Raw genomic sequence first — 101,668 nt, forward strand, 5'->3', positions numbered from 1 at the left:
GGGGGCTGGCTCCAGGGTTGTCCATTGTTCTCAGTGCTGATGGAGTGAGGCCTGGCACCGCCAGGTGACAAGTTTCACTGCAATAGTTTTGAAACCCAATATCCTACATGTCACATGGCTCTAACTTTATTTCCTGTACGAACATCTGGCCATAACCATGCCAGTCAGCTTGTGCTGAGCTTCCCGCAGAGTCTCCACATGGCCCCTTGGGGAAACGCTGAGGAGCTGGTTGGACATGGGCAATGTACCTGCCTGTCACATGGAGCCATGGGGAAAAGCCAGAGCTGGAGCCCTGCTGGTCTCTACCTGAGCTCCCCATCTTGCCCAGAGGAAGCAGTAATGGGCAGGACCCTCGGGATCCTGCACTGCCTGTTCAGGTGAGCAAACTGTTTCCTCAATGCAGTTTAACCCTTTTCTTCCTGGCACAGGCCTGTTTCTCCAAACCTCACCCACTAAACAGAGACCACGTGGTCCCGAGACACCTGGGGGCAAGTCTGAGGCCAAGGAAATGGCTCTGTGAACCCCCAGCTCTGCTGCAAGCAAAGCTGCAGGGCCATGGTGACCCCTCTGTCCAGAGAGGCCAACGCTGACAATGCCCCCTGGGGCACAGCCCTGGGCAGTCACAAGGCCGCAGCAGCCTGTCCAGGGGCTGATTTTGTTCTTGCTTCAGGAAAATGGGCAGATCCCTGCAGCACAGACCCCAAGTGGGACTAGAGAGAGACTGTCCCCTTCTGCAGCTGTCGTGCGTGTGCGTGCGCGCCCCTCTCCCTGCTCCTCCCCTCCTCTCCCACCCACAAGCCAGGATACACAGAGCCTCTGGGGGCTGAGAAGCCAAGGCTGCTGAGCAGGAGCATGGGCCGTGCCTGGGGATGGCTGGAGCTGTGAGCGTGCAGGTCTGCCAAGCTGCAGCTCACGCCGAATCGGCAGTGACTAATCCAACCCCTCTGACTCCTGTGCAGAGCAGCAAAGAAATGATTTGTGTGCTCTGAGTTGGGGGGGAGCTGCAGTGGAGACAGAGCCATAGCTAGAGACCTGCTCCCAGGCCGCTGCTGCTAATATCAGAGCCAGTGTTCACATTCTGATTGCCATGGTCTGGGAAACCAGGAGCCTGCCTAGAGGGGGCCAAGCTCCCCCATGGGAGCTACGTGACCAGCCCCCGCAGGTGGCTCCAGACACCAAGGCACCACAGTGCTTGTGTTTGGAACGGGGGGCCACGGTGCAGGCCACACAGCTTCGGAGCCCAGGTGCATCCCTTTAACATCATTCAGCACAGGAGGGAGCACTGGGGCTGGGTAGGGCCTGGGCCTTGCAGGAGGTGGGTCCCATGCCTGGCTCAGGCCCAGGGTGCCAGCCAAAGAACTAATCATTGCGGTGGCCATGGATGGCGCTAGACAGAACAGTCTGGGAGGGAGCAGCTCCTGGCCTAGCGCAGGAGCAAGGCAGCTGCAGCTCGCTAAGGCACAGGAGCGCTTCCCTGCACGTTCTCACCACCTCACATTCCTGCACTGCCTGCCCAGTGCCCAGCTCAGTGCAGGTAATGGAGGTGCAGGAGGGAGGGAAGATTCCTGGTGGTCATGGGATAACAGGCACCGGTTTGTGTGAAAGCTGGACCATTTCAGAACAGAGGGTCCCCATGCACACAGCACCTGGGCTTGCTGGGCCAGTCTCTCAGGAGAGGATGTGCTATCTGGGGCAGGGTGCTGTGGGTGGCTGCATTCGTGTGTGTGTGTGTGCACACGTGGACTCAGGCATGGAGCAGCACGCAGAGGGATGCACCTGTGCAAGAGGGGATGAGTGGGTGCTGCATGTGGCAGGACAAGCGAGTGTCGGGGGGGTGTGTGTGTGTCAGGCAGCACAGTGCCTGCCAGAGGGGGGTCCCTTCCTCTCCATCTGCAAGCGACAACAGCACAGGCCTGGGAAATAGATCCTTTTCCCTTTCACCACTGGCTTCCTGCCCCTTTTCACCAACCTCTGTCTAGCACCGTGTGTGTGTGGGGGGGGGGGGGTGACTCTGCAAACCTCTCATGCCTGGGTAACTCTCAGGCTCTGGGCAGAGCTGGGCATGCTCTTGGAGTGTGCAGGTTGCTGCAGCCAGATCTGGGTGCTAGCTCGCTGTGCTTGAACTGTGCGAGTCAGTGGGTGGTTTGGGAGTACATGGGCAGCCAGTGGAAGCCCAGGGCTGGCGTTGCTCCAGCCGGGCTGTCCTATTCCCCCTAGGCCAAGGGTGTAATCTGCTCATAGAGCGACAGAGAAGCAGGGTGTGTCCTTGAACACACGCTGAGACAGATCCTGTGCAGGGAGCCTTGCGGTGTTCAGCATTTTGTAGGGCAGCTGAGAACATAGAACCAAGGGTAAGGAGCAGAGCCTCCTGCAATCTTGGGGCCACGCCGCCTGCTGCTAACGAGCGTTTGGCTACGAGTCAGTGAGAGCGACTGCATGGCAGATATAAGGCGCATTGGCAGAGCTGGGGAGGGGTAGGTGGGAGCTGGAATGGCTGGGGACTAGCAGAGCTGTGTACATCTGTAGCCCAGGGCTGGGCTAGCAGGGGCTGTGGGTCGGGAGTGAGGGTCACGCAGGGCTGGGGGGGGGAGGGCTAGTCTAGCAGAGGGGCTGTGGGTCGGGAGTGAGGGTCACCGCAGGGCTGGGCTAGCAGGGGGCTGCAGGTCGGGAGTGAGGGGCACCGCAGGGCTGGGGGGGTAGGTGACTGCCCCTCGCTGGCCGCGGGGGCGGCTCCAGCAGGCCCCACGGACACGCGCCCACCTGCGGCTCCGCCCCGCGTGACTCAGGCTGGAGCCGCCCCCCGGCCGGGCAGGTTCGCTCCCGCCCGCCCGCCGCTGCCAGGGACAACGCGGCTGTTGCCATGGAGACCAGGGTGATGCTTTACCAGAGCCCGCGTGAGGTCAGAGCCTCCAACAGAGGGGGGGGGGAAGGGGAACAAACCCCCGCGGGACCCCCCCAGGCGGCCGGTTCCCCCCCCCCGAGCCCGCTGGGTCCGGTCCCCCCCCGCTCAGAGCCCGCTGGGTGCGGTCCCCCCCCGCTCAGAGCCCGCTGGGTCCGGTCCCCCCCCCCGCTCAGAGCCCGCTGGGTCCGTTCCCCCCCCCCAGAGCCCGCTAGGTCCGGTCCCCCCCCCCCCAGAGCCCGCTAGGTCCCGTCCCCCCCCCCCCCGAGCCCGCTGGGTCCGGTCCTCCCCCCCCGCTCAGAGCCCGGTGTGTGCTGTCCCCCCCCCAGAGCCCGCTTGGTCCGGTCCCCCCCCCCCATAGCCCGCTGGGTCCGGTCCCCCCCCGCTCAGAGCCCGCTGGGTCCGGTCCCCCCCCCCCAGAGCCCGCTGGGGCCGGTCTCCCCCCCCGCTCAGAGCCCGCTGGGTCCGGTCCCCCCCCCCCAGATCCCGCTGGGTCCGGTCCCCCCCCCCGCTCAGAGCCCGCTGGGTCCGGTCCCCCCCCAGCTCAGAGCCCACTAGGCCTGGTGTCCTGAGCGGTGCCCGCCATGGCCGGCCGGGGCAGACCGGGGGCCCGTGGCCTTCGCTCGGCCCTGGCACGGCTGGGTGCAGCTGGAGCCTGGTGGGGAGTGCCTAGGCCAGCCCAGCTGCCACGGGCACCCCGGGAGTCACTCGGCCGGCATGTCCCTGCCACCAGCAGAGGGGTCCTGCTTCAGCACTAGGCACAGGCTGGTTTCAGCTTGACACCTACAGACACCCGGGAAAGAGTGAGGGGCCTGGAGCAGCTGTGGGGCCAGTGTCAGCACCCAGCTCCCTCCCTCCCTCCCCCCACCCTGGAAACGGAAACTGCACTGCTGCATTGTGTGGGCTTTCGCTCCAGCCCGACCAGCGATGCTTCGCCCCCTTCTTATATTTATCTGCAGGATAATGGGACTTGCCACCCACATGCATTTAACAGCCACTTCAGCGCTCCAGCAGCCAGGAGAAAGTTTTGAGGAGAAGAGCAAAGAGATGCATGAGGGAGGCGGGGGAGGGGGCTGGGGGCAGAGCAGGCCAGGACCTAAATCCCCCGACCCCTCAGGGCCAGGGCCTTTGCGCCCCATTCGCCTCCTGCTCCCTTCATGCTCTTTTGCTTGTTGCCTCAGTTCCCCTTGCTGCCCCCTCCTCAGCCCTGGAAACGGCCGAGCTACCTCCACCCACTGCCCTGGCTCCTAGAGCACGTGCCCCCCCGAACGGCGCTGGCGCCAATGCGAGCTCAGGTTAGCACATGGTGTGGCTGTTTCCAGGAAGTCCTGAATGGGTTGGAGTTCTGGTCACAGCTTTGAACATGGGGTCCCCCCACTCCGGGGGGTTGCACACAGTGGAGTGGAGCCTCTCCCTGGGGCTCTAGTGGCCCACACCCGATGTGTAAGGGTGCGTCAGAGTGGGAGGAGGACACTGCACTCTGGCTATTCTGGGCTGCTCATTAGCCTGTGGGTAGGCGGCTATTCGTGGGCATCGCAAGCAGCCACTGGGGCTAGGCCCAGAATCCAGCAGTCACAGAGGTGGCACAGACACCTTTGCCATCCGCCTGGCCTGGCCTGAGGTGCAGCACAGCATGTGCCCTCTGCCCCCTACCAGCAGCAGGTGGGTCAGAAAAACCAACCCCAGAGTTCATGTTTATTCCAGCCAGGGCCCATTTCTCAAGGCCCCAGGTATCTTTGGGGCTCACCCTCTGACAGTGAGGTCAGGCTCTGTGCAGGAGAGTCAGAGTTTTCTCTTCTCCAGTGGGTGTTGGCAGGAGAAGATGGAATCCCAGGAGATCACAAAACCCTTCTGAGCTGAAGTGGCCAACAGCAACCCGCCATCCTCCCAAGAACTGTCAGCATCTCACTGCTCTGCAGCCAGCCTTGTCCACATGCAGCTCCAGCCCCACCTTCAGCAAATGCACCTCAGCCAAGCTGCACTGGCCAAATGCCTCGTTCTGTCTTATTATCCCAGCTTGTGCTGCTGCCAGAGCAAGAGTTACTCATTAGCACAGGTGTCCTTTGCAACACTCAGAACCACGCATGACAGGAGCAGCCTCCTGCCTGGGCCCTGCTCCTGCACGGATCTGAAAGCATGTTACAAGGAGGATCAGGATCACTCTCTAGTTACAAATGGGGACACAGAGAAACGACTAGCCCAGTGAGTCAGTGACAAAGCCAGGAACAGAACCCACGTCTCCTGGTTCCTCAGCCTAGTCTCACACGCCATGTGAATAAGGCTAATAATCTTCCCACTGCTGTCACTGAGGTAAAGCTGGGAGGGTCGTCCTCTGTCTGACGCAGGGGCTTATCTGGGGGCTAATGGCAAGGGGGGTGAGTCACGACAAGGCACATCCATGCTCCAGCTTCAAGCTGTTCCAGACCAGGACAAGGAGGAGGAGAGCAGAGTGGAGATGGGAGGCAAGGAGAGGCTCCCCTGAGAGGGAGTTTCACTGAGACACAGGAGAGGCCGTGTGGGCTGGCTGCTGCATGGTGTTTCGGGAGATGGGTGGAGGACAGAACACTGAGCTGCTTCCACCAAAGTCTGCCTCAGACACTGCAGACCAGCACCACTGGGTTCTGTGCTTTGGGCCCCAGAGCGCTCAGCACAACCACCCCCACCCATGGAGCTGGTCCCACACGCTGAGTTCCCTGCACTGGGAGTGAGACTGAGATGGAGGGATTGGGGAGGCCAAGGGAGAAGGTAAGAGGGGAGCTGTGGGCAGAGCTGTGATGGAGCTGGAGGAAGCTGGGGACCAGAGTAGAAATAAGCAGCAGAGAAGCTGGTCAGCAGGAGGGGGAAGGAAGCGTCTGAGCTGCCAGGGTGCACAATGAGTTCCTTCTGCTTTCCTCTCGCCTCGGCCAGGCAGCAGGCTGAGACTAGCAGCAGTGTGTGTGTGAACAGGCTGAAGGAAGGCAGAGATGGGGCGGCAGTTGGAGCAGCTCCCTGCCCCGTCTTTCCTCTAGCTGGCCCCTAATTTAGTCACATCAAAGCGAGCCCTGTGGGATGTACTCAAGGATCCAGCGGGCTCAGGGCACATGCAGCCCATTCCCCCCACCTGGGCCCCTGTCCCTTTAAACCTCCAAATGTGCTGGCAGCTCAGCAGTGAGCAAGCTGCTGCTCCAGAGCAGGTGGCAGTGGGAGGAGGGGGTGGCGAGGGAGGCAGGGAGGCAGAGACAGCTGGCCTGGGGCTTCTCTCTAGCTGCAGTTGAGTAGCCAAGCATGATGCTATCAGCGCACACTGCAGTCAGACTGCACAGACCCAGCGAGCAGCTTATGGCTTAGTCAGAGGAGGGCTAGGAGCGGGCGCTGACTCATGCTGTGGGCAATGGAGTGATCACTCAGGAGCCTGATGGGCTGCCCCATTGGTGGGAGGCTTTTCAGCCAACAGTCAAAAACCACTTGTGAAGGAATCACTAATATGCAAAACTCCCTTAGCCTCACCTGCTGGCATTGGAGCAGCCAGGAACGTGTCCAGCCAGAGCTGAGCTGCTCCCTGCACTACTGGTGCTGGGAGAGATGGGGCAGGGGAACTGGAGTAGCCTTGACCCCCCCCCCAAGTCAGCACTCCTGCCCCAGTCCCTACAGTGCCTCCTGCTGGCAGACACTGGGATTAGGATAGCTGGGTGCCACACTTTCCTCCAGTGTCTCCTGCAAGGAACGAGGTTGCAACTGGACCAGGCAGGAGTAGGGCTGGGACAGCAGGGGGCTGTGGGTTGGGATGGAGGAGCCCAGGCTGGGATGGGATGGGGGGGGCTGTGAGGTGGAGGAGCCCGGGCGGGATGGGATGGGGGGGCGGTGGGGTGGAGGAGCCCGGGCCGGGCTGGGAAGGGGGGGGCTGTGGGGTGGAGGAGCCCGGGCTGGGATGGGATGGGGGGGGCTGTGGGGTGGAGGAGCCCGGGCCGGGCTGGGAAGGGGGGGGCTGTGGGGTGGAGGAGCCCGGGCGGGGATGGGATGGGATGGGGGGGGCTGTGGGGTGGAGGAGCCCGGGCCGGGATGGGATGGGGGGGCTGTGGGGTGGAGGAGCCCGGGATGGGATGGGATGGGGGGGGGCAGGACAGACGCTTCTGTTTCCCTGACCCGCTTCCTGGCGGGAACCTGGGCACGTGCCCCCCGCCCGCGAGGCTGCGCCTTCCCAGGGGACCGGCTCCCGCCTGCAGCTTCCCGCTGCCCGGGAGGCACCTGCTAATTAACCCCTGAGTGACCCGCCGGCCGGGCCCGGGGCCCCTCGCTCGGCTCCCGCCGCTGCCCCTCCCCCCGCGATATAAATAGCACCTGCTTCCCGTTTCCTAAATTTTCCCGCTGACGTAGCGCTGACGTCATTGTGTAGGTTGATGCTTTTCTATGAATGAGCCGAGATCCCCGTTACTACGAGCCAGACCCTATAAAAGCTCCGCGGGCTGCGGCGGGCGGCAGCGGCTCGGGCGGCGAGTGACGCGGCTCTGCCAGGTAAGGGCGGCGGGCGGGCGGGAGACGCGCTGCCTGGCGGGTCCGGAGCACCGGACCGGACCCTGCGGCCGGCGGCTCCGGGACCGGACAGCTCAGCCCGCCGCGGGCTCACGTGGCCCGGCTGCAGCCCATTGGCTCCCCCGGCACGTGCCGCGTGGGCGGGCGGGGCCGGGCTCCGCGGCAGCCCCCGCCTCGGACCGCGGGCCAGGGACAGGCGGGGGCGGCCCCGGTCCCGGCCCGCTGGTGACCTCCGGTGCGGAAGCCGCAGCCCGGCCGGGGGGGGTCCTGCGGGTCCGGCCCGAGCCCCGCCGCTACCTGTGAGCTGCGTCCAGCTCCTGCGCTGAGCCGGGCGCGGCTGCGGGGCTCCCGCATCGCCCCCCGCGCGGGGAGCCGGGGCACGTCGCGGCCGCTTCGCTTCCCCGGCTCCAGGCAGCGCGGAGCCCCAGGGCTGGCGGCGGGTTTCCACCGGTCCTGTGACGCAGCCGCTTCCCTGGAGGCCGGGAGCTGCCGCGGGTTCGGGGGGCGCCCTGGAGCTGGAAAGCCGGGGGGGGTCGCTTGGTGCGGGCTCCCCAGCCTCACCCGGGGGTGACCCCCGGAGCCGTAGGGCTGAAGGGCCTGCAGAGGCCGCCGGCAGGACCCGGGGTCTAGCCCGCGACAGGTGTTTAGACAATGACAGAGATTCTGCAGCCTCCCTCTTCCCAGCTTCACTACCCCCGGGAGCTCTTCCTAACGCCCGAGAAACCCGCCCGGTTACCTGCGGGAAGACGCGTACAGCCGGTCAGTCTCCTCCAGACCAAACCCAGTTCTTCCAAGCGTCCCTCCTAGCTCCTGTTTTCTAGACCTTTAACCATTGTTGCTCTTCTCTGTGCTTTCCCCAATTTGTCCACCTCCCTCCTGCAGTGCGGTGCCCAGGGATGGACCCCGGCCACACCAGAGCTGAGTAGAGTGTTAGAATTACTGTGTTTGGTTCCAGCCCTTGTGTTAATACAGCACAACCCACAATGGGTGCGGTTTTTAAGTGTTACACCCTTGACTCCTGTTTAGCTTGCTCCGCTATAACCCCACATCCTTCTCTGCAGTCCTTTCCCAGCTTGTAAACGTGTAGCTGATCATGCTTTCCTTCCCAAGTGCAGTACTCTGCATGGAATCACCTGATCTAAGAACACAGGAACTGCCAGGCTGTGTCATGGCCAAGATCCGTCTAGCCCCAACTCCTGCCTCTGCCTGTGGAAGCACCAGAGGCCAAAGGGGAAGAACCTAGCAGCAGAGATGTGGTGTAAACCACCCCTCACATAGGTCTGGCCCTGGTCTCTTGGCACCCACCCATGGCACCAAGTCTCTGAGTCTGGGTCAGCTGACGGGCTCAGGATTGGGCTGCGGGGTTATGAAATTGCAACGTAGATGTTTGGGTTCATGCTGGAGCCCCAGCTCTGGGGTCCTCCCCCATTTTGGGGTCTCGGAGGCTGGAGCCCAGGCGCCGAGTGCCAACACGGCAATTTCATAGCCCTGCAACTCAAAGCTAAGGCAGCGGACCCAGGCCAGCCATGGCTCTCTGCAGTGTGGAGTGGATGAAGCCCTGAAGTAGGAGATTTTATATCCTTCCCTTTCGGTTAGCATTTAATGTTATAACACTGGGTATGCTTACCTGTCCTTGGCCTCAACAGGATCTGTGGCATTGAGTTCCACCATCTCATTATGCCTTGTGTGTTGTTCAGCCTGCATTCGTCCTCCTCTTAGGTCTTGTCTGCACTTAAAACACTGCAGCTGCACCGCTTCAGTGGAGACACTGCGCTGACAGGAGGGGTTCTCCCATCGGAGCAGGTAATCGCCTGCTGCCTCTCAGGGAGGTGAAGTCACGGGGCGAATTCTCCAGTCTATGCCAGGAGATAGGTCAGTTTAACACATTGCTCAAGGGTGTGGATTTTTCATACCCTCAGTGACAGTTATGCCAGTCAAATTGCCTAGTATAAACCAGGCCTCAGTCGCTCCCTGATGCTTTTATTTCCCTAACTGTCCCTCTAGGGCAATGGTTCCCAAACTGGGGTTCGTGAGGCCCTGGGGGTTTGCAAAATGTTACAGGGGGTTCTCAGGAAAAAATTCCCTAATGGCAGACAGAGCTGTCCCTAGGGACTGTGGGCAGCATGGGGCCAGCAGCCTGGAGCCCCTGGACTTCCACGAGCTAAGCAGATCAAAGCAAACATCTCTATCACACTGAGGAGATTTAAACTTCAAGAGTCCTTATAAGAAATGGAAAGGGAGGTGGATATTTTTTGCTGTTTTTTAAATTAATTAGGCAGCTAGTGTTGTGTTTTAAATTATTATGAAGAACAAGTTGAAGCTTTGTTGTAACGTGCGTTGTTTGCCTGGACTGCTCAAGACCTGAATACCTGTGTAGGAGGAACTCTTTGAGTTGGCTTCTTAAATACCTTCCTGCTGTTTCACATCTGATACTCCTTGATGAAACATAGAAACCTTGTCTTATAACAGGCTTATTCAAAGCAATACAAGCTACAAAAGTGAGATCTTGGAAGAGTTGCTGTTTTCATACTGTAATAAAAATACTGTAATGATGATTAATAGTGTGTAATAAGCATGTCATAAAAACAAATTTTATATTTCCAAGCTCACTGCTTTTATAATTTATACTCAGGTAAAGGAGAAAATCCCTGGAAATATTCATTTTTTAGGAGGAGGTTCGCAGGACTTGACCCTTTAGTGAAAGGGGTTCACAGGTAGTTAAAGTTTGGGAACCACTGCTCTAGGGATTGCATCTTTCAAACATTCATAGGTGGATCATGTGTCATGTCTTTCCCCCACCCCCCAGTGCTTCTTGGCTATTGCATAGTTGAGCTCTGGTTTATTATCAGTACCCAGAATTGTGCTGGAATTTGCTGGCAGAAACACAGGCCCAGCTGTGACAGAATGCACCCCTGTATTCACACCCTAGTGTAACAGTCTTTGTTCACAATAGGCCTTGTGATGTATTTGAAAACTTATTACTCACTGGCCAATAATATCCTATGTAAAGTTATGAACATAAGCTACTGTTATGACTGAGGTGTGGTTACCCGACAAGTCTGGGAAGAAGGTAAACCTGTTTTCTCAAAGGCAAAGGACAAGCTGATGCCTCCAACCAGGTGTCATTGAAGTTGATCGGCCATCACTGGTCAAGTGGCCGTTCCTTGGCAACTGAGGAGGGCTGGAACTGATCAATCTGCACTTTAGACTCCATTTCTTCCCAGCAGGAAGGAACTTTTTCTAGAGGTGACTGGCCTATGCAAGTGAGGGGCAAAGCACCCCAGGGTCTGTCTTTCTCTTTCATCTAAGGCAACAAAGGAACCGGCCTTTAGACTTTGAGAGGGATCCTGACATGGAAATGTGGTCAGCTCTGTCGCTGGGAACATGTGGTGAGGGTTTTACCTTGAACCAAGTCTAGTTTTAAGCTTTAGCTACTAGAAAGCATTTTACCTTTTTCTCCTGCAACCGTTTCTGACTCTAATGCCTTGTCCTTGTGCGCCCTTAAAATCTTCGTGTTTAAATTTAGTTTGTTTTTTAATAAAAACTAGTCCAGTGCTGTGTTTAAACTGAACTGTTTGGGTAACTCCAGTTCCAGTCATAGGCTGATACATATTGACCCTTGACAGGGGCAACAGACCTGTAATACATGAACTGTCCAGGAGAGGGCTGGACAGTGTGGAACGCATGTTTGGGGTGGGGGGTGCGGTGGAAATTGGCACTGGGAGTGTGCTGGGGTCACCCTGCAAGTAATAACTGAGGCTGGTGGAAGCCAGTGTGTGGCTGGTGTTTGCAGACAGGCTGCTGGGTCCAGGCTGTGGCTAGACACCGACACTCAGGGTGTGACCTGCACGCTGGTGGCTGTTTGAGAGGCCCATGGTGGGAACTACAGCAGTGAAGTGCTGTGAGGCACCCAAAGGTGCAGGGCAGGTGGTGGTGCAGCCCCTCACTGGCCTGGACTGCACCCTGGAAAGAGACCCCAGCATTCCAAGGAGCCTAGGCTGTGCCATTGACTGACATGAAGAGTAGGGTGGGGCAGGAGAAACTATTTAATTCTTCTCCAGTTTCTTCTGAAGGTGCTCTCTGGCTCCCCAGTCATTTGGCTGCTTATCTTGAACCCCTTCTAGGTCACCAAAGTGTGTCTGGTAGACTGGTACTGAGGTGCCTAGAATGGACTGCAGTATTCCTGTTTGGCATGTTGGTGCCATAGAGACCAGCTTTCCAGGAATGCAGAGCTCCTCAGGGTTGGGAAAGGTACATAGTGTCACAGCTGAATAGAAGGTGGAGCAGGTTAACTACTTATGCTGAACTCATTTAAAGGGGCTATTCACGGTGAAGTGGGCCTGTTGATGCATCAGCAGTCATAGGACCAAAAAAGGGGTTAGTGGGTCACAGATTGTTGTAATAAGTCATAGTGTCTTAAGACCCTGATTTTTGGAGTGTCTATCAAAGTTATTAATTTAAGCTCCCAGGCTCATCTTTTGAGGGCGTTGTGCTGGTTCCCTTTGAGGATGAGGACTGGGAGGTCAGATATCGAGTGATCACTTTGTAGGTGCTAGGGTATTTTTTCTTTTAGCATTTTTCTGTGTGAGTTCACTCTGCTGCTCTTGAGCGATTGTCTGGTTTCACCCACATAGTTTCATTGGGGCATTTAGTGCACAGGCTGAGGTCCACCACATTTGTGATAGGCATGTGTAGGACCCAGGGATCTTGAAAGGTGTATTGTGGGGGGAGGGAGGTGTTTGCAGGTTTTGCATCTGTTCTTCTGGCAGGGTCTGGTGCTGCTTTGAGTTGGTGGGTCCTGCACTGGGAGCTTCTGATGAGCTTGGGGTGTTTCTGAAGGTCTGAAGAGAGGGTTTAGGAATGTGTTTTGTTTTTTAAATGTGAAAGTGCCTTGGAAGCAGGGAAGGGGATGTCAAAGAGCCAGGTGGGGACTGTGATTTGATACAAACTGACGGGTCATGTACTTCAGACCACCCAAGTTGTGATGTTCCTGACCTGTCACCACAGGGTCCTGTTCCTCCCTCTGCCCTCTTGTAGCCTGACCTGTGACTGAGCCCCTCCTGTGTCTGGAGCACACGGCACAATGGGGGGGGGTGCGGGGTGAAGGCCCAATGATAACCTGGAACTTGGCTCCTGGGGGAGGACCAGTGGAACCAGCTGTCCCAAGTGATTTATCTTAACCATCAATTTCTTTCCTCTTAGGAATCCCCAACGGGCCCTGAGCCCTCCCCTTCCACAGCCCCCGTTTCACCAGAGATCTGGGCTGCGCACTCAGGGCAGGGGATGGGGAGGGAGGGTGAAAGTTCCCCTTCTCGGGGTCAAGCTCTGTTTGCCCGACCCTGTCACCGGCCATGCAGAATCCCTTAGCACTGCCAGTGCCAGCGAGCCAGGCTTGTCCCTCGTGCCCCAAAGCTGCGGTTAGGAAATGTACCTTTGTCATGAACTGGAGGCCATTTGATCTAGCGTCAACAAGAGATAATGAACCCCCAGTTCAGAATAAAGCCTCAATGTACAGGGAGCCCTAGCTGAAGGCATAGTCCAAGGTAAATAGGCAGCAGGCTTAAAACAAACAGAAGTATTTCTTCACACAACACACAGTCAACCTGTGGAACTCCTTGCCTGGGGACGTTGTGAAGGCCAAGACCATAACAGGGCTCGAAAAAGAACTAGATCAGTTCATGGAGGATAGGTCCATCAATGGCTATTAGCCAGGATGGGCAGGGATGGTGTCCCTAGCCTCTGTTACCAGAAGCTGGGAATGGGCGACAGGGGATGGATCAATTGATGATTCCCTGTTCTGTTCATTCCCTCTGGGGCACCTGGGATTGGCCACTGTCCAAAGACCGGATACTGGGCTAGATGGGCCTTTGGTCTGGCCCAGTGTGGCCATTCTGATGTAAAGGGCCAGGCACTACAAGGGGAGAAGGACCAGCCCACCAGTGCCTACGGAGAATGGGCAGAAACTGTGTGTGGGTGGGGAAGTGCCCCAAAAAACGTCCAGGAGGGGCCTGGGCTGGCACAGGCTATTATGAGCAAATAGAGTCCAAGCAGCTACTTTCCAAGGCAGAAAATGGGCAAAAAGCCTGGAGGTGGGAACCAGCTGCTCACTCCTGACCTTGCTGGCCACTGAAGCCCATTCGTGCTCAGACATTGGTGAGAACCTGAACAGAATGGAATGGAAATGGCTGCAGGTCCCAGGGATGCCTGTGCAGAGACGTCTGGCTTCCCCATGCCAGCTGTCAGGCACAGCTTGGGGGCATGGGTGTCCTGGGGCAATGCTGAGCATGGGGGGCTGGGCTGCTTCCAGCTGGGAACAGAGGACAGTCTCTCAGCAGCCTCCAGCACTGTGCTAACTTGTTTTCACAGTCCCTGGGTGCTCGGAGTGACCTCAAACAGGCATAACTAGCCAGTGACATCAGGCACTGGCCTGCTGGCTGCCACCCCCAGGTGCCCTCACCTGCCCAGCATGTGCTGTGAGATACACTCCCCTCCCCCAGGCTGGATCTATGGGAAGCTCTTCTCCACTCCGCAGGCAGTGACTGTCTCGGGGGAGCAGCCAGGCCTTTCTGTCCTGTCTTTCAGCCACCTTGTCTTTCAGTAGTTTGATTTCGTTCCTCCAGAGCATTCTGCCCCCAAAGTCCCATCCACTCCCCAGGCCTGTCTCTCTCCACAGAGGTTTCAGGTGTCTTGAAGCAGACATCAGTACAGCCCTTGAGAGGCAGAAACAGGAAGAGCCCCTCCCCCATCTCAGCAGTGCTGGTCCCCAGTTTCAACCAGTTTCCCTGCTACTGAAGTTAGGCTCGCTAGGCTGTAATTCCTGGCATCACCTCTGGAGCCTTCTAAAAATGTTGAGTCAATATGGCTTTTGTAAAGGGAAATCATGGCTCACCAATCTATTAGAATTCTCTGAGGGGGTCAATGAGCATGTGGAGAAGGGGATCCAGTGTATTTGGACTTGTCAAAATCCTTTGACAAGGCCCCTCACCAAAGTTTCTTAAGCAAAGTGAGCAGTCATGGGACAAGAGGGAAGGTCCTCTCATGGATCAGTAACTGGTTAAAAGACAGGAAACCAAGGGTAGGACTAGACAAGTTTCCCAATGGAGATGTAAATGGTGGAGTCTCCCACGGATTTGTACTGGGACCAGCGCTGTTCAACATATTCATAAATGATTTGGGGGGTAAACAGTGAGGTGGCAAAATTGGCAGATGATACAAAATTATTCAAGATTGTTAAGTCCAAAGCAGAGTGTGAAGAGCTACAAAGGGATCTCACAAAACTGGGTGTCAAAATGGCAGATGAAATTCAGTGTTGATAAGTGCAGAGTAATGCATATTGGAAAAATTAATCGTAGCGATACAAACCAAATGATGGGGTCTAATTTAGCTGTTAAGAAAGAGATCTTGGCATCATGAATAATTATCTGAAAACATCCACTCAGCTTTGACTGCAGCTGCACAGTAACAGAATGTTAGGAACCATTAGGAAAGGGGTAGATAATAAGACAAAAAATATTAATGCCACAATGTAAATACATGACATACTCACACCTTGATACTGTGTCCAGTCCTGGTCCAATTCTAATTTTTTTAAATGAGAAAAAGCACAGATGGGCAACAAAAGTGATTAGGGATATGGAACATCTTCCATATGAGGAGAAATTACAAAGACTAGGACTGTACATCTTAGTCGTCATTTTCAAAGGGGTGGGTGGGATATGACAGAAATCTACAAAATCCTGACTGGTGTGGAAAAAGTGAATGAAGAAGTGTTATTTACCCCTTTAGGTAATACAAGAACCCAATTAAATTAATAGGCAGCAGGTTTAAAACAAGTACTTCCTTGTGTTTCTTCACACCACACAGTCAACCTGTGGAACTTGTTGCTAGGGGATGTTGTGACAGCCAAAAGCAAAACTGGTTCAAAAAAGAACTAGATAAGTTTATGGAGGATAGATCCATTAATGGCCATCCCCAAGATGGTCAGGGACACAACCCCATACTCTGTGTCCCTAAATCTCTGACTGCCAGAAGCCAGGATTAGATGGCAGGGGATGGATCACTCATAATTGCCTTGTTCTGTTCATTCCCTCTGAAGCACCTGGCACTGGCCACTCTTGGAAGACGGGACACTGGACTACATGGGCCATTGGTCTGACCCAGTGTGGCCGCTCTTAATTGGCCAGCACCCTAAGCATTTGTAGGAGCTGGCGCCTACGGCTCAGCCCTGGAACTCCCAGACCTGCCATTGGCTTCACAACAGAAATATCCTTTGACAGGCTCCCTGATTCCTTCTCTGTAGGAGAGACAAAGCTCCCATGTGTCATCCCTACCCATCCAGGAGGACTAGTTGGCATAAATCACCCTTAGCTCCATGCCACTGCCATCCCCATGCCTGTGAAGAGCCACTTGTGGAGACACTGGTGAGAAGATCCCAAGTCAGCGCGTCGGCACCTTGGCTCTAGACTGATTACTGCTAAATAGTGTTAAAGAAACAGTAACAGTCTACAGTCATGGCTACTGAAGCATGACAGCTACAGCGCCTGCACCCAGAGCCGCCGAGCAGCCAGAACCAGCCCAGCCATACAGGAGTGCCAGGGCTGGGAGACACGGGTTAAAGCAGTAGAGGCAACCAAGGGCTGCAGGCAGGGGTCTGCTGCTCATCCATCTCTCCATCAACCATGTAGAGACACACCAGGCCAGGGTGGGAGCTCTGGCAAGAAATACTTGGAGTGAGGGGCAGGGGCTCTCAGCTACTCCGTCGTATCCCCACTGGCAGGAGGTGCTATAAATAGCTGCTAGGGAACTTGCCCATGTTTGCATTGGGAATTTCTTCCCTGCCTCTTTGCCTGCAGCATCAGTGATGCCCTCAGAGCGCCTGTCCTTGTTTGTTTTCCATCTGATGGGGAAAGAGCAGGGGGATCGTGTAGGGCTCCTGGAACTTAAATCAGTTCTGGTGGAAGCTGGAGGTCCGAGTCCAGGGGCCTACTAGGCTGACAAGCCCTGCCCTATGGCCTGGTCTCAACCCAGCACTAGCCAGACTAGTGACAGATTCTGTGGCGTCCTGGCTGCTGCTGGGCAGTGGCGGGCCATGGAGTGGATTGGGAGGCCTGCTTGCTCTCTCTGTGGCTGCAGCCTTCGTGGGGGTGGCTGGTTCTGTGCTGTGTGAACTGCAGGCAGTTACCAAACTGAAACCTGGGGTTTGGCTCCAGAGGGACTAGGAGGCCAAGACCATCAGCTGTGCAAGTTCCCCTTGCTGAGGGTGGGGGGTGTGGAGGAGTTCGGGGAGCTTTGGCTTGACTTACACTCTGGTCCTACATCTATTGGCCTTCTAATAATCCACCCTGCCTGAGAAGGCCATTCCAACGGGCACGTCTGGCCCGGCCTTCGTGCCTGTCTGGGGAGGGGCTGGGCTGGGCAGGCCTGTCCCCATGGCGAGGCAGCTGGCTGAACCGAGCCTCAATCAAAGAGCAGCTGCGCCAGTGACAGTTCGCCATAGATGGGCTTCCTGGCAGCTGTCCATGGTGCTGGGCTGTAGCCGGGGTGGGAAGCGCAGTGTGTTTGGAAGGTCGCTTCTGCAAGGTCTGCCCGGCCCCGCAGCTGGCCACATCCCGCTCGCTGAACTGACTTCAGAGCAGCGACTCCTCGGTCCATTTACCTCTCATCACTCCCTCCCCAGCTCTCCAGGCCCAGCCTCTGCAGAGCCTTCCTGCAGTTCCGGGAGAGGCTGGCTCTTGGTTGGCAGAGCCAGGGTACCTAAGCCATTGGGAGCCTCTGTTTCCCCTTCAGTAGCTGGCCCTCCGGCTGTGGAAACGGGGGCGTGAGGAACCATGGAACGTGTGGGCACTGAGGAGTCGAGGCTGCTCTGGGCTTCTGCTACTGTTGGCTTAACTGGCATGTGCCTAGATTTCTCTGGTACATAAGAACATAAGAGAGGCCGTACCGGGTCAGACCAAAGGTCCATCTAGCCCAGTATCTGTCTACGGACAGTGGCCAATGCCAGGTGCCCCAGAGGGAGTGAATCTAACAGGCAATGATCAAGTGATCTCTCTCCTGCCATCCATCTCCATCCTCTGATGAACAGAGGCTAGGGACACCATTCTTACCCATCCTAGCTAATAGCCATTTATGGACTTAGCCACCATGAATTTATCCAGTCCCATTTTAAACATTGTTATAGTCCTAGCCTTCACAACCTCCTCAGGTAAGGAGTTCCACAAGTTGACTGTGCGCTGCATGAAGAAGAACTTCCTTTTATTTGTTTTAAACCTGCTGCCTATTAATTTCATTTGGTGACCCCTAGTTCTTGTATTATGGGAATAAGTAAATAACTTTTCCTTATCCACTTTCTCAACATCACTCATGATTTTATATACCTCTATCATGTCCCCCCTTAGGCCACATTTACACTTACCTGCTGGGTCGACGCGGCGAGTTCGACTGCTCGGAGTTCGAACTATCGCGTCTGATCTAGACGCGATAGTTCGAACCCCGGAAGCGCTAGTTCGAACTCCGGTACTCCACCGCGGCAGGAGGTGTTGCCGGAGTCGACCTTGGAGCCGCGGAGTTCGCTTCCGCGGCGTCTGGACGGGTAAGTAAGTCGAACTAGGGTAGTTCGAATTCAGCTACGTTATTCACGTAGCTGAATTCGCGTACCCTAGTTCGACCCCCGACCTTAGTGTAGACCAGGGCTTAGTCTTCTCTTTTCCAAGCTGAAGAGTCCTAGCCTCTTTAATGTTTCCTCGTATGGGACCCTCTCTAAACCCCTAATCATTTTAGTTGCCCATTTCTGAACCTTTTCTAGTGCTAGAATATCTTTTTTTGAGGTGAGGAGACCACATCTGTACACAGTATTCGAGATGTGGGCGTACCATGGATTTATATAAGGGTAATAATATATTCTCAGTCTTATTCTCTATCCCCTTTTTAATGATTCCTAACATCCTATTTGCTTTTTTGACCGCCTCTGCACACTGCGTGGACATCTTCAGAGAACTATCCACGATGACGCCAAGATCTTTTTCCTGACTCATTGTAGCTAAGTTAGCCCCCATCATGTTGTATGTATAGTTGGGGTTATTTTTTCCAATGTGCATTACTTTACATTTATCCACATTAAATTTCATTTGCCATTTTGTTGCCCAATCACTTAGTTTTGTGAGATCTTTTTGAAGTTCTTCACAATCTGCTTTGGTCTTAACTATCTTGAGAAGTTTAGTATCATCTGCAAACTTGGCCACCTCACTGTTTACCCCTTTCTCCAGATCATTTATGAATAAATTGAATAGGATTGGTCTGAGGACTGACCCTTGGGGAACACCACTAGTTACACCTCTCCATTCTGAGAATTTACCATTAATTCCTACCCTTTGTTCCCTGTCCTTTAACCAGTTCTCAATCCATGAAAGGACCTTCCCTTTTATCCCATGACAGCTTAATTTACGTAAGAGCCTTTGGTGAGGGACCTTGTCAAAGGCTTTCTGGAAATCCAAGTACACTATGTCCACCGGATCTCCCTTGTCCACGTTTGTTGACCCCTTCAAAGAATTCTAATAGATTAGTAAGACACGATTTCCCTTTACAGAAACCATGTTGACTATTGCTCAAGAGTTTGTTTATCTATGTGTCTGACAATTTTATTCTTTACTATTGTTTCAACTAATTTGCCCGGTACCGACTTTAGACTTACCGGTCTGTAATTGCCGGGATCACCCCTAGAGCCCTTTTTAAATATTGGTGTTATATTAGCTAACTTCCAGTCATTGGGTACCGAAGCCGATTTAAAGGACAGGTTACAAACCTTAGTTAATAGTTCCGCAACTTCACATTTGAGTTCTTTCAGAACTCTTGGGTGAATGCCATCTGGTCCCGGTGACTTGTTAATGTTGAGTTTATCAATTAATTCCAAAACCTCCTCTAGTGACACTTCAATCTGTGACAGTTCCTCAGATTTGTCACCTACAAAAGCCAGCTCAGGTTTGGGAATCTCCCTAACATCCTCAGCCGTGAAGACTGAAGCAAAGAATCCATTTAGTTTCTCCGCAATGACTTTATCGTCTTTAAGCGCTCCTTTTGTATTTTGATCATCAAGGGGCCCCACTGGTTGTTTAGCAGGCTTCCTGCTTCTGATGTACTTAAAAAACATTTTATTACCTTTGGAGTTTTTGGCTAGCTGTTCTTCAAACTCCTCTTTGGCTTTTCTTATTACACTCTTGCATTTAAGTTGGCAGTGTTTGTGCTCCTTTCTATTTGCCTCACTAGGATTTGACTTCCACTTTTTAAAGTGGTGACTTGTCCGAATTCAATGGAGCCAGGATTTCACTCCCTTTCTTATCTGGAAATACTTGTACCACGGTAACGGCAGGTCTCTGCCATGGTGGTGCGGTGTCTTTCCCTTCTGGGGCTACTCGAGGTGAATCGCTGCCACCTGCCTGCAGTGTGAGAGCTTTGTCTGGGCCCACCAGGGGAATCCTCCCGAATCTGCTGCCCAGGCTCACGCTGAGCTGAACCAGCCCCACTTGCACATGTACCTTGGCTGCATCTTCTACAGCTCTGGGGCTTTATCCCACACCACAGCCCTTACTTCACTGCAGGCATCGAAGGGCATCTCTTGGGCAGAGAGCCCTACTGGCGTCTCCTAACCCTCTGCCCTTTACCCCTCGTCCAGTCTGACACAACCCCAGCTATAAACCTGCTCCCGAGGCTTAGCTTGGCTCTCAGAGGTTTCTGATTCCAGGTGAGATACCTCAGGGGTGACTTGAAAACTTGTCAGCCCTGTTTCCTGGAATGGACCCTAGAGCTCCGCCTACCCCCAGGCCATAGAGTTAAACACAGGTCAGGCTTTGCCAGATGTTCCCTTCCTGCGTGATAGGAAGCTGGTGCATTCTGCATCTCCTCTCAAAGCTGGTCAGGAATTCCACCAGGCAGTCCCAATGCCTGAAGCTGGGGTGTACTGGTCACTGCGGGGGCTCACTAGGGATGCTTATGCAGGGGAGAAGGGCTTTTATTTAGTAATGCAGCACTCTGAGCACCTGCTCCCTCTCTCTGCACTTTGGGTCTCCCAACTCCAAGTCTTCAGCGAGTGGCTTCCTCCACCGCCTGTCCCTCTGCACCTGCTGCTTCCTCCTCCAGCCACCTCTGGTGTTCAAGTTCCTTTTCCAGTGTCACAAACTCCAGTCAGGCCATCTCTCTAATCCTATGGCCACTTGAATGAGAACTGGGCTGGGCTGTCTCCCCTTAGCTTGAGTGTCCCCCTGAAATCTGTGCTCTCCCCATCCTCCTGCCTACCCAAGGGAGTTGGCCACCCTCCCTAATTTCCTTGACACTTTCCCCTGCAGTGCCCAGACTCCAGCTTGGCTGGTTTGGAATGTTTCTTGCTTGCTCATTTCCCATGGCTTTTTGTTCAGTTCCTCTCACTCAAATTACAGAGGGGGGAACCCAGTGGGACCTTTTTTCTTTGTTTCCAGCCTTATTATTCTAGACCCTGAGGGTGTGTATTTTAATTTAGCTTGTAAGTGTCTTGAGCGTGAACTTTGCTTAGCTAATAAACCGGGTGCAGATCCTGCTGATTACCCACTGTGATGCTTCTGGGGTTACCCGAGGTGTCCAGCATGAATCGCTACCACCTGCTTACAATGTGAGAGCCTTGTCTGTGCCCACCATGGGAAGCCTCCCAAACCTGCTGGCAACAGAAGTGCTCTGCTCTGTGCTCAGCAAGCCCCCCTACTTCCTCCCCCGCAGGCTAGAAATTAGCACACACCTCTGGTTAAACACAAGTGCCCAGCCCCAGGTCTTCTGGACACCTGCAATGCAACCAACTGCTGCCTGTGCTAGCAGTGCGCCCAGGGCACCAGCCTGGCCTCTGTTCACCAAACTCTTGAGCACAAGTCGCTTTGTCCTGTCAATAGTAAAACCAAACAGACATTCGTTTAACTGAGCTTGATCTGAGCCCAAGTAGGTGCAGGTGAAAGGGCTGGAAAGCCAAGATGAGAGAAGTAAGGGCGCTAGACTGCACTTTATTTAGGACCAAGTTCTGGTCCAGTCTAACAAGGTATTTCTCCCCCTGTGGTTAGTCCTCTCCACAAGTCTCCAGTCCAGAGAGCTGGGACCTGCTTCCGTAAAACACTGGCATTGGGCAGAGGGCTTCACTAATGGAGAACAGCTCGGGCCCTTTCCTCTCCTCTTACACAGCCCAAGACTTGTCCCTTCACAATCCAGGCATTTCACTAACTTCAGCTCAGCCTGAGGGTCCCCTAGTCCGTCTTTCTTCAGGCTGCCCCTGTTCTAGACTGTAAACGCAGGGCTGGGCTGAGATGGGGGGTGGGTCTCACTCTTGTGCGTTAGTTGAGACCTGCCCCCCCATAGGTGATAAGCATCACTTCCAACAGTTCTGGAACACACTGTGCTGGGGTGCACCACCCCCCTCTGGGCCAATGGGAGCAGCCCCACCTGACGCACAAGCCCCCCATGACACACAATAGTCCACATTTCACATCTCTTAAAAAGTGTACAAACCTCTCGCAGCAGCCGCCATGATCAGCTGGTTCTTCACTTCTGAGGACCACACATGAAACCCCGCCCCCTTGGTGAAATGTTGAAGATGATCAGACACATGCAACATGCCTGCCTGGGTCCCGTGTAACAGGGTAACTCGTGTTAAACACGCTCTATCAGCCATGAGTCTTTAGGCAGAATTTGAATGAGGAGAGGCTGGTGGGATGGGGACGGGGCAGAACAAGGGTGGGGAGGCTTCTTGGTGCATGCAGATGCTGGCTGCCCAAGCAGGGGCCATGTTCCAGATGCTGGGATACTGACATTTGATGATGGGTACTATGGGCAGGGTCCCTGTCACCCAGGGACTGTGTCTGGCTGCCCAGCTTCATTTGTGTTTGGTTTTGAGTGTACAAAGCTCTTCCTGTAGCTGAAGCTAATGGAGTGAAGCATGTTAATGGCAGTACCACTGAGGCATGTCAGTGGGATCGCTGCCCCTGCAGAGAGCTCAGCACAGCAAGTACTTGTACATCAGCAAAACCTCACAAGGTCAAAATCCAGACACGTCCCATCTTGGCAGAAACTCCCCCAGCTGCATCTCTGCCGCGGGAGAAACCTCCGTGAAGCCCAGGCTAAGCAGGTAGGTTTGGGGGGGAGGGGGAGGAATCTGCCCCCCCGCCTGCCCTGGATTCCCAGGAACTTGTATTGCTGTGCACATTTCTCAGCCTTTAGCAGCTCCTTCTTCTCTGTGCCCCCTTGGTGGGGTTCCCACAATGGCCACCAGCTTGCTGTGGCTGTATGCAAACCCAGCTCCGTGCCCAGGGCAGGCAGAGCAAGGCTGCTGGACAGGGCCCAGGGTCTGTCCTGTGGTGGTGGGTGTAGTGTGCTCATCACCAGGGTTCCTGAGGGCCCGGGGTGCTGAGCATGTTTTGTTAAAGGGGGGTAGCAAGAGGGAGTCTACAAAGCCCAGCTGCATTTTTTCCCCTTCGCCACTCCAGCCTGAGCCCTGCAGCAGGCAGTGACCAGGCATTAGCCAGAGGAGATGTGGAATGGGGTGGGAAAGAGGGAGCCCATCAGTTCACTTACAAGGGAAAGTCCTGGCCTAGGAACTCCCCAGCCCCAGCCTGGAGGAGATGCTGGCTCTGCACGCACTGCGCCCTGGCTGACTGCTGTGAGCTACCTGACTCAGCAGCAGCTTTCTTCTGGGTGCAGCTGACTTGGGGTTGTTCCTCACGTCGCCCAGCCTGGCTCCTTACTGCCAAGGGCTGGATGCATTTCCCTGCAGGCTCTGGGATACGAGGGAGGGGTCAGCACTATGGAAGATGATCTTACACATGGGTGTTGCTGCCCCTGAGCAGGCTGGTTTGGGGAGCAGGTGTGGGGTGGGTGGGGTTCCCCCTTCCTGTTATGTATACAACATGCCTTGGGTTGATGCTGATCTCTCTTCTTCCCCTTGTCCTCAGGTGTGGAAAGGAGCAGCCCAGCCCTGTTGTCCTGCACTTGTGACACACTCTGAACTGGGACTTTCTCTTCTGGGCCCTCGGGTCTCTTCCTGTGCCCAGCTCTGGTGCGGACGTGCATGGCTCATACCGTTCTGCAGCCCCACAAGGGGAGGGGAGCAGAATAAAACCATCTGCAACCCCATAGGGCATGGACCTGGAAAGCACATGCAGAGGCGGAACCTGAATCCAGCAGTAGGATGGTCACGCTCCTGCCCAGTCACACAAGAATTTAGCAGCAGGGAGTGAGAAGGGCAGATGAGGTTGGTGAGCCTGGAACAAGGGCAGGCCTTGTGAAGCAGGGTCTCCCTCCACTCCTGCTCTTCCAGGCCCGGGTTCCCCCACCGTGCACGGTTTTGCTGGTGCCCCTGTGTGAGAACACTGGCACCTTGTGTACTCGCAGCCCAGCACCTGTTGTGGATCGAAAAATACAGATGCAAGGTGAGCAGAGGTCAGTGGCACTGTACAACCTAGATACGTTGCACTGTCTCTGGTGCATCCGAGTGGCCTTTGTGGCCCGGGGGCTTGCAAGGGCAGGTGCTAGGTGGAGATATCTGACCCCTGCCAGTGCAAGGAGCAGACATGGGCAGGTGCAGAACTAGAGGCAGCTGCGGTGGCCTTTGCTCTTCCTCAAGCCAGTGCCACATCTCCACTTCCCAGGCCCTGAGCCTCCCTGCTGGGGGCTGTCAGAACTGAGTCTCCACCTCAGTGCAACCACTGTGGGAGGCTGTCCTGCTCACCAGCCTCTGCCAGGGAGGGGAGCTTTACTGCCAGCTCTTCCATGGCAGGGGAGAGGTGAGAGATGCTATTTCCACTCATCTCCCCTATCTCTGAGCAGCAAGTCACAGGGAACATGTGCTCCCAGCACTGGGATTTAACGGGCAGGGGGAGTAGAGGTGTCACCCTGGGGAGCAGCTGAGCTGGCTGGAGTGTGAAGGGTTAAAATGAAGATGAGCTGGGTGCTCCCTGCCCTCCTGTGAAGTGGGGGGGGGAGGGGGAGAGTTGATCCTGCTGGGCTGTGATGCAGGTGCTGGAGTCCTTGTCTCCTCCTGCACTGACTGAGCCTGGCTAATCCCTGTCACCATGGTACCAACTTCTGCCCACGCCCCCATGTCTCCAGGGCAACCGTGGCTTTAGATTGTTACTGTGGTTGTGGGTTGGTAACAGTCTACAGCCATGGTCGCTTGGGCTAGACACACACGCATCACAGGGCTGGAGCCCTGGCCTGCTCTGCAGGTGCTGGGGGGATCCTGCCTGCAGGGGACAGAGCCAGCCCTGTCTGAGAGGGGGCTGCCCGGGGCTGCCACCCACCTGCTGCCACCAGTACGGGAGAGGCAGGGCCACACCTGCCCTGCAAGCAGGGGCTGCCTGGCTAGGGTGGGCAGCAGCTGCAGCCCGTGGCCAGGCAGAGACTGAACGGTGCTGCCCTGAGCCCTCCACAGGGGGCAGTGGGGGGGTATTGGAGGGAGAGGGGGAAGGGCAGTGGGGTGCTGGCTTGGGACACTCAGCTGTGAGGGGAGCTCGGTAAGGAGGGGCCCTGGGGCTGGCTGGGCAGCGGGATGGCAGTGGGGCTCCTGCTCAGGAGATGGCAGGTGCTGCAGCCAGTGAACTTGCTCCCCTGCCTGTGGGGGCTCTGATCTTCCAGACACCATGTGGACAAATGCCTTGGGCAGGTGGGGCTGGGAGGGCCCAGTGCTGGGCAACAGGATCAGCTGGAGAAACTAGGAAGCCAGAGTGCTCTGTGCCCAGCCAGGTGGGAGGCAGGCAGGGAGAGGGTGCAGCTGAGCACAGGTGAGCATACAAAGCAACAGCCTGTCCTATCACTTCCCGAGACCAGCTTCACCCCTTCTCCTCCCCTCTCCCCCCCGCCTCCAGTCACACAACGGTGGAGCACGGAGCCATAGCCTCAGGGCTTGTAACTAGGGAACCACTGAAGGGACAGGGCCTAGTCACCTCTGGAAATTAGCTGTACAGCATCAGTGAGCCCAGGATGGTGGTTGGGGGGGGAGTTGTGACCCATGTGGGGGCAGGGTGATACTGCTGCCTCAAGGGGTGAGCTGGACACTGGGTTTTCCTCTCTGCAGCAGTACTGGTCTTACCCGTTGCTGGGTCCTGGACTTCCTGGCTCCAGGGCTGCAGTCTGTCTGAGCCGTCATCTACGGGCTGAGTTACGCTCTGTGTGAGGGAATGGAGCAGAGCCTGCCCAGGTGTACAGTCAGTCCCGTGTCTCTGCTGGCCCGGCCCAGGCCTGCATGATCCCATGGCTGTGTGCTCAGTCACAGCTGGGGCCTGCTTCCATTCCACACCAGGCCTGTAGCACCCAGCTCTTCCAGGGTGCTGAGGGCTCACATGCCTCAGCTGTGTGGGGAGCAGGTCCTGGCCTTGCTGCTGTCTCCCAGTCATTGCTGCATGGTGCAGGGGAGGGAAGGGAAGAGGCTGGGCCTTTGCCAAAGCCAGACAAAGGCAGGGGTGGAGGAGGGGGTGAAGGACATTGCTATTTCTAGGGATACCATGCAGCTGGGGAGGGGTCTAGCATCTTAATCACCTTATGCTCAGTGCCCCCCACCCCAATGCTGTCTGTGGGGTGCTCCCCTGGTGCTCTCCTCTCCCCAGCACCAGCCTTGCACGGTGCTGCTGGGAGGAGTGTCCTCGCCCCCTGCCTGTGCACGGGGTCAGGGCTGGCTGTGGAAGAGAGACACCCTGCTGCTTTCTGAGGGGGCTGGGGCTGCACTGCTGGATTCTACCTGGGGCTGGACGGGAGGGTGCTCCTGTGTTGTGGTACTTCCAGCCTCCCGGAGCAGTAGGAGTTCACATGCAGATTCTAGCTCTCACCGCACATAAACTCTTACTGTTTGGGGAAACCCAAGGGCTCGGTGGAGGCTCTGGCTGATGTGCTCTGCTCTGTGCTGTGCCCTGCTGCCTTAGACCAACCTAGGGAGAAGACATGATTAATATTAGGGGGGGGTGCTCTCCCCCCATCAATGTCACCCATGCTCCCAGCAATTATGCCCTCTGCCCCAGGGCCACCATTCAAGGCTGCAGCTCTGGCATGGTAACACCAAGCACAGGGGAGCCAGACCCACAGGCTGAACCAGGCAGGGATGGGGTCCTTGGCCTCGGTTTGCCAGGAGCTGGGACTGGGCGAGGGGATGGATTACTTGATGATTCCCTCTGCTGTTTGTTCCCGCTGGGGCACCTGGCTCTGGCCACTGTTGGAAGATGGGACCCTGGGCTCGATGGCCCTTTGGTCTGAGTCAGTAGGGCTGTTCTTATGTTCTTAACCATGGGTGGGGCAGGAAAGACAGGCAGGGGCACAGTGCTGCAGGCAGTGGAGGTGACCACCAGGCAGTGGGGGGGGGCTGGCCAGAGGTTTTGTGGCATTCCCTGCACAACGGAGCCGGAAGAAGCCTCTGGCCTTGCCTAAGCTAGAGCCATGGGGCAGGGGGGTGGCTGGGTTTCATGAAATCCTGCTGCGGACGTACAGGGGCAGTGTTTCTAACTTAAGTATCAGAGGGGTAGCCGTGTTAGTCTGGTTCTGTAGAAGCAGCAAAGAATCCTGTGGCACCTTATAGACTAACAGACGTTTTGCAGCATGAGCTTTCGTGGGTGAATACCCACTTCTTCAGATGCTTGCATCTGAAGAAGTGGGTATTCACCCACGAAAGCTCATGCTGCAAAACGTCTGTTAGTCTATAAGGTGCCACAGGATTCTTTTCTAACTTAGACCCCCCTGGCTGCACGGAGCCCTGCCTTGCCCCCAGGGCCGGCTCTAGACCCCAGCGCGCCAAGCGCGCGCTTGGGGCGGCGTCCCGCAGGAGGGCAGCAGGCGGCTCTGGTGGACCTCCCGCAGACGTGCCTGCGGAGGGTCCACCGGAGCCGCGGGACCGGCGACCACCAGCGCGTCCCCCGCGGCATGCCGCCGTGCTTGGGGCAGCGGAAATCCTAGAGCCGCCCCTACTTGCCCCCCTGGCAGCGGGGTCAGTAGGCTGGAGACACGGCCGTGCAGACTGGCTTCAGCATAAAGGCTGCACAGACTACAGCTGGGGGACTCCTTCCACCCCCCTAGCCCTGCACCTCACTGTAACCCCTCTCATCCTTGCTCGCACCTTGTGCTGAAGTTTCAGTGGCAGGACATGGCCTGGAGCCCCAAGCAGGAGTTGGAGACAGCTCAGGGCAGACCTCTAAAGCTGCTTTCCATTGCCTCAGTTTTCCAGTATTTCTGGCAAGAGCTGCTGTGCTTGGCGCGAGCCCTGGCTGCCTGGGTCCCCGGATGTGATGGGACGGCAGGAGCAGCGCGAGTGGTGTGGGAGCCTTTCCACCGGAGGTGGGGGTGGGTTTGCAATGGGTGCCCAGGGGACGGGGCTGCTGCTGATGTCCATCAGGGCAAAGAACATGACTAACTGCAGGACAGATAGACGCATGCCACCCCATGAGCCCAGACAGGATAGGCAGCAGCTCCTAGGGGTCAGGACCCACCAGCAGGCCCAGAGGGTCTCCCATGGCAGGGCTCAGCTTTCTTCCTGCTGCATCTGGAAGCAATTCCCAACCCTGCTGGAACGTGCCGCTTGCTTTGGCAGCCTCAGCCCTCCCTTCTTACAGGGAACAGGCCGTCCCCAGCACAGGAAGTGCCTGCTTGGCTCCGTCGCTGCTGCTGAGCAGAGGCCAGAGCAGCCTGCAGCCAGGTTTCAGGATCGGGGACTTTCCTGCCCCCAGAGCAGGCTGACTTCCCTAGCCAGACCCTCGCTAGGCACCTGGCTGCCCCACTAGGCGCTACCACCCCGCTGGGTACAACAGCCCTGGCACAGCTCTGCACAAGGGACTGTCACGGGGCGGATGCACAAAGCTCACGGGACAGCAAAGCCTGGGCTGTAACGTGCCAAAGGGAGGGCGGTGGGGTGGGGAGCTGCTGCTGCGGCAGGGGGTGGGGGGGGGAGAGGGGTTAAATTTGGGACTTGGTGGAGGGCCAGGACCAGCCCTACCCCAGTCCCACTGTTTAGGCTCGACATGCAGGGCGGGGCCGGCTCCCCTCCCTGGCCAAGGGGTGGTGGCTGCCGTGACAGTCGCTGCTGCAACATTTTCAGAAACCCCCCCCCCACACACAATGGCTGCATGTGGGCTCTGGTGGGTGCTGCAGCCCCCCCCCCTTCCCCCAGCAGCACCTGTCCCTGGAGCCCCCCCCAGTCTCACCTGAGCGCCCCCCCCCAGCCTGCACCCACTGCGCCCTCCAGCCCTGCACTGGGGGCGGGGGCAGCCTGCGCCTGTCAAGGGGAAACGGCAGCACGAACCCGGGGGGGCGGGGGGGGGGAGGCGTCATGTCTCTGCCTCCTTCATCGTCCGGACAGACCCCCCCCCCGCTATAGAACGGGGGGCGGTGGAAGACCTGCGGGGGGGGGGGCTGGGAAAGCTTGGCTAGTCCAGCCCCAACCATGGGGAGGGTCCGCTGGGGGGGGCGGCGCGCCACCCCCCCCGCACCCCAGATCCTAACGTCAGTCACAGCCTTGTGCCCCCCCGCCATACCCCCCCCCCGCCCCCGCTTGCCTGCTGCCGCCGCCGGCCGCGCTGGACTCGGAGCCGCCCGGGGCCGGGCCCGACGGGCACTGAGGGCGCTTCGCCGTGTCCCGCCGGCTGGGCCGGACCAGTCGCGGGGGGGGGGGGTGAAGGGGCGGGACGCGCAGTCAACAGGTTGCACAACCCGAGCGGGGGGGGGGGGGGGCAAGGCGCGCCAAGGCCGTTTCCCCCCCCCCCCGGGGCCGGGCAAGCGCCCCCCCGCCCGGCACAGCCTGTCCGGGACGCTTCAGGCCGGGGGCCCCTCCGGGCCCGGGCGCTGCTGGCGGGGGCGGGGGGTGTCGGGGCCCGGGGGCTGCTGGCAGAGCGCGGGGGGGTCTATGCCCGTTCCCGGTTTACAGTCCCCCCCCTTCGCCCCAAGAGGCTGCAGTTAAGGCTTATTTGCATATGCTAATTGCCCTGCTCCGGGGCGAGCTGCGGGCGCCGCACTGGGACGGGGGGGGCGGGGGTGTCTCTGCGCCGCACGTGGCGCCCCCAGCCCGCGCCCCCGCACGAGCCCTGCGCACCAGCTCGGAGCCGCGCGCGCTCGCGCTGCCTGCTGCGCGGGCGGGTCACCTGGGCCGTGGGCACGCGCCTGTGGCCCCCCGGGGGGCGGGGCCGTCTCCAGCCGGTCGCCCCGGCGGCGGGGGCTGCAGGGCCGCGCCTGCGGCTCACAGCCCCGCCCCTGTCATTGCGCGGCGCTTGGGCAGAGCCGGGCTCCCCGCAGGGTAACGGCTCTGCCCGGAGCACCGGGCTGGACTCTGCACCCTGCGCTCTCAGGCCGGGAGCAGCGGCCACTGGCACAGTAAGCGGGTCTGGCCCTACTGCGGCTCCGCTTGTGGGGCTCACGTGCCCACTGTCACTGCGTGGAGAGTTTATGCGGGACGTGTCCCCTGCGCCCCGGCTGCCCTCACCCACCCTCACGCCTGGTCTGAGGGCCCTGGCGCCTGACTAGTTCCAGCGCAACAAGACACCCGGACGCTGCCGCAGAAGGGAAGAGGGCAGGTAGGGGTGCACATTGTGAAGAACCCTCGTTACAGGCGACATAACAGCTCCTTTCTGTTACATAGTTCTCCCTAGGGCTGCACCACTTCCGGTGACTCCTGAGCTGTGCCCCGACTATGGCAGGGGATGCTGCGGAGTAGGGTCTGATACTGATTGGAGGACAGCATCTGCTCTGGAAATATGGATGAGAGCAGAGTCTGGAAAAGGTGCAAATAGGTGTCCAGCTGCAGCCCTACAGCTGTCCAAAATGGTTCTTAAGCAGAGCCCTCTGTGGACCATGCCCTAGCACCTTTCCGAAGTGGTGTACTGAGTCTTCAGTTATTCACTCTCATTTTAAGGTTTCATGTGCCAGTAACACATTTTAACGTTTTTAGAAGGGCTCTTTCTATGAGTCTATAATATATAACTAAACTATTGTTGTATATAAAGTAAATAAGGTTTTTAAAATGTTTAAGAAGCTTCATTTAAAATTAAATTAAAATGCAGCGCTTCTCCCCGCCTCCCGACTGGTGGCCAGGATCCGGGCAGTGTGAGTGCCACTGAAAATCAGCTTGCTTGCCGCCTTTGGCACATGTGCCCTAGTAGCATGAGCTGTAACCCAAGGAGCAGGGTGCGATCAGGACGTGGCATGGCCTAACAGCATACAGCCCAAGAGCCATTTAGATAGCATGAGTCAGAAAAGCGAGTTTGCAAGCTAACTAAGGGACACCACAAGGCTCTGTCTCAGGCCACAGGCAGCTGAGAAGGAACTGGAGTGATGCCAAGTCTACCCTTCCCTCTATGTCCTCACACTGGCACATGAGGATGTGTAGGGCATAGACTTGGACACTGCTGCTGAAAATCTCCAAAGGCACAAGGACACCCAGGTGCACCCAAAGAAGAGCACCCATAAGGACAACTACTTGGAGAACAACCACCCTTCTTCTGGGTGGGGCCTGGTGGGTTTGCAGATGGCAGCACTATTCTAGCTCCTGTCACAGAGGAGCTGTAAAGAGGAAATACATTACGCCCACAGCTTAGCAATGCTGGCCACACCCAGCCAGATATCGTCTTTGTCTAGCTCTCATGCCTCACCTACCAGACAGCTAAGCCTGTGTCTCTCTTCCACTGAGGCGAAGCATCAACTGGGGCTCTGACGCTACCCTGTGTGATGCTCTCTGTGGTGGATCACGTCTTCTGGGTATTGCTCAACCCTGACATTAAACTTCATGAGAGGTGGCCAAGTTGTTATCAAACCATTCCGGACATGAAGGGCCCCAAGGCTGCTCCAGAGAGCGACTTGAGATTTTCTCCCTCCCCTAACAGTCCTGTTCTTAAACTCAACCTCCAAGTGTCAGACTGAGCAACTGCAATTGGGTTGCATCTGCCACTAAATTATTTGCAGCAAACATGTGGATGCCTTGACTCTGTCTTAACCCACTGCCCCAGCTCCCAAGACCATCTTTTTGTGACAGTGAATTTGCACTCAGCTAGGTCAGCTAACGCCTGGCTGTGGCCTGAGGTAGTGACTTAGATACCCAAGGGGATCATGAAGAGGGTGAAGGCTTTCGGGGTTTTGTTTGTCCCCTCCCCTCCCTGGGAACATTAGTGTTCCCTCGAGCACAAACCCCAGGATGGCACAAGCAAGCTCTCGTCTCAAGCACTGGTTCTCAACCTGTGGTCCATGGACCCCTGGGGAGCTGCAGACTGTGTCTAAGATTTCCGAAGGGGTCTGCATCTCCATTCAGAATTTTGTAGGAGTCCACACATGAAAAAAAGGTTGAAAACCACTGGTCTAAAGACTGAATCATTCCTGTTCTTTTACGGGCCAATCCAAGATCCCAGTCAAACCAGTGGGAGGGATTTAATCTGCTAGAATGGGTTGAATCAGACTCTAGATGTATTTTTCAGAGGAAGGAAAATCCTTAGGATCTTCAAATCACTTCCCTAGATGAAGGCCCTTCATGGAAAGGAAGGTAGGGGTTATCCAGACAACATGCAGCACATGCACATGGGCAATGAAAGGACTGCAAAAGTGGGGAGAGCAACTCAGAATGCCACCCATGCACATTTGGTCTGGCCGTCCCTCCCCACCCCCCAATCATCCCAGGAGAGAAGGGGCTCCAGCTTTATTTTTCCATCAGGGCTTCAAGCCATAACTTACACAGTGGAGCTAATTTTGTTTCCCATTAAAAATATAATGGATTTTTAAACTGGAACCCAACTTTTATGTTTCCAAGCAGCTGGGAATTCATACAGATGTCAATACTGAAGGGTAGAGGCAGGCCAGAGGAGGGGAGGGATTTGTGCCTTGTCTCTGCCACGGCTGAGGCTGAACTATTATTTTTTGTAGCTACTTATGGTCTGTGACATGACTCGCTCCTTTCTGTACTGGGATTCTGCCACCTATTCCTGCCCTAAAAAGCAGCCTATCTAAAAGAAAAATGACTCAATCAAAATTGTATTACCTTGTCCTTATGCACATCAGCTCTTACTTGCATCACCATGGACATCAGAGAAAGTACAAATGTGTGCAGCTCTTAGCACCATGGGGCCTAAGACTGATTGAGCCGCCTTCCCAAGGCACCTCTGCAAGCACAACCTAATGCTAACATAGAAATACATAATAAAAGCCTTGGGTTTGGTTTGGTTTTTACCTGGGTTCAGTTAAGAACCAGGTGCAGATCCCTATTTTGCATCAGAAGGGGTCAGGCCTGGAGTGTCCTGCCTTCCTTTGTTCTGTCCTCTGCTGGGAAAGAGTCTTTTGCCCCAACATGTCACTGCACAAAGGGCCCATGAAATCCTGCTTCTCTGCTGTGCTCCTGGAAGAGGGCTGCAGTGAGACGGGAGCACAGGGATCTCTTGGGCAGAGGAGACATGGTTCTAGGGCTGGATCTCCCCTAGAGTGCAGCCTGGTGGCCCACCCTCCCTTTGGTTTTACTGGAGCTGCAGCTAGAATCTGGCTTTTTCAGAGTTGGCGTCTTTATGTAGCACATGCTATTGTTCCCAGCTGACAGCTCTTGGCTGAGTGGCCTTTGTGATTCAGCCATGTGTTTATCCCAGCTAGTGGCCCAGCCCAGCATGGGTTTCCATGGAAAACTTCCATCAAAAACAAGGAGAAAGGGAGCTGGAGCAAGAGTGACTCAGATGCAACTGGAAGATTCTGTGGGTTAAATGGGGGAGGAGGGAGATACTTCATTTGAGACCATGTGTGTCTGCTCCTTGCCAAATGCAGACACCAGGGGCAGGGAATGACCTCGTCTCTCCACACCTGCCTGCCTGCAGTGATCCAGCATGACTCCCCTCTGCGACATATACTCCTTCCTTCCTGTCCACATCCCCCATTATGTTTCCTCTCTGCCCCTTCTCAACACTCTCCTCCCTGCTCCGCACACATTTTCTCCTGTCTGCCCCCTTCCGGGCTGAGGAAACAGTTCCAAATACATTCCAGGCATACAGACAAGCTTGGACTCAGGGGTCTGAGTTGCGTAACTGTCTGTGAAACATGTTGATGATTTCCATTTGTACCCTCACCCCAGCCTCATGCGTCAGCCTCCTCATGTTGTCAGATACTTACGAGCAGTGCTCTCTTGTTTATAAGGAAAGGCAAAGAGCTGAGTAAGAAGCTTGGCTTGTGGTTCTGGGTTTCGTATCAGCAGTGCATGGAAACGCCTGGCTCTGTTCAGTGTGCACCCCATTGCGGGTGTCTGGGGCTGAAGGGCTTTGACAGATACAGAATTAGTGGGGTCAGGAATGAGTCTAGACTGGGGACAGTTCGTATTGAAATAAAATGAGAGTTGAAATGGAGAAGGGGGTGGGCTTGGCTGGAAGTTGTACCACAGCTGAGAAGGGGATAGAGTAAGATGGGTGGAGTGGATAGAAAATGCAGAAGGACAGGTGGGGTTTAGAAGGGGATGTGGGAGGTTTCATTGGGTTCGACATTACTCTCTTCAAGCCCAAGTTCTAGCTGCCCTACCTATTTCCCCTTCAATACCTTTGACTAGTGGGAGGAGGAGACGTCTGCAGACCTTTAAATAGGCTCGTTCAGCTGAGGGGCAGAGGGAAAAATCGCTCCCAACAGCAGAAGTGGGGCTCGAAATGGTAGCTCTGTTAGCGGTAAGAGGCAGGCCCAAGCCCTTCTCCTATGCAGAGCCATCACACTGAAGGAGAAGAGAAGCAGAGCTTTCACCTATTGCCTGCTGGTCCCATGAGGAACATAGACTCTGCTGTGAGGAAGCTCCCACCTTCAGAGCCCTAGCTGTTAGAAGCCATTTCTGGGAACAGGAGGCAGAGCAGGGCCGCACAACAGAGAACCTTACACTACAGTAGTCACTGGTATCATTACACCAGGGCCATTAAGAAGTAAATACAAGCAGCCAAGAGACCAGAGCCATCCAAGCCACTCAAAATCAAACCGTAAAGGACAGTGTGTGAAACATCATTGCCTGGAATCCATTAGCATGAGTAGTTCAGTCATTCCTTACCGGAACTCAGCTCAGGGCGTCCATTGCACAACTTGCTGAGCCACCCTCCTCCTCGGAGAATAATGCCAACAGGCCTCCTCAGGGAATGCTGCGCTAGTGACAGCAGTACAGTCCTGCAGTCACAGGCTGTGACTGGGCAGGCTTCTCCCACACCCCTGCCTCACCAACATGCCCCGATGCTGCCATGGACAGCTCCTCTCTAGGAGCCAGGGGAGGTCAGTCCTTGAACTTTCTACCAACAGGCAACTAGCGTCAACAGTGGTAGTGATTTTGGGGATAGATCTTCCTCTATTTCCTTTCCAGTCACACTCCCCAACGCTGTTCTGTGCTTCTCTCGTACACAGGCCTTTCTAGAGTAATACTCAAACTCAGGGCTTGAGTGTGAGCCACAGAGCAGGCTGCATGCATGGAGTGGGGTCTTTAATATCACTTTGTATTGTTGTGCAGGGCTGAACACACAGCAAGGTAATACCTACTTTACACCAGACAGAGAGAGTTTTGAAGTTGTATTGTCTAGTTAAAGGGAGCAGGGAGCCAGGACTCTGGGGTTACATTTTCAATTCTGCAGTGACTCACTGTGTGTCCCTGGGCAAGTCACTTCCCTCTTCTAGGCTGCCATTAGCAGCACTGACCTCTTGTAAAGCGTTGTGCTATCCTTGCATAAAGGGCCAGGTTTGTAAAGGTCTTCAGGCACCTGCAGGTAGGCACCACACAGGCTTTTCTAAGGTGCCTGACTCCATGGGAGGAGTTGTGCTTTAAAAAATCCTACTAGGTGCTTATCTGCATCTTCACATGCCTCAATACTTTTACAAACCAGCCCGATTTACATGTTTGAAGGGAGGCAGGTACTATAGGGTTAAGAGGCATGTGCAGGTCCTTACCACTCACACCTTTGGTTCCGTTCAGGGTACAAGTGAAAGCTGGTTTGGTGCTTTCTTCCTGGTCCTCCTTGCTCCATCCTGACCAGAGCCGTAGGGTAAGGGGCTGCAGGTGAGGGGTTGATGTGCACTGGCCTGAACTATTTAGCACAAGGCCAGTCAAGCTCTGTTGTGTTTGTCTGGAGAACTCAGTCGAGACAGGAAGCAGTTGCTATACTGCAGCTCAGGAGCGGGAATTATTCCCTTACTTCTTAGTCCATGAAAACTGCTGCAGACACTTGTAGCCAGAGTGTGAAAAATTACATCTTTGAAAGAATTGACTCAAACTTGGTTTCTGCAAAGTGCTTGTCCAGCTTTCATAATTAAGAGCAGCTCAGTGGAATGAGCAACACCAAAACCAAGAGCATCTAACTGTTCTCTCTGGGCCTGTCTCACTCTGAAATGCAGGCTACTAAGGAGTCTGAGCACCTCCTTAGAGCGGCGCTACCTCTACTGTGCATGCAGCAGTCCCTACAGCCCATCTCAAAAGCCTTTAGAAAGCTGAGCCTGACTCAGAAGGAACATGGGAAAGTTGTGGCAGCTTGTATGCCTGAGGCGGAGACAGGGCAGGTCTCTCTTTCACTGAATAATCTCTGCTAGCACCTGGGTGCCCACCCTCCTACGCAGTGGTTCAAGGCTTGCAATACATTCACAGCAGAGTTGTGTGTGCACGCATAGACCACTGCTGGATAGATTCTGACCTGTTCTTGAGCTCGGACAAACCATGGCCCTCTGCTGGCTGAAGCCAGACCTGCCACTGTATTGTCACCATCCTCTACTAGACAATCATACCTGCAAATGCTGGTTCTCTCATCTCCCATGCTTGGCTCACCCATAGGATGTGTCTTGGTACTATGGAGATAATGGAGAATGACTTTTAGCTCAAGCAATTTTGGAAGAGGCATCCCACAGTCTGTTCCTTATGATCACAGGGGTATGATTTATCCGTTTACTACAGTGACTATGAACTGTCCACCTGTCAGGGTGCAAATGCTGAAAAAACATAATGTTGGATAGTTTTAAATCCTGCAGTTAGCACAACTACCACAAGAGGGCAAAATGCTCCTATCAGCCTGAATCAGGTCACAGAAACTGAAGGCACCTTAGCCTAGATCTGCCTACCCCCCTGAAGAATTGCAGGACTTTTCCTACCCTCATCTAGATCTATGAATACATCAGCAGTATTGTGTGATCTTCAGGGATCATTCCCGAACAACACTATCATCTCCCCCTGACAGCAACAACTGGGATTTCTTCACCTGCTCTACAGCTGCAGAGAGACCACCTTTGAGACCACAATACTGTCCTGTTAGCACCTAGAAGAGGGTATGAATCCCATCTGGGAACTGGGACAGTGTCATCACTGTGATGTTCTCTCTTCTATTGAGACACGGGTTGTGTTGCTCTGGAACAGGTGTTTTCAGAGAGAATCCTTTTAAAAGAAGCTCTTGACTCGGGCTTTTTTCAGGGAAGTACCCTTGGCCTCAGATACTGCTGATTCCACTTCAGAAGTGGCTAGTACAACCAGTGTGAGAAGCCCAGCAGAGCCCCCAACTCTTTCCCCCCCCGCCCCAACCCCCTTTTTTTTTTTTTGGAATGAAGCTTACTGTATGTTGCAGGAAAATGTCTCAGCCAAAGATCTGGCCTAGGTTTGGCAAGCAGGACTGTCACACTCAAGGCTCTTCCTTTGAGAAAATGCACTTGATATGGGACAAACTGCAAGGAGTGAAATTACATCTAGCCCTGGCTGGATGTGCACAAGAACTTCTTAGCTAGGAGGGGAATGTACCAAATGCCTTGGCACCAGCAGAGGGGCAGATGGAATCTTTTCTAGAGCTAGAAAGTAGCAGCTTTGGCACCAAGTTTGGCCAAGTAGCTGGTTTTCTTTGAGGGGACACTTTGGGGCATAAAGGCTATGTGAGATCCTAATGCTCTGCACCAACCCCTCATTCTGTGTCTCTGCAGACACCTTCTCTGGCCAAGATCAATACCACTCAGAGCAGCCAGATAAGTCTCCATAGAGACCACAAGAAAAACTACACAGCAGACTTGTGTGGCCTTTCCATTATGAGGCTCCTCATGCTAGTGCTTTGATGCTCTACAAAATGAGATTGCAGAAAATGGGAAACATGTAGAGAGCGAAGGCGTGGGGGGGGAGAGGGGGGTTGTTAATATTCTCCTGAGTTATTTCACCAAAGAAATTCTGGATCTGAAGTGAGGCAGCAAATGCCCTGTCCTAACCCCTCCAGGTGGCAGGAGAACACAGGGACCTTTGGAACCTACACAGACACACGGACGACAGCTCAACTGGAGTTCCATTTACTATAGATCATATCACCAAATATCCATCTCCTATGACAAAACTCCACCTGGCCTCACATCTTCTGACCCATGATAAGAGTCGTAGATTTTTAACACCAGAAATAGTATGATCATTTAGTTTGTCCTCCAGTAGAACACAAAACATTTAATTTCACCCAGTGATTCCTGTATCAAACCCGTAACTTCAAGAGTATCTTTTACAAAGCCATCTAGTATTGATTTAGAGTCCATGTGCCAGAGAATCCACCACAACCTGAGGTAAAACGGTCCAATGGTTGTTACCATATTAAAAATTTGTGCCTTATTTCTAGTCTGAATTTATCTGGCTTCAGCTTCCAATCACTGGATCTTATGATCGTTTATCTGCTAGACTAAGGAGGCCTCTGCCTATCAGAAATCTTCTCCCCCGGCAGGTGCTCCTAGGCAGTGATCACATCCCTCAACTTCCTCTTGGGGCATCTCAGTAAACCGAGCGCCTTCAGCCCTCCCCCCCCCATACCCAAGGGCAGGTCCCTCCTCTCTCATTTCAGAAACCTGGCCAAGAACTCGAGGTAGGCTCTCCTCTGGGGCGCGGCGGCGGGAACGAAGTGCCCCCCCGGGTGGGTCAGGAGGACGGGCTCCACGAAGTGGGACGCCAGCTCTCTGCTCAGGGCGGGGGCGATGACCCGGTCCGTCTCCCCCAGCACGTGCAGCGTGGGCAGGGCGATGGGGTCCCGGTAGTAGCTGCTGTGCGCGGCGGCCCGGCTCCTGAAGCCGGCGATCAGGATGGCAAAGCGGCAGGGGAAGCGCGTGTCGCCGCGCTGCTGCCGCGCGCACACCAGGGCCGCCAGCGCCGCGCCCTGGCTGAAGCCCAGCAGCCCGTCGAAGGGGCCTTGCTCCGCGAAGGCCCGGGCCACCGCCTCCAGGGCCGCCTCCAGCCCGCCGCAGGCGGCCGCTTCCTCCAGCGCGTCGAACGTCTCCTCGCGGGGCCGGGAGAACCACCAGGCGCGGGGCTGGGCCTCGGGCCGGGCTCCTGCGGGGCGAGAACAGGGCACGGGCTGCAGCGGGGCGGCGGCGGCACCGGGCCGGGTCCCGGTCCCGCCCGCCGCCCCGGGACGTTACCGTGCTCGGGCCCCGGCCCGGGCCCCGCTGCCGGGTGCGGCGCGCTCACGCTCACCAGCTCCGCGCGGCCCCGCAGCGCTTTGCGCAGCGCCCCGGTCCGCTCGTGGAAGCTGCGCTGGTTCTGGCGGTAACCATGGAGACCCAGGAGCCGCAGCGGCCGCTGCTCCCCGGCCATGGCGCTCCCCGGGACCGGATATCCGGCTGTCAGACAGCGCGCCGGAAACGCCTGCGCCCTGCTCGGGGCGGGGCTGCCGTTGCCATGGGGCTGAAGGGGGGTTTTCATTGGCCAGCGCGTGCTGAGAGGCGGAGCCGGGGCGGTCCAGCTGTGAGGGGCCCAGCACAGCCCCCCCCGCCTCCCCTCCCCTCGCCGGGCCGAGGCCGAGCTTGGAGGCCGAGTTCATCCACCGGCGCCCGGGGACATTCCAGCGCCCCCGCTGCACCCGTGCTGGGGTGACGGGCCCTGCCCCTCCAAAGGCCCTGGGACGCCCCCCCAGCTGGTCCAATACACGCGATGACCTCACCCCGGCCTGTCAGTCTCTAGGCAGCCAGCAGCCCCCTGGGGCCAGGCCTAGCTCAGAGTGCCAGGCAGGGGAGAGAGCCGGGGGGGGCAGGGCAAGGCTGGGAGAGCAGGGGGCTGCGGGTCAGGAGTGAGGGGCACCAGCAGGAGCCCAGGGCTAGGATAGCAGGGGGCTGCGGGTTGGTATAGAGGGGCAGCAACACAACTTTGGCATCTGGCTTCCGTTGAGTGATTTTTTTTCTTGGAAAGCCAGTACTTTTACAGGGCCTGCCCTGTCCCCCTCTGCTGTGAGCCCCTCTCTATCCCTCGTCCCTGCACCCTTTATCTCCCACCGCCACCCCCAGCAACACCACTGGTGACAGAGCAAAGACAACCACCCAGAAGAGGCGCAAGTTAACATCAGCTCTGACAGAGACAGGGGCTTGTTTCGCTTCTCCTTTATATCAATGTAATCAGGAGCAGCCCTGGGCAGGCACCAGTAATAAGGTGAAGGCTGCTTTGTGAGTAGAACCAAGGCCCGGGGAGAAGAGTCCACATCTGCCCACATGTGAAAGGACTCTAGGGCTGGAGGACACTTTATTTCCAAGTTTCAAAGAGGATTTTGCAAACCATGGAAGGTGAAACACAAACTGACAAAGAATCTGTCCCTCTACTGCAACTGGCACATTTATCAAGATAACTACAGTGTGTAAGTTAGGGTTCACTACTGCCCCCCAGCTGAGCCTTGATGTCTGCACACTGGGGCTGAGGCACCGAGGGGAACAGAGCAGCATGTTGGCCTAAAATCCATCTTCCCCAGGCGGAACACAACCGGAACCTTGTCACTGTTCCCAACTTTGTGCTTCTCAACATCCTGTTAGTGAGACTATGTCCAAAACCCAACAGAGTTGAAGGGTCTTTGCATGGCCATTTCCACCTCTCTGTAGTACACATGGGACATTTCAATGCAAATTAATCATGGTCTGGGCCCAGCTGTTCCTCAATGGGAGATCTCAGTCCAGTGCCCAGGGAACAGTCCCTATCACAGAAACCACTGCTACAGCTGGTCCTTTCAGGCAGCCTCCGTGGAGACACTTTGGGCTGAATGGCCAGACACTGAGAGATGGTTCTCCAGGGCAGTGAGAGAGTGGCCCTGCCGCTTCCTACTCTGTACCTGCTCTGGGTGCCAGTCAGTCAATCTACAGGGCTGTTGATCTGTCCCATTTCACCAGCTCTGAAGTCAGACACAGCCCTTCCTGAGAGCAAAGCTGGGAATGCTTGTTTCCAGGCTGGTAACTGCAGGGCTGTACCTGCCGATATCCCCATTGCTTGGGGGCTCAGGGGTGCTCTGGCTGCAATGGGGCCTTGTCTTGACAGCTGCAGTCGGTGCATTTCTTCCCCACACCAGCATCCACTGGTACCACAGGTTCAGGCAGCTTCCTCTACGGCCGAGAGAGAGAGAGCGCGAGAGAGACCATTCAGAAGAGGATCCTGCCCCAGGGTTCTGCCAGCACCATCCTATCATCACACCTGCTCCCTAGTCCCAGCTGCTGCTCTTGAAACACACCTGCTCCACTCCCCTTGTGGCCCCTATTAGGTTATCTTGGTCTCTTCCATCCCCCACAGAAAGCTCACGTGCTGGAAGTCATGCTCCCAGAGTGGATTTATGGGCATGCTAAGCCTCCCCTCTCATTTCCTAGGCAGATGCTCCTGCATTGCCCTACAGTGAACAACTGACAGGCTGTGACACAGCCCTTTGTGCTGCTTCTGCTTATCACACTCCAGACAGGCACTGAGCAGCTGCCACTTGTTACAGAAACAGCTACAATAACTCAGAGGAGCGCCTGCTCCCAGTCCCATCTCTCAGCGGGAACAGCCGATACCGATCAGACAAGATCGCTGCTTCTCATAGCCACTCCAGTCCTGCTGGCCCCTTAAATCACTTCCCAGAAAGTCCTCCAGACACCAGCTTCTTGTGCTAGGATATTGTGACACACCCTGCGAGAGCTGGGAGCCCTGGTCTGAGCCTACCCCAGAAAGCACAACCCTGCCACACATGGTGGGGAGCAGGAGCGCTGACCAGTGGGGTGAGCTGGCTCAGCAATGACCCCAGAGGACTCTGCTGGGCCTGCTCCACTCCAGAGGGAGCTGGCCTCTTGGGAAGCCACAGCAAGGGAAGCTGCTAGCATCCCTGCTACAGACTCCTTCTGACACACACAGCCGCAGCATGGGGCCACCATCGGAAAGGCTTCGGATTCGGAGCTTGAGGCTGGAAGTCCTGGGTCCATTTGCCATATGACCTTAAGTGAAAGTCTGTGCCCCTTTCCAGGCCAACGGGGAGCATGAGGGAGGGTGGTGGCTCCAGCTGCTGAGCGCTAGACCAACACCAAGCATTTCATGATCACCAGCCACTGGGTGGTGCTCTCAGCACACGGCAAAGCCCAGGCAGCGCAGGCTGCAAGTTGCGGGGCGGCTTCCTTGTCAACAGGAAAACCCCAAACCCGGAGAAGCAGGAATCAAACCTGTCCCAAGGGCTGGTGTCTCGTTGCCCAGGGCTCTGGCACTGTCCCCTCCATCCCTAGGGAGCACTGGGGCCACCAGCTGGGGGGCAGAGAAGGGAAAGGACAGGGCCAGGGCCCAGCTCCCTCCCGTTTCTGTCTTTGTCCACATACAACAGGTACAAAGCTCTGAGCACCTGCAGAGTCCTCTGGTGGTCAGGTGCAGGCAGCACAGGGTGTTGCCGCCTGACTGGGAGGGGTGAGGCTCAGGAGGAGCCAAGGCCTTGGCTAGGGCAGATTTGTGGCCATGTTCCCCAGCATCATCCCGAGAGAAACGGGTCAGGAGGAGGCAGCAGTGAGAGCTTGTGTCACCCCAGGGACCCTTCTTCCTTGCAGCCCCACTGCAGGTCCTTTACCTGCGTTGGCCGGCTGGTGCCCCTCTGGGGCTGCTGGCTGCCATGGTTGACTGTCCAGGGCCCCAGGGACTGGCCGGCGTAGAAATCCATGGGGTAAGTCTGCTGCCACTCGATTTCCTTCAGAGCCACAGCAGCCTGGATGGGTGCAAAGTCATGTCACCACAACAAAGGACCCAGATCCTCCACAGGGGAATCGCATGGAGAAGCGACCAGTGTACCAGCCCCTCTCAGCAGGTGCCGGGGGCTCAGACTGCTCCACACATGCACTTGAACGACTTAGTAGAATGGCTAGGAGCATTAAACACCAATCAGAGTCTCCAGCTTTCTGAGGTGCTGGTACTAAAAGGGCACTGCTGCGGGGAAGCTCGCAGCGCTGGGGTCCCTGGCTGGGCACTGCTGCGGGGAAGCTCGCAGCGCTGGGGTCCCTGGCTGGGCACTGCTGCGGGGAAGCTCGCCTGCATATTAAATCATGACAGAGCATTAGGAACAATCCAGGTGCTCGCTCTGATGTGGTGGGGGGAGCACCTGGAGAATGAGCCTGCAGCGCTCTGTGTGGTCTGCAGAAGCATGTGGAGGTGGCTGTGACTGGCCCTCCCACCTGACGGGTCACGCAGACCAGGCAGAGAATTACAAACGTGTCCATAAATCTTCCCTAAAATAATGTGCTGCTGGCCCCTTAGTCCCTGTCTGCAGCGATGGGGCAGCCCAGTCACAGCCAGGCTCAAAATTCCCCTGCTGTTATTTGTCTGTGCCCGGCTCCCAGAGCCTCTGCCCTCCTCACAACTCGCCTGCATTGGGCCAGGCCCTCGGTGGAGGAGCAGGAGGCATTTGGGGAGCTTGAGGCAGGCTGGGCGGGGCCGGAGGTGCACCTGATCTGTGCTATGGAACCAGTTCAGCCAAGGGAATGTCCATTCTGGGTCCCGAGCCTTGTCCGTTGGGTCTCCCTGCGGTGCTGGGCACCGGGGCGAATCCAGTCCCACCTCTGCCAAGGCGAGACCGAGGGCTAGGCCGGGAACTTCTTACCTCGTAGGGCGTGAGCAGCGGCTTGCTGAAGGCTCCTCCCCAGTCAATGGAGAGCCGGGGACAAGCCACCTGCACCCACCTGGAAAGGAAGCACAGGGGCCACTTAGTTCAGGCCAGAGCTGCAGACAGGGTCTGCTCCCTCCCGCCAAGCCACTGGGCAGGGCCTTGTGCAGCAGCAATGGGAGACTTGCTCGTACGCTGCCCGGTGACCCCACGGGCTAGGAACCGTGCAGCAGGGACGAGGGGGCCAACGCACAGGGTGCTGGGCAGTCACCTGGGAGCACTGTGGTTGCTGGCCTAGCTTGGCCGCCCCTGGTGGGGGCCCCTCTCAGACCCGGTCAGCTCCCTAGGGTGGGCGAATCCCCAGTGTGGGGGGGGCACGGGCTGCATTCGCTGGGGAGGGTGTTACACGGCGCCCCGAGGAGCAGCAAAGGTGGAGGCTTTGGGGACCTTCAGTGGCTGCCTTTATGGCCAACCCCCCATCTGAGGAGCTGCTGCCGGGGCCAGGGGCTTGGCCAGTCAGGGCAGAGGGGCCCAGCGGACACGAGGGAGCTCCGAAACTGCAGAGGCCACAGAGCGATTATCGTCCTTTGGAAAGGCCAGATCCTCCAGCTCACTGTGACAAGGGCTGCAGGGGCCCGGGGCTGCCCGCCCCCTGCCACCACCTGCTCGGCTAAGTGGAGGAAACCTGCGAAGCAGCAAACAGTGCTCGGCAGGTTTATTTCAGCTTGGCCTGGGCTGCATCCCCGTCACCAGGAACCTGTCCTGTTCTCCATCATGTTTAGCCGAGTCCAGCCGAGCGAGAGCGTCACATGAAGCAGCCCCGGCACCCAGGACTATTTCAGAGCCCAGGGTCAAACACGCAGGGCTGGGAGAGGCTACTTCCCGAGCACTGGGGCACATGGTCTGGGGGCCACCCCACAAACCACCTCCTGCAGCAAGGGAGGGAGATTTGCAGGCACCTCACTGGGCAGTGGTGCTCATTCCCCGCAGGTTGCTAACCCTGGGGGCCCACGGCCAGGGGAAAGGGGGTGACCTGCTTCTGCAGGGTGAGGGGTGGCTCTGCAGACACTCGCATGGGAGGGGACGCGGGATGGTGCCCGGACAAGCCCTGGAGAATAGCAATGCAGTGAAGATGACCCCTGGGGAGGACAGACGAATGCAGAGCCTGCCCCTCAGAGCATGGTGGGCCGGCACTCCAAGACACAGGCCATGTTGGGAGCAGGTGGGTGGCTCCACATGGACACGTCTTGCTGAACTAGGGCACGGGGGGGCTCATGGCCACATGGGATCCCAGAGCTGGGGCCTGCTTGAGTCCCCTGGGGGTAGCCCCTCTGATCCCAGCCAGGCATCTCCAAACTGGGTCCTGCCCCCAGCTACTGGGGTGGGGGCATGTTGGACCTCACTGGGGCGCATGCTTGGTATCTTGCCACTCACCACCACAGCTTCAGGGGATGGGGAGGGGGGGCCTTGTGGCTTCCTGCTCAGGCTCTATGCCTCAGCCCCCCAAGCCACTGCCCAGGAGCCTCCAGCAGCCAGAGCTGAGCTCTCCGCTGACACTAACCAGCGTTTCCAGGGGGCCTGCACCCGACTCCCACGGGGAGTGTGGGAGACACTGACAGCCAGGAGGTGCAGCCCATTGGGGGTCCCCACAACACATCATAAGAAGCTGGTCGGGGCCCTGAGCAATTGCTTGGCCTGCTGTTGCCTAGGGCCGGCTCTGCTGACACAGCACCTGTGCTAGGACAAGTCCCTGGGTCTGGGTGACACCAGGGAGCGACACTCCAACATCCTGGAGTAGAGACAAAGGCCTCGCTGCTCCAGTGCCCTAATGAAATCACCGGGACTGGTTCCTGCCCCACGACCCCCTGGGGAGAGACTCCTGCTCGTACAGTAACAAGAGACTGGATTTAAGCCCATTCCCAGTCCCTGAGGGTGCGCCTGCCTCCGAGCTCCCAAAGGGAGATGGGCCCACATGCCACTGACACAGCGTGTGCCTCAGGAGGCCACAGGGGCCTCGTACGAGACCATCACGTCCAACCAGCCATGTGCAGAGGGGCAGCGCCAGGCTGGGGTTCAGCCCGGCACCAGGGGTCTGCCCAGCCAGCCCCATGGACTGGATGGGGGAATAAACTGGACATCTGGCACACGTGAAGGACGGTGCCTCCTACACATGTGCACTGGCCCAGGCCCACCTCCCCCCTGCAGAGGAGACAGGCCAGGGCTTGGGGCAGAGGCGGGAGAGCAGGGTCCAGCAGGGAGGGGGAGCGAGGGATCGCCTGGGACGGCGCAGAGGCAGGTGAGACAGGATCCAGAGAGCCCAGGGGAACAGGGCAGACACAGGCAGAGCAAGGCCCACACTCACGCCTCCACGTCGGGGAACAGCTGCAGCTTGCTGGGGAAGATCTCGGAGAGCAGCACCCTGACGAACGGGAGGCCCAGGGCTTGGAGCCGCCCCTCCAGGTGCTGTGGGGAACGAGACATCGGGAGTGTTAGGAGAGCCCCAGCTCAGGAGCCCCCAAGTGGCAATGCCCATCGGGGGGCAGGGAACGTGTCACTCCCTGGGCAATGCAGCCTCCGCTGCCCCGACAGGAACCCTGGGTAAGGCCCTGCCAGAGCAAAGGGGGGGCAACAAGCAGTGGAGGGGCTGCCCAGTACAACCGGGAAGAGCCTCAGGAGCGTGGGGGCCTGACCCCTGGGATGGGGGGTGGGGTAGTCGATCCCATAAGGCTCTGGAGGCCCCTGGTCCCTCCAGCCATCACTGCTGCAGCAGGGACGGGATGGGGCCCATTAGACAGAAGGCTGGAGCAGTCCCACCTGAGCCCCGGAGAGGGGGCTTCTCTCTGCCCAGATAGAAGCAGCCCAAGCAGCAGCAGGACAAGCTCCCCCACCCTCACTGCCCCTCCCGGGTCCCTGGCCTCTCTGCAGGCCTAGCAGATCTTTGGGACAGCCCCCATACAGCACATGGGGGACTCTGGGGTGCAGCTCCAGCAGCAGAGCAGCTAGAGCCCACACCCCATCAGCAGCTTCGCTCAGCTCCGCCCTCAACACTCGCAGCTGAGCCTAATGAAGTAATTACTGTTCAATGACAACAATCTGTTCTCGTTAGCAGCAGCCTTCTCCTCGGCTGCCTGCAGCAGGCTCTCGGAGGGGGCAGCTCGCAGCAGGGTCTGGGTGGGCTCCCCTCCATCCCGGCACAGCCATCACTGGTCATTCTGCCTCTGTCCTGCCCTCTGGCCGTCACAGCCTTTGCCACAGCAGCCAGGGAGAAGGGATGATTTAGTCAGGGGTTGGTCCTGCTTTGAGCAGGGGGTTGGATTAGATACCTCCTGAGGTCCCTTTGAATCCTGAGAGTCTATGATTCTAAGCCACCGGCAGCAGCATCCTCTGTCTTGACCCATGAGGGCCCGAGCTCCTGTAGGCCCAGGTCTGCTCTCCCCGGCATCATCAGCAGAAGGGCCCAGCGAAGCCTGCAGCCACTCTCGCTCCCCTCCCCAGCGCTGCCAGTGCCCTGACCCAGAGCAGCCCCCATACCGCAGCCCTGGGCCCTCCCTGACCCACAGGAGCCCCCAGAGCAGCCCTGGGCCCTGCCCCCCAACCCAGAGCAGCCCCCCCAGTCTGATGCACCTCCCCTCTGACCCCTGCCCTCCCTGACCCAGAGCAGCCCCCATGTCAGCCCTGCGTTATTCTAGCCCTGCAGCCTCTCCCCCCCGACCCCGGCCCAAGAGCTGCCTGCTCGCTGTGCTGTGCCAAGCTGGGGGCGGTTTTGTGACTTGGACTTGAGTGAACCCCCCAACTTGTCTCCAGTGTATGGGGGGGCGCTCTGGGCGTGATCCCAGGCTGCACGGTGGGATGTGGGGCGGGGGCACCCAGGGATGCAGCAGGTGCCTCTCTCCCATCACGTCCCTGTGGCCTTAGCCAGCTGTGGAGCAGCTACGTGCTGTCCCTGCGCTAGCCCTGGGATGCGTCGGGAAAGGGCCAGTGGGAAATGGATGAGGCCAGGATGGGGCAGGAGGTGGAGTCCCAGCCTCAGGGAGCTGCTGCCATGCCCTGAACTCAGCAAGGATGCAGCACTGCAGAGCCCCAGCCCTGCCTGGCCCTTGGCACTGGGCCAGGACAGGGGAAGCAAAACCAATCCCGAGTTCACGTCACTAAACTAAAAATAGCTGAGAATTAATTGCTGTGTGGCCAGCGTGGGGCTCGCGGGGCCGGCTCTCTCCTGCGAGGGGCCCGTTTAATGAGGCCTCGGCACTGGCTCCCTCTCATCTCCTGCTAATTGTCCTGCCAGCTCTGCTCCCGAGCTGTAGAAATCCTGGTCGATGGCGATCAACGGGCATGAGCCAGGGCCACGAGGCAAGTCACTGGCCAGGCGGGATCCCCTCCCTGCCCCACTGCACGGTGAGGCCAGAGGGATGATGGGCAGCCGCTCATCCATGCAGCCAGCCACGCGGGAGGCACAACCGGGCAAGTGCCAGGACAGCAGCGGGGCTCGGGGGGGAGTGCTGCAGACCCCAACACGTGGTCCTGAGTGGGGCAGAGATGGCTCCTGGACGGCAGGGAAGAGGGGGCAGCAGCTGATCCCGGAAGGGGGGATGGATTCTGAGAAAAAGCCAGTTTCTCTTTCCTGCTCCTGGGGCGCAGTGAAGCTTAACCGAGCCCTTTGGGGGATCTGGCTCCACAGAGCAGGGCTGGGGGGAGTCTGATCCCCAAGCCAAGCCAGCTGCGGGTCAGACACATCTCTGGAGGTACCTGCAAGATGGAGGTGGAGCCCTGGCGCCCCAGGGTCCCGAGAATGAGTCCCCAGCTCTGGGCGCGGGCGGCGGTGCGGATGGCCTCCTGCCGGGCGTGCTGCATGCGCTCGTGGGCGTAGTGCTCCCTGGAGAACACTTTGCTGTAGGGGTCGTACCTGCTCAGAAGACAGAGAGCTGAGAGCAGGCACGGCTGGCAGTGCCCAGCAGTTCAGCCCCTCCCTGGCGTTAGACCTTCAGGCGCTGCACTCGCAGCTGCCCACAACTGACACAACATTCGGGGGGGGGGGGCTCTCTCTCCCCGCAGGGAGGGCAGGAGGGGGGCTGACCCCCTGTTCCGGCAGGGAGGGTCCTGGACAGAAGCACCGGTTCCCTCATGGCTCTGCAGGCAGCTCCAAACCACTGCCCCTCCTGTCAGCCACAGGCCGCTGGGCCCCCCTCTGACCGCATGCTGGGAGGGGAGGGTTACCGGCTAACTGCCCCTCCTCCACACCCCGGGCGGGCAGCACAGACCCACAGGCCTGCCAAACCCCCCTCTCCCCTCCAGGAGGCACGGACAGCTCCTCCGACTCGGCTCCTGGCCGGAGAAGCCAGGTGGGGCAAGGCCAGGGCTCTCTGCTCTCCTGGTGTCCCCCGCCCTGAGGCAGCCACCTCCGGCTGATCTGTCAGTGCCAGCCTCTCCCTGCCAGGCGAGGACCGTCTGGGGGAGGTACCCTCTGGCCCGGCCCAGGTACAGGAGCCTGCCTGGACGGTTCATTAGACCCAGCAGGCCCGGTGGTGTAAGACTGAGCCCTTCCTACCACCCGCATTAGAGGGGGAATGAGCCCAGACGCTGTGGGAATGGGTCACTAGAGAACGTTCCCAGCCAGTGACCCGTGGCCCTCTGGTCAACTCCCAATGCAGGGCAGAGCAGGGCATGTGTGAACAGAGATCCGGCTCGCCTTGGCTCGGGCCCTGGCTTCAGCCCTGCCGAAGGCTGCAATGCACACAGGCCAGGCCACTCGCTCTCCTCCTGCTCTGTCATTCTTCCCCCTCATCAATTATGAAGAAATCTTTGATTTGTTGCTTTGTTTGACGAAGAGAATTTTAATCAAATCCCACTTGGGCTGCAGCAGCTTCCCCAGCCCCATAAACCTGACGTGCGTCTCCCGTTAGTAACAAACGACCTACTAAGAAATTCAGATTTCACAAAATGGGCCAGGCTTTCGCTCCTGATATTTCATCTGCTTTCAGCAGCCTCATCATCACATTTTATGGCCTCTGCCTGCAGCAGCCGGGGAGTTTAATGGCTGCACCTCAAACAGCTTTCACAGGTACTTGTCAAAATGTTTATATTCAGCCCGAGTAAATGGCTGGTGTTCATCTCATCCAGCCCGACTCCCCTCTGCACCTCTCCCTCAGCCCTGGATCTGCTTGCGATTGCTCCGAGGCGGCTCCCCCACATGACTCCCTGCCAGCCAAGTCTGCCTGAGTGCCCAACACCCTGTAGGAGGCCAGACCGTGCTGCTGGGACCTGCAGGGTGAAGGCCCGGGGCCTGGTTCTGCTCCAGGAGCAACAGTTGACTAAGGCCATGTCTGCCTGTCCAGTGCAGCAGCGGCACGGCTGGGCTGGTACAGCTGGCCGCTGCAGCACGTCTGGTGAAGACGCTCTATGCCGACGCTCTGTGTCCCGTTGGCATAATAAAACCACCCCCGCGAGCGGCAGCTGTGCTGGCGGGAGCTCCCCTGCTGGCATCACACGGTGCACACAAGCGCTCATGTCAGTGTACTGTATGTCGCTCGGGGGCGGGGGGGGGGGTTTATACAACATAATCTGTAGTGGAGACAGAGCCTGAGAAGCCCATGAACAGGCTCTGCTCTTGGCAGACAAGTTTTGACCTCACCGCGTCTCTCCTCGCCCGGCCACGCTGCACTGCGGAGCAGTGGTTTGCAGAGCGCTGGCTGCCGGCTTCCCCACCCCGGCTCTGGCAGCAAATTGTATTAAGAAGCTAAACAAACATTAAACACTTCCCAGCATCCCTGCCATGGGCTCCCACGGGGGGACAAAGGGGGGCCAGGCAAAAGCCAATGGGAGGGGAGCCGGGTCTGAGCGACAGTCGGGGAAGGAGAGGCGGGATGCCCAGCCAGAAATGGGAGGGGAGGTATCCACAGACAGTCTGACTATGCCCATGCTAGGAAATCCCATATCCACTCCCCAGCAATGCCCCCAGTACGGCTCAACCCTACAGTGTGAATGTTGGTGACCCCTGCAGCCTGGCTGGCTCCAGTACCTGTAGGCGGGAACTCCGGGGTTGGCAATCATGACAGATTCCAGGTGGAAGCGCCCATCTCCCAGGTACCTGTAGCAGGCAGAGAAGAGCTCAGGGACGCTGCCACACTGCTCAGGAGCCAGCTGACTCCAGAGCTCAGTCCCAGAGCTGGGGACGTTTGGTTCAGGCCCATTCTGACTGCCTGGTGGCTGCTGCTGCTGCTGCATCTCAGCGCTGGGTGTAGGACCCACACTGAGCACAACAGGCACAGAGCAGGCGAAGCAACTGACTAAGGGCTGGGTTCAAGCAGCCCTGCACTCTGGGACTTGCAAACAAAGCCTGAGAGGCCACATGGGGACCAGTCAGCGCCAGTGGGCAGGGGAGAACCAGCTCACGCTGGCAAACAGTCAGAGAAAGCTCCCCCCGCGCACGCACTGGCGAGGGGATGGGACCGCTCTGCCTGGCGCGCATACTGCACTCACACAGCAGGGCAGGTCACCCTCGTTTGGTCTGACTTATCCGTGGAGCTCAAACAGCCCTGGCATGAGCAGGCTGAGGAGCATCACGTGAGCCTTCATGGGTTGAACGCACTCGGCTGCTAGCGGCAGGCAGGAAGATCTCTGCTGCCTCCTTTCCTTTAACAGCATCACATGCAGACAGTGAAAGAACACAAGGACGTGGCTCTGGGAGCCTGCCTGGGGGACGAGCTCTGGGGTCCCTGAGTTAAAGGCTTTGCACAGCGATGGGGCTGGCCCTCCTCACCACTCCTGGCCCAGCCCATAGCTAGGTTCCAGGGGCCAGGCCAGCATAGCTGGTGCTGTAAGCCCGGAGTGTAGACACAGCCTAAACCAATGGCAGGGGGTTTTCCGTCGCTGTAGGAACACCCCCTTTCCGAGCGCTGGCAGCCAGCTCACTGGACGTGTCCACACTGGGGCTTAGGTCCTCGGGGTGTGGATTCTTCACAGCCGAGTGATGTAGCTATGTTGACCTAAGTTTTAAGTGTAGACCAGGCCTCCATATGGAACAGAACCCAGCCATGCTAAGCTGCCCGCCCCGTACACCCAGCAGCCTCCTGGGCACTCCAGGATGTGCCCCTGCTGGGCCCACTGATGCAGTGGCACCTGGGCACAAGTGAGACTGCAGCCCTGGGCACTGACCCGTCTCCTGGGTACCACAGGTAGGGAAATGAGTCAGGAGCGTATTTTAAACAATGCAATTTCCATTCCCACCACCTGGGGCTCTCCCCGCCCCCCAGCCAGCGCACGCCGCCACCACCACTGCCTGGGGGAGCACCCCCTGCCGGAGCCAGGAGAGGCGTCCATTCTCCACCCAAAAATGGATTCCTGCTGCTGGACTGGGGCAGAGAGGGTGAGTCAATGTGCAGCCTCAGAGCTGCTCAGTAGCTACAGCTGGTTAGAGACATTTCTGCTTCCATTTCTAATCGGATTTCAAGTCAGCAATTACATTTCAAAGCCTTTCATTCAGCTGCCCTAATGGAGTGAGGGCTTGGAAAATGAATTCAGACGTAAAACTTGACTAGATTTTGCCCTTAATTGGAGAATGACATTTTGGAAGATCAAAGCTAATTTGTCTGGAAAAGTTAGCCCCCGAGACGGGGCTAAATAAGAAAATAACAACTCAGACAGGAGCCTGTGGAGTCGCACAGGTACAACAGCCAGTGCCACAGCTGGGACTCACCTGCAGCAGCTGGACTCCCACATCTGCAATGGAACAAGAGCCCACAAGCTGCACCCGCTGGAGTTTCTCTCCAGCACTAGGAGAGGGCAGGGCCAGGGAAGGGGGTTGGCCTTGAAAAGCCCTAGTCTACATGAACATGGTGTGGAGCCTGAATCCCCCTCCCTGAAAAGGTGGGCGGGCAGGAAATTGGAAGGCAACACATTTAATACTGATGGAAGGAAACCCACGATTAGCCTGCAGAACTCACTGCCACAAGACATGACTGGGGGCAGGAGCTCCGTAGGAGTGCAGTAGGAATCAGGCATTTCCATGGCTAGTTCCTTTAGGCAGAATGAGGATTTACTGGACAGCTCCAACCCCTCGAGCCAGGGCCTGAGATGCCCATTGTCTAAGCTGCGTGCCCCAGACTTTCCAAGGCCAAGCCCCTCTTCAGGAAATGAAGCCAATCACGCGTGTCCCCCCCAGACCCTGTGGCCTCGCCACTCTTCAGTTGTTCCCTGGGGCGGGTGTTGGTTCTTGTTGCCTCCTTTGCAGCCGGTGACTGTGCTAAAGGAAGCCCCCCTGGGCGGCGCTGGCAGTTCCTGTGTGCCTCTCACCATGCTGTGTGTCTACAGAACCCACCAGAGCAGCCCCCGCTGTGCCACCCTGGTGCAATGTGCCCAGTGCCATGCCAGCCCGGAGTCAGGGCAGCTGCAGCTCAGCACAGCGAGCCGGAGGGGCCTGTCACTCAGTCACAGGAGGCCTGGAGAAAACATCTAATGGCTCCATGGCGGCTCTGAGGCACTAGATCCAAGCACGGGCATCAGGCGCTCCCGAGGCTCTGGGGAGAGAGGGGCAGCGCAGAGCGGAGTCTGGAGCCAAGGCCGGGCCAGGCCGGGCAGGAGGAAGGGAGGCTGGGGCCCGCTAGAGGTGAACTTGAGCAGGGAAGCAGCAGGCCCAGCGTGGGCTCCTGCCAGAGAGCAGTGTGGAAGGACGGGGTGTGTGTGAGGGGTCCTCCCCTCCCCACAGCCCTGCGCTGTCACCAGGATCCCATGCACCGTGCACTGACAGGCCAGCATCCCCCTGTGGGCTGAGGTGAGACACGCCAAGCTGGCCTCCGGGAACGTGCCCCCCGTTACACCCCAAGAGTCACCCCCCACCCCCCCAGCACAATGGGCCAGCGATCCCGACGCAGGCCGTTCAGTCACTGTGCATGCTAACCCGAGGGGGTGGGCACCACCCCGTCCCACTGCAAGCTCCCAGGCAGGCTCAAGGGGCAGCATGAGTTGTGGGTCGCCTGCCCCACACACGGACTGCCACTGAGGGCACAGCCAGCGCAGCTCTGCCTGGGCTCCCTCTGGGTGGGGTCGTTTATTTATTTATTCTGCAGCTCACTGTATTCACAGTACATTAAGCATTTCCATTACCTAAAATAATTAGGTGATAGGAAGCGAAGTGCTCCCTCTAATTTGCTGTCCTTAAATAAAATTAATGGTGCTGTGATGTTGGGGCCCGGCCATTCGTCTTCTCCAATTATCTGCCCGCCTTTCCATCTACTATCTAGTCTGATCTACGACTCAATTATTCCTTCTGCGCTACAAGCACAAGCCACTCTGTGCAGAGCCTGCCAGGTGGGTCCTGTCTCCCCCAGGTCTGGAGCACAGGGACCCACCTCTGCCAGGTTCCCACTCCCCCCGGCACCCTGCAGCGCAGGGAATCCCAGGCTCCTCCGAGGTTTCCATAGCTCCCTGGACACGCATGGGGCTGTACAAATGGGGGAAGAGGCCTGCTCCACGCACAGGTTTTGTATCGCCTGAACTAGAGGACTTAAAAATACCCATCGTTGAAGTGTTTGCGAGGAACCCTGGTACTTACACAACGGCATCTGTGTCCGGCCCCAGCCGGGGAGACGTGCAGCCCAGGATCTCGCCTGGTGAGAGTGGCTTGCACTGCGGGATGCTGACTTTGTATTCAGAGCGCAGCACCTGGGAGGCTGCCTGTGGGGAAGAGACAAGGGGTCAGAGACCAAACATGGAGGACGGGGCTTCAGGGTGGGCTGGGCTGAGAACAAACTGCCCCAGAGGCTGAGGGAGGTGGAGAGGGATGGAGCGGCGCAGCGGTGTGTGCTTGGAATACAGCCCCTGACTGATTGCACAGGGCGTTCCCAGGCCGCCTCGTCACACCTCCGCCCTCAGACTCTGTGTCCCTGGCCCAAACGCCTGGGCCTCTGCCAGCCCCCAGCAGCAGGCTCCGCCAGGGGTCAGCCGAGGGGCCCTGGCATGGAGGCGGGTGCATGGCAGAGGCGAGGTCTCCAGGCAGGGCTGGGGCCGGCTGGAGCAGCGAGAACTCGCCTGGCCGAGTGAACTGGCCCTGTCTCGGCGAGGGAATGTGAGCCAGATGCTGGAAGCCGCTAACAGACGCATCAATTAAAATACAAGAGAAAATGTTTAACGCTTCAATGACCCCATGTTTAGACAGACACGGCTCAAGAGGCTCATTCATCTCTCCCGTCCTGCTGAGCCGGCCATTCACCAGGAGCAGCTAATCCGCAGCCAGACCTGCCAGCGGCTGCCGGAGCTTCCCCTGCCACTACCAGCATCGCAGCAAAATGCCAAGTGCTCTGCTGCCTGCCCTGACATTTACAGGGCCGGCTCCCCTGGGACGGGGGGGCGCATGGCCATGAAACATTGATCAGAGTTATTACAAAGCACTTGATCAACATTATGGCAGGAGAAAATTATTGCAGCTACTCATTAGAGGGGAACTAGCGGCTCTGAGCAGTCGCTGAGGCTGGAAAGAGAGACACCATTAGACACGCAGGTGTGCACCCTGCACAGCCCCTCCCCCGACAGGTGTGCACCCTGCACAGCACCCCTGACAGGTGTGCACCTTGCACAGCCCCTCCGACAGGTGTGCACCCTGCACAGCACCCCCCCGACAGGTGTGCACCCTGCACAGCACCCCCCCGACAGGTGTGCACCCTGCACAGCACCCCCCCGACAGGTGTGCACCCTGCACAGCACCCCCCCGACAGGTGTGCACCTTGCACAGCATCCCCCCAACAGGTGTGCACCCTGCACAGCACCCCCCCTCAGGCTCTGGCAGGCACCCTGCCCTGCCCGAGCACATGCAGGGTTGTACTCCGCAGCAGCCCAGCAGGGAGGGAGTGCTGGGTCTTCACACACCTGGAACTGTTTTAGGGCCCTTCAGAGTGAAATGCTTTCAGAAAAGGAAGTTCTTCCCCTTCCCCTTCCTTCACCCTGGCACCGCGCCCATGAGCCCCAGCCCCAGGACAGGGTAGCGTATCCCCCCCCCTGACACTGCAGCACCCAGGCGTGGAGGCTACCGCAACTGCCCGATTTCCAGGCTGAACATGGATCTTGATAACATAAGAACAGCCACACTGAGTCAGACCAAAGGTCCAGCTAGCCCAGTACCTGTCTACCGACAGTGGCCAATGCCAGGTGCCCCAGAGGGAGTGAACCTAACAGGCAATGATCAAGTGATCTCTCTCCTGCCATCCATCTCCATCCTCTGACGAACAGAGGCTAGGGACACCATTCTTACCCATCCTGGCTAATAGCCATTTATGGACTTAGCCACCATGAATTTATCCAGTTCTCTTTTAAACCCCGTTATAGTCCCAGCCTTCACAACCGCCTCAGGTAAGGAGTTCCACAAGTTGACTGTGCGCTGCGTGAAGAAGAACTTCCTTTTATTTGTTTTAAACCTGCTGCCCATGCATTTCATTTGGTGGCCCCTAGTTCTTGTATTATGGGAATAAGTAAATAACTTTTCCTTATCTACTTTCTCCACATCACTCATGATTCCCCACACATACCCCGCCCCCCAGCCCTGACACCTGCACCCCCCTCACATGGCCCCAGCCCTCTGCCCTGAGCCCTGACCACACACACACACACACACACACAGACCCAGGCCCCTGCCCTGAGCCCTGTACCTCCCTCATACACACCCAGCCCTCTGTTGACTCCTTCATCACCACCCCCAACCCCTCTATCATATCCCCCCTTAGTCTCCTCTTTTCCAAGCTGAAGAGTCCTAGCCTCTTTAATCTCTCCTCATATGGGATCCCTAATAATTTTAGTTGCCCTTCTCTGAACCTTTTCTAGTGCCAGTAGATCTTTTTTGAGATGAGGCGACCACATCTGTAAACAGTATTCGAGATGTGGGCGTACCATGGATTTATATAAGGGCAATAATATATTCTCTGTCTTATTCTCTATCCCCTTTTTAATGATTCCTAACATCCTGTTTGTTTTTTTGACTGCTGCTGCACACTGTGTGGACATCTTCAGAGAACTGTCCACAATGACGCCAAGATCTTTTTCCTGATTTGTTGTAGCTAAATTAGCCCCCATCATATTGTATGTATTGTTGGGGTTATTTTTTCCAATGTGCATTACTTTAAATTTATCCACATTACATTTCATTTGCCATTTTGTTGCCCAATCACTTAGTTTTGTGAGATCTTTTTTAAGTTCTTCACAGTCTGCTTGGTCTTAACTATCTTGAGCAGTTTAGTATCATCTGCAAACTTTGCCACCTCACTGTTTACCCCTTTCTCCAGATCATTTATGAATAAATTGAATAGGATTGGTCCTAGGACTGACCCTTGGGGAACACCACTAGTTACCCCTCTCCATTCTGAGAATTTACCATTAATTCCTACCCTTTGTTCCCTGTCTTTTAACCAGTTCTCAATCCATGAAAGGACCTTCCCTTTTATCCCATGACAGCTTAATTTACGTAAGAGCCTTTGGTGAGGGACCTTGTCAAAGGCTTTCTGGAAATCTAAGTACACTATGTCCACCGGATCCCCCTTATCCACATGTTTGTTGACCCCTTCAAAGAACTCTAATAGATTAGTAAGACACGATTTCCCTTTACAGAAACCATGTTGACTTTTGCCCAACAATTTATGTTCCTCTATGTGTCTGACAATTTTATTCTTTACTATTGTTTCGACTAATTTGCCCGGTACCAACGTTAGACTTACCGGTCTGTAATTGCTGGGATCACCTCTAGAGCCCTTTTGGCGTTACATTAGCTATCTTCCAGTCGTTGGGTGCAGAAGCCGATTTAAAGGACAGGTTACAAACCCTAGTTAATAGTTCTGCAATTTCACATTTGAGTTCTTTCAGAACTCTTGGGTGAATGCCATCCGGTCCCAGTGACTTGTTAATGTTGAGTTTATCAATTAATTCCAAAACCTCCTCTAGTGACACTTCAATCTGTGACAGTTCCTCAGATCTGTCACCTACAAAAACCAGCTCAGGTTTGGGAATCTCCCTAACATCCTCAGCCGTGAAGACTGAAAGAAAGAATTTGTTTAGTTTCTCCGCAATGACTTTGTCGTCTTTAAGCGCTCCTTTTGTATCTCAATCATCCAGGGGCCCCACTGGTTGTTTAGCAGGCGTCCTGCTTCTGATGTACTTAAAAAAACATTTTCTTATTACCTTTTGAGTTTTTGGCTAGCCGTTCTTCAAACTCCTCTTTGGCTTTTCTTAATACATTTTTACACTTTATTTGGCAGTGTTTATGCTCCTTTCTATTTACCTCGCTAGGATTTGACTTCCACTTTTTAAAGGAAGTCTTTTTATCTCTCACTGCTTCTTTTACAGGGTTGTTAAGCCATGGTGGCTCTTTTTTAGTTCTTTAACTGTGTTTCTTAATTTGAGCCACAGTGTTGGGCTGTTGAGATGTTCTTCCCACCACAGGGATATTAAATGTTGTTATATTATGGTCACTATTTCCAAGCGGTCCTGTTATAGTTACCTCTTGGACCAGCTCCTGTGCTCCACTCAGGACTAAATCAAGAATTACCTCTCCCCTTGTGGGTTCCCGTACCAGCTGCTCCAAGAAGCAGTCATTTAAAGTATTGAGAAATTTTGTCTCTGCATTTCGTCCTGAGGTGACATGTTCCCAGTCAATATGGGGATAATTGAAATCCCTCACTGTTACTGAGTTCTTTATTTTGAAAGCCTCTCTAATTTCCCTTAGCATTTCATCATCACTATCACTGTCCTGGTCAGGTGGTTGATAATAGATCCCTAATGTTATATTCTTATTAGAGCATGAAAGTACTATCCATAGAGATCCTATGGAACATGTGGATTCACTTAAAATTTTTACTTCATTTGATTCTACGTTTTCTTTCACATATAGTGCCACTCCGCTCCCTGCACGACCTGTTCTGTCCTTCTGATATATTTTATACCCCGGAATGATTGTGTCCCATTGATTGTCCTCAGTCCACCAGGTTTCTGTGATACCTGTTATATCAATATCCTCCTTTATCACGAGGCTTCTAGTTCACCCAGCTTCTTATTTAGACTTCTAGCATTTGTGTACTTTGTCACTTTTTAATTGTCTGCCCTTTTCTGATGTGTTCGATTCTTTATGTGAATGTTTCTCGTCTGATCCGGCCCTTACATTATCCTCTTCGATCCTCTGCTCCCGACTATAACCTGGAGATTCTCTATCATTAGACTCTCCCCTAAGAGAAGTCTGTGTCCGATCCACGTGCTCCTCTGCAGCAGTCGGCTTTCCCCCATTTCCTAGTTTAAAAACTGCCCCACAACCTTTTTAATGCTCAGTGCCAGCAGTTTGGTTCCACTTTGGTTTAGGTGGAGTCCATCTCTCCTGTATAGGCTCCTCCCATCCCAAAAGTTTCCCCAGTCCCTAATGAATGTGAACCCCTCCTCTCTACACCATCGTCTCATCCCCGCATTGACACTCTGAAGCTCTGCCTGCCTACCCGGCCCTGCGCGTGGAACTGGGAGCATTTCTGAGAATGCCACAATAGAGGTCCTGGATTTCAGTCTCTTCCCTAGCAGCCTAAATTTGGCCTCCAGGACTGCCAAGGAGAGGAGTGTGAGTGAGCTGTCGATTACGGGACGTTCGCAGTCCCTGCTATGCTCCTTATTAAACCCACCCAGTCCCGTTAGCCCTGGGAGCCCAGGGTTTGCGCCGCAGGTACGACAGGCGCTGCTCCAATAGCTTCTGGCCTGGGCTCCCTGCGGAGGGCCCAGCAAGGGAGCAGGTGACCTGGAAGCCTCCAGGCGCTGGCTCCGGGAAGTTGTTGCTTATCTGCACTCGTAGGCATTGGGAGGCAGCTGGTCGCGGGAATGAAAGAGCCCCCCAGTGTTACCCGTGTGAGGCCCCAGGTCCAGCAGCCAGCCCGGCCCCACGGCTGTCTCACCTGCAGAGCGGAGACGAACTGGATGGTGCTGACGAGAGCCAGGCAGGAGCCCTTGGGGAAGTTGAAGTGGATGGTCTCCACGAAGTGGGACGTGTCGATCTTGATATCCACAAACACATAGAGCATCTTCACCCCCTGCGTTGCGTCGATGGGAACTAGGGCCAAGGGGAGAGAGGTGTGAGCTCAGCTGGCTGCCCCAGCCCTGCCGGCCAGGAGCCGAGGCACAGGGCCAGTGGAGCATCCCTACTGCAGCACCTCCCAGCCCACGCACAGGCACCGGCTGGGGAAGCAGCCAGAGAGGAGCTCGAGCCCAGCTGCTGAACCGTCTGAGTGCAGCCATTACGTAAGGAGAGGGGCCGGCCCCACTCAGCAGCACTGCACTGGCTTGCAGAAGCCACCAGGCAGCCCCGCCCCCATTTTCAGAGGCTCCCAGCTCGCTGCCCAGTGCTGTTTCGTGTCATCTCTTTACACTGAGGAACGTGTCGCAGGCAGGCAGGGCTCCCAGGCTCAGGCGCGGAGCTAGCCAGGAGATGGTGCGTGAGTCCCTCGGCATGGCAGCGCCAGCCCATCGTGGCCAGGTCAAGGCGTGTAGCACGCAGCTGGGACAGCGCTGGGAGCTGAGGCGCGGCAGGCAGAGGAAAGCAGCACTCGGTCATTTCTCTCTGGGTAACGGCCACCCAGGGAATCGATGAACACAAATCTAATTACCCTCCATGCTAAGGAGCCCATGTCACCACGATTAAGCGAATAAATTAAAGAACACGGGGTCCGCATCGACCCACAGCTCCGCGCTCACTGCCCACTTCAGTGCCATTCACCTGAGCACAATTAAGTGCCAAGTTACTCCCTCCGGGAGGGTGGGGGCTGTGGAGGGGCTGCAGGACCACAGAGAGAGATGTGCTCTTGTTCCTCACAGAGCAGGGGGCATGGCACAAAGGGCAGGGAGATCTCGCTGTAACCAAGGCAGGGGAGGGTCACCAGCCTGCTACGGGCACAGGAGCTCTGCTCAGAACAGCCAGGGCATCAGCCAGCAAACCAACGGGGAAGGCACCACAGGGTGCATGGCCAGCAGCCACTGCACAGAGCCAGCCCCACTGGCTCCTCGCTGGGACCAAACCACTGCCTTGCAGTGCCTGCCCCGTCCGCCCCGCTGGGGCCTGACGCCCCCGTGCCACAGCTTCACAGTGGGTGCAGTACATACCCCTCTGGTTTCCCTGTAAACCCGCCACACCCGCCTCAGGCTCCTGGGGAATCCCGCCATGGGCATGGCGCAGGCCTGCACCACGTGAGCCACTGTGGGAGACCCAGTGCCCGTGGCTACCCGGCTCCGAACACCATAGGCCTCAAGCTTGGAGCAGGGCCAGGCTGGGTCACTATTTGGCTGGTAGCTCAGCAGAGGGTGATCCCCTCTGCATCAGAGTGACCTCAGTGGCCCAGGTGGAGGCGCTGCCTTTCAGAGAGGCTGTAAAGGCCCCAACTCGTGGCCATGTCTGGTACATGTGCGGGCACTGGCACAGCCCCCTGCCCCGGCCGGATCAGGCAGAGTGTTAGTCAGTCCCTTCCCTTCAGCTCTTGTGCTGAGCTGCTTGCCCAGGAAGTGCTCCCCTCCAGCAGTGGCTGCATTTCCCTGAAAGGGCTGGGGACCTTCACCAGGAAAGCCCAGTGCATAAAGCAGCTCCCACCCATGTGCCTGGGGAGATGCTAAGGAGAGACGCCCCCGGAGGGATTTTACTCTGGTCCCCAAAATGGGCCAAGCTGGGGGTCCCTTCAGGCAGGCGGCAGCGTCATGTGAGCTCCTGCTCCCGAGTGCGTCTCTTCTCGCCATTCATTAATCTAACAGCCGGGACAGACCAGGAGTTTTTACGTCCCCAGGCTATTGACGCCATCTCCCCCTGACCCTCGCTCCTATACTGCAGTGATGGACATTGATCGCTGCGGTCACTCCCCCGGACGTGGGTTGGGATCCTCCCTTTCCAACCCTGCAATATTCTATAAGAAACGTGATTATTAAAAGTCATTTCTATGCCCTGTAAATTCACCTCTCAGGGAGGCTACCCCATCTGGGGCCCATGATGCAGACACAGATGGAGGACCCACTCTGGGTGGGGTGCCTGGGCTGTCCTGCATGAACTCCCATAGGTGGGGACTGGACTGCAGAGCGAGGGAGCTGGACCCAGGGAGCCAGAGGAGTCAGCACCGACTCAGCCAGACCCCAGCTCCCACGGTCCGGTGCCTGAGCCTCTGGAAAGCGCAGACAGCCCTCCCCCCATGCCCGCTGATGCCAAGGGCACACAGGAAGGGTCGTGGGTGACCGATGCTGGAGTGCGTGGCAGGTGGGGGTGCTCTGCTGTCCACTGTACACGCCCAGGGAGTGTGTCCTGCGAGCGCTTTGTGGTCAAGCAGGGCCCCTGGGTCACACAGCAGCCGCCGGGCAGGCAGACACGCTCTGGCCACAGCAGCAGAGACACAGTCAGCCCCCAGGCCAGTCTCAGTGGGGTAAGGGCAGCAGAGCCCACCCACCCCGAGCCAGGAGGTGGCCTCCTGCAGCTGGGCTTCGTCCACCCCAGGCTTGCCCTGCCCTCCGTTACCCGGGGCAACAATTCCACAGAGCCACCTTAAAACCCAAAGTGTCTCATTGTTATTTTTGGGCTGATTCCACCCTGGGTGGACTTCAAAGTTAGCAGCATCTGGGACAGCAGCGCAGTTTCCATGGCAACTGAATCCAGAGTACCCTTCTGCCTAGGGAGCGCAGAGCTGCTCCTCGCCTGCCCTTTAAACCAGCCCTCACGGCCCCCCCAGCCACCAGACCAGGGCAGGGGAGCCCCAGCCAGACCCACCTCTTCTGCTCCCCATGGCCTCACTCAGCACCTCCCTCCTGCTCCTGCTCCGGCTCCGGCTCCACTCCCCTCCCCAGCACTTGGGCCTGAGGGGCTGGGGTAAGGAGCTTTGCAGCCTCAGAGCCCCGCTGCACGGGGAGCCTCCCCTACCAGTGGAGAACGGGCACATGACGGGGACTCAGGACTCCTGGGTTCTAATCCTGGCCCCGGCCCTCCCCCCCATCCCATGGGGAGAGCACCGACCTGCCTGCCGGGCCAGGGGGGTCACTGATCAATGCATCCAGCCGTGCAGGGAAGGGGGCGGGAGCACCAGGGTCAGGCCGCGGCGAGTTTCCACCCCCATCCCCGTCCCTGTCCTGGGCCGAGGCGCTGCAGGCCCGGTGGGCTCACTGTTCTGGAGCCTGAACACACCGAAGCACAAGGTGCCCCAGGAGCGGGGCAGGGCCCTGCTTAGGTGCAGGGAAGCTCCCCCTTCCCTGCAGGCAGGAGGCGAGAGGGCGTTTTCTGAGCAGCAGCTGGAGAGCCCAGGGTGCCTAACACGGCCCCTCGGGGACAGGGGAGGGCTGCCCACGGGCTTCCTTCGCCTGCCACGAAGCCCCCACCCCAGGCCTGGGCATTCAGTGTGTAAAGGACCCGCCCAGGCCCATGTGTCCGGCACATGCAGCAGGGAACAGCGCTGCAGGGCTGGCTTGGATCCTGTGCCGAGACCCTGTGACTGGTGGGTGGGCTGTAACACCATCACGCCGGGGGCTCCCTGGAGCACGCAGCCCCCTCACCAGGACCACGGTTAATGGCGGCAGCAGGAGGGGGCTGGTCGGTCCCAGACTGGGCACTGCACCACGGAAGCCAGGCGCCGGAGAGGCAAAGGCCACCGTGAGCAGGGAGCACGAGGCCAGCAACGGGGGGGAGGGGGACAGACTGGCCAATGCTGCGCCATGGAGGGCCGCAGCCCAGGAGGGAGGCGTGACCCCCTCTCTCCCTCCCCTGGGAGGCGTTTGGATCCCACTGGGGGGCACAGCCACTCTCCCAGCTCGGGCCTCCAGCTGGTGCTGATCCAGGTCCAGAAGAGGCTACAGCAAATGTCTCTCTGTGAATGGGACCAGTGTTTTCCAGCTGGGAGCTCCTCCCCTCGGCGCGCCCAGCTGGTTCGGGCCCCTCCACCAGCCCCTGGAGCACACGGTGCTGCTTGCAGCGTGGCTGGGCAGCGCCTGCCTGTCGGGCAGCAAGCGGGAGCCCCAGCTCAATACATGGCCCGAGGGAGCTCACAAGCTGGCCGAGTGCCCCCAAGGGCACAGCGCAGCCTCCTGGCGGGCACCACAGCCCAGTGCCCATGGGAGAGAGCTCGGCTCCTGCAAGGCTGGGCTCCCCGTGCACAGCAGGGTTTGCTGCCATTGGCAAGGCCAGACAGGGCTGAGCGGGCTGGGCTGGCTGGGGCTCCGGAGGCGCCCAGGGAATCCAGGCTGCCATTCACCTCTCCTAAGGCTCAGGAGTGGGTGAGGCGGGCGACCAAGCCCCTCCAAGCTCCCCAACCCAGGTGGCCTGCGGGCGCAGCAGGGATGATGTCTCGTCCCTGGGCGGCTGCTGGGGAGCCAGCACCCCGATGCTCGGCCACACGGATGCTGCGGCACACGCTAGGACAAACCCCTCACTGTCTTAACGCCTCCTGGACACAGCAGCCCGGCTGCTGCAGCGCAGGGCTGGAGAGAGAACCTGAGACACGCCATTGCCAGTGCCGCACTTGCAGGGCTCTGCTCCCTGCCAGGCCCTCCATGGCCTGGCTCTGCCGAGCATCGGCACAGCCTCTGAGCCAGAGGGCCCCAGCCACAGAGCAGGGGCAGTGGAGAGCAGCAGGGAGCATCCTCCCATGCAGCCTGAACTGCGGCCAGTGAACAGGGAGCTTGGCCAAACAGACATCAAAGCCGCCCTGGGCCAGAGCAGAGAGATTCCCTCTTCAGGAGATTATGGACTCACCACTAAGCCGGGGACTGGGGCCCGTCTGCAGTTCCCTGCCGCCCTGCGAGGGCGCTTGGCATGTCGCTGAGATGGGATGGGTTCTGCCCGGGGCTCAGAGCTCCCCACACACAATGCCGGGGCTCTGCCAGCATCAACCGCCCCTGCCACCCCCTGCCCAAAGCTGCCACTCTTCTGCTCCCACTCCTCCTACCCAGCGCCATCTTCAGCACACTGCCCTTCCCTCAACCTCTCCCAGCTGCACAGCCCACCCCCACGGCTAGTGCCTGCCTCACCCAGTGCAGCAGCCACCCGCCAGATCTCTGACTAATCCATTTTGCTTTCCAAGATCCCCCAGCCCCATCGCAGCTCACACCTCTCCGCCCGCTGCAGAGAGCCCCTCACCGCTGACATCAGCTGCTACACAGGCCTCAACCCTTCACGGCCTGCAGCTGCCACATCGACAGACTGCAGCCAATGACACTCAGCTCTGAGACTGCTGCCTGGGCACGGCCACGCCTGGGCTCGGGGGCTCGCCAGGTCATGGGTTCGGGGCAGGGGAGCCTGGGCCTGGGGGTCAGGGCTGGCAGGGATCAGCCTGGGGACTGGGGTTTGGAGGGGGATCAGCCTGGGGACTGGAGTTCAGTGAGCGGGAGGGTTGGCCTGTTTTACACTGGCTTTTCCCTGTGTACTGATCCTGACCCAGAACACCCCAGGGCATCAGCACCAAGACACCCCAGAACCCCCTTTGAATGGAGCCAGGGCTCTGCTGGCAGGGTACGTACCCAGGCAGCTGTGTCCGTAGTGCACCATGAAGTCCGCCCCGAGGGCCCTGGCAGTGTAGTCATCCACACAGCACGCGCCGTACGTCACGTCTCCCATCACCACCACCTCGGCACCAGTGAACCTGTGGGGAGAGCAGGAGGGGCAGCATGAGGCCAGCGCTGGGCTAGTGGTAGGGAGAGATGCACCAGGAGGCCTGGGGCTGTGCCGCCACATGAGTCCGGAGGGTGGGTGGGTGTGTGCGTGCGTGAAAAACAGGCTGCTTGGTGGCCAGGGCCAAACCCTCATGCACTTGCCTCAGGGCTGGGGTGATACCTGCCTGGCTGAAGGCTCGTTTTCAGCCTAGTCTGACTGCAGACCCGGCCTCAGCGAGCCACAGGAAACCACGAACGTGTTCCATGGCCTGTCCGTTAACTCCACTGCCCCGGCTTGGCATGAGGACCCCTCCCCCCAGGGCACGGGGACCCTCTCCCCTCAGCCCTGAGCCAAGGAGCTCACAACAGCAGGGTGAGAAAGGGGCCTCCCCGACCCCAGTGCTGGGCTCCTGGCAGCAGGACGGGGAAGGGCTCACACGGGGGGAGCTGGGGTCAGGTGCTAAGGCACGTCGGAGCCCAGCAGAGCCTGCTCCAGGTGAGCGTCTCCCCATGGCCATTCCCTGACCGGCACTGCTGCCTCCGATCCCCGTGCAGGGCAGCACAGCAGGGCAGGGGCAAGCGCCAGGCTCCCACGTCCTGCCATGGATTGCAGCCGCTGCAAGCCTGCCCCACAGGGGACCAGGACAGGCAGCGGGTACTCCTCGAGATGGCACCACCATTACACTGGAGAGAGGTAATCCACCCCTTCAATTGGGTAAAGCTGTTTGCAATTCAGAGGATTATCTGCTCATCAGATATTACGCTGCCAGCTTCCCAACATACCAGGACGGGGAGAGGAGAGGCGAGGCACTGTCAGTCTCCCGCCAGCATATCCTGGGGACGCCAAGCCTCCTGGAACAAACGCAGCACGAGCCAAGCAGCAGCCAGGGTGAGCCCGAGTGGAAAGTGACAGACCTCCATTCATGTGGGAGAGCTGCTTCCAGGATCCCAGCCCTGGCCCCCTCTATCCCGTCCCGCCAGCTCCCCAGCCAGGCCACAGCCCCACTTGGAGCAGGGGCTCAGATTTGATCAAGCCCATGTGTTTGAGGGAGCAGCGCTGGCTTCACCTCTGCATGGCTCCTGTCAACTGTGCCCACCCCACGCCTGGCACTGCTGGAAGGGTCTGAACGCCATCCCTGCTCAGCCTGCATACCCAAGGCTCCCCGTGTCCCCTGCATCCAGCATGCCAATGGCACCTCACTCTTGTGTCTGTGGGGAGCAGACTGGGGCCCTCTCCACTCGCAGAGAGGGTCCCAGGCACTGGCCCACATGAAGCACTGGCCCATTAGAGGAGCATCTGCTGCTTAGGTGGCACCTGGAGAGAACTGTGAGTCACACAGCTCCCTGTCAGCGCTTGCCTTCTGCTCCTGGAACGAGCCTCAGCGGAGGAAAAGCGTGCCCAGCTCCCAGTCCCACACAGCCGGAGCAGAGCCAGGAAGAGCAGCCATCCGGCTGGCACCCACGAGGCCAGGGTGGGGCGGCTTGTGACAGGCCTGGTGCCAGAGGCAGAGGCTGGTCTGTGATTTAAAGACGCCACCTCTGTAGGTATTTTATTGCACCAGTCCAGGGATTATTAGCTTGGCCGCATGCCCGGGGAGCTGCTGTGGTATTTTAATTAGGAAAGCAGGTATTGTAATGACAAAGCCCCCGCCTGGAGGGGCTGGTTAAACCATATGCTAATTCCTTATTTACATCAGGTTTCACTGAGCACTTGCAGGAGCGGCTCTCCTCCTATCTCACTGCACCACCTCCTCCAGCCTGGCCTCCCCCACGGGCTGGCCTCACTGCCAGCACAGCGGGCTGGCCCAGCTGCCGGTGCTGGGCAAGGAGACGGATCGGGAGGGCCCATCTCACAGCGAGGGGCTCAGTCTGCGCAGCTCCCGGGCGGCTCTGCTTAGGGAGCCAGCTGCGGTGCTTCCTGACATGGCCGAGACCCCACGCTCCAGTGGGACCCCCTCTCAGGCAGGACCAGCCCACGCTGAGTCCAGCAGCGGCCGAGGGGAAGGCCCGACAGCCCAGCCCAGCCCTTTGGGCCGTTCCCAGGACCCCTGCAGGCAGCGGTGGTGCAGTCTCCAAGTCACCCAGCCCCAGGAGGCTGAGGAGGATGCCGTGACAGGCCAGTGGTGCCTCTCGCTGTCTCATTCCAACCCACAGACCACGGCCTGGGGGCTGTCGGATCCTGAGCGCCCAGCTCTCTGGGGCAAAGCAACTCACTGATGACCCCGATCAAACTCACACAGGGACTGGCTCCCAGGCTGCTCGGGCAGGGCCCCCAGCACGATGCCACACTGCGAATGCCGCCTGGAGAGCGGGGCAGGAAGCTCCGTACCACTCGAGAATAGAAACTGTGGGCAGATCCGGCCAGATGGCGGGGGGGAGAAATCGCAGCGCGTGCTGAATGTTAACAGCTCAATAGCATCCGTCAGCGCCGGGGCAGGGAAAGGGATCGTGTCTTCAGCAAGACCTTCCCTGCACACGCAGCAGCCCCCAGGCGTGGGGCAGCCCCTCCTCCTGCCCGGGGGACAAACAACCTTCTGCAGGGAACCCCCCAGTTCCTGTGCTGATGGAGGCGCCACTTCTGCTGGCTGGCACGCTGCAGCCCCGGGCCCAGAATGGCCTGGCGGGTGCTAGCGACCCTCAAACCAGTCTGTAAAAGGACAATGACACACAGTGTCACGCTCCTCTGCCCTGAAAGTTCCAGCTCCCGCAGCAAGGGGACTGCGGCCTTCCAGACACAGGGTGACAACTGCCACCCTCCCCCACAGCGCGCAGAAGGGGTGCCGGGCGAGGGGCACCCAGCAAACGGCTGCCCCTGACTCCAGGGGAGCCTCAGAGATTCCAGAACGCGGCTCTCGACCCCCAGCCAATCCGGACTCGTAGCCCCTCCTCTAATAAGTGGGGATGAAATTAACATGAATCAGACTCCACTTCTTGGACGGGCGGAGAGAGTGGGAAATTATTCATCTCCTTAAGATTCCGGATGGGGAGGTCTGACTCAGAGCGGCTGCCAGCTCTGCTTAATATTTTATAGATTAAAATGTATGCAAATTGGCCCAAGCCCCAGAGAAAGTCCCTGGGGGTGCAGAGCAAGAAAGTGAAACAGCAACGGGGGGGCAGGGGAGCAGGCTGGGGACCTGCCCTGAGTACCCAGCCTCCCCCCCCCCCCCGGCTCTGCGACTCCCAGAGGAGTGGGGGGGGAGCAGGCCGGGGACCTGCCCTGAGTACCCAGCCCCCCCCCCCGGCTCTGCGACTCCCAGAGGAGTGGGGGGGGGGGAGCAGGCGGGGGACCGGCCCTTAGTACCCCGCCCCCCCCCCCCCCGCTCTGCGACTCCCAGAGGAGTGGGGGGGGAGCAGGCCGGGGACCTGCCCTGAGTACCCAGCCCCCCCCCACCCCCGGCTCTGTGACTCCCAGAGGAGTGGGTGGGGGGCAGGCTGGGGACCTGCCCTGAGTACCCAGCCCCCCCCCCACCCCCGGCTCTGTGACTCCCAGAGGAGTGGGTGGGGGGCAGGCCGGGGACCTGCCCTGAGTCCCCAGCCCCCCCGAGCCGCGGCTCTGCGACTGCCCCAGCCTGGGAGCAGGACACGGCTATGGGGCTGGGGGTGCAGCGGCAGGAGGGGCACATGGCCCAGCGAGGAAGGACAGTCCAGCCTCGCCCACCCCTGCTCAGAGTGGGAGGGGAGCAGGACCCTGCTGGTCCCAAGCCCCATGCTCGTGCTCCTGCCTGTGCCCTGGCCCAGCATGGAGACTGCGGCGTGGGGACAGCTGATGGCAGCTGGAGCAATAACCATCTCCCAAGACAGATCCCAGGCGAGGGCCAGAGGCTCCCCTGGCTGTTTCAATCACTGCGGTGCTGCCACCGCCTGCCCAAGCCTTTCATCCAGCTACAGAGGAAGGAAACCACCTGAACTGACCCAGTGCAGAGCAGACCCACCTCACGCCCTGCGACCGGCGCCAGCCCCACCTGCTCTATGCCAGGCCTGGGGCTGAGGGCAGTGGGCCAGGGCACCCCACTGAGTATCAACCCACCTGCCAGGAGCCTGCTGCTCTCCGGCCACAACAGCAGCGGTGCCCTGAATTATACAGCACAGCCCACCCCCTCCCAGCACAGCCTCTCCCACCCACTCAGCAGGGAGCTCATGAATATTGAACACTCGGGGAGGTTATTCATCTTCCAGCTCAGTGTGGAAAACCTCCCAGCCTGCGCATTTCTCTCCTCTTCCAGCTCAGTCCCTATCTCCTCCCAAGGGCCATTCAGCACAGACAGACCTGCCCCGAGCAGCCCCCAGGTACCTCCGACACCGGCCTGGGGGCGAGTGCATCACAACCCCAACTCAGGGGCTGCTGCCCGCCCAGCGCCCTGCCTAGAGGGCAGCCGGGCGGATTTCCAGGCAGAGGAGAAGAGGGAGCTCAGAGCTACATGCACTAGGACAGGGCCGGCCACTAGCCGTGGCACCGCTGCTCTCGCTCAGGCTGCTCTGACTGCAGTTCTGCTTTTCACACCAGTCCCCAAAGCAGCTCCTGATCCCTTGGCTTATGGCGGCTGGGTGCCCTCCGGGGGCAAGCATGGCCGGGTGAGCTTCAGCGCACTCCTGGGAGCAGCAGGGTGAACATGCAGACCCAGGAAGCAGCCACCCAACCCAACACGCTCAGGTTGAAAAGCGGTTTAACCAGGGCACACAACAGATACCCAGAGTCCTGGGCTGGCGGCCACTCGGACAACACAGCCCTGTGCCGGGCCTGGCTAGGGCTGCCAGGTGTCCGGTTTTCAACCAGACCCTCCCCAGCCTGGTAACAATGAGCAAGAGAGTGAGGGTGGGGAGAGCGAACGACGGTGGGGGGATGGAGTGAGCAGAGAGGGGCCTTGGAGAAGCGGCAGGGCAGGGGTGTTCGGTTGTGCGCAGCTGGAAAGTTGGCCACACAGCAGGGCCGAGAAATTAGTCAGCCCAACCCTGGCCCCAGAACAGACAGCCTGGCTGGACCCTCCTGCCCCCCCAGTGCAGACTCGCTCCAGATACCCGTTTAGAGCTCCCCATCCCATGCCAAGGGCACCGCTGCCCCATCCCTACTCACCCTCTCCTCCGCCGCCCCCCAGCAGCCCGCAGTGAGCATACACCCTCCACCTGGCACGTCTCTCCCGGTGGTGCCCAGGGCGGCTGGAGCTGAGCTCTCACGAGCGGCTCCGCGTTTCACTGTGACTCCTGCTAATCGGGGCACTGGGCTCTGCTGCTCAGGCAGGCTGGGAGATAGCGTTGAGAGCGACTGGGGCCTGGGGCTCCCGAGGACAAGGCCAGAAACGGGGGACCGGGCACTGCAGGCTGGGGTGGGGCCTGGAGTCCATCCTGCTCCCCTTGTGGCCGCCCAGGGCCTCTCCCTCCATGTACTAACGCCACCGTGCTGTGCCAGGTAGGGTGAGAGCGACTGGCCCCAGCCACTGCAGAGCGAGCCAGCACTGCAGCTGGACGGGGATGCAGGAAGCCAGGCCAGGACGAATACCGAGAGCCCCTGAGGCAGGGCCGGTGCAGGAGCCGACAGCATGGGGGGGGGCTCTGGGGAACTAACACACATGGCCAGGGTATATGGTGGGTTAGTGGCTGATTACAAGGTACAGGACCATTTGCCCGGCCTGGGACACCTGGGCACAGTGACGGGGGAGGAGGGGGGGCTGAATCCCACAGCAGGGGAGAGCCGGGCACGGGGGCAGGGCCTGGGACAGGCCAGGCAGTGGGGAGCCCGCCAGGCCCCACGTGCACGGGAGCTCGGGTGTGATGGGCTCCAGGGTGCAAACACCTCACTGGGGTCCTCCCCATCTCCCCCCAGGCGCGTGCTGGCTGGAAGGTCCTGGACAGTGGATTCCCTACTAGAGAACCAGAGAAAAATGTATTTCATTAGCGGGGAGCTAGTCACCAAGCCACATTAACAGGCTTCCAACTTCATTAGCACAGGCAGGCTGCATGTAATTAAAATAATGAGCTTGCAATTTTACTGCAAACGGCTTTGGAACAGCGCTGCTGCAGCTGGGCAATTACAATCTGTGCGCGGAGCCTGGCACCGAGACGGCCCCAGAGCATCTGCAGGCTGCAAGTGGGTCATGCTGCGAGACGGGCCCGCCCAGAGTCCGGCTGGCACAACCCCATCACCCTCCCTGCAGGCGGAGGAGCCCTGGCTCTGCACCCACACCCGCTTAGAGCCCCCAACCTTCCTCCCCACCCGGGGCGGGGGGGTCACCCCTCTGGTACCTACACGAGGGCCCTGCATGGGGGCCCCTCTCCAGCAGCCTGCACGACACCCAGGATGAGCCTGCGCTGGGCGAGCTGGGCCAGAAAAGCCTTTGCCACTTCTACTGTGTGCAGGAGCCTCCAGGCCCAGTGTCCCAGAGGGGACTTGAGATCCCCGCAGCCACCTGGGTCAGTCCAGGACCAGGCCTCACCCTCAGCACGGGAGCTGCAGCAGTGCAGTGCTCCCCTGTGCGGCTCCCACCCAGCCAGGCAGCGCACAGCGGAAGGGGAGCACAGAGAAGCACGAGGGGCAGGCGTGCGGGCACAGGCGGCTCCTGCTGGCCAGAGGCTGAGGGAGAGGAGAGCCTGGCAGGGCAGGGTGTGACTAGAACTGATCTGCCACGGATAGGAGCAAGCTCTCAGCACAACGCCAGTGTCGGGGCTTGGTGGTTCCAGAGCCCAAGGCACCGGGCCGGACTCACCCCTCGCCCCCGGGACCATCCCCGCCCTGCGCCATCACCCCCAGCACTGGGGTCTGCGGCATCTCCAGTGAAGTGAGAACTTCATTCCGTCTTAACGATGCTGTTGTGTGGTTAATGACGGTAATTAAAGTCCCCAGCACAGCCCAGCCCAGCCCAGCCCAGCCCAGCCCGCGCGTTGGGAACAGTTCAGCGCCATCAGCGAGCTGGGCCGTGGGCCCGGGGAACAGGACAGCACAGCATGACTCAGCAGGGCCACGCACAGGGACACCTGGCAGGGGCAGGAGCTGCTGTCAGCTCCGGGGCCAGGGGAAAGTGGGCACGTGCCCCAGAAAATCCCTCCAGCCCCTCTCCAGCCAGGCGCCCAGGCTGCAGAGTAACTCCTGGCCAGCACAGTGCTAGCGAGCTCCGGACACTTGCTCAGCCCTGGCCACACCTCTGCCCTAGCACATCCGCCCTGGTGTCTGACGCGGAGCCCCGGGCTGGGAGGGCCGACGGGCCCCAGGAGGCCGCACCAAGTGGCTGAGGCGTCTCAGAGAGTTTCAGACGCAAGCCGGTTGTCAGAAGCTTTTTTGCTCCTCATTATCTCCCTTTCCTGGTTTGCGGGGCCTTTCAAGCTGCGCCAGAGCCGTTTGCCGCTCTGCACGCGCCAGCCAGGGCCCGTTCCCAGCAAGCGCAGACCCTGCATGAGACACTTAACTCTTCACTGCCCACCAGCGACAACGTGACTTCGCTGGGCCCCTTGCAGTCTCCAGCCAGCGCACGGGGAGGGACGGATGGACAGTGGATGCCCATCAAGATGCATGAGCTCCCTGCCCCAGGCTCACCCCACCCAAGGGCTGCGGGCTGCCCGCCCCGCCCCGCCGTCCAACTGCTAACACACAACATGCGCCCCCAGCTGCTGCCTCCCACCCCCCTGTCGTCCAGCACGCTGTGTGGGGCACTATGGGGCAGAGTCCATTACAATGCAGGGCCCAGGGCCAGCCCGTGTGCAACACCGCAGTGAGCGCCCATCGTCCCCCCAGCCCCTGCACCCCTAGAGAAAGGAGCTGCCAAATTCTCCTCTCCCGCCCCACTTGCCATCCAGCGCTGCAGGACTCCGGGGCCATCATGAAACATTTGGGCTGCTCCACCGATTGTGCTGCATGGGGGCCCTGCCACGGGACACAGGGCTTACGCTGCCCATGCAGAGCCCTCTCCCCTCAGGGCTGGGACAGTGGGAGCACCAGCTGGCAGCCCAGCAACACAGAGAGCAGCAGGGCTGGGCCACCCCTCCCAGGACAGAGGTGAAAGGGGCCTTCGCAGGCCCATGGAGTTCCCCAACCCCAGAGGACAATCTGCAGCTGTCTCCTGCCTGCTCAGAGAGGCCAGTGTGTTAAGAGGAGGGATGGCCGGGGTGGCGGAGAGAGCTGGGGAGCCCAGGTTCCTGTCAGGGCTGCAGGGGTCCCCTGCGATTACCAGGAGTTGGTCACACTGAGAGAAGAGACAGGGATTAGCAACCGCAGCCCCTAACGCTTGGAGCTTATTAACAGGGAATCAAGAGCCCAGCTGCTGAGCCTGCTCCAGCGCCTGCCCAGAGCCCATGCTGCCCCCCTAGCAGGGAACTGGCTCTCCGGTCACTCAGGCCTGGGCACACAGCTCCCCAAGGCACGCAGAGCAGGGGCTGATCCAGCTGGGGGCTGGCTGGGTAGAATCATGCACCCGCCAGCCTGAGTGGGGACCCGGGCAGGGATCTGCTGTACACGCCTCTCCAGCAGCTGCCTGGCCAAGCTCCTGCAGGGCTGACTCGCACACTCCCCCCACACCGCCCTCCAGGGACCAAATCGCATCAGCCCTGATAAACGGAGCCAATTTGGAACTTTCAGAGATAACTTCATGATGCGATTTCCAGCAGGCAGCAGCCCTGGCAGCTCAGCGGGAACAGCGCCGCAGCACACAGGGCAGCAGCGAGCTGAGGACACCACAGCTCCCAGAGGTGCTCAGAGCACGGCCCGGCCTGTGACTGACAGAGACCTCGACTCAGCCACAGCCGCATGGCGCTCACAGCACTGCGGGCAGCCCGGCCCAGCGGGGTCAGCATCCCACAACCTCGCCCCTGGGCCCGGCCCAACGCAGCGAGGTCACAGCCCAGCACTGAGTCCTGCATTTAAGCCAGTCGTTAGGGTGCTGAGCTCTGCAGGCTCTGCTCTCGCTCCAGCCATTCTGGGCGAAGCTCCTGCTCCTTGCACGGAGAAGTGCAGTTTGTTAGGAAGCAGATAACAAAGACAAACCTATTAACACTAATTAACGAGGCCTTGCACCAATCAATTCTGTACATGTGCTGTACATTTCAAAGCTCCATGCTCAGTCTGTCACGGGGCAGCTGCGGTACTGGGCTGACTGTGTCTTCATGTAGCTCACAGGCCCCCGGGCGCAGCCAAGCCCTAACGGGCCAGGCTCTGGGGCCACAGGAGGGACAGCTGCAGCCTGATCTCAGAGTCCCAGCCCACTGGAAGAGATGCAAGCCCCTCCCCTTCACGCTGCCCAGTCTGAGCCACCAGCCCCCTTCTCCCCACAGAACCTCACATTCATCTCTCGCACTTGGGCCCTTCCCCACAGCTGGCACTGGGAGAGCCTCGGCATCCCTCTCCCCCGCCCCCATGACAGCGCAGGCCCCTCCAGCTAGCCGGAGCTGACAGCAGCAGGACGGCGAAGGCTAAGGGGGCTACCAGGAGGGCTGTGCTGGAGCAGGGGCTTAGAGCAGATGCCTCTGGCTGTGGGTGGCAGAAGCAGCCCTGCACCGGGCGCAGAGTCCATGTCCGGGACATCTCCCATGGCCAGAGCCTACACAGCACGTGCTCCGGCGTCCCAACACTGGGGCTACTGCACCCCAATGTGCTGCCCCCCGTTGCTTTTCCCAGGGAAAGTCGTTCCTTCCCGGATCCGTGCAGCTTGACCAATCAGTGCGCCTGTGGCAGGCACGGAAGATGCCTGTATTGTGCAGATACCATCCATTCCTCTGTCGGACTGTGCACGCTGGCTGCTGCATGGTGACAAAGGAGCAATTCCAGTGGGACGGACAGGACAGGAGGGCAGGACTCAGGCAGCCCCTCGGAGAGCCACCCAGACATCTCGGATCCCAGGTACAGATTCAGCCACTCGCTACGGCACAAAATAGCTATAGGACTGTGGGGGCTCAAGGTCTGAGCTCCACCCTCCCACCTGGGGCTTCAGAGCCCAGCTCCAGCTGGAATATCTCCATGGCTATTTTCAGCCCTGTAGCGTGAGGCTGGGTCTGCAAACCAGGCCCTGCCCCTTGCTGCCCTGGCTGGTTGGGTAGAGGTACCACTCGGACTTGGTACCACACGTTTCGATTAAAAAACTAGAATAATACAAACCTGCTGTGGCCCTCGCTAAACACCCTGGCTGAAAATAGGGCACCATCATCAAGCGGGGGTGTTGCTAGTGGGCCCCATAGGGATGGGTTCTTGTCCTTACGCTATTTAACATTTTCATCAATGACTTGGAAGACGACAAACTCCTTGCCGAGAAAGTCTGCAGCCGAGACAAGGATCGGGCAATAATGGAGCACAGGTCACTGATACAGCGTGATCAGGATCGCTCGGTAATCTGAGTTTCACTATGGTTGAATGCGAAGTCCTACATCTAAACACAGGCCGTCTTCACAGGCTGGGGGCTCTCTCCTGGGAAGCAGGGACAGACGTGGGAGTCGCACTGGAGAGGTGCTGAACATCAGCTCCCAATGCAACACCGTAGCCAAAAAGGCTAACGTGATCCTTGGAAGCACACACACGGGATCCGAAGGAGCAGGGAGGTTATTTTACCTCTGTGTTTGGCACTGGTGCAACCACTGCTGGAATCCTGAGTCCAGTTCAAGTGCCCACAGTTCAAGGAGGACATTGATAAACTGGAGAGGGGTCAGAGAAGAGCCATGAGAAGATTAAAGGATTAGAAAACCTGCCTTATAGTGATAGACTCAAGGAGCTCAATCTTTTAACTTGGAGAGAAGGTTCAGGGGTGACGATCACGGTCTGTGAGTACCCACATGGGGAACAAACATAGATTATGGGCTCTGCAATCCGGCAGAGAAAGGTCTAACCCGAGCCAACGACTGGACGTTGAAGCCAGACATGTTTAGACTAGAATAAGGTGTAAGATTTTAGCTGTGAGGGTGATTAGTCACTGGAACAATTTCCCAAGAGACTTGGGGGATTCTCCAACCCTGGCCGTTTTCAAATCAAGACTGGCAGTTTTTCTGAAGGACACACTAATGAATTCAAGACAATCTCTGCTCTGGGTTGTGCAGGAGGTCAGACTACACCACCAGTGTTCCCTTCTTGCTTTATAATCGATCAATCCATTTCCCCCATGGGGACATAACCCGGTTTAAGCAGAGTCTGGAGACCCTGGCAGACCAGAAGCTTCGAGGGAGATAACAAGGGAAACCTTTGAAGAGCAGGGGGGAGGAGGGAGGCTGGGGTGTAGGTTGCTCCCCCAAAGCCCAGCAGCAGGGTGTCTGGATAAGCTGGCCCTACCTGGCTATAGAGACAGAGTCATGCTGCGATAACAGCCCTCTGTGGCGCTCCTCCAAGCTGGGGTGCTGTACCAACGAGCTGTTTGGTGCTGCTGGTCACGGCTCCTGCAGGGGAGTCTCACAGGGCCGCGCAATCCAGGCTGGGCATTCGCAGGGCACTGTGCCCAGCAGAGCGGGAGAATCGTAGCATCCGCTGGATGAGCGGCTCAGGGCCGGCGCCCTGGAGGGGATGCACGCAGACTGATGGGGGAATGGTGCAGGCAGCCCCCTACAGCCCTGTGGTGGCTGAGAGCTCAGCAGGGCCCATGCACTGCTCCACGGCCCAGTGCCCTGTGCTGGATGCTGCCTGCCCCCTGCACTCGTTTGTTCGGGCTCCTTGTCAGCCACCGTGATCAGCATTCAGCGCTTGTGTTCACACTGCCTCCTTTGATCCACACAGATGGCTCCAAGGCCCCCAGCCCACATGCTCCCCGCTCCCTGCCACCACCGCAGCCCGAGGCTCAGGGCACTGGGGTCCCCGCAGCGTGTTGGAGCTGAATCTGCTCAAAGGGAGCAGCCCCCTCCATCACATCCAGCCCAAAGAGCGCCGTGGCTGAGGGTGACCTCCCCTGTCTGCCGACCCCGGCACACTAGCTCCATCCAGCCCCCAGACAGCAGCCCGGCTCAGGTACCCCCAGCACCCGCCCCTCAGGACTCTGCACCAGTTCCCAGACCCCTTTACGGGGCTGCCCCTCGCTGCTCACCCCAAAGAGCACGGCTGCGGGCCACAGCACACGCCCTCCTGCAGGGCTCCATGCTGCCGGCTCCTTTCCCTCTTGTGCTCGGCAAGCTGCTCCCCGTCCACCCCAGCAGCAGCAAACACCTCACTGAGAATCCCAAACTCTGCTCCACACTGTCACAGGAGAGAGCCCATGGGGGCCCGAGGGGCCCCCTCCTGCCACGCTGGGAGCAGCCCCAGGGGCTTAGCCATGGCAGGAACATATGGGAGGTGCCAGGTGCTGGTCACAAGCAGGGACAGGGAATGCCCCCTGCTTACCTGCTGGGGGAGAGACGAAGGGGCTTTTCGAGGGGCTCGGAGCCCCAGCAATAGAAAGGATGTGGGTAACAGAAGCATCTGGGAACCCCCCATCCCTCACAGCATGGCTGGGGAGCAGACAGACAGATGCACCACACGAGAGACAGACAGATCGGCAGGGGCCCCGGGCTCCTCTTGGTGGTGCATTTGTAGTGACTACGGGCGCTCGGCGGTTCCTGTCACTAATGCAGCCAGATGCAGTGAGAATCCTTTAACAGATGTCAGCTCCACAACAGAGATAAACCTGAAACAAAGACATGGGGCGCGCAAGCGGTGATGGAAGAAAGGGCCCTGGGATCCCAGCAGCACTGGAGCACTTCCCTGAATTGTAATCCTTGTCTTCAAGGCACGGCGGTCCCTGGGCATGCTCCTGCTTAGCAATGAACTGGAGTGCTACCTCTGTGCACAGTGGAGTGGGAGCTTCCAGAGCCCCTCCCCTGCAAACCCTGCCAAGGACAGTGCAAGAGGCTCCTCACAGGGGGCAGGAAGGCAGAGCCCACCTGGGGGCCAAGGGGGTTTGTTAAACAGCATGTGTGTGTCCCTCCTTCAGGCGGGTTTCATGAACAAGAGCACGACCCGGACCCCAAGCCCACAAGGGCGGCAACGTCCCAAGCCACCCAGCAAGTCCGTGTTAACAGAAGAACCAGGTCTCATGACTCCTGGCCCTTTGCTCAGTGCAAGGCCCAGCTAACCACATGCCCAGCTAGCTGGCAGCCCCAGGATGCCCCCTCCGAGTACACGCCACGCTAGGGCCTTGACTCAGTCCAGACTGCAAGAGGAAGGGCATCCCCTGCGCTAGCCAGGCTCCCAGCCAAGCCCTGCCTTGTCAGCTCTCAAGCCTGAGAAGCGGTGGCTACAAGCCGCAATCGTCCTGCCACTGCCACCTCCCCTGGCTTAGGCCACATCTACATTGCAGCCTGTATTGGCAAAACCAATGTCGCTCAGGGGCGTGAATGGTCTGACCCCTCCGCACCCAAGCGACAGAAGTCACAAACTGTCTGGCCATTGGCTGGGCCCAGTAGCCAGCGACAGTCACATCTGAGCCTCTAGGGATCTCGCCAAAGATCACCATCTTCCTCCCCCTCCCCCCCCGGCCAGGTTAGACATGCAACTCACAGGGAAACTGAGGCACGCACAATAATCATACAAAACATTAAGAAAACTCTCCAATTTGTCATGCCCCCCCCCTTCGAGTCTGATCTGAGCGGGGTCCCTTCAGCTAATGGCCTGGGGAAGTGCAGGTCCCCCTCTCCGTAACATTTGCAGTCCCATGAACCACCTCCATCTCACAATTCTGGAGGGTCAGACTCCACTGCAGGAGCCTCGCGCTTTGGTATAGCCCGTCAGAGGAGAGTGGTCAGTATACACAGTAAAGTGCCTCCCAAATAGATATGACTGCAGCTTTTTAAGCACCCACCCCATGGCTAGGCATTCTCTCTCTATGGCCGCTCCCAGGGCAGCAGCTTCCTGCTCAGGTACCCGACGGGGTGTCTCTCCCCCTTTGCATTGGCTTGCATCAGCACCGCGCCCAGCCCGGTGTCTGTGAACGCTACGAAGGCTTGTCAAAGTCTGGCACTGGGCCCTTGACTACAGCCTCCTTCAGCGCCCAGAGAGCCCCCTGGCACTGCTCGGACCAGACCACCTCGCCTGGCTTCCCCTTCCTACGTAGCTCCGTGATGGGGCTGCTAGGGAGCTCACATGGGGTACAAATCTCCGGTAGTGTCCCACCATCCCCATAAAGGCCTGGACCTGCTTCTTGGTTTGGGGAGCAGGCCAGTCTCTGATCACCTCCACCGTGGCCGGCTCTGGCTTCCCACCTTGTGGCCCAGGTACGACCCCTCTGCCATCCCCACCTGGCACTTCCCAGCCTTTATAGCCAGCCTGGCCTCCTGGAGGCACCCCAGCCCCCTCCTCACCTGGGACACAGGCTCCCCCCCAGTCTGGCTAAAGACAGGTACCATCCATGTATGCCAGGGCAACGTGCGCCCTCCCGCTCTGTAACTGACCCACCCGGCGCGGGCAGGTGGCAGGCATCCTCCTGAGGCTGAAAGGCAGGACTAGGACCTCACAGAGCCCCAAAGGGGTGATGAATGCAGATTTCAACCTGGCATCGGCTCCACAGGCGCCGGCCAGTAGCCCTTGGTGAGGTCATGGGGCCCCCAACATGTCTAGGATCTCGTCCGTCCTGGGCATGGGGCAGGCTCCCCGTGTGACTGGGACACTGCTCCCACATGTGCGGGGAGCTCGCCTGCCCGGCACGGGACCCACACCGTGCTGCTGCGGGCACAGGGAGCTAGTTCTGCCACGGCTGGAGCCGAGGCAGCTGGCTGAAAAGGGCCGGCCAAAGCAACAGCCAAGCTAAGCTTCCACATTGGCACCAGCTATAAATATTAATGGCACGAGGAGCCAGGCACTAATGAGGCCAGGGACAGCGTCTGTCACGCTAACCCCTCACCTGCTGCCGTTCTCTCCTGACCCCAGGCAGCTCCTTGGGGAGCGAGGGGGGGCGTTTCCATGGCTTCACATCGAGCGGCACAGGCTCAGGCAGTGTCTATAAAGTGCTGCAGACGCGAGTCACCGCTGGCCCCAGCCATGGACGGAAGGCTCCCAGCCACACCCGAGGTGCAGCTCCAGGGCTCACTCGCCCTGACTACGCACAGAAGGTGGGACGTTTTCACAGCCCTGCGCCATGTAGCCAGGCCAACCTACGTCTCAGGGGTAGACCAGGCCTCAGACTCCCAGCTGGTATCTTCACAGTTACACCCAATAGGCTGGCACAGCACAAGGAGGGGGGCTCGGGTCCGGCGTGGCACCAGGGGGTGGGGGCGGCGCCCGGGGGCGGCGTGGCACCGGGGGGGGGGGGCGGCGCCCGGGGGCTCGGGCCGGCGTGGCACCAGGGGGCGGGGACGGCGCCCGGGGGTTCGGGGCCGGCTTGGCACCCGGGGGCGGGGACGGCGCCCGGGGGCTCGGGGCCGGCGTGGCACCAGGGGGCGGGGGCGGCGCCCGGGGGCTCGGGGCCGGCGTGGCACCAGAGGGCGGGGGCGGCGCCCGGGGGCTCGGGGCCGGCGTGGCACCAGGGGGCGGGGCGGCGCCCGGGGGCTCGGGGCCGGCGTGGCACCAGGGGCGGGGCGGCGCCCGGGGCTCGGGGCCGGCGTGGCACCAGGGGCGGGGGGCGGCGCCCGGGGGCTCGGGGCCGGCGTGGCACCAGGGGGCGGGGCGGCCCCGGGGGCTCGGGGCCGGCGTGGCACCAGGGGCGGGGCGGCGCCCGGGGGCTCGGGGCCGGCGTGGCACCAGGGGGCGGGGGCGGCGCCCGGGGGCTCGGGGCCGGCGTGGCACCAGGGGGCGGGGGCGGCGCCCGGGGGCTCGGGGCCGGCACAGGCCCCCAGGGGCACCAACAGGCCCCCAGGGGCACCAACAAGCCCCACCCCTGGCCAGCACCAGCGCTTCCCAAGCTGCAGGCCAGTGGCCACCTCCCCCCTCGTCCGAGCCCCGGTTCCATCGCAGGCCCCAGGCCTTGGCCACAAGCTCCAGCATCTCAGTGACCAGAGCCAGGCCACCCCGCCCCAGCGTGGGCCCCATCCAGCCCAGTGACCCCCACACACCACGTCGCTGCTCCCCTTTCCCCCATCCAGCCCCACTGCTCGCCAGGCCTCTCCCCCACCCCGAACAGCCTCGTGGCAGCTCCCGCATCGCCCACATCTCCTGTGTTAGTGCTACTCTGCTGGGGGCCTCCTCCCCACAGATCCCACACCCATGGGCACCCCCCCATATACACACACAACCCCCCCCAGCACACAGCCCCCACCCATGGGCACCCCCCATATACACACGGATTCCCCCCCCGGCACACAGCCCCCACCCATGGGCACCCCCCCATATACACACGGATTCCCCCCCCGGCACACAGCCCCCACCCATGGGCACCCCCCACATATACACACGGATTCCCCCCCCGGCACACAGCCCCCACCCATGGGCACCCCCCACATATACACACGGAACCCTCCTGGCACACAGCCCTCACCCATGGGCACCCCCCACATATACACACGGAACCCTCCTGGCACACAGCCCCCACCCATGGGCACCCCCCACATATACACACGGATTCCCCCCCCGGCACACAGCCCCCAGCCATGGGCACCCCCCAACATGTACACACAGATTCCCCCCCCGGCACACAGCCCCCACCCATTGGCACCCCCCCATATACACACGGATTCCCCCCCCCCGGCACACAGCCCCCACCCATGGGCACCCCCCCATATACACACGGATTCCCCCCCCCGGCACACAGCCCCCACCCATGGGCACCCCCCCATATACACACGGATTCCCCCCCCCGGCACACAGCCCCCACCCATGGGCACCCCCCATATACACACGGATTCCCCCCCCCGGCACACAGCCCCCACCCATGGGCACCCCCCACATATACACACAGATTCCCCCCCCGGCACACAGCCCCCACCCATGGTCACCCCCCACATATACACACGGATTCCCCCCCCGGCACACAGCCCCCACCCATGGTCACCCCCCATATACACACGGAACCGCTCCCCCGGCACACAGCCCTCACCCATGGGCACCCCCACATATACACACGGAACCCTCCTGGCACACAGCCCCCACCCTTTGGCACCCCCCCATATACACATGGATTCCCCCCCCGGCACACAGCCCCCACCCATGGGCACCCCCCCACACACACATATACACACAGCTCCCCCTGACAACCCTCTCTCCTCCCATCCCAGAGGATCCTCCATTTTCAACCCCACCCTGGGAGGCCCCAGGCGGGTTGCTGGGAGGCAGGAGTGCCCCGTGCAGGGCGGGTAGGTTGCGCTGCGCACAGGGACTCGGGTTCACGGCTCATTCCAATATCCCCTTAATCTGCTGCCTTTGAAGTTGGACCATGAAAGCAGCTCCCTGCTGTGCAGCACAGGCAGTCACTGGAAGGCACAGGGAGCTCCCAGGCAGGCTTTGACGATGCCCAGCCCAGGGCGCTCCGCAAGTCCCGGGGGCCGGCCAGAGGCAGCGAGACACTTTGCCAGCTCCCCCTGCTCACACCCGCACGGCCAAGTGCTGCAGCACCCGGGGCACCAGGGCTGGCTCAGAGGGCAGAGCAGCCACCAGCCTGCTGGGGAACGATGCTGCCTCCAAGCCCAGCTGGCACCTACAGAGCCCAGAGCCACAAGCAGCAGCACAGTGCGCTGGGGACAGAGGGGCCCATCACCCAGCTGCTCTGCACCCCTCCTGTGCAGGGGGTGGGCCGGGGGTTACTGGCAGTGCTGCTTTGGGAGGGTGCCCTGCTCTGACCCTGCCTGCCAGGCACAGCATTGGCAGCTGTCTGGCTAAGGGCAGGTGGGAAGGGAAACCAGCCGTTGCACCAGGCAGACAGATGCCAGTGAGTGTCCTGACCCCGCACGGTGCTATTGGCTCTCACTCCCGGTGTGCAAACAGAGGGAGCTGGGGGGTGGTTACAGCAGGCAGGGGAAAGAGATTAGCCTAAATCTTGCGAGGTGCCTCACTCTGCTGCCCTGCAGAGCTGAGAGCTCCGCTCAGCTCCCAGTGGCCTCTCAGCACTTCACCCTCCACTTCTGCTTCTGCTGGGCTGCGGCACATCGGGAGGGAAGCAGCATGGTCTCCCTCCCCCCACCCCGCCTCTCTGTGGGCCCATGTGAGCAGCTGGGAGAACCCACAGACCCCCACCTGCAGCCCCACAGCTGCCCTCTCAGCCCCAAGGAGCGAGGGGACAGGGTGCCAGGGTAAATGGGCAGCAGGGCCTTTCCCCTGGAGCCCAGGATGAGCATGGTGCAGAGGCCATGGCCAGCGAGGCAGGGGCTTGGCGGGGCTCGAGGGAGCCCTTCCCTCCCAAAGCAGCAGGCCACTGAATGGAGAGTGCCCGAAAGCACCAGCCTCTCAGAGCTCACCTGCTGCCACCAGGCCATCCCCACTGCAGCCCAGAGTGCTCCTCGGCACACAGGCCCCGAGCTCACGTCAGCCAGTTGTTAACACGGGCACCGTGACCCCAGCGAGGGCCAGGACATGCTGAGCTTGTCGGCTGCTGGCTCAAACGCACCAAGGGGTGAGGGGCAGAGCCAGGCAGCGAGATCAGCCCGACAGCATGGTTCTCTCACAGCTCGCCGCTCGCACATTCAACCACAAACAGCCTCTATGGGTGGGAAGCCAGGGATGTGCTGAGTGAACACTGGCCGGCCGCCCCACCCCGCACTGCACAGCTGGGCACTACCTAGCGCAGGAGATACCAACTACATGCACAGTGGGCAGCTCCGCGGCAGGAGGCAGGGCCACGGAACAGGCAGATCAATGCTTTAGCAAAGCTGTTTGATGTGGGGCATTCCTTTTCTGCCCTGGGGACCTGTCTGGTGAGATGCCAGATGCCAGGATGTGTGGCAAGGGCAGACACCCCTCCAAAGGCAAAGAGCCTACGTCTTTCACTCACCTTTCAATGATGTCAGCGATGGTGCATGCAAACATGAGGAGCCCTTCGGGCATCTGCAGAGCCACTAGGAGAGAGACAGATGCCCAGGGTTAGGATGCACTGAGCAGGTCATTTCCTCCACAAAGCGAACATCGAGTACAAGCCTGACGACACCCCTGGGCACACTGAGCCAGACCCAACCCACACACAGCTCAGCCCTTCCGCCTTCAGCATCCACCCCAGAGCTCCTCCGAGCCAGAGCTGCCCCACAGCATGCTGGGATGCCGGCGCACTTAGCCCGTAACACCCAGCATGGCTGCTGGCTCCAGGAGCTCCTGAGCACTTCCTAAGGGGAGGGAGTCAGGAGTCCTCTGCACTGGGGCAGCTGCAACACTCTGCTCCCTGGCCACTCACAACATGGCAACGGTGCAGGAAGAGGAGAGCTGGAGAACTCCCTGCAGCTGGGTGGTGACCCCGCCTGGCACAGTGAGAAGCGTGGCCCCAAGGTGCAGGCCAAGCACCAGGGCTCAGGGTTCTAGGCTAACACCTCTGTGCCCAGGCCCCACGTGCTGCAGCCCAGCAACGAGCCAAGGCCCCCCCGGGTGCTGGCCCAGGTGACAGGCAGCAGGTTTAAAGCAAACAGCAGGAAGTGCCTCTTCCCACACGCACAGACGGGCTGGGAGCTCGCTGCCAGGGCGTCGCAAAGGCCAGAAGTAAAATGGGTTCCAAGCAGAACGAGGCTACGTCCATCGTTGGCCATTGGCCAGGGTGGGCAGGGACAAAACCCATGCTCCAAGTGGCTGCCAGAAGCTGGGAGTGGATGCCAGGGGCTGGATCACTCGATAGTTGCCCTGTTCTGTTCGCTCCCTCTGAAGCACCAGGCACTGTTGGAAGACAAGCTCCTGGGGCAGGTGGGCCATTGCTCTGACACAGCATGGCTGTTCTTATGCTAACAGTCAGACTGGGACTCAGCCTCCTTTGCTGCCCTCTGGATCCTCTAAGAGGCGAGGGACGGTCCCCATGCTGGGCTGCTCCCTGCGGGGGTGGGGACTGAGCGCCAGAACTGTGGCCTTTAGCTCCAGCTGCAGGTCCCATTAATCCCATTATTCTCTTAACTCTAGATCCCACTAACGCAACCCGGCCTTAATGACGTACCCAGGGTCTCCCTGGCTGACAGAAATCCCCAGGCTACTGAGCCTTGCCTGGGCAAACACCAGCTCTATTTAAAGACATTGTTTTAGGCCAGTTGGTTGGAACCACGCTAATCTCCAGCTGCCCCGACTCACAAAGCTCTTCTAAGCGAGATCAGCTTAGACCAGCCAGGGAAATCCAGGGTCCCAGAGCACTGCTTCCTCCCCAGCCAGCCTCTGCTGCCCTGGGAGGTCTGGAAAGCGGCATGGGCCACATCTGCCAGCCCTTCCCAGTAGGACTGTCATTGAAATATACTGATTTCAATTACAACACAGAATACAAAGTGTACAGTGCTCACTTCATATTTATTTTTATTACAAATATTTGCACTGTAAAAAACAAAAGAAATAGCGTTTTTCAGTTCACCTGATACAAATACTGTAGTGCAATCGATTTATCATGAAAGCTGAACTTACAAATGTAGAATTATGTACAAAAAATAACTGCATTCAAAAATAAAACAACGTAAAACTTTAGAACCTACAAGTCCACTCAGTCCTACTTCAGCCAATCGCTCAGACAGCTTTGGTTACAATTTGCAGGAGATAATACTGCACACGTCTTGTTTACAATGTCACCTGAAAGAGACAACAGGCCTTTGCATAGCACTGTTGTAGTCCGCATCACAAGATATTTATGTGCCAGATGCGCTAAGGATTCATATGTCTTCATGCTTCAACCACCATTCCAGAGGACATGCGTCCATGCTGACGATGGGTTCTGTTCAATAACAATCCAAACAGAGCAGACCGACACATGTTCATTTTCATCACGAGTCAGATGCCACCAGCAGAAAGTTAATTTTCTTTTTTGGTGGTTCAGGTTCTGCTCCACACCTCGTCTCTCTCAGATTTTGGAAGGCACTTCAGATTCTTAAACCTTGGGGCGAGTGCTATATCTATCCTTAGAAATCTCACATTGGTATCTTCTTTGCATTTTGCCAAATCTGCTGTGAAAGCGTTCTTAAAACAAACATGTGCTGGGTCATCATCCGAAACTGCTATAAGATTAAATATATGGCAGAATGCAGGTAAAACAGAACAGGAGACATACAATTCTCCCCCAAGGAGTTCAGTCACAAATGTATTTAATGCATTATTTTTTAGGGGAGCATCATCAGCATGGAAGCATGTCCTCTGGAATGGTGGCCAAAGCATGAAGGGTCATACGAATGTTTAGCATATCTGGCACGTAGGTACCTTGCAATGCTGACTACAAAAGTGCCATGCGAACACCTGTTCTCACTTTCAGGTGACATTGTAAACAAGAAGTAGGCAGCATTATCTCCTGTAAATGTAAACAAACTTGTTTGTCTGAGCGATTGGCTGAACAAGAAGTAGGACTGGGTGGACTTGTAGGCTCTAGAGTTTTACATTGTTTTGTTTTTAAGTGCAGTTATGTAAAAAAAAAATCTACATTTGTAAGTTTCACTTTCAGGATAAAGAGATTGCACTACAGTACTTGTATGAGATGAATTGAAAAATACTATTTCTTTTATCATTTTTACAGTGCAAATATTTATAATAAAAAATAATATAAAGTGAGCAGTTTACAGTATGTATTCTGTGTTGTAATAGAAATCAGTAACAGTTCAGACACACCAAGCACCTCTCCCTTCCCAACACCCACAGGTGCCTGCTCCTTTGATCCAGGGCATGGGTGGCCCAGGGGTGAGGATCGGGAGTCTGATGCATTATTCTCTGCACTGGCAGCCCATGAGGAACGGGGCTGAGCACGTGGCCAGTGACCCCAACCAGGGAGAGGGCTGGGGCATTTACTCTTCAGCAGCTGAGGCCATGGGGGAAATAAAGCAGCTGTCACCGGCTGAAACCACATCCAAGTCAGAGATGCCCCAGCAGAGACCAGGGCACCTGCGCCTTCCTCTCCCCAAGCCTGGAAACACCCAGCCCACAGAGTCAGGAGCCCAGGCCTATGCCTGCCTCCCCCCGTAGCAATGGAACGGCTCCCCAAGACCCCAATGCCGTCCCTCACCTTCGGGGGGCCTTGCCCTTCACCCATATTCCACCCAGGCACTCGCCCACCCGGGTGTACCCCCAATCGCCAAAGGCTCGGCCAGGAAACACAGGGAAAGAGGAAAGAGCCAGAGAGCCATAACTGGAGCCCTGGCCAGCATCCCAGCCCAATCTCCAGCAGGATGACAGCTCCATGCAACTCAGCCCGTCCTGTCTAATGTGATTATAAACCTGAGATACAAACACACTAACTCGTCGGAAGAGTTATGGCCAGCTCCCCGGAACGTGAAATGCCGGCGGCGTGGCAGCTGCTTCCCAGCCTGACTGACAGCTTGGCACAGCCAGCGTCCATCAGTACGTTCCCCTAGGTACCAGCCCAGCTCCTGGCCTGGCCTTACAACACACCCTCTCCGGACTGACTGGGACCCGCACACTGGCGAGGGCCATGCACGTTCTGACTCAGGCGTGGCCGGGGCTGTGACAACAGGGCCAATGGGATCTAGCCCCCACGCAGCCCAGGTGGTGAGCTGGTGCACGGAGCCCGGCAGCTCCATTCTCAGGCACAGCTCTAGGATTGCCACGTACCTTTCTTTGCCTCGGCCTGCTGAATTCTCCAGACTGTCTTGTAGATCTCAAAGTTATAGTTGCTGGGGAGGGCTCCAACTGCCTCCTGCAGCTCCTTATTGGTGAGAATTGCCTCGGGGATCTGCATAGCCACCCGTCGGCGCTGGGGTCCTCGGCCTGCAAGGAGAGCCAAGGAGCTTCTTATACAGAAGTGCAAGGAGCCGAAGGATCCGTGAAGAGTGGGAAGGTGCTCACCAGCCGCACGTGCCACACCTGACTCCGTTGCCTACCACGGAGTTTGACACCTGGCTCCCACTGCCACAAGGAGACAGGCCATCACACCAGCAGAGCCGGGGGAAGGCCTGGCTCCGTCCAGCCAGCAGTGAGGACTGGTTGGGAGGCACAATGAGACATGCTGGATGTGTCACAAAAAGGGAACCACCTATTGCCTCCAGAGGCCTGATGATGCAGCATCCATCGGGAGATGCCACCTCACACAAACGAATCCAGAGCCAGAGCTCAGACCCTTCTGCTCGCCTGAGAGCACAGGGGACCCACAGTCCTGCAGCGTTCCCGCAAGGCAGAGACCCACCGCAGTCCCCACACCCGCCCCCCAACCAGAGAGACTGAGTGAGTGCAGGACAAGGGGAGGAGGGTTCCACCCCTCAGCAGCCAGGCTCCATAACGCAGGGAGGCACCAAGCCTGCTAATCTAGCACAGCCGGGGCGGTGGGGGGTGGAGGCGCAAAGTAACTTCATGCGCCGACCCCTCAATACACTAAGATAAAAGGCAGGGAAACGATGCCATGAAAGCTGTGTGATTACATTCAATCTTGCTGAGTGACTGGGAGCGACTGGAGGGGGCGAGGGGCCTGCACTGAGCCCAGATTAGAAACTCCGAACAGAATTAACTGAGAGAGGCTTGGCCACAGCCCCCACTCCACTGACATGCACAGAGATGGGGGGCCTTGCCCAGAGCCAGAGACCCACTGCCCAGGGGCTGCTCAGCACCAGTAACCCAGCAGGGAAAGCTCTGCTGAACAGCTAGGGGCAGCACCGCCTTCCAGGAGAGGCAGTGGCCAGTCACTCGAAGCGGAGTTTAGGGGAAGGAGAATGACGACTCCCAGGAGAGCAGGAGTCCAGCCAGCGACAGCTGAGGAGCTGGTGCCTGCTCCAGCATGACCCTATCGCCCCAGCTACATGAGGCCTAGAAAGGCTTCTGTGCAGAGACCCCTTCCACTTGCCAGCTGCCCTGCGACCCCAGACAGTGCCCCCCGGCCACCATCCAGGGAATGCGGAGAAGTCTTTTGTTCTCTCAGGCAGCTGGCAAGTTTAAAGGTGACCACCATGTGGCTACAGGGGCCCATATGCAGGTAGGAAGGTCCTACGCACTGGGTCACCACGCACAAGCTCCAGCTCCAGCACCCCCTCAGCAGTGAGGAGTCACCTGAAATCCTGCTACAGAGCCCAGCAAGCCCCCCAGAACCAGCTCCACCTGCAGCCCCTCCAGCCCCTGGCAGAGCCAGCACGGGGGTGGGGGCAGGGCTCTCGCATAAGGGCTGCCCTGAGCCCTGATTCATGACTTGGTCCCAAGGGAGTCTCAGGTTAAGGCTGAGCAGCCCTAGCACACACTGCCTGCCAAACACACTGACACTAACAGCTGCCTGGGGGAGCTCCCTTGCTCCTATCCCCAGGCCTTGAGCCAGACCCCTCCCCAGCTAGAGCCTGCCCCAAGAGAGCTCCCCTTCTCCCTGCTGGTCCTCTGCCCCCACAAGGACTCCTCTTCCCTACCCAGCCAGGACCCCACAGGAGTTCCCCATCCCACCCCCTACCAGAGTCCCACCAACTGGCCCAGAGCCAGCACTGCCACACGCGTGCCCACGATGCCCTGTGGAAGGGGCGGCAGCTGGCTGGCACTCCTGTAGGGGCAGTGATCTGGCAAGGGAAGGGCCGGTGTTACTTCTCCAGTATCTCGCTTGACAAAGTGATGGGAGCGGTAAAGAGCAGGTTTCTATTCCTGTTTTACCATGACTGCTCGAGACCCTTTTGTGGGACTCCGTGAATCAGAAAGGCTGTCAGCAATCCGAACCCTGCCAGAGGAGCTGATGCAGCGTAAGGGCTGCTTTATTTATGTTTGCAAAGGGCCCTTTCATGACAGTGCCTCACAGCGAACAGGTGTTCATTGCTGTCTGAAGGCCAGGTGACTCACGAGCTGCTTTGCCCACTCACTACATGAGTTATCCAGGCTCCCGTGAAGCGAACTGCCCAGATAAACTAACTACAAAGTAACTTTGACGACTGGGACGCTGAAGTCCTTATGGCTGACTGGCTTCATCTCAGCCATGCCAGGCAGGAAAAGCCCCTGCTGACCGCTCTGTCCACCAAGCGAGCAGCAGCCAGAGGTGACTGCTAGCGGGTTACTGGAACGTGGGCTAGATCTGAGACACTGGGGTCAGAGCACAGCTCCAGGCCGATGGACCCACCCTCCTCAATCCAGCCAAAATTAATGGCCCCACGGCAGCCACTCCCAGCAGAGCCTCCCTCCAGACTAGCCGGCATCCTCTGCAGAGCGCGTCACCTCCTTGTGCTCGGCCCAGACGCTAGAGCTGCACGGGGGTGGGTGCAGGCCTAGCTCCTGGGGACGCACCCGGCCGACGGGGCTGCGACCCTCCAGGACTGGCCTAGAGTCTCGTGTGACGAAACCTCCATGAAACCGTCCAACCAAAGCTGGCATCGCTCCCACCGCCCTGCCTGGCACGTGAGAGGCGGAAGGGCTGGTGCGCAGCATGGCCGGGAGAAGGGCCCGTGCAGCCCCCGCCCCCCGGCACCTGATGAAAGGGCGGGGGCCGCCCTCGGGGAAGCGCGGACACTGCGCTGACAGACAAGCACGTGCCCCCCCCCCGGCGTGCAGAGAGCCACGGGGGGCGGCAAAGGCCCCGGATCCCCTTCCCCTGGCGGGGGGGGGGTCGGGGAGCGGACCCGGGGCCTTTGCTCTCCAGGCCGCTCCCCAGCCGGGGGCTACGGGCCAGGTCAGGCTGGGGCCGGACTGAACCGGCCCCGGCAGCGGCCCCGGCCCCTCGCGCCCCACACACCAGGGTCCCACCTGGCGCCCAAGCCGGGGGCTCGCTCCGCGCCAGCTGCTCCCGCGCCGCCATCGCAAACAAACCCACGTGGAGGCCGGAAAGGCAGCGCCAGTAGAGCCACGTGCGAGCCAGCGGATCCTAGACAGGAGCAGTCACCGACCGAGCAATCGAGCGTATGGGGGCGGGGCCCCTGGAACTCCCTGCCCCTGGCTTTTCCCGTTCGACCCCACCATGGGAGGGAGAGCTCTGCTCCTGCGCCGCAACAGCGCCGAGCGCCCTGCATAGCACCCCCCGGCTCCCGCCCCCTGGAGACCCTGCATAGCACCCCCCCTGCTCCTGCCCCTGGGGTGCCCCCCGCATAACACCCCCCCTGCTCCCGCTCCTGCCCCCTGGAGTCCCTGCATAACACCCCCCTGCATAGCACCCCCTGCTCCCGCCCCCTGGAGACCCTGCATAACACCCCCCTTGCTCCCACTCCTGCCCCCTGGAGTCCCTGCATAACACCCCCTTGTATAGCACCCCCTGCTCCCGCCCCCTGGAGACCCTGCATAGCACCCCCCTGCTCCCGCCCCCTGGAGACCCTGCATAACACCCCCTGCTCCCGCTCCTGCTCCTGCCCCCTGGAGACCCTGCATAGCACCCCCCTGGCCCCTGTCCCTGGGGTGCCCCCTGCATAACACCCCCCTGCTCCCGCCTCCTGGAGACCCTGCATAGCACCCCCCTGGCCCCTGCCCCTGGGATGCCCCCTGCATAACACCCCCCCCTGCTCCCGCTCCTGCCCCCTGGAGTCCCTGCATAACACCCCCCTGCATAGCACCCCCCTGCTCCCGCCCCCTGGAGACCCTGCATAACACACACCCCTGCTCCTGCCTCCTGGAGTCCCTACATAACACCCCCCCCTGCTCCTGCCCCTGGGGTGCCCCCTGCATAACACCCCTCTGCATAGCACCCCCCTGCTCCCGCCCCCTGGAGACCCTGCATAACACACACCCCCGCTCCTGCCCCCAGGGTGCCCCCTGCATAACACCCCTCTGCATAGCACCCCCCTGCTCCTGCCCCTGGGGTGCCCCCTGGAGTCCCTTTGGCTTCTCTAGAGGGTTTTTAACTTTCTCTTTATCCGACAGATAGTCCCAACAATCATAACAAACCAAATTGTATTATTAAAATAAGACAAATGAGTGAATCAACACACTCCATGCTTCCTTGAAGTTGGTGGGACTGAGAAACAAGCTTCCCACCAGTGTGAGAAAGATGTCTCCCTTTGCACCCTTTTGAGAATCTTTTCTAGCTTTTTAGTGGAGTGCTGCATGGTGACCATCACATTTTTACCTTGTGCCTCCACCTTTTAAGGTGCTGTCTTAAACTCAGGTGCACTATTAACTGTTTTAACACAGATGTGTTTACCCTCAGAATGATGGGATTCACCTTTATATAACATGTAGGCAACATGAACAGCTTGCACAGAAATATTTTTAAACACAAAGTTGATGTTACACCCCAAATTGACCTGGGAATGATGACTGGCAGTACAAAAGGAATTAACCAAGAAATGGGTACACCAGCTTCGAACACATATGCATAAACAATGGCTGAGCTATTATGACTACTTGGCTGGAGACTAGTGACATGTTCCTTGGTCCATATTTACACAGATACGTGGACCCTCAATAAAACCTGTGGTGCATGTATAGCCAATACCCGATTCCCAATTGCAGGAATTTAGGTTGACACTATTATATCCTGCATCGTCTCTGTGCACCCATTTAGGACTATTGGTACTAAGGGCTACACCCACCTTTCACTGGCGTTGAGTATAGTTAGTATCTATGTGGTGGTTATGTGGGTTTCCAGGTCATGCGAAATTGACAGCCTTCCACCCTGCCTGGTGGACTGCTTCAGAAGAACTAACATTTCTTAGCAGTAGTTGCTTCAGCTCAGAAGGGATGATTCCATTGAATCCATCCTTGAGAATGCTGCTAGCTGTATTGAGCAGCCAGGATTGGGCTTGAGCACAAGTTAAAGCCCATGAGAGGTTGCCCTGTAACACCCCTACGGCATCTATCATTTGTTTATGATCCTCCTCTTGCAAACCAAACCATTTTGGTAGGGTCTTAACAACTTCATATTCCAGACTGTTCAAGAGGTTTAATGAGGAGGTCACTGGCTGGCTCAGTGAGGCCACATCATGCCCCATACTACTGATTTTTCCAGCCAGGATACTGGCATCAATTGAATTTAAAATACCTAGACTGGTACCAACTCCTCCTAACACCTTTGCCACTGCACCCCTTTTGACCCTATTTGGCTTGGGCAAGATGCTTTTCACTGAAGCTTCCCATCCGAGATCAGTGTTTGGACCTACAGTGCACACTTAGGGTCAATACTGCTTACTGCCACTTCCAAGGCACAGTGATCTTCTTTAGAGAACAGACTGGCTGGAATTATCCTGTCCTAGCACAGGACTTACATTGCTTATATCAGGCTCCAGTACCACTGCCACTTGTCTGACCTCTCTGGCTCCAATTACAACCCATCTGCCTGTGTCATGTATGTTGACATTCGTATTGCTGATACCGTAACAGCTGCACATTTTACATCTACTACATTACAGAAACTAATTACTAAATGAATTAAACATGTCCTTGGTGTTATTGTAACAATCCAGACTTCTGCTATACACACAGTAGAGGAAGTGTGTATCTTTATATTTAAAGCTTTTCCACAAATTGCACTTGCATGGTTACCTTTACCTTAAACACTCCCATCTTTAATACAAGGGAATATTTGAACTGATGCTGACACATCTAGATTCACCTCACACTCTTAATGCCTCTGAACAATTGCCCAAGTGGTCATCATTAAACTCCCAGTTGCAACCCTTTTCCCATTTGTGACCCAAGCTTGTCTGGTCAGCGGTTTTGTCAGCTACTACAAAGGGGGGGGTCGCACTCGTAAGTTTGCTGTGTGAAAGGGGGTCACCTGTACAAAAGTCTGAGAACCACGGCTGTACTCCACATAAGGAAATGTCTCAATGGTGGCGTTGGCGGCGGCCAACAGCACTTGTATGGTAATAGCCGACAAAACCGGTGACAAAGATCCCTCATTACTTCTCCTATGAAGCGGGGGACTTGATCGGAGTCGATCTCGTCGGGCAATTCAAACCTTGAGAAAGTTTGTTAGAGAAATTTCTTGTGGTGGTGGTGGTCGTATTACTCTTAGCAGGATGCACTTCTATCCATTTGGAGAACGAATCCTCAATCACTAAGCAGTGTTTATTGCCATTCCCAGCGATCCTATAAAATCTGTAGTCAGGACCATGGGCCCAGATCTGGATTATTCTCTGCGCAATTCAAGCAGTTCTGCAGGTGCTTCTCCACATCTCTGGTTAAACTGGGCCACCAAATCCACAGTCAGTCTGCTCACCATCTTTCCTAAGCCAAAATGGCCTTGACTGTGAGATAATGCAATGAGTTCTTTCCTTACGCTTACGGGAACTACTAAAACTGGGTTTATGTTGTTTAGGTCTTTTCTTAAAGCCAGGGTTAGTTCATCTTTGTTCTGAAAGATGCTGTAATTTTGATGCTGCTCCTTGACTAAGAGATCTTGCAACTCTTTGTCCTGTTTCTGCAGTGCAACAATGTCCTTTTGACCTTCTATTTTCCTGAATTTGATATGCCCTTAAATCGGACTTGGTCCACAGTTGCCCTATACCTTGCAGTGCGGCCTGTTTAGCGAGTCTGTTGACCTTCTTTAATTTGGATCCTTCAGTTTGCTCTTTCTTATGGGCTTTCGCCTAGAACAGGTAAGTATCCCCCTTGCTGGTTGTTACTCATTGCCATGCATGCTTCAGGTATTGGCAAGTGCTATTGGCTTCCCGACTGCTGAAGTCATATCCCTAGGTGACCCAAATGGGCATCTATTTGGTAAGTGCCTTGACCACGGGGTGACCAGATGTCCCGATTTTATAGGGACAGTCCTGATATTTGGGGCTTTTTCTTATATAGGCTCCTATTACCCCCCACCCCCGTCCCGATTTTTCACACTTGCTGTCTGGTCACCCTACTTGACCACCCAGTCAGAGCGTGAACAAATAAACAAGCTTCTGAGGCAGCTGCATCCAGCGTGGCTAGGCAGCCACCACCTCTGCAAAGGGCACTCGTGGGCTTCCCTGGGTTAATAACGCACAAGGGATGGTGACAGATGTGGTATTTTGCTGACTTCAATATTTTTGTACAGTAAATTTAGGGTCCATCCTGCCAACCTGGGGTTGGATTCCCTTCCATCATTAATCTGTCTGGATAGAACATACACCTGTAAAATATGTGTTGTCTTGAGCATCACTGGTGATGTGCCTATCAAGTACTCCCAATGGTGCATGGCCCAGATCAGTGCCAATACCTCACACTCACAAGGGGAATACCTTTGCTCAATGTCACTCAGTGTTTTTGCCATTGGTTTGGGTCCATTCCCATTATCTCGAAGAAGCACAGCACTTAATCCTTTCTGTCTTGGCTAACTGTAGCTGGAATGGTTTGTCCCACCTGGGATAAGCAAGTGCTGGTGCTTAGTTAGAGCCTGATTAAGTTTGTTGAAGGACTCCATGTGTTCTTCATTCCATTTCCACTCTTGTCCTTTCGCAGCAGTTGGTAGAGTGGGCGGGCAATCTCTGAGTAGTTCTCCACAAAATCCTGGGAGAAAACCCGTGAGTCCAAGAAAGGATCTCAGAGCTGAGATATCATGTGGGGCAGGGAGCTTATATATAAGCTGTATGTGTTGGACATCAGGTCTTCTACCCTCTACTCCAAGTTCCACTCCTCAGTAAGTCACTTTTTGTGAGGCATTTATAGGCTTTATAAGAAATCCTGTTGTCTTTACTTTTTCCGGGACTACATGTAACAGTTTTAGATTTTCTTCCATGGTTGGTGTCACAGTAAGGATGTCATTGACGTAGCTAATTATTTTATGCTTCTCTGGAATTATGTTCCACATTCTTGTGACACTTGTGGCAGATGGAGGGTGCATCGTAGAACCCTTGGGGAACACAGATAAAGTATATTGTTTATTATCAAAGGTGAATGTGAACTTGTATCATGATTTGGGGTGAAGTGGGATAGAGAAGGCGGTGTTCAGTACCACTGCGCTCCTGTTGAGGTTGCCAAATACCAGGACATCACGGCAACAACCACTGGAGTGAGCTTAGGTGTCACTTGCTTGAGCAGTCGATAATCCACAGTTAATCGCCAAGTGTCCATAGGTGCGCCCCTCTTGGTGGGGCAGCGCAGCCTAATGGCTACAGTCAATTTGCCCCAATGAGACAGGGCCAAAAGGCCTAGTGGCCAGAGTCAATAGATTCGCCCCTCTTGGGGGGCAGTAAGGCGTAGTGGCCACAGTCAGTAAAGTCGCCCTTGTCGGCAGGGCAGGAAGGTCTAGTGGCCAGGGTCTGTCAGGATGGGGGCCACCATGCACAAGAAAGGGGATGGCAGCCCGGGTAGGGGGGTCAGGGCCCTCCCTCTGCACCGGACCCCAGCCCAGGGCCCTGGTCGTGGCAGGGGCGTGTGCCACTGAGTCAGCGGGAGAGGGAGCGGTTCCGACCAAGACACTGACTCAAATTTCCAGTTCACAAACCGGGCCCCTATCAAATACTCCTAGGCTGCTTCCTACCATAGTTCCCGCTGTCACAGTCTGAGCATCTGTTATCTTTGGGTTCTCTGGTCTATGCTGTCCCTGGGGACTCCAGACTCAGCAAGGTCTCTGTAGGTACCTTGGCATTGCCTGGGTTCCAGCGTCTCCAGCTCCCATAGTCTTGGGCTTCAGCTGCTCCTTAGATGGAGCCAGCGGGTGTGTGGGCGGGCGGGCGGGCATGTGTCCTCCCTGGTGGGCAGCCCCCAACTGAGCTAAGCTGCTCCCTTTTATACCGGTGCACCTGGAGCAGGCCCAGTAGAGTGAAGGGGGTGTGGTTTCCTCAGCCCACAGTGTAGGGTTAACCCTTCCCCGTCCAGTGCGGGGCGAGTGCGCCCCATCACACTCCCCACATGTGCCCCTGCCCATTGCTCCTCCTGGCTGCCTCCTCTCGCCACTGACCTGGCCTCCTCTACAGAAGCGGAAAGAGAAGTAGAAGGAGCTAGAAGCCTCAGGGACAGGACTGGCACCCTGTGCCCCTCCAGAGACTTCTGAAGCTGCAGGTTATCCTGGCTTCCCTAGTGTAGCGTGCCCAAGCCTTTGCTACTAGCACTTCCTGGGACTCCAGAAACTTGGTAGCAAACGTGGCCAATGCTTTGTTGGCGGTGTAGTCGGGCAAGTGGTTTTATAACGGTGCTGGGCCCTATCTGGGCTGCATGGGTGTCTCCCCACTCTCTGAGGGGATGTGTGTCCATAAGGCCAAAGGAACCATTAACAGGGATGGCAATGACACCACCTTCAGCGGGTCTGGTTCTCAAGGCCCTGCTCAGAGATCTGCCTCCAATGATCACTCCAGCCTGGTTTAGCTGTTTGTCAGAGGAACGATCCTGCTGTACGCTTGGCACCATGTGTTGACAGAGAGGGTTCTTTGCCCATAGGTGTAATAATTACAAGAGCCCCTCTCCTGCGTACTCCGTCCCAGAGTGGGCCTCCCATCGCCGCAAAAACCAACGTCTGTTCTAGAGGCTCCCTCACAGTGAATGGCTTCCCCTCTGCCAATCCCCTCTCCAAGGCTGGGCCACACGGCAGGTTACCTGAAAGGGACCACTGCTAATGGGTGACTGAAGGTCCCCCCTGACCTGCCAGTTCCCTAGCACCCAAAGATGGGGTGGAGGGTGACCAAATACTGCCTGAAGGGGCCCCCTTCCTTACATGAGGCTGCGGCTTTCCTTCACCACACACGACTCTCTTCATACCTGCCCTCGGGTCCCGATCCCAAAGCATGTGCCAGGACCTACTTGCTCTCAGGGCATGTTGTGATTTCAAAACAAGTTATGTAAGTGCATAGACAAGGCTGCTTCTCCACAGCACTAAACGTCCTCATGGCCTGTCCTCAGCCCCAGCCCCATCTGAAGGGAAAGCAGCTCCTCCAGGACTGCCCTGGCTGGAGCAGAGACGTGCTGGGCACATTGTCATTGTGTGGCATGTCACACCAGTTGGACAGAGTAACTTCCTGCAATCACCAGAACCCAGAGTAACCTGTCTCATCCTCCTGCTAATTAGAGCCCTAGAGAAAGGTGGACCTGCAAAAGCAATTCATAGAGCCCTAACCAACTAACCCTTTCCAGACGGCAGCCTGACATCCCCCGAGCAATGTGCCGTACCCGCTCTCAGCTGTGCGCCACAGAGCTCTGCTGGAACAAGCTGTCTGGGAATGTTCTGATCTCAAAATCCCTGGATCAAGCGCTCTGGGGCAATGGACCAAAAACCCCATCGAGGAGGGTTTCAGGACCAGCTCTGGCCATTGCTGTGGCTGCAGCGCCCCCAAGCCCTTCTCTCTCATCCCCTCCCTTTCCTCCCCCCCACCCCCCACCCCTTAGGAGGCTGCTGTTTTGACACAGTGCACTGACAGGCATTCAACTATCTCTGTCTGTCAGGCTCAGGATGAGGTCAACAGGCTCAGCAGGAGCCCTCCCTGTCTGATAAAACCAGGCAGGTGTCAGGATCCTTCAGACATGGGACCCTGATCCACACTGGCTGGATTCAGTTAATCCAGCTATGTCTGTGACATCAGCATCCAGCTGTAACCTCACAAATGGGACTGTGCTCCAGGGAGGGACGGGGCAGGAAGAAGGGGCTCCCTGGAGACCCACTTCACCACACCCCTGGGATGCAATGTCACTGAGCGACTCAGGCAGCAGGAAGAGTTTGGCTGGAAAAGAGAAAGTTTGACATACAGAGCTCCTGGGCCGGCAGTGATGGGGCACGAGAGAGAGAAAACACAGGCCCGTTGGGCAGGAGCTTTGGGGCTTGATCAGGGTTTGCTGAAGTGCACCAGGGCCTCTGTCACGTTCCCCACCTGGCTAGTGCTCAGGGCTCTGCTCCCGAGCCCCTGACTGTTATCTCTAAGGCCCCCCTCACGTTAGTCTTGGAGCACCGGGGACAGGAATGACAGTTCTCATAAAGGGGCCCCAGTGGGCTCTGCTTCTTGCCTCTCCTAAGTCCAGAGGCTCCACTCTCCTGCAGATCATCATGTCAGGGGTGCCTTAGCCGACATGCTGGGCCCGGCAGTGCACTCTGAGGACACTCAGGCTCAGCTTCCTCTCCCCGTCTGGTCACTGCACAGGTGAAGGGCCGTCTCTCTGGCTTTCAGCCTGGGCACTGGAGCTTCACTGCCCCAGAGGAGCGGAGCTGTCCCAGGGGATCGCCCTGCTGGAGCCCCGCAGGCCTGGAGCCTCTTGCTGGCGTCACACACTGACACACTCGGTGCTGCATTTGGACTTCTCTGACATTTGATTACAAACTAATTAAATTAGACCTTCCCTCCCCTACACAGGTTGAGTGACAGCTGCACCACACACTCCCTTCCCTCTGCACTCTGTCTTACTCAGTGCTTGAGTAATCAGTGCCTGCCTCACTCTGGACAGACTTTGTCCAACAGTGGGCTCATCTCACACCCCCATTTCACACCATCCCACTAATGTGCCCAGTCCCCTCATTCTCCCAGGGCTGCGGAGGGGTTTACATTTCAGGCGAGTACAGTCACTGGGCTGCTCCGTCTTTGGAAGCATTCCCAGTGTGTGTGGAAAGAACAGTAACCACACGCGTGCTGTTCACATCGCAGACTCAGAGAAACGTGGGGCTGGAAGGGACCTCGCGAAACCATCTAGTGCAGCTTTTGTGCTGAGGCAGAACCAAGTAACCCTAGATCGGCCCTGGTCTGTGTTTGTCCAACCTGTTCTGAAACCCCCGCTGATGAGAATTCCACAGCCTCCCTCCATAACCCGGTCCAGAGCTCAACTCCCCTTAGAGTTACAAGTGCTTCCTCATATCTAACCTACATCTCCCTTGCTGCAGATTAAGCCCATTACTTCCTGTCCTGCCTTCACTGGCCATGGAGAACAATTGAGCACAGTGCTCTTTAAAACAGCCCTTAACATATTTGACAACTGTTTTCAGGCTCTGGCTTCTTTTCTCAAAACTAAACTGCTCAGTTGTCTCAAGCTTTCCTCACCGGTCACATTTGTTACATGCTGGGTCATTTGTTGTTCTTGTTTGGACTCTTTCCAGTTTGTCCACAATCAAAGCTGTATAGAAGGCAAATCACCCCAACTAGTTGGCCAAAAACTCTTTTAGCTTTTGGGTTGACAGAGATTGTATGAAGCTCCCAAACTCTAATCTGCTGGCCCCGGCTCCCTACCATTCTCCACAGCAGGCCCTTGGTGGAGAGAATTATTAGTGACTTACATCTTCCAACCTGAGGCCCAAATCTATCTTTCATTCTTTGGTGTCTGTGTGCTCAGACATCTCCTGGGAGGCCTGTGCCTGCATCCCATCGGGGGTGTGGGGGGATTCCCAGCTGCCATGCTCTCCACTCTCTTGGCTTCAGACTGAACTTGCTCCAATACTCAAGTGCAAAAATGCCTCTGTAAGAACTGTCTGACTTGCAAGGTGGAATGAGGCTGGTGGGAATGTGCCCTGTGTTCTCACTGATCACACCCCAGGCTGCTGACTCTGGTTGGCTCTCACAGCTCATTAGAAAATGGTGTGGAGAAAACGAGAGGGGGAGACAGAGCAGTGGGGAACGGGCTAAGAGAGGGAAAGAGAACAAGGGATGAGAGAAAGGGATAGCGAAGGAGACGGGGAAGGGTGGCACAGAGAGATCTACCCAGGTGACACGCCCATGCGCCTTTCCCTGCAGACATGCAGACTGGAGCCTGGCTCCCAGCTGGATCCAGGGACCAGCAGGGGCAGGTGACACTGGGCCCAGGCGACGCGCAGTGACAGGGATGCAGGGAGGGCGCAGCGGATGCAGGCGCTGCCAGGCGGATTCCGAGCTTAGCGCTTAGCTGCTGGATGACCGCACATGGTGCAGGCTCGGGCCCTCCTCCCTGGGCAGGTTTCCCTGCAGCCATGGGGAGGAAATGCCAGGTGCTGGGGGGCCTCGGGGTGTTCGCCCCCCTCCGCAGCTCTGGTTTTCCTGAAGGGTCCAGACCACCTGCCCAGGGGCTTCCCCCCCGTCTGTCTCTGCCGCCGGAGGCAGCCCCGCTGCCCCAGCCCCACGTCCCGCACTGAGGCTGTTTGAAGCGGGCCTGGCTCGTGCCTTGGAGCAGCCCCGCCCCGGGCTCCCAGCACCCGCGGCCGGTCCCGGGGCTCCAGGCAAAGGGCTGCAGACAGGCCTGGTGCGCCCGGCTCCCCCGGGACGGGACGGGACGGGGTGGGAGCGGCGCGCGCCAGCGCATCCTGCGTGCCGGGGGAGTTGGCTCCTTGCGTTGCCATAGCAATGGGGAGAGGGTCTTGCCTGGCACGTTGTCATGGTTACAGCAGCTGTCAGTCAGCGCGAGGAGCGCCCGGGCAGCCCCCTCCCCATCCTGCCGCCCCTGGCCGGGCGCGCAGCCGGGACTCGTGTCTCCCGGCCCGGCCCGGCCCGGCGCTGCGCTGCGCTCCCCGGGGCCGAAGCTCCCCCGTAGGGAGGCAGAGGCTCAGCCCAGGGCACCGAGAGGCAGGTGCTGCCCCCATCGGGCAAGTGGCTGCAGGGCCACCCCGAGCCCCCGTGGCCAGAGCCAGGGGCAGAGCTCCCGGGGCAGAGCCGAGGCAGGGTCCGATTCCGAGCCCCCCCCCACGCGGGTCAGGGTCCGAGGCGGGTCAGGGTCCGACCCCCCCCCCGGTCAGGGTCCGATCCCCCCCCTGGGTCAGGGTCCGAGGCGGGTCAGGGTCCGAGCCCCCCCCCCCCCACGCGGGTCAGGGTCCGAGGCGGGTCAGGGTCCGACCCCCCCGGGGCAGGGTCGGAGGCGGGGCAGGGTCCGACCCCCCCCGGTCAGGGTCCGATCCCCCCCCGGGTCAGGGTCCGAGGCGGGTCAGGGTCCGAGCCCCCCCCCCCGGTCAGGGTCGGAGGCGGGGCAGGGGCCGGTTCCGAGCCCCCCCCGGTCAGGGTCCGAGGCGGGGCAGGGTCCGATCCCTCCCCCGGGGCAGGGTCGGAGGCGGGTCAGGGTCCGATCCCCCCCCCCCCCCGCGCAGGGTCGGCGGCGGGGCAGGGGCCGGTTCCGAGCCCCCCCCGGTCAGGGTCCGAGGCGGGGCAGGGTCCGATCCCCCCCCGGGTCAGGGTCCGAGGCGGGTCAGGGTCCGACCCCCCCGGGTTAGGGTCCGATTCCCCCCGGGTCAGGGTCGGAGGCGGGTCAGGGTCCGACCCCCCCCGGTCAGGGTCC

General features: G+C 58.2%; 2 protein-coding genes and 1 long non-coding RNA gene across 4 annotated transcripts; 1 reads left to right on the forward strand and 2 right to left on the reverse strand.

Moving 5' to 3' along the window:
• Positions 1-7,015: 7,015 nt before the first annotated feature.
• LOC123353259 lies at positions 7,016-24,532 on the forward strand. Its single transcript, XR_006574443.1, has 3 exons — positions 7,016-7,390; positions 9,128-9,280; positions 23,359-24,532. It is a non-coding gene; the product is annotated as an uncharacterized LOC123353259 (long non-coding RNA).
• Positions 24,533-37,461: 12,929 nt separating this feature from the next.
• On the reverse strand, positions 37,462-38,940 carry OVCA2 (OVCA2 serine hydrolase domain containing). 2 transcript variants are annotated; one of them, XM_044993972.1, is made up of 2 exons: positions 38,706-38,940; positions 37,462-38,643 (listed from the first exon to the last, which is right to left on the reverse strand). In XM_044993972.1, exons 1-2 carry the CDS (start codon positions 38,919-38,921, stop codon positions 38,167-38,169), a joined length of 693 nt encoding a protein of 230 aa, XP_044849907.1. In that variant the 5' UTR covers positions 38,922-38,940; the 3' UTR covers positions 37,462-38,166. The 2 variants fall into 2 exon arrangements, with proteins under 2 accessions (XP_044849907.1, XP_044849906.1); XM_044993971.1 differs by having other exon boundaries at positions 37,464-38,657; positions 38,747-38,940.
• A 437-nt stretch (positions 38,941-39,377) lies between these two features.
• DPH1 (diphthamide biosynthesis 1) lies at positions 39,378-90,464 on the reverse strand. Its single transcript, XM_044993634.1, has 12 exons — positions 90,365-90,464; positions 87,284-87,439; positions 83,556-83,619; positions 64,651-64,772; positions 59,079-59,233; positions 53,729-53,850; positions 50,198-50,266; positions 47,929-48,085; positions 45,545-45,645; positions 43,180-43,258; positions 42,157-42,291; positions 39,378-40,684 (listed from the first exon to the last, which is right to left on the reverse strand). Exons 1-12 carry the CDS (start codon positions 90,414-90,416, stop codon positions 40,580-40,582), a joined length of 1,317 nt encoding a protein of 438 aa, XP_044849569.1. The 5' UTR covers positions 90,417-90,464; the 3' UTR covers positions 39,378-40,579.
• Between the last annotated feature and the right edge of the window lie 11,204 nt (positions 90,465-101,668).

This window comes from Mauremys mutica, chromosome 19, assembly GCF_020497125.1.
Source record: "Mauremys mutica isolate MM-2020 ecotype Southern chromosome 19, ASM2049712v1, whole genome shotgun sequence".
NCBI classification, from domain to species: domain Eukaryota; kingdom Metazoa; phylum Chordata; order Testudines; family Geoemydidae; genus Mauremys; species Mauremys mutica.

What these genes read in the sequence shown, in the direction of transcription:
- OVCA2 (XM_044993972.1), bottom strand. Translation starts at nt 38,921, where the DNA reads ATGGCCGGGGAGCAGCGGCCGCTGCGGCTCCTGGGTCTCCATGGTTAC. An exon ending in CGGGACCGGGACCCGGCCCG is followed by an intron (nt 38,644 to 38,705) that starts GTGCCGCCGCCG and finishes GCCCGGCCCGAG; the next exon opens with GCCCAGCCCCGCGCCTGGTG.
- DPH1 (XM_044993634.1), bottom strand. Translation starts at nt 90,416, where the DNA reads ATGGCGGCGCGGGAGCAGCTGGCGCGGAGCGAGCCCCCGGCTTGGGCG. An exon ending in ATCGCTGACATCATTGAAAG is followed by an intron (nt 64,773 to 83,555) that starts GTGAGTGAAAGA and finishes CTCTCCCCACAG; the next exon opens with GTTCACTGGTGCCGAGGTGG. An exon ending in AGTTCGTCTCCGCTCTGCAG is followed by an intron (nt 53,851 to 59,078) that starts GTGAGACAGCCG and finishes TCTTCCCCACAG; the next exon opens with GCAGCCTCCCAGGTGCTGCG.